This window comes from Paroedura picta, chromosome 2 (assembly GCF_049243985.1).
Source record: "Paroedura picta isolate Pp20150507F chromosome 2, Ppicta_v3.0, whole genome shotgun sequence".
Classification (NCBI taxonomy): domain Eukaryota; kingdom Metazoa; phylum Chordata; class Lepidosauria; order Squamata; family Gekkonidae; genus Paroedura; species Paroedura picta.
In genome coordinates this window covers 119,448,568-119,570,463 of record NC_135370.1, presented here as the reverse complement: position 1 = coordinate 119,570,463, position 121,896 = coordinate 119,448,568, and the positions used below count along the sequence as shown (strand labels likewise).

General features: G+C 42.0%; 2 protein-coding genes across 2 annotated transcripts; both read right to left on the bottom strand.

Moving 5' to 3' along the window:
- Nucleotides 1-3,657: 3,657 nt before the first annotated feature.
- On the bottom strand, nt 3,658-82,154 carry TTC17 (tetratricopeptide repeat domain 17). The gene is made up of 25 exons (XM_077322221.1): nt 81,915-82,154; nt 71,439-71,528; nt 67,606-67,775; nt 64,046-64,157; nt 61,943-62,074; nt 61,477-61,586; nt 59,150-59,294; nt 58,682-58,821; nt 57,812-57,972; nt 56,226-56,338; nt 52,893-53,039; nt 52,044-52,159; nt 51,566-51,737; nt 50,228-50,305; nt 46,628-46,852; nt 42,665-42,851; nt 27,862-28,032; nt 25,087-25,340; nt 22,635-22,800; nt 19,557-19,677; nt 17,138-17,297; nt 16,148-16,231; nt 10,177-10,296; nt 7,507-7,650; nt 3,658-4,756 (listed from the first exon to the last, which is right to left on the bottom strand). The coding sequence occupies exons 1-25, from the start codon at nt 82,137-82,139 to the stop codon at nt 4,625-4,627; spliced, it is 3,675 nt and encodes a 1,224-aa protein (XP_077178336.1). The 5' UTR covers nt 82,140-82,154; the 3' UTR covers nt 3,658-4,624.
- A 1,838-nt stretch (nt 82,155-83,992) lies between these two features.
- Nucleotides 83,993-100,854, bottom strand: API5 (apoptosis inhibitor 5). The gene is made up of 14 exons (XM_077322222.1): nt 100,679-100,854; nt 98,354-98,515; nt 97,601-97,694; nt 95,897-95,962; nt 95,094-95,245; nt 94,175-94,381; nt 93,951-94,055; nt 93,429-93,518; nt 92,811-92,992; nt 91,523-91,616; nt 90,703-90,759; nt 89,432-89,508; nt 88,513-88,649; nt 83,993-86,033 (listed from the first exon to the last, which is right to left on the bottom strand). The coding sequence occupies exons 1-14, from the start codon at nt 100,745-100,747 to the stop codon at nt 85,954-85,956; spliced, it is 1,572 nt and encodes a 523-aa protein (XP_077178337.1). The 5' UTR covers nt 100,748-100,854; the 3' UTR covers nt 83,993-85,953.
- Nucleotides 100,855-121,896: the final 21,042 nt, after the last annotated feature.

Genomic DNA, 121,896 nt, shown 5'->3' with positions numbered 1-121,896 from the left:
GAGCAGTGACTCACAAAAGCTCATACCCTGGCATGTATTTTGTTAGTCATTAAGATGCTACTAGACTCTTGCTCTTTTCTGTTGCCACAGACTAACACAGCTAGCCATCCTGATCCCTCTCCCATAATAATACAAGCCAGAGTCATCCACTGAAGCTGAAGGATGGGACATTTAGAATAGACAAAAAGAAATATTTCTTTGCGCAGCTTATCATCAGTGTAATTTGCTGTCACAGGATGTGGTCATGGCCATCAACTTGACAAAGGGGAATGGACAACTTCCTGGAGAACTGGACTAGCAAGGGCTACTAATCATAATGGATATCTACTTCCTATAGGACCAGGGGTAGTAGGCCTGTTTAAATCAGTTGCTGGGGAGCACAGAATGATAAATAATTACTTATTTTTCTAGCCTGCCTGTCCAATACAGCTCAGGGTGGGTGACAACATTATTAAAAATAATAAATTATGTTAAAAACAGACATCATCTAAATCCCCTCAATTAACACATTGCAGATGAAGGGAGTTCTAGGGGTTTTAGGGTTCTTCCCCATCTCCAGTACTTCATGATGGTTATTTCAGGTCCTGACCCTAAGCCTGGTGGAACAGCTCTGTCCTGCAGGGCCCTGATCTCTGTAGGCAGAGTCTTCCACCAGGCTGGGGCCAGGGATGTAGCGGTAGCTGGTTGGCTGCTGTGTGAACAGAATGCTGGACTAGATCAGCCTTGGGTCTGATTTATGTTCTTATGTTAAAGATTCAAGTTCGTATGTTAAATTCTTCCAGAACACCAATATTTGGTGATTTAATAGTTTTCTGTTATATAGGCTTCATTTCAGATAATTAGTAGAATTTCAGATAATTAGTTCTTGCACTTCTTTGTTCAGGCAATGTATGTTTAACTTGTTTAACTTCAAATGCTAAAAGGAGATCCTGGTAGTGTTTTTTTTTTCTTGTCAAGTCACAACCCTACAGGGTTTTTAAGGCAAGAGGTGTCCAGAACTGGTTTGCCATTGCCTGTCTCTGCATTGTAATTCTGTTATTCCTTAGTGGTCTCCCAACCAAATACCAACAGGGCTGATCCTGCTTATCTTCTAAAACTTGATGAGATCAGGCTAGCCTGAACTACCTAGAGCAGGACTATGGGAGTTTCACTGATATGAAAGAGTCACCACATCACCCTGCTGGTTTAAAAAGGTTTGTTTCTGAATTGCAGTCTAGTTGAATTTTGTCTGCCTGAAGGTAACTTAATTCTGTGGCTGTGTCAGCAGAAGCCATTCCATGTGATTTTGTAGCTTGCTGTTCTAAGGAAAGGAGTTGGAAGAATTGCTAGCAATGCCTTTTCTGAACTTCTGATTCCAAGAAACACCATTCAGGACAGCTTTAAGACTTGTGGTTTCTAGTGGTACACTAGGGCTACTGCTCTTCTCCTGGAGAAGAGCCTAATGCTGGGAGCGACTGAGGGCAAAAGAAGAAGGGGACGACAGAGAATGAGGTGGCTGGATGGAGTCACTGAAGCAGTCGCTAAGAACTTAAATGGACTCCGGGGAATGGTAGAGGACAGGAAGGCCTGGAGGATCATTGTCCATGGGGTTGCGATGGGTCGGACACGACTTCGCACCTGACAACAACAACAACAGGGCCACTGCATAGAGTGTGGCAGGGCTCTTTGTTGTATAGGGCATGGGACCTATACATGCAGTTGTATAGGCCATGGGGCCCTTGGCGGCACATCAGGTCTCTATGCAATGTCAAGTGCAAGTGTTGCACTAGCTGAGGATTCCCCACAACCACCACAGCAATTAGTTTGGGTTCATATTTCCAGTTCTTGCACACCTAAGAGCTCTTTGGACAGGATGACCCAAGAGAGAGCAGCAGTGTCAAAGGACAATTTGTCTTTTCTACTTAAATTTCAGTAAAACCTCCATGGTCTTGAAGGTGTTCTGCATGTTGTGATTTTTTTGCAAAACATGTAAAAGTCTAAAGAGCACTGTCCCTTTCAAGTAAATCTGCAGAGCCCTACGAACATCTAGGGTGTGCCACACCCTCTTCTTGTGGTCTTGTGAATTAGAGTAGGTGGGCTGGCTTCTGTGGAATGCCAAGTTCATCTTGGGAACAAATGAGGGATCACAGACTGTTTTTGAAAGGAACAGAACTCCTTCTTTAGGACAGCACTGCTATCTTAGACACCCAGTGTGCCAATGTCATAGCCACTAGGAAGACGACCTTCCTAGACAGGAATCGAGGCACTTTTTGATTTTTCTCCAATGCCATCAAGTTGAGATATGGATGACTGAAGCCCTACCTGAGCAAATACAGGCATGACCTAACCATCCTTCAATGACTTCCCTCATGGAGTAGAAGAGGTGGGAACTCAGCCTATAATACAAAGCCAAACCAGTTTAACATTTGTAGCATCCTACTGGGATCCCCAACCTTCCTTCATATAGTTATGGTCAAACATATACTGGTTAATTAATTTAGAAGAATTTGGATCTATAATTACTAATTTTGAATCTTGAGGTTTTCACAAGTAATATACCAAAAAGCAGAAGTCTGCTTAAAACATAATATTACTCTGTGGTCAACATATATGTGTGGATATCTGATCAAAAGACTTACTCAGGTCATTTGGCCAGAGATAATTATTAAAACATTAAGTTATTAGACGGTGCAGTGAAGGAGGATCTTGGGCCTTTTCTGATAAGAATGTAAGCCCTGCTGGATCAGGCCAGTAGTCCACCTAGTCCAGTATCCTGTCTCATACAGTAGCCAACCAGTTCCTCTGTATGGCTACCAACAGGGCATAGAGGCCAAGGGCCTCCCCTAGTGTTGCCTCCTGGCTCTGGGATTCAGAGACCTCTGAATGTGGAGGTTCCCCTCAGTCACCATGGCTAGCATCCATTGATAGACTTATTATCCTTGAATCTATCTAATCCCCTTCTAACGCTGTTTATTCCAGTGGCCATCACTACATCCTATGGCAGTCATCCTCACATTTTAATCATTCTCTGTATAAAGTAGTATTTGTCCTAATAAAGCATATACATTTCATATTTTGAGTACTGTAACTCTAGGATTCTGCAGAGGTACCATTGCTATAAAGAAGAATAAACCAATTGAAAAATAAAGCAGAATGAGAGCATTAGAATTACAAGCCTAGTTGTGCAAGCTTTATAAAGGTCCATATCATAAGCAGACACCCATAATTCACTGCATATATGAAAAAGCTTCAGATATGTTGCTAGTATATGCCAAAGCTCAGACAAGTTGTATCACCTGTTTTCTGCAGCCCCAAACAGTGAAAGTGTGTTGGAAGCTGTGCTCAAATCAACCTTGGCATTGTACTGGACCCCCCCCCCCCCCCCCGAAACAATGTTTCCCCAATACTACAAATACAACAAAATGAGTAATACCTGGGTGTCCATTTTATCTTCATGTCTCTAGGGGAGATTCAAAGCCAAATTCTGAAACATTATTCTATGATTCTATGCTCGGTAAATATTGGTAGCATGGCTTTGATTACCAGACATTTTGTTGACTTGTAGTTATGTTCCCAAACTGCAATCGAAGTAGTGATGAGTTATGTATCTTTATTAAACAGCACTTTAAATAGTGCATGAATGCTTGTAAGAAAAAAAAAGGAAAGTGGAGGCCAACATTCTGTTCATTAACATAATTGTTTATTTTTGTTCCAACTGATGTGCCCTTGCTGATTCAACAATGAGACCCAATGATTCAGGGTTTTCACTGACCAGGCTGATGCTCATTTGAAAACTGATCACTTATCTTACTTGTGCAAACAGATCACTTATCTTACTTTGAGAGAAGCAGAGAGAGAGCAAGAGCTTGTGTGTGCACATGCCACAAACACTCGCATCTTACTCTCAAGAGGGTAAAACATCCAAATAATTAGTAAAGATACGGAGGGCTGTAGAGAATTTCAAATATATATGGGTATAAAACCACTTAAACAGTATTTTTTCTTATCTGATTCTTATTTCTGCTTGTAACCAAAATACAAATGATTTTACAAATGATTTTCCTTTATTCTCACTTTTTCTCCTGCTCCCCTTGTCCTATGAAAACCACGTTGGTTAAAAAAAACAAAACACACACTCTGTTTTCAAAACATTTAAAAAATAGTCTGCCACTGTCTGTACTCCTATCTCACAATCTATGCCTGAACTGGTAATGTTGCACTATGGGCTGAGTGAGGTGGGTCAAACATGGATTCCTGATGGATGAAAAGCCTATAATGGCTCCCTGCTACATACAGGGGCTAGTGCGGTAATGTGCTTTGCATTTTCATAGATAGGCTAAGACAAGAAGCAGGTTACATTTGATACTAGCACCAATTTCAGTATGATGCAGGATATCATGGTGCTTGGGTCACAGGCATGTAAAAGGTTTCTTTATCTTGGTGCTTATTTTACTAAACGTTTCTATCATTATTTTTACCGTAGGACTCTTCAAAAGATGTTTTTGTTTCTAAATAACAAAAATTCCCCCAAATCTGTTTCCCAATTTATCTTAGCACACATTATTATAAGCAGAATAGCGAACAATGATTTTTTTCTTTAAACAAAAATAAAAGGGGGGGGGGAAATGGAAGACAATTGTGATCCTTAAGGAGACCGTCTTTCTTTTTTCATGAGTAAATGACACTGAATGGCACGGATTCGGTTCTTTGCTGGGGCAAATTCGGGCTGGAGTTTCAGTGTTGATTCATACCACCCCATGGCCTTCTCAAATTCTTCCTGTGGGGATCAGAGACATAAAACAATCAGTGGCTGAAGGGACACAAGTTCCCAGTATAGTCTACTGTTATAAGTAAAGTCTCTTGAATAGCTACTACTTTAAGCTGTTATGTGTGCCTGCTTGCCCCCCCCCACTCTTGAAACTTGCAGAGTTGGCATTTGAAAGGAGTGGGTGGGGGAGAGTGGATGCCTGTAACAGCAGTGGGTGGTGTTTGTGGCAGAGCTGCAAACTCTGGCTTGATGCATTTGGGTGGGGGGAGTGAATGCGCATGATGGGGGCAGGTGGTGTTTGTGCTAGAGCCACAAACTCCAGCTCAGCAAGTTTTTGGTGGGGGTGGGGGCAGGTGCTAGATGTGATATCTGCTTTGCTTTATGGGCAAAACTCTACCAGGTGGGCTTCTTTAGGGCCAGGGATTATTAGCTGGTTGGTGGTGGTGGAGCGTATAGCTCATGGAATTGTACTTCAAGATTTCAAATGATGAAAGGAAGAATGGCAAATTGAGTAGACCTGGTTGGTGGGCACTTGCAAGAGACACTCCTTAAGCCAGAATAGTTTTCAAAATATTTTGAGAAAATGTAGATAATCTGGCAGAGTGTTAGGTTGAACTGTTCCATTCTGAATGCTTTACAAAACAAAAAGTGTTGGCTAGTGCCTGACAGCACTACGAATGCTGGGGAAAATTACACCATTTGACTGTTTTATTATCCTGTTTTTCAGTTTATAATCAGCTTCTAAAGGGAGTCCTCAGGTGGGCCCAGGCTAGTTGGAAACTTTTAGTTTGTTCACAGGCTTCATAGAGCTTTGGAATAACATTTTCTTCCTTGCAACTGTTAAACCTCTAGTATGCTGTTTGCTAATTTGCTGCTCTCCTCTACCTATCTGTTTGGACTGGTAACTTCCATCTCAATATATCTGAAGATGCATAAAATTGCCACTGGACTTGAACTTTGTTCAGCTGCTTCAGGCAGCTACCCACCTGAATCAGTCATCTACGCTGTATATATAAAGTGATGATGGATTCGGACAGGAAGAGCTTTGTCAGAACAAATGTAAAAACAAATACAGACAGTAAAAGAAATACCATCATCAAGAGGCACAGAGTTTCCATGGCATCTACCTATCCCTTTTCTTTTTAACCAGAAGTACTGAGATCAACGTATCTTAAGGATTGCCTTCTCCCATATGAACCTGCCCAGACACTCCTATCATTTGGAGATCATGCTTTGGTTGACTCTGCCATCAGAAGCAACATGGGCGGCAACCCAAGAATGGACCTTCCTGGTTGTGGCACCCAAACTTTGGAAATTCCTCCTCAGGGAGAGTCAGTCGTCTTCCTCCATTTGTGTCTTAGGTCAGCAGGTAGAGACTTTTTTGTCTCCTGACCCTCCTTCTGGTGTTGTTTTTAATTGAATTATTTTATCATTTGAAATGCATCTTTATTTGCTCAAACATTTACATTTTTTAAATGTTTGCTGCCTTGTGGGCCACGATCAGGTGGAAAGGCAACATAGAAATGTTTTAATAAATAATCTGCTAGCTTTCTCATGACAAGATGTTCTCCCATCTACCATTTTAATTAATGAATGTCATCCATTCTTAATGACTCTAAAGCTCCAGACTTCCTTGAACATTGGACTGGCAGAAAAATATGATTAGTCAGTCCTATCACCTTATTTGAATGGTTATCCATTGTTATTTCTCATGATTTAGAGCTTTGGTCCAAAGAAGCTCTAACAATATGTTCAAACACGCAGTTTTTGGCACAATCTGATACAGAAAATCTCATTAGGAGGCAGATGGTGGAATCCACACTATGTTCTGTAATCTGTTAGTGTTTGTCCTGTTTTATTTGTTTTTTGCATACAAAAAGGTTGTGATCAGAATTCTTGTACTGCTCTTCCATCTGGTCATTATCCCAACTGTATTCCATTTACGGTGGATTTTGTACAACTGCACTTGTTTACCGTACAGACAAACAGTTTTGTAATTCAGACCGGGCTCCTTCATGAAGCCAATTCTCAAGGGTTGCTCAGCAAATACATGAGGGTATGAGACACTGCAGCCTATGGTGTAAACAACTGAGCCCACAATCCCAGAAGGAGAAAGCATATATGTAAGGGGAAACATCAAAGATTTGTACTGATACATAGAAGGAAAAAACTAAAATAGGCAACTAGACTTGCATGGTTATGTCTGCTGATTTTCCCAGCTTATTCCCTCAGAAATATGAAGCCTATCTCCTGAAGAGGCAAATGTTGGCTTGTACAGAAATCTAGTACGAGGTTATGTGGCCTATGATGTTTTCAAATTTAATTTTTTTTGTCTTTTTTCACTTCCCTTTATTTACTCTAGCCGGGTTGCTACCCTGCCAGTCTGAAAACATGTCAAACATTACTGCCTATGTGGCACTTGCAGGTGGTGCATTTAAATTACATTCATGTGACTTCTGACCCCTTGCCTGGTGCTTCTTGTGTACCATGGAGAACTACATAATCAAAAATCCTTACAAGGACTTTCTGTGGTATACGGGTATAAATCCTTATAAATGAGATCTATAACAAAAATGATTGCTGTTCTAGAATTAACTGGCTGATGTAAACAATCAGTTCTGGGAGAAACAAAAGGGAGGACTCTTTTTAGCTCCTGCACCCTGATCCCACTTCCAGATATGGATTCTATCCTCATTCATGAAATCTGCTCACCAGTAACTCTAGACCTTCAGAATAGATCATGGTGATTCTTCACTCACCATTGCTACGTAGACATTAGCCAGTGTGAAATGATTGACCACAAAGTGTGGCGCAATTTCTACGGCCATTGTCGCCACGATGATGGCATCATTCCAAAGCTTTGCATTGTGGAAGATGTTTGCTAGGCTTATGAGTGGCACATCCTGAAAGAGAAGAAAAGTGAAATAAATTCAGTGGGCAGAACTGGGTCAGTGACTGCCATTAAGACATCTGGTAAGGCTGATTCTAACCTAGGGGGGCAAGGATCAACTTTTCTTGCTTTACATGGCCAAGAGGCATATTTAAGGTATGATGACAACAAATTTGCCAAATGTTTCAGTGTGCCATTTAATCCAGCGTGATTACCACTGTCTTCTTTAACTGACAATATGTCAGCAGAAGAAAGTCAGTACAGTATTTATTCAAACACAAGTCTAGTATTTTCTTCAACTTTATTATTATTATTAGTTAAATTCATAGACTGGCTTCCTCCTAAGACTCAAGGTGGGTTACATAAAATATATATATATATAATCTCAAAAAAACCCATAAAAAGCCCTAAACCAGCATTAACTCCCCAAAAGGGGGTCAACCATAAGGGGGTGGGGGGTGCCTTATATTTGCATACATTTCCTATGTCAAGTTTGTGTGTATAATATTTTAAGACAGTTGTGTTACATTCAGGGTCACCTTCTATGCAAGTAAATATGGTAACAAGAATGGCTTCATCCATCAAGGGGGGATGATAAACATTCCATTTTTTTCACATTGCAAGAGGAATTTGGTATACTTGAAACTTTGAGGTCAGCCTTTTATTAAAGCACTAGCGTTAAAGCCTGTTGTAGCTGATACAACGGTTGCTAGCAGGGGGGAGGGGGGAAATAGCAAAGAGAGAGGGAAGTAGAAAGGAAAAGAATGATCAAGATAGAGAGAGCTTTGGCATTGGGAAGAGGAAGGGGAGGGGTTGTCCAGTTTGTAAAGGGTGAATATGGGGGTTGTGTGGGGGGCTGTGGTGGTGTGGTGGCAAATGAGGGTATGGGTGTGGAGAGATGGGTGTCAAGAACCTGTGGTGTGGAATGTTCGCTGAGTGTGGGAGAGGACTGACCTTTGGGAATTGTGGCATAGTGGTTACAGATGAGCTTTCCAGAGCCATGTCTTCAGATATGCGAAGGGAAAAGCAGACTGGAGACTTTTCTTAGGGGGAGATTACATGGCAACCAGTAGGGGGAGATTACATGGCAATTCCTCCCAGTTCTGCGTTCAGCCTCTTTTCCCTTCTTGTGTGAATTAGGCCACCGAGACCGAAATGTCCCCCTGCCCCACATGGGGTAGTCACAGTACATAGGTGTCCACCCTGCTACTTCTGACTCCATTTTTTTACTGTTGATATGTTATGTGGCTACATGCTTCTTTCACTGTTGCCCCTTAGAAATAGTACCCTGTTGTTTACTACCAAAAAGAGTCTCAAAGCGGTTTACAAACACTTTTTTCCTTCATCTCCCCACAATAGACAACCTGTGAGGGATGTAGGGCTGTGAGAGGCCTGAAAGAACTGGGAATGGGCTGCAGTGACCAAGCAGGCCTCAGGTATCTCAAAGCAGTTTTCAATTGCCTTCCATTTCTCTCCCCATAATAGACACCCTGTGAGTGAGGTGGAGCTGAGAGAGCTTTGTGAGAACTTGGAATGGCCCACAGTCACCCAGCAAGCAGTTTAAAATCACCTTCCCTTCCTCTCCCAATAATAGGCACCTTGTGAGGGGGGCTGCTAGTGAGGGCAGCAAGCGTAGGGACTGGCCCAATCAAGGTGCAACCAGCTGTGCTGGCCACACCCTGACTGGCCTGTATTCAAGCATGGACACCCTGGATACGCTCCTCCTACAAGGGCGTTTCACAAATATATAGAGGAACCATGGATATAGAATGGGTTTATGGCCCACTTTGCCTTTTTGTTGCTGGGGCATCATTCAGACACAGGCAATAAAAAGACAAATGTGTAATAAATGCAGGATTGATTCAGATTTCTTAATTTGGTGAGCAAAACGTCTTGTGGCTGGAGAAGGGGTGCTGATGTCCTCCCCAAGTTGCTATGGAAATTCCCTTTTCAATGGCATGGCTGCTTGTAACTGAGTTGGTCAACTGTGTGGACAGATGTGAAGGGGGTGGATCCAACCCACAGTTTAGAAGAATTTTGAATTTAGTCAAGTTAGAGGTGTACAAGAAGGGTAGGAAACAGCACATTTGGCTATGAACAAACTGAAAGTAGGAAATCACAAATATATCTGACTAGTATCAAAGCCCATTTTAAAAATGGGCTTTGAAATGGGTAGCAGGCAGGAGGGTGTGAGAGAGTGGCTGTGGCTCCCTTTGGCCCGCAAAGCAGGCTAAAGGAAAGTTCTTGCGCTGGCGACAGGGCTTTGCGGCTCGCAGGGAGGCTGCAAACTCCCCCCCAGCAGGAGCGTACCTGTGGGCCGCAAAGCCCTGTCACTGCCTCTCTCGTGGGTGACAATGGAGGCCGCAGCCACAAGGCTTCTAGCAGGCAAGGAGGGAGGGTGGGAGCTGGAGGGGGAGGGCTAATCAGGGTGGACCTGGATGGACAGGGCCCTGGACAGTCTCCTCCCAGGAGGCTGTTTCCCAAATATATAAGGGAGCAAAATAGTGATAAGGATGTAACCTGGGCAGTGTTAACATACCTTCATGTGATAGGGTGTAAAATGCAAAGCTTGTCGGAGGCAGTCAATTGCTTTCTTTCCTTGACCTTTTACTCTCCAGTAGAGGGCTGCCATGCTGGAAAGGACCCAAGAGGTTTGATTCTGGTGTGGCATAGAGGAAGGAAAACAATGTTAACCATCATTCTACTTTTTCATCCCCATGATGGATTAGTAAAGGCTACAGAATATGTTCAAAATAAGAACAAGAACTAACAAAATCAGAATAAACCACTCAAATCAAAACAGCAGAAACTATCAGCAGTTTATAATAAAAACAATCAACTTTCAAAGACTCTCTGAAGAAGTATCATGTCTTTCCATCACTTAAATTCATCCAAGATAGAGCAAGATCAACATAGATCTTCTTAAGTGATGAACAGTCTCAGTGACACTGCTGAGAAGACACTATCCCACAGAACTGTCCACTGTCCTTTAGACAGGGTTGGAAACATACAAACCTTCAAGCAAGATCACAGAGTGGAATGGTAAGGCACATCTGTATTAAATTGCAACCAGATCATTTCTTCTAAGCCTTATTATTTCACTTCTTCTAAACTCATAATGTTGAAGATTTGTTTTTCTTCATCCCACGATAGCAATTGTGGTGCAGCGGTTAGAGTGTCTAAACAGGATTTAGAGGAACCAGGCTGTAATCCCGACTCTGTCATGGAAACTCATTGGAGTGGTGAAAATAAGATGATGATGCCACCTGCTTAGGACAGTGGTTTTCAACCTGTGGGTTGGGACCCCTTTGGGGGTCGAATGACTCTTTCACAGGGGTCGTGACAGGGGGTGGGGCGCCACCACTGTTGCTGCTCCTCCTGAAGGCGCCCGCCAATTTATATACAATCATGAACAATGGATCTTCATGCCATTGGTCAGTTTTGGTTTAATTTCTGTGAAAGAACACTTGCATAATTTTATGGTTGGGGGTCACCTCAACATGAGGAACTCTATTAAAGGATTGCGGCATTAGGAAGCTTGAGAACCACTGGCTTAGGATGAGGAGAAAAGCAGGGCATAAATATGATTGTTTTAACATTAGGGAACTGAAAACTTATCTTTGACTACGCAAGATAATATGAGGTTGGGTCTTATGACTGTTCTGCTAGTTGATGGTATTACAGGATCCAACCCACTTTACCTGACCGTGGAAACTCCTGTCAAAGGACCACCACGGATTCTTATGATTAATAGCAGCTATCTGCTTTCCTACAAGGTATGGAAGTTATTTTTTGTTCAGCACAGCAATGCTGCCACTCTGTGGTAATGTACAACAATTATTTAGAAATCTTTTAGAGATCCATATCCCCAGGAGTCTGAAAATGTAGGAGGGCAGAGTGAGGCTAGGATGGTTACCAGCTTGATTATTCTTCAGATAGGCCAACAAGGACCTACAGTCTCCCTATCTTAATAACTACAACAATACAGAATTATGACTGATGCTCTCAAGGAAGACTGAGTGACTAGGCATGCCTAGGTCTCCCCTTCGATCTCTGGTATACTGCAGACCATGAGACAAATAAGAGACAGGGGGATTGAATAGGAGTGACTTGAAATAGTCTTTCTATAAAGTCCTCTCCTAGATCTCTGAGGTGCTGGTAAAGGAAGTGAAGGGATCTTTTCAGCTGTCTTTTACTTAGTTAACTGCTTCCTGCAGAGCTAGTTAAGGTGTTGATTTTTTAAAAAAATGTTAAGAAATGATCCTCTAGAAGGAAAACTTTTGCATTTTGTGACAGTTTGTCTCAATTATTTACAAACATAATTCCTCAGATCCGCTCCAAACCATATGCTAGTTAAAACAAACTCTTGACTTGAGGTGCTATAAGCAGATGCTTGCTAGAATTACTTGAATCTCTTTAATCTGTTCACTACGGACAGAGTGCTAGAATTTGTGAATGTAAGCTAGTCAGAACTCAGGGATTTATGTCAACCAGTATCTCTATGGGTAGGGCTTGGCTTTCAGTCTTCTTTCAAAGAGGTAGCAGTAATTTTTTTTGGGGGGGGGGGCACCAGAGAGGTAGCCATGTTACTCTATTGGAGCAAAACAAAACAAAAAGTATTTAAAGTACCACTGGGCTTCTTCGCTCCTCCCTCCCTCCCTTTGACATATACCACCAATGCTGGGGAACTGGCTCTGGATAGTGTACAACAGAAGGTGTAATACAAAAAGATAAAATTTAAAATTAGATTAAAACAGTTCAGTTAACAATAAACAACTTCTGAATAAAAAATTAGTGTTAGCTATTTGGGATTTGTTGTCTCCTGCCATCAAACTCAAGTCAGGACAATGGTCTGGATCAACTACAAGTGATGGTAGATGGTATCTTATGGGTTGGGTGGGGCCAAACAGAAGTTAGATGGTCATGTTTCATTGGTCTGAACCAAAAGCCTGGCGGAGGACCTCTGTTTTGCTGGCCCTGCAGAACCGTGCTAGTTCCGGCAGGGTATGGATGTGTTCCGGGAGCTCTTTCCATCATGCAGAAAAAGCCCTGGCCCTTGTTGAGACCAAACTATCTTCTTGGGGCCAGGGAGCACCAGTTGGTTGGTATTCATGGAGTGTAACACTCTTTGGGGGGGGGTATAGATAGAATGGCTGTCTCAGATATGTATGACCCAGATTGTAGATGGCCTTGTGGGTAAGAACCAATATCTTAAACTTGACCCAGAATTCAACTGGGGCCAGTGCAGCTGTTGGAGCACTGGTCGAATGTGTGCTCTCTCTGGGGTGTTTTTGTGGGAACCCTGTCACATCTTGGACTCATTGCAGTTTCCAAAGCAGGAATAAGGGTATATCCACATAGAGCAAGTCCAGCCTAGAGGTGACTGTTGCATGGATGACTGTGCCTAGGGTTCTGGGGACAAGTAGGGGGCTAGTAGTTTGGCTTGGCAAAGATGGAAGAATGCCAGCCACACCACTCTTGAGACTTGTGCCTCCATGGATAAGGAGGTATCAAAGATCACACCCAGATTTCTGGTTGAGGGGACAACCAACACCTGAACTCCATCCAGGCAGGGTGGGCATGCTTCCTCACGTGGCCCCTTCCTCGAAACAGGACCTCCATCTTGAAGGGTTGAGTTTCAGGTGGCTTTCCTTGAGTCATTCTGTCACTGCTTCCAGGCATCTAGTAAGACTGTCTGGGAGTGTATCTGGGTGGCTGTCCATCAGGAGGTAAAGCTGGGTGTCATCTGCATATTGTTGACACTCTAGCTGAAACCCTGGAGCAGCTGGGCAAGAGGTCACATAAAGATGTTAAACAAGGTTGGGGAGAGAATCACAGCTTGTGGCACCCCACAATGGAGGTGGTATTGGAGTGACTGCATCTCTCCAACAGCAACTATCTGTCTATGACCCCAGAGAACAGAGATCAGCCATTTAAAGGCTGTCCTTCATATTCCAGTGTCAGCAAGGTGGTGAGCCAAAAACTCATGCTGCCCTGCCCTGGTCCAGCTGACTCTGTAGGGCAACCAGCACCATTTCCATCCCATGGCCAGGCCAGAAGCCAGACTGGAATGGATCCAAGACCAAACCTTCATCTAGGTATCCCAGTAATTAGTCTACAGTGGCCTTTCCCACCACTTTCTGCAGAAACACCAAGTATGAGACAGGGCCGTAGTTTCCTGGGTTCCATGGATCCAACGATCCCGCCCCCCAGTAATGGGCAGACTACTGCCTCTTTAAGTCCCTCTGGGGATTCTCCGGTTGAGAGGGAGAGGTTGATAATCTCCTGGAGAGAGTATCCTATCCTCTCGTCACTCGATTTGAGGCACTATGAAGTGCAGGGATCCAATGGGCAAGCAGTTGGCCTTACTGAAGCTATTTAACCTATCCACTTCAGTCAGTGTGAGCGGCCTGAAGCCATCAAATACTCCCTCCAAAGGCAGCAAGGGGCCTCTAGGGGAAAAAGCCATCCAAGAGTGGGATGGTCTGCCATTTTTAGTATTTGATTTTTGGGGCAGAATGTTATTGCATAACTTCAGGTATAGTCATTTTTTTCTGGCAGGCTTCTGTCCTGCTCATGGTACTAAGATAGTTTGTACTCTAATCTGTATCTAGAAAATAAGAAAATACTTGGTCTTTAGGAGAAATACTTATTTGCTATTTAGAGCATTTTTGGTCTTTTCTCATTATTTAATTCCTCCATCCGATGCATAATTCTCTAAATCCCGCTTAGTCATCTTTTCCTAAACTAAAAGGCCCCAAATGCCTTAGTTTTTCCTCATAGGGAAGATGCTCCAACCTCATGATAATTTTGGTTGCTCTTTTTCTGTATCCTTTTCTCCTTTGACAGGTTTCCTGACACAACCTTGCTATTACATTCTAGTCCTTCCTCCATGTAAACAATCCAGACCAGTTAAGCTATCCTTAGTGTGAAAAATAATTGCTCCTGATAGAAGGAACAGGTCCCCTTGAGGCCATAATTCTCACTGGCACTAGGACATCTCTAGCAGGTTTCTGCAAGTTGCATCTACACATCCCTCTCAGATTCTCTAAGTCAGGGGTAGTCAACCTGTGGTCCTCCAGATGTTCATGGACTACAATTCCCAAATGCTGACAGGGGCTCATGGGAATTGTAGTTCATGGACATCTGGAGGACCACAGGTTGACTACCCCTGCTCTAAGTCATTTATTTTACCGTTAAGGGTATAAACTCCAAGAGCTCATCACCTTGAGCCTTCCCCTGCTGCAGCTCTGCCCATCAGATAGATAGTCATACATGCAACACACAGTGTTATACTACCATCAAGACCACAAGCTGTGGAGTTCGGATGCATTTCTTAGTAAAATAACAGAAATGATGTCACTTGGTCCGATACTGACATTATTAGGAAGGAAAAGCCTTAAAAATAAAATCTCCAGTATTGTAATGCCTATGATGCATCCATAGTTGGAGTAGCATGAGTTGTTTGGAACTACTGTAGAGCTAGCAAAGGCACAGAAAAGATCAAACACACTTATTCAGCAATTGCAGGAAGGTCAAGAAATGCAGGGATTTTTAGTTTAAAGTAAAGACTGCTAAAAGAGTGTGTATGTGGGGTGGTGGTGGAAGAAGCATGATAGAAATGTACAAAATTCTGCACAGTGGGCAAAAAATGAACAGGGGATCTTTTCTTCTGCTTCCATCATACTAGAACTCTTGAATTGGAATCCAGTAACAGAAGCCAAAGTGTTAATTACTCTTACTGCTTGACTCCCAGAATATCACAAAAGTTTAAAGTGACTATATGAATAACTCAATGTCCAGAAGAGATTTGATGGACTGCACTACCTGCTGAAGGCAGATTTACACATTCCTGTTACGGTGTGTAAAAAGCTGAAAGCACGTGGGAGATTATCTGCAGCAGCATGATCATGCCAGCAAGGAGCCCAACAGCAGACTAAAGATGTCCCACATGATTAAGAAGTGTGGATTAATATTGCACAGCATGGCTGCAGTGAGATGTCATCATATGGAAAGAGTTTATGATGAATGTCTTAGGGAGCATATATTTATTAAAACATGCATATGCTGCCTCTTCAGAGACTTGTTCAAGGAGGCTCATAAAATTATATAAGATAAAATCCTAAAAACATAAAATAATTAAAAAGACCAGTTAATAGAAACCCAGAGCACATAACATCTAGCATCCTAAAGGATCCTCACAGCGGTCCACAATCTAGAAAAAGTTCATAAAAAACAGTTAAAAGATCAAACTCCCAAAGCTTGGAAGAAGAGAAATGAGTTGGCCTGGTGCTTCAATGAGCACACAGTTGGCACCAGGAGAGACTCAAGCGTGAAGATACACTAGATATCTGTAGATTAACTCAGCAAGTAGAGACGAGTCTTGCATTCAGCACCAACTTGCTCCACTAAAGAATTTGAGACATTTCAGATGGGAGAGCAAGTTGCCCTCCAGCTAAAATCAGAGTAATAAAATTTTACATTACCCTCCATTCTATATACTTTCTTACCTTTTCTAAAACCTTGGCTATTCGAGTACCAACTTGTTCTAATGACTGTGGTGGATAATGGTCTTTTCCAAGGTTTTGTAAGACCTAAGATGTAACAACAACAACAAAATAATAATAATAATTTTAAAATACCCTCAGGAAAAAAATTACAACCAAGTTAACTAAGTGGTTTTAATAATCTATATCCTCCCTTTTGATCTTGTCTATCTTCTGGTTTAGAACTCACGTTTTTATCAATTAACATTCCTGCATGTTAAAAGTACTATAGTGAAATACTGAATGACTTTGATAGTTATTCTGTACCTAATACAGCAATACTAAACATTGCAAAATGCATCAGCTTAATACAAAACCTGCCCACAAGTTACAACGTATTTCATTTACAGAACTGCAGGTTTATACTCCTCATGATTGTCCATTGACCACCAGGATAGAAACTCCAGTCATCAGCCCTCTGACAAAGGTGGTAACAAGTTTTCCCACCTTGCCTCTGGAGATTGTGTTTGGGAGGTGGTAAACAAGGCTAAAATATCTAAGCTGATTACTGGAGTTTCTTGCCTGATGGGCTACTCGTATATGGCAGGGGGTGGGTGCGGAGTGGAAAGAAGAGGTGATAGTGCAACAAGGCTCACTCATCCACAGCTTCCAACCCTCCCACTCCTACACTGATTCTAACACTTTTCAATGGACCATGTGAGGGACTAGCACACTACTGGCACTAACATAAATATGAAATAAATAGCAAGGGTGGTATTTTTGGCACCTTCTTTATCAAATCCCTGAGCACCTGTTCTAATGCTGAAGTATGACCTGGGAGGGCAGGCTGTGCCCTAGTGGATGCAACCATATGCCTTAAACAAGTAGGAAGCAATCAATCAACATTTCACAGATACTATCAATAATATTCAATTAATTATTACTAGCTGTAGGCGGCATTTCCAAGAGGGAAAGTTCTACATGTACTGAGCCCTAATGACAGCGCAAAGCTACCTCTTTCAGCTGACTCTCTCCAGTGTAATGAAGGCTAGCCCGATTGGCAACACCCTGAAGATGATCCAAAGTATGCATGCTGGCAGGCAGGTTGGCATTGCAGACAGGTTCCATGGCTGGCTCTTGAAGCTGAGTAGCAAAATCTATGTGATCTGTAATACTGAAAATGAAAGGAAGGCTAAATTATAAATAAAGTTTTCAGAGGCAGCAGATGACAGACATTAGACATTCATTGTCTGTGCTCTAAGGATTGGATTCAAGAGTAGGGATGGGCACAAACTGGGAAAACCCAATTTGGGTTTGTGGCATTTCCTGAACCTGGGTACTCTATGGAACCAAACAGGATCAGGAAATTCAAGATGCTGGTGGACACCCTAGGGCCCTAGAGATTCCAAAATTGCACGGCATCTCCAGCTCATTCTCCTCTATCTACCCAACACATTTGGTGAAGACTGCACTTGGGGGAGGGGGTCTCAGTTACAGACACCCAGACAAGGTGCCCCCAGGAAAGTGGGGGAGATGTCAGGTGTGGGTGCCCCTATATGGCCTGTCTCAGGGGAAGGGGTCTGAGTAACAGCCCATAAAAAGGTACCTGCAGGCAAGTCTTTCTGGGAAAATGTTGTCAAGCATGGGTTCTGGGTCATAGAATGGACAGGAGGAACCCTATTTAGCCTACTAGATGGGAGGCATCAGGCTTGCAGTGGACCTTTCCAGGATAGACAGTCTCCGTGGACCTGGGGGTACTCATGGAAGGAGAAGCTGCAGGGAGTTGGTATTGGCAATCTTAGGATGTGGATGGGGAGGATGCACCATCACCCTCCAAGTCACTGCAGTCATCTTCCCTGCCAAACAGAGTTTCGTGCTGCAGCTTAGGCAGCAATGCCAAAAACTCCTCTCGTGGCCACGACTGCCACCCCTTCCACCCCCTCTCAGGACACCAAACACTTGACCAAGCAAGCACCCAACCCAACCGCTAGCAAGATGGGTCAGTTGCCAGAGCGAGACAGACAGACAGGACAGCAGGCAGACAGGCACAGATTGATGGTCCCCCAGAGGAGAAGCAGGTCAGTTGGGGGGAGGTTTCAAACTAGGTGTGGAGAGCTGGGCACTCAAATCACACCAAGTCACACTCTGAGACTGGAACTAGTTCCTCAAGGCAGGCTGGGTGCAGGTAGGCAGGCTGACACACACAGTTCAGATGCCTAGTCCTTTTTTTAGCTGCATGCATGACAACCAGAATTTTGAGCCATTCAGAAATACTATGTTTCAAGATGATGTTGTTTCTTACGTATTTAAACCTATGCAAGCCTATACAAAAGATGCACAGAACACAGCAAATTGAGTAAGAATGTACATCAATGTACAAATTAAGATACAGGGGTGGATAAGCCTTATTAAGGCGATGAGACTTAAAATATAAGAGTGTAACCATGTCTTGAGAGCTGCATTCCAAGCTAGGCCATATCAGATTTTAAGTATTTGTTGGCAGATCAGTTTCTGGATACTAAGCAATGGCTGCATCTCCAAATCTGGAAGAAGTACTGCTTGCAATAAGAGAATCACATATCATCTTTGCTGCAATCCTAATACATGCCGGATTTCCTACTGGTCTGATCTTCTAACAATGTGATGTTTTAAAAAATACTTAATTGTAAAATTCAAAAGAATGTCCATAAAGAAAGTCCCTTTGACTGGTTCCTGTATGTGTCAATTTTTTTCTGTCTGTATCTATTTACCCCTTTATGAATGAACTCTTCTGTTGAATAAGAAGAGTCTCTCTAGCCCATAGCTCTGTTTGCATTGCCACATCTTCGAGTCAGTGGATCTCAAAACTTACATACTGTGTGAAAACCTATTTTCTTTGGCCTGTTCTGATATTATTTGGAAAGCAATTTTTCTGGGTGGCCCATAGTTCAAATATTACAAGTTGAGGAGTAAAAAGTCTTTTGTTTATGAATGAAGTAATCTAAGGAGGGGACACGACAAGAAGTTTTTCCCCAATATGCACTACTTGGAATTCTGTTACACCGAATGTCATAATGTGTTCTCTTGCCCAGTCTTAATTTTTATGGTGTGTTTTATAGTCGCTTTTCGATTCTGCATCCTGTATTTGGTGTCATTTACGAATCTGACTTGTAGCTCACCCCTGAGTCATATCAGCTCACCTTTGTGTAATAACTTCTATGGGGGCTGTCTCAAGTATTATAAATGGCTGGAGAGTGACATGAAAGATATGCAGTAAAAAACCTTGGCTAGTATAGAGGGCATTATTCAATTCAGTAGAAGCATTCCCAGAGCAGGTGAAAGTCAATTGGTTTACCTACAGTAAAGCTACAATTGATTAGGAGGGATGCCGTATGCCATAGTTGGCTGTCCTAATGGTGTCACTGGCCTAGATTTGTTTAGTGAAAATACTCACTCAATATTTTTAGCAGAAACAGCTAACCAGGTGCTGGCCACTGTAGTAAGGTCTACCCTGCGGAGTTTTAGGCATTCATCAGGACTTGGCCAACCTAGACTACGGTAGTCTCTCCTCTTTCCTGGAAAGAAGCAAACAAGAAATAAAGGAGAGTAAACAAAGAGCTTTCTCAGTTGATTTTCCTGTACACTTTACACTTTTCAATGAACAGTATCATATTTAATACAAGTGGACTGCTTTTCCTGGGAACAAAATTTCCAGCCTCTGATCCCCAGCTGCCACTTTCCTCTGTGCCTCCTGAGAAGAGATCTTTAATTAGTGCACCAAATGGGGATCTGTAGTTTGGGCTGCCAACTGCCTGGAGAACAAAATGGGATGCTATTGACCTCCACACCATGAAACACTTGCACTTTTTGTTTCCAACCATTAAAGCTCTAATAAAAGGGCAGGGCATTTTTTTTCTCCAAGACTGTTGGCAGCCATACCTGCAGTAGGAGTGGGAAATTGGCTGAGAGAACCAGTATCCCCTTTCTGATGGTAGACATGCCTATTACCAGTGGAAAACATAGTTAGAATCCAGATTGGTAATGCTTGTCTCCAGAAAGACTCTGCTTCCACTGTTGGATCCCTAGTAGAAGAATATTCAAACATACAATGTCAGGGCTGGCAGCCATGACTGTAGTGGAGTACCACCCATATACATGAACCCAAAAAACTTTTTTTTGTATAGCCAAGTTCAGCCTTTCTCAACTTTTTTTTCTGTTGAGAAACCCCTGAAACATTTTTTAGGCTTCAAGAAACCCCAGAAGTGGCGTAATTATGCAGAATACGGTTGGAAGTATAGATGTGAACACGCCCACCCAGGGCCCCTTCCCTTCCTAGCATTGGCCATTTTGAGGTGCGTTGAGATGACCATACTATTTACAAACAAGTATTTACTTCTAATAATAATAATATTAAAGCAGAAGCCTGCTAACTTTACAACATCTTTAATATAAAGGTGCAAATCCAGCCCTGATTGCACCATTACCTTCCTTTAAACCTATTGAAACCCATAAACTTATTATTGTGAGTTTGGCTCCAATTTACATACCAGTTTCTTTATTCTTCTGAATATAACCTATAGAACCTTCAAGGATTTGATCCAAATTTCATGCTCATTTAACTTATATTATGATTTTACCCATTGGGATACATCATATTATTGTGCTATATACAAATTAACCAGCTTTACTGAGTGTATAATAATCCCCACACACATACTTTCTCCCAGAACAGTTCTTTTAGTTTATCAAACTGTAATTTCTCCCAGAACAGTTCTTTCAATTTTTCAAACAGGTAAACTTTGTTATCCTGTGCACACTTACCAGAAAGTAAACCATATTGACGACAGTGAAAGAAAAAAACTATAGTTATATGAAGTGAAGTGAAATCTGCAGTGAAAGCAATTGGAAGAAACAAATCACCAGAAGTAGATGGGATATCAACAGAGCTACTGCAAGCCATAGAAACGGAGTCCACCAACATTTTAACAACATGCTAACAAGTATGGAAATGAAAACCATGTCTCATGTACAGAAAATGCTCAATCTATCTTCCGATTCCAGAAAAGGAGACGTTAAAGACTGCAGCAATTAACAGACAATCACATTAATTTATGAGGCAACTAAAGTGATGCTCAAAATCTTACAACAAAAGCTGTTACCATACGTGGAATGCCAGGTGTTCTAGCTGGATTTAGAAAAGGAAGAAGCATTACAGATCACACTGCCAATTTATATTAGTTACTAGGGCATATGACAGAATTTCAGAAGAAAAAAAGCTTCTATTTATTTATTTTTTGCTGCCAAATCACAGATGAATTATAGTGATCCCATGGGGCTTTCAAGGCAAGAGACATTCAGAGGTGGTTTGCCATTGCATGACCCTGGTATTTCTAAGTGGTATCCCTTCCAAATACTAGCTAGGGCTGACCCTACTTAGCTTCCAAGATCTGATGAAATCAAGAGATATTAGAATACAGCAAAGCTTTTGACTGTGTGGATTATGAAAAGCTGTGATTGACTTTCAACAAACTGAGTGTACTACAGCATCTTATTGTTTTAGTAAGCAATCTGTACTCCAAACAAAAGGCTACTATCAGGACAGAATATGGAGTAACAGAATGGGATCTGATTGGCAAAGGTATCAAACAAGGATGTGTTTTATCTCTCAATCTGTTCAAGTTGTTGCAGAACATATCATAAGAGAAACCAAATTAGATTTAGATGCAGATGGAGTGAAAATTGGTAGAAAGAACATTAACAATTTGAGATATGCAGATGACACCGTATTACTGTCAAAAATAGTGAAGACTTGAAATGACTACTAAAGGTTAAAGGAGAAAGTGTCAAAACTGGATGATAACTGAATGTCAAAAAGACAAGAGTAATTACTACTGAAGTTTAAAGTTGACAATGAAGAAATTGAGATTATTCTAGATTTTCTGTTCCTTGGCTTTATCATCAACTCAAAGGCAGACTACAACCAAAAAAGTCAAAAGATTGAGACGAGGAAGGCAGTCATGAAGAAGTGTAAGGATGTTTCACTGGTGACCAAGATCAAGATCATTCAAATTATGTATGAATGTGAAAGCTGGATAGTGAAGAAATCTGATGGGAAGAAAGTTGATTCCTTTGAAATGTGGTGTTGGAAGAGAGTTTTACAGGTACCACGGATTGCCAAAAAGACAAATGTGGGTTCTAGATCAAGTCAAGCCCAAGAAACTAAAATGACTAAATTGAAGCTCCAGTACTTTGATCACATTTGTCTCTTGAAAAGACAATAATGCTAGAAATTGAAAGCAGCAGCAGAAGAATACCCAACATGATGGGTTGCCTCTATAAAGGAAGTCATATTCAGTTTGCAAGACCTAGGCAATGCTGTTGAAGAACATTATTTCATAGATTGCCTATAAATTGGAAGCAACTTGGCTTCACTTAGCGCACACACAACATATGTGGTTAGACAACCTGTATGAATATCCTAATATAGGAATGAAAGGCATCTGAAAACATCTCTTGCTTTAAAAAAATGTACCTGGTGGTCCAGGTGAGGGTATTTTTGGCCCACTAATCTCCAGTGCTGCTTGGTAAAGGTGTTCCTTATCTCCATTTACCCCATCCTCCCCGCTTCTTTCAGCAGGCTCCTGTGGATCCAGATTTTCTGCTTTAGATTTCTTTACACGTTTTACTTGGAATGTGATCTGTCAAAGAAAAACAGTGTGAGGGTAATGGAACCAAATATATTAGGCATGGAGTTCAGAAAGAACCACTAGCTGATTTCCAGCAGACTGAGTTGATTTCAAGGGCAACTGCTGGGCAGTTTCTCTTTTCTTTGTATCTGTAGCCACTCCCCATCCTAATTGTGTCCCAATGCATCAAACTGTATAGATATAATCCAATAAAAATCATTCCTTTAAACACAAGGTTATACAAGAGTTTAAGCATTGAAATCCACCCTGAAAATGAGTTTGAACCTCTGCAGGCAATCAGCATAGTTTGTTTTCTAATTAATGTAATTTTAAATTAACTCAGTGTTTTATCAGGCCAAAGGTGATCACCAAATCTATCCTCGTGAAATCTTCCATCTGTTTGTATATTTTGTTCAAATATAATGATTCATCTCTTTAAGATGCTGCAATTCAAAACCAGGATAACTAAGGGATTCTCATTTTTCTTTCAACTGGTTGGAAGCTAAACTCATTGGATTGGCTCCAACCTTCTAATGAAAGAAGCAAGTTAGTGGAAGAGATCTTTTTTATTTTTCCCTTTCCATAGCAGCCACCTACATTGCCTGAAGAGTACTGAGGAACTCTCAGAAGTAGTATGGGAACTGAAGCAGGGGGCTATACTAAGAGGCAACTGGAAAACAAAAATCACACAACACTCTCAGCTAGCCCCCTCCCACTTGCAGATTTTGCTGCATTCAAGCAAAAGGGCTGCTTTTGCCAATTCCCTTATTCTTGCTATGGCTCCCTACTGTTCCTGAAGGCTTTTCTTCTCAGAACATCTCCTTGCATCGTCTGAAACCTTGCTTTTGAGTTATCAGGGGACCCTTGGGAACAGTATGGCAGGGAGCGCAGGGGACTGCATTAAGGTGGGGGAATCCACAAAAATCCCTTCTCTACCCCCCCCCCCCCGGGACAAGCTTTGTTGTGTTCACAGACTATGCTCTGCCTGGCCAACTCTGTGGGAAGTGATTACTGCCAACATGCTGGTCTTATTGCAGCTATCTGTGCCACATCTAATTTTTCTTCAGGATTCTCCAACTACCATGAACAGAAGAGGGGTTTTTACATGGAAGGAGAAGGGGCCTCAGCAAAAATCCTTTCTATGCACCTCTTCCACTCTCAGAGGAGTCTGATACAACCTACGTTAGCATTAATTCTACTTTATCCCTCTGAATTTAAAAAGAACTGCCATGCAAATGTGGGGCTGCAGGTATTCTCCCAATCTCACTACCTTTGCTATGGGTTTAGGTTAGGGTCAAAACAGAAATAACAAAGGGACAATGTACAAGAAAGGGTTCAGAAAGAGGCAGCAAAGATAGGGAAGCAGAAAGGCTTGTACTGTTGCAGAGAAAAGACAGGGTGGGAGAAAAATAGGCTAGAATGAGGCAACAGAAAAAAATAAGGCCAATCTAACAAAGGAGGGGTTGTGATTGTAGTTCATAAAGAGAAGAGTGTGCATGAGACATAAAAAGAAAAAAGGGTTCATGAGAAAAACGTTTTAAAGAAAATAGTTATAAACATTATTTTCCATAATTAAGGAGTAAAAGGGCACATAAAAGGCTAACAGAACAAATAGAGTTGTGAACCCTAGTTGCAGAAGTTCTGACCTACTGAAATTAGAGGTCTTAGAACAGGCTTTCTTAACCAGGGTTTGATGAAACCCTGGGGTTTCTTCACAGCCCTGGAAGGGTTTCCCGACTAGATGGAAGATAATTGTTATTGTTAAGATATTTAAAAAATTTATTAAACATTTATCAAATGATGTGACCACATATGGTTATGTTGACCTTCCTTTCCCAGTGATGGCCCTGGAGGGGGTGGGAAGGGGAGGGGTGTGTACACAGCTATGCTTCTCAACCATATTCTGCACTATCGTGTCACTTCTGGGGTTTCTTGAAGCCTGAAGAATGTTTCAGGGGTTCTTCAATAGTAAAAAAGTTGAGAAAGGCTGGCTTAGAAGAACATAACTCTGTTTAGGATTGCATTGTGAAACCACCAGCCTGGGCAATTTGTATGTGGATCACTGTGCAACATTATGCTTACTAAACCCAATGAAATGGGTTTACTAAACCCATTAAGTCACTAAACCCAATGAAATGAATGACCAGAGAAACCCTGAATAGGACTGCACTGTCAGAAGCAAAATGATGGCTGAGAGAGAAATCATTTGAATCTAAAATATCGGGAATAGGCTCATAGTAAATCTCCATCCGGTTTGCCAGGGATACTTAGGCTGTCCTTTCTAACGAGAGATCTTACCCATTCAGCTTCATCATCATCATCTCTACAGTCTCCAAAACAGGAACTGCCGAGTCTATCTTGAGATCCTTTCTTCAGGACACGGATCCCCTGTAAGTCCATCCGGTGTCCTTTCACTTCCAGTGCCCCTTCAAATGCTTCAAGGGGCCAAGAGTTTTCAAATTCGTCCACTAAGGCCAACATCTCCTCAGACATCTGAGTGTCTCCTAAGCTCTCCACTCCTTCAGAGCCATTACTTTCTACAATGACAGTGCCTGTCAAGGAGGATCAACAAATTATATCAACAGTCTCAAAAGCTTTGGCATACTTACACTCAGATACCAGGCAGAACAACAACAAAATTATACTTCTTGTTTCCTTGTGCCAAGCAGAACAGATGGTATAAAAAATTACTCATAATGTTCATAATGTTCTTGGGAAAGGTGGTTCCCTCACTGAAAGCATGTTTCCACTGACCTCTGCAAATATGGGTGGCAGGAAGAAACAAACTGGGGCCTGCAAGGAAATGAACAGGACATTTCCTGATTGCCCTGACCTTCCTCACCAAATTTCAGGGGCTCAAACAGGTAATTTCTCCATCCATCCCATTTCCTTTTCCATTTCTTTAAATGATACTTCTCTCAACATTTCAGGATGGAAATTTGGTGTGATCCAGCACTGCTCGTTTATGTTCTTATCCGGCCAAGCATTTTGGCCAGTTTCAAACAGAAGCTGCATAAGTAGAGTCATAAGACTGTGGAAAGACTAGCTTGTGTGGAAGGCTTTTATAATGATACTAGAAAAAAAAGCCCATTTATAAAAATGGGCAGAGAGCAGGCATAGTGCCAGGGCTCCGTACCTGGGAGCTCGCAGAGCAGCTGGTGGGGACAGGCTGGTAATCGGCGCGGTTTGGAGGTCCGGTGGTGCAGGCGATGGGGAAGGGAAGCACGCATGCTCGGGAGTCTGGGCATGCGTGCTGGAGCTAGGGGCGGGGGCGGCGCGTCGGGGCAAGCAACCAGGCATGCGTGAGTCCGCGCATGCCTGGTTCATTCACGTGGGCTGCTGGCCAGCGGGCAAGCCGCGCTGGCTGGCGGCGTGGCTAGCAGGACAAAGGGAAGAGAGGGAGAGGGAGCAGGAGGCCCGGCAGAAGGTGAGCGCGGAGCAGGGAGCGGCCGGGGGAAGGGTGAGTTGGTGTGGGGTTAAGAAGTGTGGGGACAGGGGCTGGGGTAGAGGCGGCAGATGGTTTTTGGGGCGTTGTGGCATGTCGGGAAGGGGTTTGCGGAGGGTGGGCGGGTGAGCGGGCTGCGGGTGGGAGGCGGGGTGGGTTGTTTTTTGTTGGGAAGCGGCGGGAGGTAGCGCAGGGGTCTGGGGAGGGTTTGGGGGGTTGGGTGGCGGCGGGTGGGTGTTGGAGTGTGTGGCTGGGTGGGTTTTGTTGTCTCGGGAAGCGGCGGCGGGTTGGGAAGGGGTCTGGGGAGGGTTGGGTGGTTGGCTGGCGAGGTTCTATTATTGGCGGCGGGCTGACGCGGCGAGAGGCGCTTTGCGCCTCTCGCCGCGCCAGGCCTCCAGGCAGGGAACCCCCGGCAGCCGCGCTTCGCGCGACTGCCGGGGGCTCCCTGGGTCGGTGGCCGGGAGGAACTGGGTCGGTGGCCGGGAGGAACTGGGACTCGGAGGGACCAATCGGCAGGCGCGAAGCGCCTGCCGATTGGTCCCTCCGATTGTCTGTCGTGAGGAAAGGTCCAATGCGGACCCTTCCTCATCACGGACACATCCCGCCTCGGCAGGCCTTAACGAATTATTTAGTCCGTGGCGCCCATGGCGCCACGGGCGGTTTAAAGATACCCGTATTTGCCGGCGTATAAGACGACTGAGCGTATAAGACGACCCCCCAACATTTCCACTCAAAATATAGAGTTTGTTACATTACATTACAGTACTATGGGCCACTATGGGTAGCTATGTCTATCCCAACTGAAGTGCGCCCGGCGTATAAGACGACCCCCCCACTTGGAGGCATGTTTTTCAGGGGGGGAAAGTAGTCTTAAACACCAGCAAATACTGTAACTCTTCCTTCCCACTGCAATTAAAATGTTTTTCCAACTTTTCGATAATACATTTGAGTGATGTGGTACAGGCCATAATGCAGTCTGAATTACGTGGTACATTGGCTTTGGTTAAACCACTTACCTATGTTCATCTTACACATTTTGTCATGTTTCAGGGAGTCAGATATCTGACAAATGGAGCTTTGACTTAAAATCTTTACAGTTATTCAAGATGTTACTGGACTTGAATCTAGCACATCCTCTCATGTTTCAGTGTGCTTCCCAGGCAAGGAGACATACATGTGCACAAGCCAAGCTGGTGTGTTCCCAGCATATTAATACTATATGCAGATAAACAAGTGTGCCAGATAAGTGCACTTCAGTGTGACAGTGTGTGCATAGAACATTTATACAGCTAAATGACTTGCCTGTGGCTCACACCACATAAATTTGGCCTGGCTATACCTATGACAGGAAATGCTAAACATCAAGGCTTTGGAACACTTGATAATTGCATAGAAGTGGGAATGTTGGTATGTGCAACTTTTTAAAGTGGTAACAGAAATGTGACATGAATTGTGACGCAAGAAGCAGTGCTTTTGAAAGCTCTTTTAAATGTACAGGTACACAACTGTTAAAAGTACAGGAGCACTAACACTATTGTCCAAGGCATATCTAGAAAAGCAGAAAATAATAACCGCTCTGAAAAGAAAGGCTCATCCTTATTACTATGCCCAGTAGTAGATTTACTTACTTTCTAAAGTCAAAGAGGATGAATCCCTTGTGGAACTATGCAGGAGAGCTGTTGAATCATCTCCAGAAGCTACTTCATGATTTTCTTCCACTGAGAAGACCTCAGAGTCCGGCAAGTCAAAGTATTTCTGCTTGGAGTGGCTATCACCTTGACTCTTCTCAGGACAGTGGTCTGTGAGAGACACAGAAATGCAGACACATTTGTTCTTCTTTTGCCGTCAAGTGACAGCTGACTTATGGCAAGCCAATAGGATTTCCAGTGCTAGAGCTGGTTCAATAGTGGTCTGCCACTGCCTACCTTCATGTCACAACCCTGGCATTCCTTGGAGGTCTCCCATCCAAGCACCAACCAGGGTCAACCAACTTTAGCTTCTGAGATCTGATAAGACCTGCCTAGCCAGGGCTATAGAGACAACTACCTCAGAGCAAAATAACTACTGCTTAGCCTGAATCACAGATACATAAAAAGTAAAAGGTAACCATATGCGGCTGTACAGAAATGATGGAAGACACACACTAATTGCTTTTGATCCACAGATCACCGAACAGCTGAACATTTATAACACAGTTCAGCATATCCAGAGAGCAGGTTCTTGGGCTCCTGACGTACGATTGAGAGTCTTACCAGGAAAAAGGCAGATGGTTCTCCCCAGCCCCTTCAGTACAAGATCCACACTATGCAGAGACAAAAGCGATTTCATCAGCCATTGTGATACACTCACGAACTCAAGACTGGCCACTATGTGCCTTGATTTGGGTGTGCACACATGCATATTAGCCCAGAGATACAGGATCTCAAGAAACATTTTTAGCCCTGCTTTATATTTCTCTACACATGTACTATCAGAAGATTTCAGCCTTGAGCAAGTATTTACAGAGGCTTCTATTAGGTTTGCTTTCTAAATTCTAAACGTGCACTGAATTCAATAGCCTTCCTCTCAAATAAGCATGCCTAGGACTGCAGTCTTGATTTCAGGATTACAGAAGAACATCCAGGCCTATTAATTCCATGGTTAAAACTTCTTGCTGCTGCTGACTGTCATCTGAAGAAGAGCTGGTTCTTATATGCCGCTTTTCTCTACCCAAAGGAGGCTCAAAGTGGCTTACAGTCGCTTTCCCTTTCCTCTCCCCACAACAGCCACCCTGTGAGGTGGGTGAGGCTGAGAGAGCCCTGATATCACTGCTCGGTTAGAACAGCTTTATCAGTGCTGTATTGAGCTCAAGGTCACCCAGCTGGCTGCATGTGGGGGAGTGCAGAATCGAACCTGGCATGTCAGATTAGAAGTCTGCACTCCTAACCACAACAACAAACTGGCTTGGTGTAGTGTTTTGCACTTCCCTCTGGGGCATTAGCTATTGGCAGTGAAGGATAGGATGCTGAGTGACGTGATGAGATTTCCTCAATCTTGTTCTTGAAGTATCATAGAGTCAGTCCTTAGCATGAATAAAATATGACTGTCTCCATCTCCCTGCCCCCCCCCCCCACAGTAAAAAAACTTCCCAGGCCGCAAGCTTCTTACTGTGGGAAGGGGGTAGGGAAGAAGGGCCGCACATGCGCGTATGCACCATGCATGGCCAAAATAGTGCACACACGATTTTGGCCGCACATGCGCGATACGCGTGCGCAGTCGTGCATGCACGGCGTGCGAGGCCGGGCAATCGCCCTCCCTGCTGCCGCCGGTCCCCAGCCTCAAGTTGGGTCCCCAGCCTCAAGACATTCTATGGTCCACCAATGCTGACTTTAATTGTACTGTTGGATGCTGGACTGGGTGGCCTTTTGGTCTAATCTACCATGCTTAATCTTATTCTCTGATCCTTTTTGGCATAGAAGGCTGAGCCGGATAACCTTGTAACTCTCTTTAAAACTATATGTTAATTTATATCCCACCCTGAAATAACCTGTTATTAAATAGGAAGAAAGAGCTTTAAAAAAATCATTTGTATGAACCTAAAGCAATTACTTGATTTCCTACAATAAAATAGCATTTTACCAGCAGAATTTCTGTAATTAAAAGCCATATATGCACAACTTTATACTGTTTATTTTATCTAAGGCAGGATCAACTGGGAAAAGATCTCGAACGGCTGAGAAGTTATGGGGAAAGAGTAGGGCAGATCAGGAATAAATGGAGATGGCAAAGGCATTTTCCTTTAACATACTCTTTGAGTTCTGCTTCATTTTCTTGATCTTGAACCCCCCCCCTACCCTGGGCTGCTGCTCTAATCGCTGGGAGACATTTACCAGTTGCCTGTGTACATCCCCTAATGGGGCAAATGCCAGTTTTTTTTTTTGGGGGGGGAGGATGGACATGTAAGGCTGGGAGGGAATCTGCTACTCCAAATAGTATGGACCTGATCCAAATCCCTCCCCCAAAGCTACTAAGTCAAAAATGTAAATAAAATAGTTTGATCTATCCATGAAAGTGCTGCAGAGGAAGACCCTCCCCCCAAGGGGAAATATCAATGAAAGCAAGGCTTTGAATTCGAGCCAATGTATTTCAGCTTGCTTCTGCTGGAGTCAATGGGTAGCAGCACAAGGCTAGATTGGGTTACTCTTCCAAAAAGTCTAGTGACTTTGGGCAAGCTGGGTAAGTTCCACATCATGATAAAACAGGGATAGCTGTGAAACCTGTTTTGCTTCACTGCTCTAAAATGTTAACGGATTTGGGCACTCATTTGCCTTAATGAAACCTGTGGGTCTATGAGGAGATAATATAACAAAGGAACATAACAAAAGAAACTGAAATCTGAAATGCTGTCCCTCTGCCTTCAATGTGCTGATAGAAATATCCACAAATACTTTGCAAAGAGGTTTTTTAAAAAGGAATATAGGTGAACTTAACATATTTTGGGAGAAAAGGTCAATTTGTTTCCATTACTGCTCACTCCTCCCCCATTAAAATTAATTGATTTCATCTGTTGAAAATATCTATGCAACACCCTTCATGTCTCATATATAAGAGATGGTGCATACAGGGCCCCAAGAGCTGACAACAGCTCCAGACTGACTTCAGCACAAGCCTGGTGCATTCTAAGAAAGGGATGCCCTTCAACAGAAGAAACCTTGACCATTCTGAGGGTGGAGGGGCACGGAGGAATTTTAAGCAGAGGTGATGTTATGGAAACATTTCAGAGTATTAAAAACAACATTATGGGGAAGGAGAAGAGGACAAAGAATGTCAAAGTTCCTGAAGAAAGTGCATTAAATTACTGCCATCTTTACTATTAATGTAAAATTGACTGGATGACTGCACTGGCCATTTTGGGAGCTGAAGCCCTACTATTCTTAGAAAGCTAAGAAGCACAATTTGCCTGGTCTAAACTATTCCCCTGCTGCTTCTGGATCTGACGAAGGCACAATGTCAAAAGATATCAAACAATGAAACTCAGATGTCTCTTGAAAGAGTGTATGAATGGCAATCATAAAAACTACTGTGGAGGAAGAATTAGATTATGAACTGGACCTAACTGTTTCACTGAAGGCAGAAACAATGATGGTGATATATGCAAAACTGGAATGATAACACAACTGCTCTAACCAACATTGATTAAGCTTTCATGGAATCATAGAGCTGAAAAGGACCTCCAGGGTCATCTACTCCAAAGCCCTGCACAGTGCAGGAAACTCACAACTGCCCACCACAGTGACCTCAGTTCCATGACCAAATGATGCCCCTCCCCCCAAACCAAAATCCCTGGCCAGCCCAGATGCAAAGTAGCAATTGGCATTTCCCTAGGCATGTGAGAAAGGGCTACAGAGCCAAGCACTGAAACAACCTTTCCTGCCCTTCCACACACCATCTCCCTAAGTTCACAGAATCAGCAGTTCTCTCAGATGATTATCTGGCCGCTGCTTAAAAAATTCCAAAGGATAACCCGCCACCTCCCGAGGAAGCCTGTTCCACTGAGGAACTGCTCTGTCAGGGACTTCTTCCAGATGTTTAGCTGACAATTCTTTTAAATTAATTTCAATCCACTGATCTGACCCTCTGATGCAACAGAAAATAACTCTGCTCTATCCTCTATATCAGTGGTCCCCAACCTTTTTATCACTGAGGACTGGTCAACGCTTGACAATTTTACTGAAGCCCGGGGGGGGGGGTAGTCTTTTGCTGAGGGATGTCGCTGCTGCTGCCTGAGCCCTTGCTCCACTTGCTTTCCCACCGGCACCCCTAACTTCTCGCCGCCCGCTGGGGGGCACTTCCAGCAGCAGCTGCGCAGTACCACGCTGAGGGGGAGCCCCAGCCATGGTGGCCGCCGGAGAGCACCAAAGGTGAGCTGGCGGCAGAGTGGCAGGGCAGCCCCTGAGGCGGCAGCTGGGGAGGAGGACGAGGAGGAGCCATGGCCCAGTACCGACTGATCTACGGACCGGTCCCGGTCTCCAGACCGGGGGTTGGGGCCGCTGCTCTATATGACATCCTTTCAAGTTGGTAGATGATTATCATATTACCTCTTCTCTCCAAGCTAAACAGATCAAGCTCCCTCAACCTTTCCTCGTACGACTTTGTCTCCAAACCTCTCAACATCTTTGTTGCCATCCTCTGGACACACTCCTGTTGGTCTACATCCTTCTTCAATGGGGATGCCCAAAACCGAACACAGTACTCCAAGTGAGTACTAACTAGAACAGAGTAAAGCAGAACTATCACCTCACGGAATCTGGACACTATACTTTTTTTGCTACAGTCCTAAATCCCATTTGCCTTCGTAGCAAGCAAATTGCACTGCTGACTTGTGTTCAGTGTTTGGTCTACGAAGACCCCTAGATCCTTTTTGCACATACTACTGACAAGACAAGTCCCCCCCATCCTATAATGATGCATTTTATTTTTCCTATCAAAATGCAGAACTTTACATTTATCACAAGCACTGGGTATTTCATTTAGGTATCACATCTTAACCAGCTTGGTGTAATGGTTAAAAGCAGCAGCCTCTAATCTAGATATTTGGGTTTGATTCCCCACTCCTCCATACACAGCCAGCTGGGTGACCTTGGGCTAGACACAGTCCTGTTAGAGCTGTTCTCACAGAGCAGTTCTGTTAGAGCTCTCTTAGCCCCACCATCTTCAGGGTGTCTGTTGAGAGGAGAGGAAGGGAAGGCGATTATAAGCTGGTTTAAGACTCCTTCAACTCTTATTCTTCTTTGTTCTATGAAGGAATTAGGGACAGCAGGTGAAAAGGAATGTAAGTTATAGAATCATAGAGTTGGAAGGGGCCATACAGGCCATCTAGTCCAACCCCCTGCTCAACGCAGGATTAGCCCTAAGCATCCTAAAGCATCCAAGAAAAGTGTGTATCCAACCTTTGCTTGAAGACTGCCAGTGAGGGGGAGCTCACCACCTCCTTAGGCAGCCTATTCCACTGCTGAACTACTCTGACTGTGAAAATTTTTTTTCCTGATATCTAGCCTATATCGTTGTACTTGAAGTTTAAACCCATTACTGCGTGTCCTCTCCTCTGCAGCCAACAGAAACAGCATCCTGCCCTCCTCCAAGTGACAACCTTTCAAATACTTAAAGAGGGCTATCATGATTATAAAGGATCCAAAATGTTAGATACATTATGAAGGTAGGTAAGTGCCACCAAGTCACAACTGATATGTTGGGCATAACCCCAGGGTTCCCTGGAGCCCTATGTGGGAATCCCTGCTCTAACCCCTATACCACACTGGCTTTCCTGGAAGCAGAACTGTCCAAAGTCAATTTAGCAAATGCCATCCCCCCCCCCCCATTCTTGGGCCATGGGTCATTTCTGTCAGCACAACAGAACGTGGGCTAAGCTTGGCTGATACGTGCTTTTGTCCATGTACGCTGGTGTGCTCTGTGAAAATAAATCTACTGAACATAGATAATTTATTTTAATTTTATATGCTCCACTGCTGTATTACCTGTATGAATTTCAAAAAAGTGGATGCCCTCCAAGTGTTTCCAAGTGCAGAGTAGTTTTAATTTAGAAGGGTTTGGGCTGAAAAAATTATATTTAACTGCATGAAGCAGGTTGCTTCAGCTTGTAAGACAAACTGTAATGAAAAGACTGTGCAGAGCTCCAAACTAGTTATTTCTTTTTTAAATTGATTTCTTTAGTGTGTTATGAAAGATGCAGATCTAACATTAGACCTTAGCACTATGTTTCTAGTTAACACGGCACTAAAAATATCATTGCTATAAAATATAAACCAGCACTAAATAAATCATGAAAAGAAAAAACAGGAAGAACTACTGTCTGCTTAATTTAAACACAACATGCTACAAGGGGGACAAAGCCCACCCGGCCAGAGAATCCATTGAGATGACTGAGAGCAGCAGTCCCTTAAAAACAAACACGCAGCTGATCCTTAATAACGGGGTAGGACAGTGTCTGGACTTCTTGTAGGAAAAGCCACAGCATCCTAGCACTTTGTCCTCTCTCATCACTGGGTAGAACAGGATTGTTCCCTTTGTGACGTGGCTAGAGAAACCAGTGTGTTCTCAGCACTGTCTGGGAACGAGGCCCAACGTGGAAGATGGTTTCTAAATTTGGCTCTCCAACACCGTCAGCAGATAAGAAAGACTAGAAAATGCTATTTGCAATGCCTCTCTCAGGGTACTCTGATGCTACATATAGAGCAGCAGGCGAAGCAGCACAGTGGCCTGAATTTCAATTACTGCCTCAAAAATAACTTGCTGTCCTTTGGAAGGCAGGGGAGGGAGACAGGCACAGGTGCTTAGAATGGCGATAGCTCATTCAGAGCAACTGCATTGGAACGTCTCATTTACATTCCTGCTAGATTTTTAAATCTACAAATATATTATTTCCTAAATCCACAAACCTTTCTAAAAACCTGCTAACTGCAGTAGTATACCACTGAATTCTGGTCCATCATTACAACAGGCCAAAGAAAAACTGGCCGTACTGGTAAAAAAATGGAAATGGTAATATTTCTGAGTTTACCTGCTCGATATTAAAACATTTCTCTTAAGGCAGGATGCTTGAAGCTTTGTAAGGACTGGATCATTTTGATGCTGCGTCATCAGCTGCCCTGGCAGAAAGTACTGATAGTGGGAGACAGATGAATCTCCCTGGGGAGCAAGTTTGGGCATCATGACAAAAAAGCATTGATGCTTTTAGCCTAAGATAGTGGGGCACCCAAAGCAGGGCTTCTGAAGGTGACTGGAGTGGATAAGTTCATATGGGGATAGGCAATGCTTGAGGTATATTAGGCCCAGAAACAAATTAGGAGTCAGTGTAGTTAAAAGATCGTAGTGATATGGTCCCTATGATGCCCTCCAATCAAAATACTGGGTGCAGCATTCAGTACCAACTGTAGCTTCCAGACACTCTCCAAGGGAAGCCCCACATATAGTGAATTGCAGTAGTCTTATCTAGATACTACCATGCCATGCACAAAAATAGCAAGATCTTTTCTGCCCACAAAGAGCTGCAGCTGGCTCACCAGTCAAAGCTGGTGAAATGTGCCCCTGACCACCACTTCCACTTGTTTATACAGCAAGATCAGGTCCAGAAGCACCCAAGCTACAAACCTAGTCCTTTGGGTGGGGGGAGTGCAACCCCATGCAGAGCAAGACACATCCAGTTCCTGGCTCAGAACCTTGCCCCTCACCTGTAGGACCTGTTTGTTAGATTGAAATTAGATTTACAAGCATATAACTTCAAAACTTGTCTGACACCTGTATACTGTCCCTAGTTTTCCCTTAATAAAATGACTGATATATCTTGAGCAATGGCACGGCATGGGTGTATTTTGTAGTATTAATTTGTTATGAAGAATCCTAACAAGCATTATCTTTGTCCAGAACTTGCACAGCTGTAAACATGATGAAATATTTACAGTTGCAAAGAGTAACCTTGCTGTGCAACAAAATATCCTTGCCAATAACTTGTTGTCCAAATAATTGTTCCTTCCTGCCATTCTCATTCAGTAAACTTACAAAAAGGGCTTGCGGCAGTCCCATCTTCATGTATTATGTCACAGAATTGTAGAAGCATAAGAGTTGGAAGAGGCCATACAGGTCATCTAGTCCAAACCACTGATCAATGCAGGATCAACCTAAAGCATCCAGGAAAAGTATCTGTCCACCTGCTGCTTGAAGACTGTCAGTGACGGGGAGCTCAATATCTCATTAGGCAGTCAATTCCATTGCTGAACTAATCTGAATTTTTTTCCTGATATCTATAGAGATATCGTTCTCCATGTTTTTTAAACGCATTACTGAGGGTCCTACACTCTGCTGTAACCCTCAACAGGAACCTTTCCATGCTTTCCTCTGAAAGCCTTTCAAATACTGAAAGATAAAAATCATACCCCCTCTCAACCTCCTCTTCTCCATGCTGAACATTCCCAAGTCCCTCAGCCTTTCCTCATAGGGCTTGGCTCCCAGGCCCCAGATCATCTTTGCCGCTCTCCTCTGAATCCTATCAATTTCAGGGATAGTCAAACTACGGCCCTCCAGATGTCCATGGACTACAATTCCCATGAGACCCTGCCAGCATTTGCTGGCAGGGGCTCATGGGAATTGTAGTCCATGGACATCTGGAAGGCCGCAGTTTGACTATCGCTGGTCTACATCCTTTTTGAAGTGAGGCCTCTAGAACTGCACACAGTATTCCAGATGGGGTCTGACCAATGAGACATACAATGGGACTATGACATCTTGTGAATTTGATGTCTCTGTTGATACAGCCCAAGACTGCATTTGCCTTCTTTACAGCCACATCATACTGTTTGCTCATATTTAGCTTACAGTCCACAAATACCCCAAGATCACATTCACATACACTGCTCCCCAGAAGTGTATCTCCCATCCAGTATGCTTGCTTATCATTTTTATGACCCATATATAGAACTCTGCACTTCTCCTTACTGAATTGCATCTTGTTCTCATTTGCCCATTTTTCCAGCGTGTTCAGATCTCATTGTCACAAGTTTCAGAATGCTATCTGCTCTTGTCAACTTCCTACCACTATCCTGTCCCTAGCATCTTTTCCCCTTTATATGTGCAGGACTGCTTCAAGAGCAAATTTGCCCCCTACAGAGACTGGACATCCATGAAGGGAAAAGCATATAACCATTATATTGATTGTACAGGCTCCCGTTTCACTTCATGTTAACGCATCGGCATCTATGAGGCTGCAGTTGAATGCAGCTGTTGAGCAAACATAAAGACAGAAAAAGAAACCACAATATTACAATTGACAGATGGGAAAAATACAAAGAGGGCATTAGGTGAGAATATAGATGCCACAAATCAATTCTTTAAGCCAGTTTTGGGACTTAATTCATGATTGCCATGGAGACCATTAAAAAGGTTGCCCAGTACGCAATAAAGAAGGCATTTGAAACTTGCATAAACACGGAAGGTGCTCTAAAATTAAAGTTATGGCTGCACACCAGATGATAGATTTGTGATCCTCTCTCATCTCTTTACATATATTGTGAAGATAAACAAAGTAGGGTATGGTTTCTAGCTTGGGATTGCACTGCATGTGGCCTTTTCATGTCATGAATCCCCTCACAGGGCTATTTGTCCTCCTGTGGAAAATGTAAAGGTATCCTACATTTCCCCAGTTGGGGTAAACTGTGGCTTTGAAAAGGAGGGTGGGATTGTGATTTATATTAGGAAAACTAGTACAGTGGGAAAGGTCTGATCCCCAATAACATAACCCAAACTATTGGCTGCATTTACAATAACAGTACAGAGAGGATCACTGTTCAGCTTGTTGACTGATTTGGAGGGAATAGTGATACAGAGCAGCAGAGAAAAGTAGAACATCTGAGACCTTTGGCTGCTGACAAACTTCAAGGCCCATATATTTGCAGGAATTTCATTCCTGGTAAATGCCACGAGTATTAAAACCCTATTTTGAGCATGTCTCTGGGCATACATTATTATATATGGTTCTGTATGTAGGTGAGAGAAGAGTAGAACTCTGGTCAATATCTCCTCAAATTTCTAAGATCAGGGAGGAGAAATACAAACAGTTGCTGCTGCAGTCATCTTCCCAATCTGACATAGCATGAATCCCAAAATAATGTTCTGGTGGTAGATGGCAATACTAAATCTGAAGAACTGATTATAAATAGAGGATTGAAAATTCCTTCTTTTCTAGGAAGGTATGAATACGAAACATCTGCTTTATAGTTAATGCAAGATACACATTCATGCTGATCCAACTTATGGCAACATCAATGCAATTAACTCACCTGGACTGACTACCACACCAACCTATTTCAATGATGGTCCAATTCAATATATTATGGGAACCTCATCTAGCTGTTTCAGGAATTACCCAAAACATTAATTTTTCAACCAACTATTGACTTAACCGGAGGTTCTTTGCAGTTGTCTATAGAACACAAGGACATCCTAACAAGGATGCTTAAAAACCATATACTTAATTATACAATGGAGACACTATTGTCAAGTGCTGCCCATTTTGTATTTTTGTGTGCCAGTTTGCCTGAAGTATTCTTCTAGTGCTGGTCCTCACACAGATCCTTGACTAACCTGTGTCATCCCTGGATCCCATTCCCATGGAGAAATGCCACTGCAAATTCAGTTATACAGAACAGGTCAAAACCTTTCCCAGGGCATTGCTAAATGGTGGGTGGAAGAAAGCCACTAAGGCAGATCGTGAGGAAAGGCTCGCTGTGAAACCAGTCAGCCTGCTGTGAGCATGTTTGCTTTTTATTTAAGTATGTTAAACAGGCTTAAGCAATGCTGGGAATGTATCGTAAGCTGCAATCTGAAGACATAATTACACACAGATGGAAGATGTAGGAACAGAAGGTGACTACGTGGGGCTGAAAATCCTCTTCAGAGCTGAGCAAAAACAAGAGTGCAAAACAAGATATCCTTATCCATTGTTCGTCTTAATATTTGTGAAACAGCCCTGGGGGTGGAGAGTGTCCTGGCTGTCTGAGTTGGAATAGGGCTAATGAGGGTGCAGCCAGCTTTGCTGGCTGATTGGCTCTGCATCTACAGCTCCCACCCTCCCTCCCTGGACACTAGCCACTGTGCTCTCAGACGCTGCAGGAACCAGCGTGTGAGAGAGTGACACACAGACACAGAGAGCCTTGCCAAACCACAAACCAGTCCTGATTACCTGCTATGGCTCCTGCTGCAAAGGAAAGAGAAACAGAGATAGAGAGAGCCGCCCAAACGAGCCCTCATTCTCTGCTACAAACAGCCCTATGGCTCCTGCTGCAATGGGGAGAGAGAGATCTGCGCCTTCCGGTGTCTCCTGGGTCCTAGCACCCACTGCATGCCTGGTTGCATTGGGCTTTCTTGCTAGTATACAAATAAATCTCAAAAAATGATAGACACCTGCACCAACTAAAACAACACATGCATATTATGTTTCATTTTGATGTGCTACAGTGCTATTTTATAGACTATAATTCAACTGTTTTTGTACGTATAAGTTTTTGTCTTTATAGATAGATTGAAGAATGTTATATTAATGATGTGAGCTACCCTGAGCCCTGTGGCCCATGGGAGGGATGGGATATAAATTTAAGAACAAATAAATACTAAAATGCATTTAAAAACTATTTTGAAAGACAGTGGTAGCTGAGCAAATAAGAAATATAGTTGATATACGGATGTTCCAATAGCCAGAAGCTGGTGTGTGTTGAATCAATCAATGTCAGTTTTTTCACAGGTGCATTTTGAGAAAATATTTTTACAAATTATTTCTTTAACAAAGACAACAAAAAAGAACAAGGGACAAATCTTTCTCTCTCTCTCTGATCCATGCAGTATGAAAAGTTTCATTAATCCTAGTGACAAGAAACAATACATGAAGAATTTTACCACATGCAGTTCTTAGTTGTTTACATTATAAAATGTCCTTGTGATAAGATGCATGTTGGCAAAATCTCTAGGATGCTCAGATGCTCATTTCTGAACATAAAAGTAACATCATTCTTCTTTTAAAAAATCATCAAGCAAAACCAGGTGCTACACTTGTCCAACAGTTTTTATAGCACAGCTATTGTCTCACAGAGAATACATTTTGGGTCCTATAATGATGACAGAACAGGGTTGTAAAAAAGGCTGAGTGGATTTTGAGATTGAAAGCTCTTGTCCATTATTGGTTAAACAAAACTTTAAATTTGTTGACACTCACATGAGATAAAAACTGCATCCAGCTCACATTCTTTTCTTTGACACTCAACTGCTATGGGCATTTTCTGGCAATGCTATTCTACATGTTAATTATATTCTACTTCCCAACCCATGTTTAATTGTGAGTACAGTCTGTAGGTTTTAAGAACTATCATTTTAATAATGTGTGTTTTATGTTTTCTCAAAATTAACCCATGAGGAAACTGACATCAATTTGTTCAGTATGCATCAGCTTATGGTTACTGGGTTGTCAATGTATCACCTATATTTCTTACACTGGCAGCCACCACTGTCTTTTAAAAACCATTTTTAAAGATGTGATTCTTCAAAATGATACTCATGTCTATCATTCTTGTGTCTTGTTCATACAGATCCCCCAGACAAAATTTAGCTGAAATGTGAAGAAATTTATATTTCCAACAGCACTAATTGTTCTTTTGCTTTTTCTTACTTTCAAAAACAAGTAGTAAACTAGATTTTAAAAAGAGGCACATAGTATTGTCATCACACCTCACTAACCCTGGAAAACTTTCAACCATGTAAGGAAGGTCACTTGTAAAACAGAAATTAACAAAGAGGAACATCTTTTGTGTAAATGTACCACTGTTACTGACACAATTTCATATTCTGATGTGTATTTATGGTGGGCAAAATTCACCAGCGCAAAAGTGAAATGGCACATGTAAACACAAATTCTAACTGGTTCAAGCCTGAGGAAGAGTGCTTGCACTCAAAAGCTCACACCTGGAATCAATCTGTTTTGGTCTACAGGTGCCACTGGACACTGATTTTGTTTTGTTGTGGTTCAAGCCTCAGTTTGGGAACCTTTATATAAAAGACTTGCCTGGATATATTTGGAGCTCCTTCACTATTATGAAGATTTAAATCACATATACAGATGACTAGTAGACACAATGGCCAATTTCTGGCCAATTCCAACCCCCAAAGATCATCAATATTAGAAGTTGTATTCAGAAGAATGTTTATTTCACATTCTTAAAAAAAAAAAAAAGAACAGAACAGAACAAAAGTGTCCACACCATTTCACAAATTCAAAGTTCTCTCATTAGCAGGGGAAGGACAAGATGACCTGAAGTGTTGCCCACCTTTGTAGTCTATAAAGAAAAAGGAACACCACACATAAGAGCAATGCAGTGGAGACAATATAAATAAGGAACATCCTAATATTAGAAAGATTAGACCACCTCTGCGTTGTCTAATGCCTTTTGGTATGTCCTGAATGTATCTGCTGACTCACAAAGGATGGAAAGCAGAAATCAATATACTCTCAAGCTAGCACCAAACTAGCAAAAATCACATTTGAAACATCATTTCTAGGAACTATTTGGGTAGGCTTTCCATTTCCCTCCCATGAAAAGCCATATAAGCCAACAAAGCAGCTACTGGTATCATTCTAAATATATACGTAAAACATTTTTTAAAAATCAAAATTTTACCACATCAGCCACAGGAATGTGGGACATACGTCTTTACCTGGCACTATGATCAGCAAACAGACACTGCTGCATTTAGTAATCAGAGGCTACCCACAACGGAGAGTGTGCTATGCATGATCCAAAAATAAGCTACAGCCAAGTAATTTAAGAATAGTGAATAGCCAAGCTGGTATTGGACTTCCAGGTTCCTTTCATTTTGTGTTCTGAATAAAGTATAAGTGTTAACATGCAAGAATGTCTTTGATATATTTGTATACTGTTCCTCCTAAGGAGGATCAAAGTGGGTTCCAGTCATAAATACAACATACAAAAATGAAAACTACCATCCTAAAAACAATTACAAGTGCCAATGTAAAAATCACATTTAGTCAAAGGTGCTTATAAAAAACTTTTTTCTGAATTGCAGCAGGGATGGTACTGCCTTCATCACAGCTTTAACATTTAATTTTGAAGACTTCTGGTCTTCACTTTGCACTGCTGTCTTTAAACAGGAAGCTAGAACTGCAGGCACTGTTTTTACTGCATCTGCTATGTTTTAATATGTTCTCTGTAATCCATTTTTATTGCGTTGCTGGTTGCATGTTCTTACTGCTCCAAGTATCAATCCACTTGGAGTACCAGGGAGACTATAAATGAAAAACAAAAATGGTCTGCAGAAACACAGTACCGGTTTTGGCTTCAAAATTACTTCCCAAGCCCTTTCTAAAATAAGCATACATGTACATTCTTATTCAGCAAGGAAAGGTTAAGCTTATTACTAATTATTCTTTATTAAATTTCCCATTGTATTTTCTAAATCAATAGATGGAGGCATAAACATAAAGTAATGGTAATCCTGTCCTCATGCTCTTTGTAGAGGGGATCTCTGGAGAACCAGATAATGAGGGGAAACAGAGTTTTTATCCAGACAGTTAGAAGGGAAAATACCATCTCAGGTTCAAATCTCTACCCTGCTATAGAAGCTTGCTGGCTGACTTAGGGCTAGTCATTCTCTCGTCCTAACCTACATCACAGGGTTGTTGTGGGGATAAATGGAGGAAGGACTGCATGAGCCTCCCATCAGGCAAAAAAAAAAAAGGGGGGGGGAGGGGGATATAAATATGTAAATAAATAAAAATAGACAAAATCTGATTATCAATGAGAGGAACAATCCAATTTCTGGTAGGAAATATTATAGAAAAAGGTTATTATCTTGGGGATTTTTTCAGTAGCTGCTTACCACTGCAGGATGAGGTGGTGATGTTGTACAAAAACGGATAGAACTGCAAGCAGCGGATTAGCTTCAGGCTCTTCTCACACTCCAGACACTCAGTGGTAAGGTCCAGGGCATGCCTGAAAGCCTGCAATGCACCGCTAACATTCTTCAGAGACAAGCAAGCATTTCCTAAGCTCAAGAAAGTCAGCGGCTAAAAAAGAAAAGGAAACTTACATCAGCATAGACAGAAACAAAGGCCAGAATTGTTCACATGTACTCCTCAATGTATGATCAGGCTTTTAGGTTCCCCAAATGTCAGTTGGAAAAATGCTCCAAAGCCTTTTAACAAACCAACAGTATTAGGTTTTACCCCTTCAGCTGTTCATGAACCAAAAGTAATTGAGAATTTTACAACATTTAATATTCCCTATTCTGGTTTAAAATGTAAACACACATAGTAAACTGTAAACATCAATGCAGTCCTGAATGCTGCCTATAAATCAAAATTATAAATATACTATTACGAAGCTCCAACACGCAGGAGGAATAATATGCATCCTCCTTACAATAATGAGGTATTACCAATAATCCATTTGAACAATTGTGCCCTAATTTGTTACTATGATGGAGTGATGATGATGATGATGTGTCTGACCCTCGGTGATTTTATATGAAAGTTGTCGCCATATGTTTCTGTCAATGACTGCTTCTTTTAGTTGGTTCATGGTCATCCCTGTGTCGGCTTTGATCATGTTGAGCCAGTGGATCTTTTGGTGACCATGTTTCCTTTTGCTACTGATCATGCCGAGCATTAATGATTTTTCTAACAAGTTTGATCGTATGATATGTCTGAAGTGAACTTTAGCTGTAATATCTTGCTTTCTAATAACGTAGTTGGTTTGCTCCTCTCTAAAGCTATCTTGTTGGTAACTTTGGCTGTCCATGGTATTCACAGCATACCAACACCATAATTCGAAAGGATCTATTCTCCTCCTGTCTTCTTTCTTCAGGGTCCAGCTTTTGCATCCATAGCTTGTTATGGGGAAGAAAATGGCACTGACTAGTCGGCACTTTGTAGTAAGGCTGATATTTTGCTTTTTTCATATTTGGTTCATGCTTAACATTGCGTTTCAGCACAGTATTATTTGCTGTTTGATTTCACGGCTACATTCACCACTTTGAGTGATCATAGAGCCATGAATGATGAAATCATCAATACATTCTATGTTCTCATTGTCAATTGTGACTTTGGTGCTACTGCCAGGAGTTGTCATGATCTTGGTCTTTTTGATATTTAGGTATAGTCCCATCTTTTCACTTTCTTCTTTTAATCTCTTTATCAGGGTCTTTAGATCACACTCTGATTCAGCAAGGAGTGTTGTATCATCTGCATAGCAGAGATTATTGATGTTACGACCTCCAATTTTGACTCCAATTGTAGATTCTTACTGATTAAGCTTCCGCATAATTACCTCTGCATTAAGGTTAAAAAGAAAGGGTGATAAGATACACCCTTGTCTCACTCCTTGACTGACCTTGAATCAATCAGTGTCTCCATATACTGTTTGTATTGTGGCCTCCTGCTTGGTGTACAATGAACTGACGAGGTGCGTTAAGTGGAACGACACTCCCAATTCATGTAAGGCATCCAATAGTTTCTTGTAATCAACACATTCAAACACTTTAGAATAATCAACACATAGATAGATGGAATACTGTGTGCAGTTCTGGAGGCCTCCCTTCAAGAAGGACGTAGATAACATTGAAAGGGTAGAGGAGAGCGACGAGGATGATCTGGGGCCAAGGGCCTAACTATGAAGATAGGTTGAGGGACTTGGGAATGTTCAGCCTGGAGAAAAGGAGGTTGAGAGGGAACATGATAGCCCTCTTTAAGTATTTGAAAGGTTGTCAGGGCAGGATGCTGTTCCCATTGGCTGCAGAGGAAAGGACACACAGTAATGGGTTTAAACTATAAGTACAACGATATAGGCTAGATATCAGGAAAAAAATTTTTCACAGTCAGAGTAGTTCAGCAGTGGAATAGGCTGCCTGAGGAGGTGGTGAGCTCCCCCTCACTGGCAGTCTTCAAGCAAAGATACACACTTTTCTTGGATGCTTTAGGATGCTTAGGGCTGATCCTGCGTTGAGCAGGGGGTTGGGCTTGATGGCCTGTATGGCCCCTTCCAACTCTATGATTCTATGGCCTTTTGATATTCATGGTTTTTTTCAAGAATCCAACGCAAATTTGCAATGTGGTCTTGGGTGCCGCAACCATTTCGAAAACCAACCTAGACATCTGGTAGCTGAGCATCAATGGTTGATTTGAGACGGTTCTGAATGATCTTGAACAAGATTTTACTCGCATGGATGATGGAGAGCAGTGTTTTAAAGCTTGGAAGTACTGTAGAAACACCTGAAGGATTCTGAAGGATTAATTTTTCACAAAAACAGAGACCCTTAAGTGACAGGCTATTCCACGATGTTTGAATGGTAATCAGCTGTGTGTGTGTGTGTGAGAGAGAGAGAGACAGCAAGACTGAATTCTGAGGAGGAGAACTAATTTGGAATTCAGCCCTGACTGAGTGCAATTTAACATAGATAGGAGAACTGGGGAAAGCTGGCAAGGACTATTGGGTAGTTAGACAGAGATCCTCATTCAGGCCAAAGAAAGGGGAAAGATCTTCTAATGAGACAAAAAATTCACTACCCAAACACAGAATTAACTCTGAAGAGTGCAGAGATTCCTGGTTTGGTATGGTTAGAAAAGGCCTTTAGATAATTTAAGAGTCAATTAAAGAGATGTATTGGTGTTTCAAGAGAAGGGGTTTGGGTACTGGAAAGATAGTACCAGCCTTCTGGAAACCAAAACACTCAGAGAATATTCCAAAAAAGGTGTGCTGCAGTGTCTGGAAGACACTAGAACAAAAGCCTCTATCAAAGATTTTAAGAATAGCTTTAAAAACTCTCATTAGCCTGAAACATAAGAACTAAAGTCCATGCATGTACTAGTTTACCTCAGAAATCTCAGCCTCTGATTTCACCAGACCTCCTATGTTGAATAAAATATTTTGTTAATTTTGAATATAAAAATGTCTTGAGTACCATTTAAGTTAAAGGGATTCCCTTAGGTTTCTTGGGATAGCAAACAGCAAAAATAGTACAGTTCGACAGGATGGGGCAGCCAGAGTTTTTCAGCGAAGAAGAAAATACATCTGTAGGGTGGCTCAGTCAGAAGAAAAATGGAAGGAAAATCTAGCCTCAGAGGGAGGGAATATGGGCAGGGGAGTCATATTTAAATATAGACTCTAGCTCTCTGATACACTAAAATCAGTGCCCAAATAGGCACAAATAGGCTGGTCCTGACCCTCACTTATGTATCCCAACAGTAGCCTCTTGTCCAGAGTCTAAATTGCACATAAAAACTATCAGATGCTGTTGCACACCCATATCTTTTAAAACCAACCCAAGCTGCTACTTTTCAAAGCAGCTCAAAACCTCTGTATCTTGATCAGCACTGGGGTCTTCCTCAAACTTCCTCATTCTGGAAGAGTAAATAGGGAGGCCATTGTGCATTCTATAAGAGAGCAAGGGAAATGTGGAAGGCAAGAAAGATATGAGAGTAGGTGAAACTGCCAAGAGCTAAGAAACTCCCAGCTAAAATCAGCACTCCTAGAACTTGACAAATCACTATTTATAGCTTCTTTCAGAAGGCTGAGCATTGGACAGTGGCTTAATTTCATGATATGATTTATCTACATGGAGAGCTAATCATTCATGGAAGAAACTACACTGCAAACATACAACATGAGGCAGTTACTTCAGCTTCACTACATACAAATGGTCAATACTAGCATAGAAAAACTTTAGGGTCTAAATCTAACAAACTAGCAAAATTATCATTTTTGACTCTTGAATGGCTTAAAAACTAACAAAATGGGATAAGGAAATGAGTTTCTCTCTTGATGCACTTCACAGCAAAAACCTCACCTCTGAGCCATTGATGGCTAAAGCTTTTCGCAGAAGCTTGCTGGCATCCAGGTGAAGACCATAGTGAATCAGAAGATTTGCTAGATTGACTAAGGGAATATCTTGGAATTCATGCGGAGCCAGGTTCAATGCTTTCCGTAAGCAGGTGAAGGCAAATGTGCCATTTCCAAATGCACGCCAATAAAGGCCAGCTTCATTGAGCACTAGCCATAAAGGATCCCTTGCCTGAAATTAAAAAAAAAAAAAACAGATCAGAGAAGTGGGAGAAAGGTTATACATAGAATCTTCACCCTTTCCTTTGCAGTATTAGTGGTTAAGCACTTTTTTAGATGCAACAGCTACTCAACTATGGAAGATACTGAGAAATTATCAGCAGAGGGCCTTACACACATGAAACAAAACTGTCCACTCTTAACAGAACCCATCTATATTAAAACCAGTTCCCAAAATTCCACTCCATAATGACACAGTCTAATATGACCAAGAAATAGAACACAGGTAATAAAGAGAGAAATAGAATTGATTATAAATTACACAAATCACAGGGAGAAGTTTTAACTCATTTAGCAATGGGATCCCTAAATACACATCTTTATTTTCTCTTGTACTATTATTCATTCTATAGGGAAAATAAAGCCTTGTTCTTGGTCACGGCATTGCAATAGGGACAAAGCCTGCCCTTAAAATAGTTTTTACCTAGACTGGAAGAACTGGAGAAGGATAGATGTAAGAATAACTAATTTGACAGGTGTCTCTGAATGCTCGGATGTTGTTGACAGAAGCTGTTTTACTGGAAATGGCTGTTTTTCATGAACTACCAGAGAGCTAGGCAAGATTTCAGTGTGCCTTTTGTAAGTCATGACTTCTTTGGGTAGTAAAAAGTTCCAGCTCTTCAAGACTGATAACAAGGAAAAGATCTGATGGGAATCTATGAGACAAATTATGACTGTGGATTGGAACAAATTCCACAAATCCAGTAGAACTCATATTTCATTGAGAAAGCATATTTCATTGAGAAAGCAAGAATTCTTACAATTTTAACTTGTTTTGCAGCATGACCACATAATCTCCTTCAAAATTATTTTTCAGCTAAATTGAACCAATGGTAAAGCCTTATATGAGCTGGGGGAACTTTGTTTTGGGATCAATAAAGAAGATACACAGTTAATCTAGAAATGGTAATTTTTTAATGTAAAAAAGATTATTTGTGATTTGCAATACTGGAAACAGAAAAAAAGAGATTCCAATGTTATTGTGCTTTTAGAATTTGATTTGACATATTTTGATATTTGTAGACTGTCAGTGCCAAAGGGCAAAATAGTCAACGTTTTGTAGATGCATTTCTGTATTTCTTTAAAACAAAAAAATCATTTCCACACTGGCAATAGATTACATTTCTTATAGCATCTCTTTGTAGCCTGGAAACTAAGGTAAATTCAGGGCAATGGGGACAAGTCCAGGTTAAAAAAGCAGGTCTGTTCCTGCTTCCTTGTTCTGCCTAAAACAGATGAGAGAGCAGGTTGTAGACAAGTGCTGTGTGGTTGGAGAAAAGATGACCTCCATCTCTCTGCCATCTTAGCAGGACTTCTGCCAATAAAATATAAAAGGCACTGCAGACATAGCTGACTTTGTCAAACTCACTGTCAAAAAAGGGTAATCCTGGGACCCAGAATAAGTTTATTTTCTTCTATTTCTTAACTAACAACAGGATCTTTCAATGTGTTTTAGGAACACTGGACCACAGCTGCTTTTGATAAAGTCTTGACATTACAAGCCAGGAAAAACAGAAATGATTCCAAGAATGATCACAATCAGACCGTTTCTGCACCGAGGACTCACCTAGCCATCATTTTGCCCTGACTCCAGTTGTTTTGGTTTGGGAATGCTCCCCGGGCTGTTTTTGATTTCTGCATTTAGGCTTTCCTCATTGTCCAGGCTGCAATTCATCATTTGCTTTCCACATTGGAGTGGGAAGCATAATGCTTTCATTTGGATTTTCATGCTGGCTGCCACTTTGAGTGTTTGGGCATGCTTCTTCCCTCTCCCCCCACCATGGGAAAAGTGTCCTAGCATTCAGCTCTTCCATATGCCCCGTGTCCTTCCCATCCACCCCCCTCCCCTCATTCTAAATTCCCTCAATTGGCTGCCCCCTTCCACCCAAGGTGTTTTAAAAACAAAACAAGGTGATTACAATGCTAGGGCAGGGCAGGTGCATACTTCATACTTACTGGAACCCAGTTCCCAGGCAGTACAAGAATGTATTTGTAATCCAAGTTGAAGCACTCCATTCACACAAATATGCTGCCCCATCATGGCACGGACTAATAATCTTAGGTGGGAAAGCCTAGCCAGCCCCGACCCATGCCCTACTAGTTTCTGGTTCAAAAAGTGAGAACTGGATTTCTGAGCATTTCTCTAATCTGGAGAACTGGGTTTGGCTCCTCACCTCCTCCACATGAAATCAGCTGGATGACCTTGGGATGTTCACAGCTCCTACAGCCCCACTCCACCTCTCAGGGTGTCTGTTGTGGGGAGAGGAAGGGAAAGATGTTCCCAAAGATGGGACTCCTTTGGATAGTAAAATGCAAGATATAAAAAAAACCAGCAGTTTTTCTTCTGAAACTGATGGGATTTGAAGGGTATAACAACTTTGGAGTGTACCATTTATGTAGCACTGTATATTTTCTTTACTCTGGCCAGTATTTAATACTGGCAACAGCGACATTTTATGAAATTTTACTCAATTGCTTCATCTGTTGAAACTGCAGGTCAGATAAACATAGCAATGTTATTGCTACGGAGTAAGAGGAACAGGCCTGTCATCTGCTGCTCCACAGCTTTCTGTATCCCCAGATGGCTCAGCCGTCAATATATTTTCAATTATGCCACAACTTGCTTGACATGAGTTATGCTGCACTACAGATATTAAATTATTTATTTGCAGGTACTGCGTTAGTTCCTTTAGATCTGTTTTGCTAATGTTGGTGTTTTCCTCTGGGACAAGAAGCTTTGGTCTCCCCTAAGATGTTCTGCTACCAGTGGAATAACTTAATCATTTATTTAGTTCATTTATAACCCGCCTTTCTCCACCAAAAGAAACTCAAATTGGCTTACATTGTTCTTTTCTCCATTATTTAATCCTTACAACCCTATGAGATAGCCTCTTGTGGGGGAAGCCTCCTTGCAGAATCCAACCCTCTGGACATGAGTAAGGAAGAACATACTTTTATTTTAGCTTTACTGCATGGCCTCAATAATTTTCATGCACGGAGGCCGTAAAATTTGATGTGGTGAGATTTCTATTCCATCCTGATGATTTATTATTTAAATGGAAAGAAATAAGTAGAATGCATTAAATTACAAAAACGACACAGCAGGATGTGAAGCAACATGGATGAGCAGGAAAAGTGTATCTTTCCCAGGCTAGGGCAACAAACCAATGTCCCCCACAACTGAAGACATGGCAGGATGCTGCTCCACTAGCCAATCCTGACAGATACTTGCTTAGATCACGGTGCTCATGGGCTCTGACAATAATAATATATTGTATAAAAGAGGTAACCAAAAAGTCCACATTGCAGTAACTAAGTGGGTATTTACCTGTACAATGGCATGATGGATAAATGATCCTATTTGCTGCTGGGAAGACAAGTGATTGTTGACCCGAGAGTACAAGATCTGGATAATACAAAAAGAACACAGTAAATTCTAATCAGAAGTATAAATGTTACTCAAAAAAGCCAGCTTGGCTATTGACTTACTGCCCTGAAAGAGGGCCAGATTTTTATCACAACGTAAAAGGCTCACAGAGTATATACTGTGGCTAAGATGGCAAGACTCCACTGGGGGGGGGGGGGGAGGCAGGACACAAACTGCTAAATTATTTTCATAAGCTTGCTATAGATGCAGTCTAACTTAGAGAACAAAATAATATAAGAGGCAGAGAATGGTTTATGATGCTTCTGTAACAGCAGAACAGACAGCGAGGAAGGAGATGGATAGAGGATCCCATGGAGAGCACACATAGGAGCAGTTCTCCTGCAGCTACACTGGTTGCTGGTTGAGTTCCGGATCAGGTGTAAGATGAGGTTTTTAACCTTCAAGGCCTTATACAGTCCGGGACCTTTGTACCTGAGGGACTGCCTTTCTGAATACACCCCCAGAGAGCTCTTTGTTCAGCAAATTCAAGCTTGCTGGTGATCCCCGCCCCCAGAAAGGTGTTTTGTCTTTACAAGAGCATTTATTTAACCTTTTAAAGTGTTCAAATTGCTTCATATACACAAACTTGCTGCAATCCTTACAGACAATTTGGTAAAATAGGTTAAATTTAATTATCTCCATATTGCAGATTGGTGGGTGAACTTGAGATATAGTGCCTAACAGCAAAGGAGAGATTTGAGTCAGGGGCTTCCTAATTTGTATCTCAGCCTTTTAGCTATTATACTAACTCACAATGAGTTAATTTAATAAGCTTGCAGAAGGTGAGAGAATAAATTAATTTATATAAACTGTGTGAGTCAAAGAAATATATCTAGTCTCAACCAGAGCCAGGTCGCTTTCAGTCCTGGCCCCTCCCTACTTGGTGGAATGAACTCCTGGAAGTGATCCAGGCCCTGTCTGAGCTGGTACAGTTTCACGGGGCCTCTAAAATGGAGCTCTTCCGCCAAGCCATTGGTTGAGGCCAGTGAACTGTTAACATCTATGGGCCCCCGATCAGAACTCCCCATCAGAAATGCCCAAAGGAGAACATCTGGGATTAGCTGGAATTAATCTGCCCAGATAGCTGCTTATTTATGGTTTAAAATTTAAATTCTTTTAAGAGCCAGCTTGGTGTAGTGGTTAGGAGTGCAAAGTGGGAGGACCTCATTTAACAATGTTCCAAGACTGGAAACCGCTATTTGCAGGATAAATTACATTGAAAATGTACACATTTCTTACTTGCTTTGCATGACTGTCTGGCATATTTGCTTTCAGGTCCAGATGACTGTCTAGTTCTTTGAACGAGTAGAATGAGTCTGCAACATGGGCATCAAAAATGGAAGAACAATCTGGCTCATAGAGATCTGTATCTTCACGGTCCTCTTCTGTACTGCCGAGCACTGAATGGAGCCTAACAATCACAGGAATCAACACACAAGTATACAATCAGACTGATTTCTACCACTTAGATCATGACTGTAGATTCAACAGAAGAACCAATGCTCCTTGTTATTTGCCAAAAAAAAAATACAGTAACTTCTACTTGGTGCCCTCTGGCATATCATATCATTGAATGCCCACAAGAAGAACACTGTATAGCACAAAACTACCCAGGCTTACTTGGAAGAACATATCTGTTAGTTCCACGATTTACTCACAAGTGTGAGTGAGATTAAAGCTAGTTAAGTTCTACTTTTTAGGTTGACCATATACTTACCTTTGTCCCCTGTTTTCTGGATGCAGGAAATAGGTTGGTAGCTCCTCTGAGGTGGGGATAGTTGCATAGGATTTCATACAATCTGATCTTTTAGGCCATAGAATATTCTGCTTTTCCTAGTCAAAGAAAGCAGAGATTTCCTTAAATTAAGAACGTTGTTAATTGTATTTCTCTTTTGATAGCTAGTTGCTGAGATAAGTTCTTCAAAATAGAGGCACCTTGAAAAATCAAAGTATTTAAATATACACAGTTTATGAAACTGAATGCATGGTCACGACAGTCGAATCCCAAAGTTTTTGCAGATACCGTTTCTGGGGTTTTGATCTGTATGAACCACTGCTGCAATCATAGCACTGCTTTATTCTGCACTGCATTGCAAGTTATAGCTGTAACAAAATGGGAGACTGGTGCATGGACTATAAAGGTTTAAATTGGAAAAGGAAGAGAATATATGTGGCAAGCCCCTTCACACAAAGCAGCTTATTTTGAGTTCCAATGTATTCTAAGATATCATTTCGCCAAGAAGATTTGCTCTTGTGTATACATATTGCTTGTTGTTATTATTATTATTATTATTTAGATTTATTTTCCGCCACTCCCAATAGGCTCGTGGTGGGTCACAGTAGTCTTGTCCCCATTAAAATACCCATTAAAAGACTTTAAAACAATCCCAACATGGCGGAAGCTCTCATTATTCCCACCCCTGCTATCAGAGCGGCAGGGAGGACTTGTTGTTTACTTCTGCTTTGAGAAACTAAGATAAATCTGAGATAAACAGAACAAAGGAACAAAATGGACGCCACTATACTGTTTCCAGGAGAAAAAAAGGGGGCTATTCTGCCCACTTACCCTGTAAGCATCAGAATCCAGACCCCATAAGGAGAACACAGAATGAACTAAAGGGGATGAACCCAAGGAATGGCTCAGGTCACTGTGGTTGGCATGAAGTTCAGAATTGATGGACATCATACTTGAAATTGAATCACTACCACCAAACTAAACCAAGAAAAAGCAGGATGAGATCTCTTTGAAATGAAAGCAGTTACCTTAAACATTTCCCACCATAAATACTGCATTCAGAAATACTAGCATTTTACATAACCTAATTTTAAGAAGCAAGTTTCAAGGTCACTTTATGGTTCTGAAATATCAGCAAAGCGTTGATATATTCAGGAACACAGCTGCATGGATACAAAGTTTTTGTTTTGGGTAATAAACAATTCCTTAGAAATCTTTATTTGGAGCTCTGAGGAAGCATCAGATTAGCGGTGTGCAGATAGTCTAAGAAAACTGCCACTGGTCTTCATAACATGGGAGAGGAACATGATCTGATTCGTCAAGGTTTCAGGCAAAAGCCTTGCTTGAGATCATCACAGGTCACACCTCTCCTACTGTTGCTCTTGAGAAATTCATGCCATTGACACAATGTAGTGAATGCTGCGCAAGTCATTGCATGGACGTTTTTTCACTTATCATATTCTGGAAACCAATAGCATGCTGAAGACTGAAAGCATTCTACTCCAGGTGAGCCAGGATTGTTTGGAACCATGAAAACCATGGCATCCTGGATTATTCTGGTTCAAGGAAAAACAATTCTGCCATATCTGGATTGATTCTCTTAAGGGGAATCTGTATATCTGTACAGCAAACCTCTGGGCCAGGGGATGATTTAGAACAACTTCTGCTTCTGTTTCCTGTCTTGAGCTAAGAAAAGTATCTAGGATTTTGGGTTATTGGCTGGTGATATGAAGAGATATAAAACTGGTTGCCCTAGGTGTCCAGCAATTCTTCAGAAAATCATCTTTTTCTTGACCTATTCCCACGGGGTCTGGATCTAGCTGTTCTTGGTGCTTATCTGCCATGTTGGGCTGAGGTGGCTGTGGCATCACTCCAGCCTGAGCAGTAGCAGAAGGGCTTCTATAGCAGGACTATATTACTTCCTGACTGTTGATACGGATGTTTGCCACAGTGCAGTTCCTTTATTGACTTCATTCAGATCCCACTATTCTCCCTAATGGTGACAGTCTCCCCTTCTCCTTCTTATCCTCACCACAACCCCATGAATCAGTTTAAGCTGAGAGCGTGTGATAGACTCATGATCACCCAGTGAGTTTCAGAGGATTCAAACCAGGGCTTCTCAGATCCTAGCATGACACTCTAAGAACCACACCATGTTAGCTCTTAACCTTGTCATCTAACATTTTTATCTCCCTTTTCTCTACTTGGTGTTTGAAAACTTTTATGGCTAGTCTGGTGACTTATGGCTTAGCCAGTACATGCTGTGCATTGGCTCTGCTGGAGACCACTTACCTTCAGCTATGGATTTGAGGCTGTAAGTCTCTCCCCCCCCCCCCCCCCCCCCCCGCCACAAAAGAAAAAAGACTTTTACTGGAACAGAATCTTTGAGTGAGCTGCCTAGTGGCAGATTTTGGAGCTGGAGTCACCAGAAGAAAAAAAAACAATGAACTTCTGGCTCAAAGGAGAAAGACCTGAAGCCAGTGTTTTTGGGCTATATTGCCCTGAAGAGGAATATATTGAAGGCAGATCCTTGGGATGTGTTGAGGTAGGGAATCATGAGGCCCTTGGGTTTTTGCAAGGATCAGATGCACTTTGGCCTTTTGGAGTACATGAATGGCCACTTGCAACTTGTCATGGCTGATAAGGAACTTCGGAGCTTTAGATAATGAATGTGGGACATCCTGGTTCCCTTGCTGATGGGAGAAATCCTATTAACTGTGGGAGTCAGGGTGAAGTTTGAAGGAACTGCTTCCCTACAGAATTATTGCTGATTACTCTGATGGCCCTTGGAGTGACCCACACTTTGCAGAGTGCTTCCTTAAATAATTCCCGGAATCACTTGCAATGACGCCTTCATTTTGGCTAGACACTGGAATTTCCTTTGGGCTTGGGGATGGATTCCTGACACTGTTCAGTAAGGTCAGCTGCATATATCTGAAGAGGAAACGGTAGGAAAAACTTGCTGGGACCTAGGTTTTATCGGCTGGACATTATCACAGATCTTGGTGAAGTCACTGGAAGACACTGCTCTGAGCTTCCACAAGCTGTCCTTTTGCCATTGTGGCAGAAGATAGGTCTCTAGGCATCTTCAGAAGCCACGTGTGAATGTCTTCAGCTGAGACGAGCATGATTTCAGTGTTATATCCCTCCCACTTAGGGCAGAGGTCCTCAATAGAAACTTGGAGGACAGGGAATAGATTCCACCATGAAATCATTGCAATAGGATACTGGAGCCAATTAGGAGGCTGCAAGTCAAGTATCCTCCTATGATGGAGGCAATTGTCTCTGAATGGATACTCCTCCTGCAGGCATAAAGATGATGCCTCCAGTAAGGCAGAGGAAAGCCAGGTCTGGTCCTTTGCTTTTGGATGAGATGCTCTGTTGAAGAATTGATTGAGTGCTGGGGAGCTCAATAGCAGGCATCATACTGGGGATTACTGCCTTAGGAAGAGAGGTGGAGCTGTTGAACAGGAGGCGAGAAAGTAAAGCTCTCTATGACTGTTTATGCACTGGGGGTTCCAGGCTGGACTGCAGGCTGGTGTTTTAGTCGTGGCAGGTTGCCCCACCTCTTCCTGCACCCACATGGGAGAGCATTTGGTCCAGTGCACTTCATCCGCCCCTGATTTCAGCTCCTGCACGGGAGCTGGGGCAGTGAAGTTCCCAGTGTGTAAATGGTCTAAATGTCCTGCTTCCATGGAGCAGAAGGGAATGTGTTGGTGATATGACTGCCATCCCAAACAGGACTGTGCAAGATATTGAGGATAGCTGCTGGCAGGAGTAACTCTCACAAGGATACCAAGTTCCAACGATGGAAGAAAAAGGGAGCCAGAAAGTGATTTCAGCTCAGCATCTTTTTAACATTTTCATTTTGGACAACAACAGATTTCTTAACCAAGGGGGCATGGGAGACAGTTCAGCCTTTATGACAGAGAAAAGAAGATCTGTTTTCTTGGGAACAGCTTAAATACAGTTTTATGCAATGGACACTATTATTTTCAATTCCAAATAAAGTAGAATGCCTACCTTTACATTTAAGCCATTGTACGCTGAGCATAGTGTTATAGAACACTTCAAGGCAGCCTTAAAACCCAAAGGCAGGTACCTATTTCAGCTCCAAGAATTTTATAGATCATTCAGCAAAAATACCCATGCACTACAACAAACCTCAACATATTCAACATTTTCAAACATGTCTCCACGGTGATAGCGAACAGGTTGGTCCCACTGGCAATGTAAACTGTGCTGATGGTTGCCCAAGCGACAAATCTGATGGTTCCCTGCAGAATATAAACATAAAACAAAAGTTTGTATGTGATATGTTGCCCCACATCACTTAATGTTATGAAATATATAAATGCTCAACCCAAGTGTCCATAAAAAGAACGTATAATCTAATCAATAATGCTATTTCTGCATTAGTCCTTGAGCAAACTTCAAGGATCGTATTTCAGTTCATTTTCCAGTTGCGTGCATTCATAGCTAACAGACGTGGGATGCACCACTACAACAAAAGTTAATCTATATTAGAGAGGTAACTATTTCATATTTCACAGTTTCAAACCATTCCATGTCCTCATTGGCCACCATCTAAAGAAGTCAGTGACAAAACACTTGGGCATACACAGAAGGCAACTGCCCATCTTTCCCCCCAGTAGCTGTCCCAACTAGCTTGTTCTCCAGAGCTTGGAATTTCAGCAGCTTCATTACTTGGATAAGAAACCAAGGAAGGAAGGGGCTTCTATACACAGAAAGCAATGGCAAACTACCTCTGCGCTTCTCTTTCCTTGAAAACTCATGAGATGGAAATTCATGGGGTTGCTATGAGTCAGTTTTGACTCACAGGCACACTCTACCTGGATGTTCCAGGCAAGCCCAGTCTTATCAGATCGCAGAAGCAGGGACCCTAAGCAGGGTCACCCCTGCTTAGTACTCAGATGGGAGACTTCCAAGGAAGTCTAGGGTTGCTATGCAGAGGCAGGCAATGGCAAACAACCCCTGAACGTCTCTTGCTTGAAAATCTTACAAGTTCACTGTAAGTTGGCTGCAACTTGACAGTAGAAAAAGAGGGAAAAGGCAAGTTTATTAATGGTAACACACAGAAGCTCCGTATTAGAAATACTCATCTGAATACATCAAGCTGGAGGCAACAAATGAACAGCATGACTTGGAGCAGTCCTTCTGACCCAGATTAGCCTAATCTCATCAGAGAACAGAACCTTAGCAGGATTGGTACTTGGATGGGAGACCACCCTAGAAATCAGGGGCTGCTATGCACAGGAAGGCTATGGCAAACCATCTCTGCTCACATTTTGAAAAATCAAATAATGAGCTGAAACTTCCTGGGGTCTCCAAAAGTCAGCTGTGACTTGACTATACATGGTACCTTTAGCAGTCCCTTATATGCCTAAAGATGCTGCTCTGAAGGGCACCCCTGGATTTTGGGGAAATGCTGCCAAAAGGAAGCGGCTGAAAAGCTCACACATAGCCTTTTAGATTATCATCATGGAATTTTAATGGAAGATCACTCACAGGCTCTGTGTAGTTAAGCAGAATTTACTGAAATGCAACTTCTGGATCAAACAATTGTCAAGCTGAAATATTTCTCCAGTAGATATTCCACTCCATAGGATATCACCTGTCCTTTACCAAAAAGCACTGGGCCCATTAAAGGAAAACACACAATTCCTTCATGAACCATATGGACACTTATCATTTTTCAAACAGGATCAAAGAATGTTTGTTATAGGTACCAAGTTGTGCTTCTTTTGCCATCTGTGTCTCATGGATGATATTCCTCAAGATCTGCTCTTCCTGAATCAACTTGTGCTTTTCTAAGATCTCCTGTTGCCTCAAGTAATGGTCATGCTGCTTCTGATACTCCTTCAGTTCATTTAGGGTTCGCTGAAGTGATCTTAAAAAGCAAGTTAATAAAAATTACATTCAAGATGTTTTAAATATTCCTTTTCTGCAGATACACACCAACGCTTGCTTTAGAAAATCTGGAATTTGCTGTCTGTTTCTTAGAATCATGGAATAATAGAGTTGGAAGGGACCTCCTGGGTCATCTAGTCCAACCCCCTGTACTGTGCAGGACACTCACAACCCTATCACTCATCCACTGTAACCTGCCACCCTCTTGAGCCTTCACAGAATCAGCCTCTTCGTCAGATGGCTATCCAGCCTGTGTTTAAAGATTTCCAAAGATGGAGAACCCACCACCTCCCGAGGAAGCCTGTTCCACTGAGAAACCGCTCTGTCAGGAACTTCTTTCTAATGTTTAGATGGAATTTGTTTTGAATTAATTTCATCCCATTCTTCTTTCCAGTGTTTTAACTAGATAGAATTACAGCTTGCTATAATGTGACCAAGACCAGATACAAAGCCTTGCTTGAATTTTAAGAGGACTGTGTACTGTAACCTACACCCTGACCTTCTCAGACCTCAAAAACTAAGCAGGGTTGGTCCTGGTTATTACTTGGGCACGATACCACCATGGAAATCCAGAGTTGCCACACAGAGACAGACAAAGGCAAACTACCTTTGTTTGTTTCTTGCCCTGAAAGCCTATGGGGTCGCTGTATGTTGGATGTGCCTTGACATTTTCCACCCCCACCACTTACCTATGCTGGGCCTCCAGTTTCTGCTCAAGCTTTTGCTGACATAGGACAGCATGCTTCCTTTTTATTGCTTGCTCAAACCCTGGTTTGGCCTGTAAAGCATGATCATAACACAGTACTGAGTGGTTGTATTCCCCAAGCATCTGAAAAAGGATTGAGAGGAAAAAAAGCACATTAGCAGCATTCAGAGAGCAGTTAAATACTACTTCTGAGCTTCTTTATAACAATTACTAGTTTCATCAGGGGATTTCTCAGAAAATAAAATGATGGGTAATACGCCAGCTGCTTTAGTCAAGCTCTCAAACAAATGCCTTCAACACAAAGATGTTGTCTATCAGCTGAGAGATCAATTCCTCCGCAAAGGCAGCTGGATCTCATCACTATCCCTCGGCAAATGAACCTGTCTTACTGCTTGACAGAACTAAGCAACGGGACATGACCATTCTAGACGACTGAAAAGATTGTATTTACTGCATATATGTTTCCCAAAGTATAATAACTAGTGAAGACATCACTGTAATCCAGAGCTGCGTGGACCACGATGGCTGCATCAGCAGAGAAATGTGCTCGGTGCAACACGTTTGCCAGGTTGATCAGTGCAACGTCTTTATTGTGCCTGAAAGAGAGGAAAGAACAGGTTGTCAATGAGATGTTCTAAAAAGAGTGTTCCCAATATAGCTGGCAAACCGGAGGCGATAGGCTTGATTGCTAGCATCTAGGAAGCCACAATGACAGAACTGGAAAAATATACATCCCGGAGTCCATGTTGGCTGGACATAACCTGACAGTTGGGCCTGCAGAGCGACTGATCTGGCTCCACGTGGAGGAGCTCTTCGGTCCCTAAAGTCATATATCAGAACTTCTGCTTTATGATTTGCTGACCACATTAAGCTAAAATATATTCCAAAAATCACCTAAACTGGTAGATTGTCTGAACAGGACTACTCTGGAGAAAGCAGCTTGGTTATACTATTTAAAATACTGAGTAGTTCCACTAGTACTTTCTGCTCTTTATCAACTTTCTTTGGCCCTAGAACTAAATTTCAGACATAAAATAATCTACCTGAAGCAGCTGTACCAGGTGGGGATTTCGATACTTCTAATGTTATTCACTCTAGTTTTATTCTGCCTTTCTCTCCAGTGGCTTACACTGTTCACACCTCTTTTCAGTTTTACCTTGATAACAACACTGTAGCTTAGACTGAGAGCATGTGTGACTGGCCCAAATTCACTCAGCAAGCTTTATGGCTGAGTGGGGATCAGAAGTTAGATCTCCAGATCCTAATCTGACCTCTAACCACTCTGGCTCTCTTTCTACAGTCATAGGAGTGCCTCATGTAAATAAAGCCACACAGAGCTAACACAGAAAACAACCCAGCTTCCTAAATCTTAAAATGATGCCTTGATTTATCACTCCACAGCTCTTTTTTAGCCAGGTAATAATGGGTATATAATCACCAGACATTCTGAATAGGAGGACAGGGAGTCATTCAGGTCGAAGCTTGACAGTGAATCACATTTTTGGATACAGATGATGACAGACATGTGTATGTACAATTTTTCATAACTGGTCTGGTAGCAGCACATTTTTAATCCTCGGTGGGGAGAATGGGTTAACAGCTTAGCTTCTGCAGTCCTGAATTGGTCAACTACTCAACCCCACAGTCAAGGTAGGCCGATTTCAAATTTCTCAGTTTCTTTCTAACAAAAATTCCATGGCCCATTAATATGGTTTTCAACTTATAAAAGAATAGTCTACCTATCACATTTTTATCCTGCCTTATCTCTATGGAGAAATACACCCAAAGCAAACAAAACCAATAGGTTGTGTCTTCTTTCTTTCTTTCTTTTATTTATAATTGGATTTATATACCGCCGTTCGCCAAAAGGTCTCACGGCGGTTCACAATAAAATATAAAATCAAAGTAAAATCACATAAAAACCCCATTATTACAATAAAAGATGGCATTCTATTCTATAACTTCCCCATTTTCCCCGCTTGTTCAGAGAGAGGGCAGACGTTAATTCTGTAAGAGAGAGAGGAGAGAAAGACTGGCCGATGGTTTAGGGATCTTGGATGGAACCCAGGTTCTGCCCTGGCCTCAACCATATGCCTGGCAGAAGAGCTCTTACAGGCCCTGCGGAAAGATGGTAATTCCGACAGGGCCCTTAGCTCCTTGAGATTTATTAAATCCTAAATAATTTTGTAACCAGAAAGGGGTCCCAGGTATTCAATCCCGCTTTCTATTGCTTCTTCAGTGGTTGCAATTATAATCTTAATATCTGTAAATCTCGGGGAGCGGTATACATAATTGGGTAAGGCCTAAGTGGGAGGAGAAAGGTGCGGGGTGAGTCCGGGATAAGGGGCCAATTGGAAGGCGCGCAGCCGACTGCCTGGAGTTTGAAACAGTCAGGAGTCTTAAGTGCCACTCAGCACTTAACACCCACCCAGGGCAGCTGCCCCACCCCTGAGTGCCTCCTCCTCAAACCGCCTTGCCTATCTGTCCAGGAGCCAGCCAATCACCTTCCATCCCCCACCCCTGACCACCTCCTCCTCCTTCCACTCTTTCTGAAGCTCAGAAGCTGCAGATTCCTGCCATGTAAGAGCTGCCCCTGCCAGTGAGTTGCCTTCCTAGAGGCCTCCAGCCTGCAACCTTTCTAGGTCCTGGGGGAACGGCCATCTGCAGAGTTCTTCCATCCCAGCTCCCCACCAATCTAGGGCCCGTTATACTCCTGAATGCAACAGGCTTGGCACTTAGTGTCAAAGCAATTTTCCTGCTTCATGGAGAAGGCCTCACCTTGAAGAAAAATGGAGTGCCCGCATGGCACACTCCACCACCTGATAAGGCTCATTCTTTATTCGCCAGTAGAAGGAAGCCATGTTATACAATACCCAAGAAGATGAGTTCTGTAACAATGAAAAGATACAATGAACATAAAAAACAAAGAAACCAACAAAAATGCTGAGACCTTGTGTTGTAGAGGAAGTTGGTACCAGATTCAGAATATACCCCTCTTTTCTGGTTTTTATGGTAAATAGTAACCATGAAGGTCTGAAAAATGAAAACGGACTTATCTTACTTTATCTTATCGCTAATAAAATCAGTTTTTTCGCTATATTCCATTAGCACAGTTTTTACCAGTTAGAACATTTTCATGTACCTGGTACATAGCATCAGAACAAGACCATGTGCATTCATGCTGTATCAGTGCTTCTAGATTCTCTATTAAACAAAATGACTAAGGTGCTCACTGAAATCATACCTTCATGAGACCATCATAAATGCGATGACCTATTTCTTCTATGCTTCTTCCTAACCTTCTGGATAAGTAAGTAAATATAGGATCTTCTTTAGATAACAAGGGTGCTGAAAGATTCACTCTTTCTTGAATACCCTAGATTGAGAGGAAGGGAAAAGTCAGTGACCTGGCACACACAATGAGACTTTCTAGCATTAAGACTGCAGACTCATCTTACAAGAACTCCTGTTGTCCACTAATGTACTTTAAAAGGACAAAGAGATCATAGGAGGGTTTTTAAAATTAACAGTTCAAGCATTACAAAATTCTGTGAAGTGATCCTTAGTATATACTTAAGTGCTTTGCTGTAAGAAATCAAAATCTGTCTAGGTCCAACATTCTTTACAAGTGCCCCAGAAAATGCTAAGGCAGTAAAAAATAAAAATAAAAAATTGCTGACTACTCTTATTTTACTTTTTGCTCACTACTCTTTCAAGCATGAAGTGCTGAAATGCTAAAGACAATCATGAACAAACTTTAGGTTGAATTCCTGATAAACCATAGATGTTTAATGCTGGCAAAATACTTACCATGAAACAGCTTAGTTATGTAGTGTCTCTGGCTTTCTTTCAAAATACCAAATCTGACACACCCATGGTATGATTTTTAAGAGTGCCACCAGGTGCTAAAAATATTTACTTAAAGTGCGCTACAAAAGATAAAATATAAAGCAAGATAAAACAATATTGCTGAGGTGCAAAGGCTGAGGTGTGGCAGATTTGTCATTTGGGAAACCCACTGGAAGAGAAAACACTTGCTCAAGAATGTACAGACAGAGCAATCAATGTGGTTTTTGCTCTGAAGTCCTCAGCTTTGAAAAGAGTGGCATTGCCATGTTCCTTGTAGGAGGACTGGCTTAGGATTGCACTGGAAAGCATTTTTGTGTTGAATAGTACTCATATAGATTTGTATTAAAAAATTTATGGCCCACAGAAGGTTTTCTGTCAGCAAAGCATGACTTTTTGCCAGCCTCTTTCTGTTGACACAATACGCGTGACAAAATGCTGTTTCTAGGATGCCCAGGAAAGCATGGGGTGTATGTGCACGGGTGCATATGGAGCTGGAAGTATGCAGCAGGAGGGAGAATCAGTGAAACCTGCTCCCCCCAATCAGAGGAGGTGTTCTGAGGAATCCAACCCATTCACTATAACACTGTTGCAATTAATTTATGTGTTCATCTGCCAGTATTTCTATTACTGGTTATATGCTAGTGCAAGTAATCATGAAGGGTTTTGGTTATTTAACACAAATATATAACACCTTGATAGAACTAAGGAGAAACATCTCACTTCCTCTTGTATAATAATAATGAACCTTTAAACATTGAGAAAATGTACATTCTACTAAATTTTGGTTAGAAAGGGGTATTCTGGCCACATCTTAAGATATCTGTACCCTATTAACATGCAGAAAAATATTAGGATGCAGTTTGTGGGAAATTTTGCAGTTTGTGGGAAATTAGACAGCACTTCTATTGAAGATATCCCACAAGGCAGGACAAAGCATAATGACTGCAATGGGATGACCCACTGATTATCATGCGGCAGGGTTTAACTAACAACAGCATAATAGGGGAAAAAATCTAAATTCTAAACCTATGAACCTAATATTCTTCACTCATTCACTCGAAACAAACACAAATGTGCAGATGCTATTAATTTTTCATAGCATCAAAAGAATTTGAACATTTTCACAAAAAAAAATTGAGAAAGAATCTGAAGAATGGCAAGGCAGAGAGACTGGAATTAGTTGGTCAACTGGGCTGGGGTGCTGAAACATGTACGTGCATAAAATAACAGTTGTAAAGGAGAGAGGAAGCCAAACAAGGAACCAACCACTGGGAGGTCTGCCCTGCCCTGCTTTTTGAGCTTTTTGCCAAATATTACAAAGATATTTATGATTTTGCAGTGGGCACTGCTTGAAAGGTATCTCCTTTGCTTCACAAAATGGATTCTGTGAATGAGGTGATTATTTAAGAACCAAACTATGAGAATGTACTTAGTCATCTCAGAAAGAGGGGCCGGTAAGAGGCAAAGTACTAGAAAAACCTAAACAACTGTTGCTTACCCGTAAGTGCTGGAATGCATGAATGCTATATGGAAGATCTAGAATTTTTGTACATTCTGGTTGTTCTAGATCTGGGGGTAAAGGAGATTTTGTGTCTATATAGTCTTCAGGACTAAAGAAAAAAAAATAAAACAATAGAAAATTAGATCACAAATACCAGGAGTCATGCAAGAACAATGCTAAATACTCACTATTTTGTTTGGCTACTAATCTTCTTTATACAGTAACAAGCTCTTTCAGAACTGTTTCCATTAATAGTATTTCTGCTGAATGATACATAAAAGTCTGGAAAGCCACCCTAATATCTCTACCATAAAACACTTACACAATTAAATATAAATTTTGGGTACTCTAGTGCCATATTCTGTCTAGCCTGTTTTTACTCAATGGGGAATTAAAAGGAGCAATATTCTGATACAAGGTTTTTCCTCTGGATTCTGCATAATCTCATAACTACCAGAGGCAAAGTTTATACATTTTAAGAATGCCTATGAAAGCCATATAATAAAATATTGTTGTGGCAGACTGTACAAGGAGTTTTGATGATAGAAAACGATTCAGTACATTAACTGTAACTTTAGCCAAACTGAATATTTCCCATGAGATTATTCTGTCCACAACCCTTATTTTATTGGAAGATTTTATAGAAGAAAGCTATAGACAGACCTACAAGCAGGGCATTAGGCGAATGCAGAAGTACAACCAGCAGAATGATCATTCATTCCCCCCTGCCCGAAAATAAAAACATATGAATGTACAAGAAGCACAGAACAAAGGCATACTTGGGGAAAATCCCATGAGTAAACAATCAATACATGATCTAAAACAGTTTTTTCAGTTTGAGCTTTCAATGGGGTTTTTAATGGGGTGTTTTATTGACATTGTGACCTGCCACGAGCCAATTGGGAGAGGTGGGATATAAATCTCTTAATATAAATAAATATATACCATCTACATTACCGCAGGGCGCAGTCCTCTCCCCCACGTTATTCAACATCTTTATGCGCCCTCTGGCCCAACTGGTACGGAGTTTTGGGCTGGGTTGCCACCAGTACGCTGATGACACCCGGCTCTATCTCCTCATGGACGGCCGCCCGGACTGCCCCCCGGAACCATTCGCCAGATATTTGGAAGCAGTGACTGAATGGTTCAAGCAGAGTCGCCTGAAACTCAACCCCCCCAAGATGGAGGTCCTGTGGCTGGGAGGCAGAGGGCAGGACCAGGCAGCGCGCTTACCCAGCCTGGCAGGAGTGCAACTTACCATCGCGCCCCAGGCCAGGAATCTGGGGGTGACCATCGATACCTCCCTGACTATGGAGGCGCAGGTCAAGAGAGTAGCGGGTCAGGCATTTATCTATCTTCGCCAGGCCCGACTACTAGAGCGCTACCTGTCCCCTGACCACTTGGCTACAGTGATCCATGCGACAGTCACCTCCAGAATAGATTTCTGTAACTCGCTCTACGCCAGCCTACCCTTGTCTCTGATCCGGAAACTCCAGCTAGTGCAAAACGCAGCTGCTTGGGTCCTCACTGATACACCTTGGAGGGCCCATATCCAGCCTGTGCTGAGGCAGCTGCATTGGTTGCCAATTGCTGCCTGGATCAGGTTCAAGGTTCTGGATTTGACCTTTAAGGCCACATACCTGAGGGACCACCTACCGCCCTATACCCCCCGCAGGGCTTTACGCTCAGCGGGGGTGAATCTCCTGATCGTTCCTGGCCCGAGAGAAGTGCGCCTGGCCTCGACCAGGGCCAGGGCCTTTTCGGTCCTGGCCCCTACCTGGTGGAATGAGCTCCTGGGTGAGCTGCAGGCCATGCAGGACTTGCCAGCTTTCCGCAGGGCCTGCAAGACGGAGCTTTTCCGCCAGGTTTTTGGTTGAGGCCGGGGTCAGCGAATGAGTGCCAGCATTCTCCCCCCCCCCCCCGGACCTAGTAAGTTAGATCTCCTCCCCACCCTCCCTGCCGCTCTGATAGCAGGGATTAGGAATAATGAGAGCTTCCGCCATGTTGTGATTGTTTTTAAAGTCTTTTAATGGGTATTTTAATGGGGATAGGACTATTGTGACCCGCCACGAGCCTATGGGGAGTGGCAGGAAATAAATCTAATTAAATAATAATAATAATAATAATAATAATAATAATAATAATAATAATAATAATAATAATAATAATAATAATAATAATAATAATAATAATACTCCAGTGGCTGCTGCAACTACAATGGTTCTTTCAGCTAGACAAGTGTTACCTCTTTAAAAAATTAGCAGATATTTAACATTAAATAGCACCTGTGGTACATACATTATAACTTCTAGTCTTAATAAACCTGTATGTTAGGCATAGGCAGAGAAATGACAGAGAGAGTAATTAACCCAAGATGACTATTTTATTCTATGAACATGTTGGAAATGTCAATTCTATCACTTCAAGCTTCAGATAATTACAGTGCTTACTCTTCTAACTCAGGCTTTTAGACTGAGAAGACAAGGGTCCTTGTTATGCAGGTACCATGTCATAGACTCATAGAATAATAGAGTTGGAAGGTACCTCAAGGGTCATCTAGTCCAACCCCCTGCACTATGCAGGACACTCACATCCCTATCGCTCATCTACTGTAACCTGCCACCCACTTGAGTCTTCACAGAATCAGCCTCTGTCAGATGGCTACCCAGCCTCTTTTTAAAAATTTCCAAAGATGGAGAACCCATCACCTCCCAAGGAAGCCTGTTCCACTGAGAAACCGCTGTCAGGAACTTCATCCTGATGTTTAGATGGAATTTATTTTGAATTTTGTTTTAAAAGCTAACTGCTTTTAATAGATAACTGCTCTGATCACTTGGCCTCTCAACAAATTAATTCACGTTATCTTACGATTACAAAGCAACATACTGTAATTACTGAAGCTCAACATTTCAAGATTCCAACTGAATCCCAAAGATCTTTGGATAGCATATTGTCAGTTTACTAAGGTATTTTAGAACTAGTATAGCCCCCAACTGCAGCCTGAATAGCCTGATTTCATCAGAGCTTGGAAGTTAAGTAGATTGGCCATAGTTAGTATTTGGATGGGAGACCGTGAAGGAAAACTTGGGTTGCTATGCAGAGGAAAGCAATGGCAAACAACCTGTGCTCATCTCTTGCCTTGAAAACCCCAAGGTTCTAGGGTCACCATGAGTCACTTGTAACTTGACGTCACAGATTACATAGCAGAGAAACTCAAAGACTCTGCTATAAAACAGAATTTCCCCTCGACCTTTAACTTACCTTTGAAAGGCAAATCTTTCTTGGCTTTCCACTTGCAATAAGAATACAACAATGCCTAGATACTTTCCATGTTTCTTGTAAAGATTACAGTGAGTTAAGCATTTTGAACATTTGAAATGTGCCATGCAGTACTCACTATTAAAGCATAAGAAGTACACTTCCTACCCTCAAAACATTATTGAAGATAATCCAATAATTCAGAAATTTTAAATTATTGTTCAAACAGTGATTTCCATAATATTTTCTCCATCCTTAGATAACATAGTTACTGTAATACTTACTAGTCATTTCATTACCTGATATCTTTGCTTTCCAAGGTGATATATGTGCCATCATAGAGATCCAAGTCCCCCAAGGGCACCTTTGCTTTAATGCAATCTGGATCTTCTTTATTATGTCTTTGTTCCAGCCCTGTGTCTCTGTCTTCATTCTCTTCTATATGAATCTTTTGAGCAACTAATTGTTTCTAAAAGAAAAAAAAAGTAAAATATATAGTTTAAAATATGCTTCTACCTATGAAAACGGATAATCGGCTTACCTGAAGAATCCTTCTCTTCAGTGGGGCAAAGTCCTCCAGGAATGGTTAGGTTACACCTTCACTCGTTCCAGGCAGGGCTATGCATATTAGTATGCCTTAACTGAACTATAGTGGGCTGACCCTCTCCAGGCATACAATAGCCTAAGAGCTCCACAATAAATGTAGTCAGATGTAAATCTTAACCTTGTTTAAGATCAATTCACAACTACAGTAGAACTCTTGTTCCTTCATACAACTCTGCAACGTAACATGTAAATATACAAACTATAACAAGTGGTGGGAAAATATGTTGGAGGACTTTGTCCCACTGAAGAGAAGGATTCTTCAGGTAAGCCAATTATCTGTTCTCCTTCAGTGGGGGAAGTCCTCCAGGAATGGTTATGTAGAACCACTTAACCTTGGGTGGGTGACATATACTGATCATTCTTATTCAATGTTACATATTTCTGTCTGCTCCTGATTCAAGACACTCCTAACAACATATCTTCTGATGCCTGTGTGTATCAATTTTGTAATGCTTAACAAATGTTAAGTGAGAAGACCATGTGGCCATTCTGCATATCTCTTCAAGAGATCCTCTTTTCTGAAAGGCTGCAGATATAGGTGTTGACCTGTGGGCTTTTTCAGCCCTAAAGTGTTATAGGCCTGGTTTATGCACTGCCTAACCCAATTTGCAATGGTACTCTTTAAATGCCTTATTTCCTAGATTTGTACTTTCATGATCAACAAATACAGCATCTGACAAATGAAACCATTTGGTTCTGTCCAGATATACCTTTAATGCCCTCCGCACATCAAGCCTGTGCTATTCCCTTTCTCTTGGTGCCGAAGCCTTAGGAAAGGAGGAGGGAAATATAATCAGTTGATCAATATGAAACCTTGAGTAAACCTTTGGTAGTAACGAGGGATCTGTTCTGAGTACCACTGAATTCTTATGAAACATGCACAGCTCTTTCTACTTTGATAGAGCTTCCCATTCTGACACCTTTCTAGCTGTAGTAATCACAATCGGAATGCCACTTTCCATGATATTTTAGTTCTACTCTTTTAAGTGGTTTGAAAGGATGTTTTAACAGTGCCAACAACACTTTGGATAGATTTCACATAGGAAATCTGTGTTGGACAGGAAGCATTAACTGCGTGGTACCTTTCAACTATTTATGAATCAGTTCATTATTTGAAATACCCATTAAGCTTTTAAGATTGCCTCTAGGGCAGATACCTGGTATTTTAGAATGGTTTGTCTAAGACCTTCACCTCTTCCATCATGTAAAAACCCAGAATGTCCTTAGAAGAAGGACTGTTCGGACAGACTCCATGATTTCTAGACCATTTCTTCAATGTCAAACATTCTGATTGTGTAGAGCGGTTTTCCCCAACAACTAGGCCACGGCTCGGTACCGGGCCACAGTGGGGGGAAGGGCGGGCACCTCCACCCCACGGCACAGCACTCGCTGCGCCGGGAGCAATCGGCTGCTCCGAGTGCTGCACCGTGGGGGGGGGGAAAGGTTGGAAAAGGTTGGGGGCCACTGGTATAGAGTACTGTCGAGGAGCATTGTGCCTCTCACAGTGGAGGAAGCATGGTTGCTAAAAGCTGGGCTATTTTCCCCCTCCCTGTCTTGTAGAACAGGGGTGAGGGAATGGCCATTTGCCCTGTTGCAGACAAAGTCACAGCTTGGTGTCCTCCAGTGTCTTCTGTTTGTGCAAAGTTCTGCCTGGGAGTGTGATGTCTCTTGCAGTGGAGGAGGCATGGTTGCTACAAGCCAGGCTATTCCCCGCCCCCCTTCTCCAGCAGAACAGGAATGAGGGAATGGGGCATTTGCACTGCAGCATTCAGCCCTGGCAAGGAGGAGGTTGCAATCTCTAGATGTCCTGTTCTAGACACTTCTGCCCAATGGTATGGCTCCATGTCTAAGCACACTCCTTACCTGTGTCTGTACACTTCTTCTTCATCTTGGAGGAAGATAGAGAAGCCTTCTCCAATGGAGAACTTCCATTTTCAAATCTTAAAAGTCCATCATTCTGCAGAGTCATGAAGCTTCGCACTGAAGCTCCTGCTGGAGCTGTAGAGTTAATTGGTCTGGAGAGGGTCAGCCCAATAAATGTATACTAATTTGCATAGCTCTGTCTGGAGCAAGTGGAGACGTGACCTAGCCATTCCTGGAGGACTTCCCCCACTGAAGGAGAAGTTTAAGTGTCCACTAAAGAAAACTTTATCCATTTTATCCTCAAAATGTAATGTATGTAATATAAAAATGGAAGAATAAAATGTGTTCTTAATACTTGTGTAGAAAAATAACTTTCTCATAAGAAAATTTACATGCCAGATTAACAAATACATTTAGAAGATCAAACCAGTGTTAAAAGCAAAACCAGTTTCCAATGAAGAGATCATCACAGATTATATTTCTAGCCATGATCATAATTGCCAGGAGATCAAAACTTAGCAAGGGACCAAGGCTGCCAATATTCTTCAAGAGCCAAGAAACCGTGGTGTGGTTTATGCATTTAGACACACAGAATAACGTGTAGTAAACAACAACAAGAGTACTCTAGGTACTTTGAAAAAAATTAAGTTGCTTCAGAATAGAAGAGTTGGTTCTTAACATGCCACTTTTCGCTACCCAAAGGAGTCTCAAAGCGGCTTACATTTGCCTTCTCTTTCCTCTCCCTACAACAGACAACCTGTGAGGTGAGTGAGGCTGAGAGAGCCCTGATATTACCACTCGGTCAGAACAGCTTTATCAGTGCTGTGGCGAGAACAAGGTCACTCAGCTGGTTGCATGTGGGAGAGCACAGAATCGAACCCAGCTCACCAGATTAGAAGTTCGCACTCCCAACCACTACACCGAGCTAGCTCCATGTTTTGGATATCCCAAGGCTCTTGAAATGGAATCTTCACAGGAAAAGATGGGCAAACTAAGTGGATTTGCTTTATAATATCAGACCTTCTCACAAGCTGTATTGTGAACCCATGGACACGAGGGACCATTCTGATAAAGCCCCAAAGCATTACGTTTGGATATGAAGTTTTGAAGTACCGAAGTATTTACATATATACCATTGGTGTCAATGAGTACAGAACTGAAAAATATTTTCCCAAGTGATAAGAACACATAAATCACTAAAATGTTTAGCAAACCTTGAACAGTTATTTTAGATAAAGCATGTGATGCAAAGAAGTGCTTATATTCACTAGCCTAGTACAATTTTGGAGGTATTTCTCTTTGAATAGTTGGTCTCCCATTTCATTCCAGAAACTGCTTTGGAACTCCCAAAAGAAGCCATGAGTCTATGAGAACTGCTGCTCAAGAAAAACAAGTGTGAAGTTCCCACAGATGCAAATAAATAAATCCATGGTTCTTGGCCAAAGCCCACAACTGAGAGCAGCCAAATGCGAATATAAATTTTTTAAATGTAGGATTCCTCCATATAACCAAGAACACAGTCCTGGCATGCACGCATGCATGCATACATACATAAAATATTTTAATTCTTCATCTTAATTCTTCAAATGCATACCAGAGAACTAGTATTATTCTTCCTGCCAGTTACAAAGTTTATAAAACTAATCTGTAACAGAAACCTTACCTCCAGTTCTTTGAGGTAGTTAACAGTTGTTTCTTGTCTCATTAAAATCACTAAATCATGAGGATGTTTCAAGTTCATTGGTGAGTCAACCTGGACAACAGACAAAGGTAGCCATAGTCATAAGTTCTCTTTAAACCTGCTTTTACCAATCACAGTTACTGTCATACAGACAAAGTTTACATCACTCATAAATCAGAAGCTTCGCTCTGTATCTATATCAGAAAAAGATATATGATGCTTTGTGATTTTACATTCTGGGAAATTAATTTGAATTGCACTGAGATTTACATAAATATAATATTTAAGACACTGGAGTTCAAAATGATTCTTATCACTAAGGGCCCCGATGTAAATTAAACATTGCCAAAAGCATTGTGGGTAACAGACAATGGGAAAAGGTTACATGCACTTTGTGCACTATAGATAACTAAACGAGTAAAATAACAAAATCTCTACAAATGGTTCATATAGCAAGACATGTTAACTCAGGCTACAGCAGGAGTGTTAAACTCAAATGGTGAAAAGTCAAATTTCCACCCAACAGATGTTCAAAGACCATGCCCACAGTTTCACCCTCTCCCAAATTAAAGTCTCCCATCTCGCCCTTTTATAACTCTCCCCAATCATATTCAACTGCATCATTGGACCTCAGTTTCAATGCCCTTGAATGACCCTTCTTCTTCCATTATATATGACAGGAGGAGAAATGGGGGCCTGGGGTATGGAAGGAGGACTGGGTGTGTGGAGATATTAAAAGACAAATGGGATGAATACAAGGGCAACACCATCACTCACAGACATCACTTGCTTGGGGGTGGGTGGGCAGGGATTAGAGAAAGCACACATGAAGCAGCTGAGTGGAAGCAGCAGTTCTGTGCTCTGCCAGCTCCAAATGAGCATAGCCACCACGCCCTAAAAAGGGGCAGGTAGGCAAATTAGATGCTGTGCCAAATCAGGCAGGAGATGCCATGCTGTTGCCTGCCCACTGGGCCACAGTGAAGCAAAAGTGAGGCAGCCGGCCTGCTTTTTCTGCACAATGCTCCAATACATACAGCATGCACATCTTACGAGTCCCCGGGTCCACTCTGAGTGCAGAAGGACAGGAGAGAAAAGACAAGACCTGAGCTGGCAAGTCATGATTGCAGAAAAAAACAAAAACAAAAGCACAGGCTGCCTAGGGGTTGAGAAAGAATGACTTTTGAGTTGCCAGCTCATCGGTGTTCTTTTTCCCTTCTTGTATGGAGAGATGCTTGCCTAGTCTCCAGCTTGTCCACACATTGTTATGTCCTTCCTCCTCCAGCATTCTATAAGGTAAAGGTATCCCCTGTGCAAGCACCGGGTCATGTCTGACCCTTGGGGTGACGCCCTCTAGCGTTTTCATGGCAGACTCAATACGGGGTGGTTTGCCAGTGCCTTCCCCAGTCATTACCATTTACCCCCCAGCAAGCTGGGTACTTATTTTACTGACCTCGGAAGGCTGAGTCAACCTTGAGCTGGCTGCTGGGATTGAACTCCCAGCCTCATGGGCAGAGCTTCAGACTGCATGTCTGCTGCCTTACCACTCTGTGCCACAAGAGGCTCATCCAGCATTCTATAGATGATGACAAATTGGGAGTCAATTATTGTCAATTCTCAGTCTCACTATAGAATCCTACATTCCCACACTTGTCCTATGGGCCACCTGTTCCCCAAGAAATACACTTCAGGGAACTCAATGCTCTGCACCAGAAAAGTGTAGAGTTCCATTCCCTTAGCATATCTCTGCTGATGCTTAGTAATCTGAAGGATGCCTGAGAACAAAAAAATGCCATATGAAAGTACTTTGTCAACAAAGTATGCTGCTTAAGCAGGCTGCTATGTCCTGCCAAGTTAACTATGGAACAAGCATATCAATTGTCCAGGGAGGATAACATTCAAAAGGCTATGGTAGCAAAATGTACAGTGGCACACAAAAAGTTCTTCGTGTCTTCTTTAATATTTATGCAGCTGTCATTATATACAATAACCACTGAAAGGGGATGTTTTAACACCACTTACTGCATTCTCAAAGATAAAAAGGTACCCCTAAATGCCCCTATTATGAAATGCTTGTTAAGTTTCTACATCTTTCCCTTTCCAGATGTGTACACCAGGGAAATAGAAAGGTCAAAAGAAAAATGAGAAATATAGCTCTAGCATAGCAGCCACAATATTATTATACCCTTCATAACGCAGAATACTTTTCAGGAGTATGGGGTTAGAGGTAGGCTGAACTGACATACACAGAGATGTTATAACAAATTTTACAGGTTTCACAAGCTGATCTGAGGACTGATTTAGCTGAGAGAGTGCTTGTGTATATTTTAATCAAAAAAGCATGATAACAATGGCACTAAATGGCATGGTGCTATTTCCGAAAAGCCTAGTCATCACATTAATTTTAATTTTTAAAAAACATTTAGTCAGTGTTTGTTGTTAGATTTTAAGATTAAAGTCTTGTACGTACTAAGGGTGGTACTCGGTTAGGGTTAAAATTCTACCTTAGAGAAAGATTAATCATTAATATTGTTACCTAGCTAGTATTAGTCCCACTTTGCTTAATACCTGCAAACAGCTTTACTTGACAAGCATGTTGAATTTAACGGTGCTGCTCTACAGGAAAGGATGAGAAAGTTATCAGTTCCTCAAAAGTTAAATTAGTTGATGGTGTGAAGGGGGGGGGGGACAGCCATGAAGCTTAACATTAAAGACAATTCTATCTAGGAGTCATCACTGCTCCCCTATCAGCAGTCCTTTTACTGCCTCTGATTATTTGCTTTGCTACTCATTTGGTGATTGTGAATTATGATTTCATTTTCCTCAGGCTGCCTATTTGAAATCAATACACATTTGTAAGAGTGAACATAAAAGTCTCAAGAGACAAGGAGATGGATCCTAAGGAATAGAACAAAGCAATTTTCGGAAAGACTTTTCATTCTGTTTCCATGCTGCCAGTATGGACAGGGATAATGTGCTAGCCTATGTATCCTAATTATATCCTAATTCTGATTAAACTGATGTTTTTTACAATGCAACCCTAAAAACTCTTGCCTCTCCCACTTCCGAGTAGCTCTGTTTATGATTATTCCTTCCACATAGCACTTTATATCAACACCAGCAAAAAAGCTTGCTGCCCAGAACTCTGCTCCTCCCTCCGCTACCCCCAGAAGGTGCACTGAGGCTCCAGCAGGTGTTTTCGGGGCGGTGGAGGGAAGCGTTTGGCGAGCGCTTTCATATGGTGGTGGGAAGCACTGGCTCCTCCCCTAGATGCCCTAGACAGCTCTGTCACAGCCTGGCAAGGTCGTGGCTGTGCAGGGCAGCGAAAGCACTGGTGGGGACTGGCTCGCCTTCCCCCCCCTGCCCCTGCAGTGCCCCAGAGTTCTGACAAAGCCACAGCCAGAGCTTCTTGCAGTAGGGGCCTCCCTCCCTTCTCCCCATCCCAACTCAGCTCACAGTCCCAGGCCCCACACCCTCCCTCCAGCTGGCACTTTTTCCATATGGGAGAAGCTGGAGGGGGATGCAGCGAGGGATGGGACACCCCTCCTGATTGGCCGTTTGTTGGATGGACAGCCAAATCAGGGATGGGACAGCTGCGACAGTGTACCTGACTGGATGGCTGAGTGCCAATTCCTCCCAGAACCCTCTTACCATTTTATTTATATGTACAGATGCAGATGTACAGATGCTCAAGTATGGCCTTAATATTTCTATCCTCTTTTATTTGTATTTTGAACATAGCTCTAAACATAGATCTATTTTGCTCTTCCATTACAACATAAAATATTACCCATATTCTCTTTCACAATATCCAAAAAAGAATGTTAGAACAAGGTAATGGAAAGTAAAATAATATACAAATAGTACAAAATTGTTGAACAAACTAACTGCCTTATTACACAATAATTTTCACTGCTGTAGCAGACTGTACCTTGTGTAATTTAAGACCGAAGACAGGAAATTCACTCCAACTAAAATTAAACCTGCAAATGGTCATGCAAATGTTAATGTTCTATTATAATCAACAATCTAAATTCTCTTTATAATCTATATATACCAGTAGCAAAGTTGGCCAAATCTGAACATATTTAAATCTTGAGACTGGAGTGGCAAACAGGTAAGACATAGCTTGCTGCAAACCTGAACAGTACCCCAGGCTCGCAGAAAAAGCTAAAGAAATAAAAGAATAGAAAATCACAAATAGCAGGAGTCATGCAAATGCTAAACGCTCACTATTTTGTTTGTCTACTAATACCACAATCTTCTTTATACAGTAACAAGCTCTTTCAGAACTGTTCCCATTAATAGTATTTCTGCTGAATGATACATAAAAGGCTAGAAAGAAACCCTAACCTCTCTACCATAAAACACTTACACAATTAAATATAAATTTTGGGTACTCTAGTGCCATATTCTGTCTAGCCTGTTTTTACTCAATGGGGAATTAAAAGGAGCAATATTCTGATACAAGGTTATCCTCTGGATTCTGCCATAATCTCATAGCTACCAGAGGCAAAGTTTATACATTTTAAGAATGCCTATGAAAGCCAGGTAATAAAATATTGTTGTGGCAGATTGTAGAAAGGGTTTTGATTATAGAAAACTACTTTAGCCAAATTGAATATTTCCCATGAAAGTATCCTGACCATTATTTTATTGGAAGATTTGATAGAAGAAAGCTACAGACAGACCTACAAGCAGGGCTTCAGGCAAATCCAGAAACACAACCAGCAGAATGATCATTCATTCTCAAGAAAGAGAATGTACAAGCAGCACAGCACAAAGGCATACTATGGGAAAATCCCATGAGGTGGCAATCAATACATGATCTATATTAAATCTACATAACTCCAGTGGCTGCTGCAACTACAGTGGTTCTTTGAGCTAGACCAGTGTTATTGCTAAAAAAAATTAGTAGCTAATCAACATTAAACAGCACTGATGGTGCATATATTATAACTTCTAGTTTCAATAAACCTGTAAGTTAGGCATAGACAGAGAAACAATACAGAGAATGTAACCAATCCAAGACTTTTATTTGGGTGATTTTGGATCAATCAGATACTTTCAGCCTAACCTATCTCAAAGATTGTTATGTGGATAAAAGGAAAGAGATAATAATATAAACTGCTTTGGTCCCCACTGTGGAGAAAGGGGGACTGGGAAAACTTTTTAAGCCTTCAGGTAGCTTACAAAATCTCAGCTGTAGGGATTTCCTGCATATATATGATAAACCAGACCATGAACTCGGGTATTCCAGGTGACTCGCATACTCTTACAGGATTGGGATTTCAGTTTTAACTATCTCTAGCCATCTCCTTTCTACATGCTTTAAAAAGTGCTAACCAGCAGAACTGTAAAGTTGAATCTTATGAACGTATGAAGGATAGAGTGGACTGCCAGCCCTAAACCTTGGGGGGGGGGGCACTGCTAGCACCCGTTGCATTCCTGGATGCAACAGGCTTTCAGGCTAGTAATTCATAATTCTGGAGTTAGCCATCATCAATATGCTGATAGCACCCAGTTATCCAAATCTCCTAATCCAAATTTCCCAGTGATGCAATAGAGGCTCTTGGTCACTGTCTGGCTGTGAGTGAGCAATGGCTATGAGTGAGCAAACTTAACCTAAATCCTGACAAGACAGTGGTAAAGTTATTTGGGAAGGGAAATATCTTGAAAGACATTGTACTTCTCACTTCTGATGAGGTTCAGGTGACCTCTGTTGACTTAGTTAACAGTCTATTAACCTTTATACAGGATCCAAGAGGAAAATTAACACAACTGCAGAAAATGCCTTCTTCTAATTCTGCAAGTCTTCTTGCATGTACACATTCATTCAGTTGATGTTGTTTACTTGGATTTTAGTAAAGCTTTTGGTAAGGTTCCCCATGATGTTCTGATGGATAAGTTGAAGGACTGCAATCTGGATTTTCAGATAGTTAGGTGGATAGTTAATTGGATAGAGAACCGCACTCAAAGAGTTGTTGTCAATGGTGTTTCATCAGACTGAAGGGAGGTGAGTAGCGGGGTACCTCAGGGCTTGGTGCTCAGTCCGGTACTTTTTAACATATTTATTAATGATCTAGATGAGGGGGTGGAAGGACTACTCATCAAGTTTGCAGTTGACACCAAATTGGGAGGACTGGCAAATACTCCAGAAGATAGAGACAGAGTTCAATGAGATCTGAACACAATGGAAAAATGGGCAAATGAAAACAAGATGCAAGATAAGTGTAAAGTTCTGCATCTGGAAAATGAAAAGCATGCCTACTGGATGGGGGATACGCTTCTAGGTAACACTGTGTGTGAACGAGACTTTGGGGCACTTGTGGATTGTAAACTAAACATGAGCAGGCAGTGTGATGCAGCGGTAAAAAAGGCAAATGCCATTTTGGGCTGTATCAGCAGGGGCATCACATCAAAATCACAAAATGTCATAGTCCCATTGTATACGGCACTGGTCAGACCACACCTGGAGTACTGTGTGCAGTTCTGGAGGCCTCACTTCAAGAAGGACGTAGATAAAATTGAAAGGGTACAGAGGAGAGTGACGAGGATGATCTGGGGCCAAGGCACCAAGCCCTATGAAGATAGGTTGAGGGACTTGGGAATGTTCAGCCTGGAGAAAAGGAGGTTGAGAGGGGACATGATAGCCCTCTTTAAGTATTTGAAAGGCTGTCATTTGGAGGAGGGCAGGATGCTGTTCCCATTGGCTGCAGAGGAAAATACACGCAGTAAAGGGTTTAAACTACAAGTACAACGATATCAGGAAAAAAATTTTCACAGTCAGAGTAGTTCAGCAGTGAAATAGGCTGCCTATGGAGGTGGTCAGCTCCCCCTCACTGGCAGTCTTCAAGCAAAGGTTGGATACACACTTGTCTTGGATGCTTTAGGATGCTTAGGGCTGATCCTGCGTTGAGCAGGGGGTTGGACTAGATGTCCTGCATGGCCCCTTCCAACTCTATGATTCTATTTGATCATTTATTTACATTACCTATCATCTGCCTTTCTCACTGCGACTCAAGGCAAGACACATGATGAAAGAAATCACTGATCAGGGAAGTAAGAACCAAGTAGCAGGGAACTTTATAAACCAAGCTCAGGAGCAAGTACAATGTGAACTGAAAGGTCCATACACACACAAACACACTAAAAAGGGGTAGTCAAACTGCGGCCCTCCTGATGTCCATGGACTACAATTCCCATGAGCCCCGGGAATTGTAGTCCATGGGCATCTGGAGGGCTGCAGTTTGACTACCCTTGCAGTAAAATCACAAGAAATAAAACTCAATGACGGCTAATTTAGAAGAAGAATTGGTTCTTATATGCCGCTTTTCTCTACCCGAAGGAGTCTCAAAGTGGCTTACAGTCGCCTTTCCTATCCTCTTTCATATGAGCTTTCGTGCGCAGGCACACTTACTCAGACAAAATGGAACAAGAATAATGAGAGTGCATATATATAGAAAAGGATAAACTAGTGGCTAATTAGTCAACTGTGTCATAGTATCCAAATTATGCCATATTATGCCGTATGATAATTCTTTGCTCAAACAGCTGATCAGTCCTTTTGAGTTCATTTGTTGTTCACAAAAACATTGGGGAAATAAAACTGTTCTCAATTGGACACTATTTTTGTTGCACTACTTCAGACTAATATGGTTACCCACTTGAATCTATCTTTAAAAACGGTAGAAGATCCATTGACAGGTCTGTCACATCTTTGCTCTCAGAGGTAACACTGTCCAGTAACTTCAATGGATGGCCTTACATTGTGACTGATTTAGTCAGTAACAAGAGCTTATTTTATTTATTAAATCTTCAAATTGTAGCTCGCCACTCCTGCACATTGGCTTGTGGTGGGTAGCATGATTGATCCCCACAGTAAAATCCCATTAAAACAATCTTAAAACCCTGTTAAACCACCCTAGGTGGCAACAACCATCCCCCACTCAACAGACATCTTTAAAATGCCTCAGGGGGGGAAACATGGATATATTGGCTGGCTCTAGGAGGAGTCAAGATCTTCATTGCTCTGGCCTCAACCAAATGCCTGGCAGAAGAGCTCCATCTTGCAGGCCATGCAGAACTGAGCTAGTTCTGTCAGAGCCCCCAACTCTCCCAGGAGGTCTGTTTACCAGGTCGGGGCAAGGACTGAAAAGGCCCTGGCCATGATTGTCATGAAAAAACTCCTAGTTGGAAATCTCATTTAACAATGACCAATTAGTATTCTGGAAAAAGCATAATAAGTAGAGTTGATGCCAGAACAAGCAAAATCATATGGGCCTCCTTCTTCAGAATAAAATTCCACCAACTGAATACTGAATATATGGAGAAGTAGCAGCATATCGGATCATTTGGTGCATTATTGTTTTATTATTAGTGGAAAAGTCTGTTGCAAAAAAAAAAAAAAAAACACAACAGGCTGTAGCCACTCCACCCCCCCCCCCCCCGCAACCCAGGCAGGCTCTGCTGAGTCCTGGCATAGGTTGCCTGGGGAGGGGGAAGAGCGTTGGCAGGGCATCCTTACTTCCACCCCCCTAGGCAGGCTCCGCAGAGACCTGGGAAGGCTGCGGTGGGGCTGCACCATGGCAGGGACTGACTGGAGTCTCAGGGCCTCCCTTCCCTTTCAGTTCTGGCTCGCTGGCTGGCTCATCTTCTACAGCAGTGCTTCTCAACTGTCCTACTGTCGTGACTCTTAAATGCAGTTCCTCATGTTGTGGTGACCCCCAACCATAAAATTATGCAAGTGTTCTTTCACATAAATTAAACCGAAACTGACCAATGGAAGGAAGATCCATTGTTCATGATTATATATGAATTGGTTTTTTTCTGGGGTTTCTCAGTTCAGTTCTGCCTTTTGTCCCATCATGGTGATCTTGCTCTTTTCCACTGCTCCAGACAGATGAACACTCTCTCGATCTACCCCACAAGGCTGTTGTGTAGATACCAGCCCCCCTCCCAGCCAAGGTGTTTGCCCTGCTGTGATGCCTGTGAAAGGGTTGTTCAACCCCCAAAGGGGTCCCGACCCCCAGGTTGAGAACCACTGAGGCCAGTACAGTGAGCTGGAATTTCTTCCAGTTGGAAGAAGTTGGAGGAGGTGGCCAGCTTATCTGACTGGCCGTTCATTGGACAGCTGGGCAATTAGGTAGGTGATGAGTCGGTCACAACTCCTTCCACAACCCTAGACATGTTTTATTTATGAACAGAAGATTGTATTTTAACATGTTGTAAACCACCCTGAGCCTGGCTACAAAGAGTGATATATAATTTTAATAATAAAATAATTTTTTTCTATTTAAAATGCACATGAAAAGATCACTACAAACCTTTGTTCCACAAGAGGCAATAGCTTCATATCAACATGTCAAATAATTTTACAAGCAAAATAGTAGTTCTTCTGTAATTCCTATAGATCGATAACGTTTTAAAAACATCAGCACGGTGTAGTGGTTAAGAGCAGTGTACTCTACTTTGGAGAACTGGGTTTGATTCATCAGTCCTCCATGTGAAGCCTGCTGGGTGTCCTTGGGCGGGGCATTCACAGTTCTCCCAAAAGTTCTCTCTCAGCCCCACCTATCCAAGGCACCTGTTGTGGGGAGAGGAGCTTGTAAACCAGTTTGAGACTCCTCAGGATAGGAAAAATAGGGTATAAATGCCAATTTCTTTTTCTCCAAAATGCACATATTATGAACTAAATACACAATCCCTCTCCCTCCATGCAGTCTGTACTCCCCTGCTTGCTTGCCCACTATTCTCCAAACCCTATCCCCTGTTCCTGGAGCACACCAGTACACAGCTTTGCCCTTCCAGCATGGGCACAGTGAGAAGCCTAGCAGTGTTTGGTTTCACCCAGGCCAGGCACAGGGGGGCTGATGAGCAAGAACACAACTCTGCACTGCCGGCACAGTGGGAGTTGAAGAGGAGTAGGGCAGCACGCAGCTTTGCTGTATCAGGAGCACTGCAGCAGATGACGAAGAGCACGCCCAACCTGGTGGCTATGGTGGTCCCCGGCCGTCCCGAGGCCGTGTGTCTGGCAAGGAGGAGTATGCTGGGTCATCCCTTCCTGCAGCCTGTATTTAACTCCCCCATCAAGCGCACGTGGGCATGCCCTAAGGCTGCTACGCGCCCGATGAAGCTACAGTTCTTTAGAAAGAGGAAGGCTCTCAGGGCGGCTGCGGAGTTTCAAGGCCCAAGGGAAGGAGGGAAAGTTTGCGTCCTGGACGGCCACCCCAGGCTCGAGCCACAAGGCAGGAAGGGCAACGCCTTCACGGCAAACCCTCGCGGAAAGAAACTCCCTACGCGACCTGAAGAGGCGAGCGAGATGCTCCCGTCCCTATACACGGCTATCGGGTGTCTCCCGGACAAGCAAGACCCTCACGGCAGAAGGCGGGCAGGGCAGGAGGGCGGGAGAATGTTTCTATGGAGACGGCTTCCCAGGGACGCGAGGAGCCCCTCCCTTACCTGCTGCTGGATCTTGCCGTCCTCGGTGACCACCCAGTGCGTGGTGGCTGCGCCGGGCCGTGGCATCAAGCCTAGCAGCAACAAGAAGCCCAGTGCCCAGCCCCAGGGGCCACGCGCCGGCTCGCGACCACCCCGCCCGGCCACTCCTGCTGCTACTCCCACCGCCATCTTCCTCGAGCCCGGCCTGACCGCGCCACCCGGAAGCGGAACCGCCGAAGCCGCCATTTTGGACGGATGGGAAGGAGAGGCCGAGCGAGGCAAGGGGGAGGCTCCGCCCGGGAGAGCTAGAGGGGGCGTGATCGAAGCGGAGGCCCGACCTGCTGCCGCGCTTCAGGGGCCCGAGAGCTAGTCGCGTTCCCTGGCGAGGCGTGGTTTGGGCCTGTGATCAGGGAGCCCGCAAGGACTGCGCCTTTTCCAGCCCTGCAGATGAACCTCCGCGGAGCAGGCTGAAAGGACCAGAGCTGGCCTTGTGGTGCGCGGGGTGCCTGGCCTTAGCTGGGGAAGATGAAGCTGGGCATCGCTTCGCTCGTCCTCAGCGGCCGCACCACGCTTAGGGTAACGGGGCTGCCTTTCGCGGGCCTTGTAATGGAGTCGCTCGTTGGGATTTGGGGTAAACGGCTCATTTCCCCTTCCCGTATTTCCTCGGCTTTTGCACCGTTATTCAGCATTTAACTGGATTCGTTGGACTTATTGCGGGCACTTAACAGATGAACGCTCAGGAAGTCAAAATGCACACCTGCCAATAAATAAATGAATTACCACAGCTATCTAGCTGTTGTTAGGGAACTTGTCAGGCCCCTCAGCTTTAGCAGCCCTTGTGGCAATTATAGGTAGAGCTCTGGGTACCATGCAGTTGCTCTGGAATCTAACCTTCACTGGTAGATTTACTGGAAGCAGACTCGCCATCTCAGAGGACATGCCTCAGAGAAAGACAAATTTTAGCCACTAAATAAGAACTTCCCTCACGGACCCACTAATATATGTTGCTGAAGCCAAAGCCAATTTTCTTCTGAAACTTTTGCAGGTAGTGTTTTTAACAGCTGCACCTATGCAGATCAGCTACACATTAACTAAGCTATTTTGCACAGGCACAAACTTGATGTAAGGTATTATTTAACACTTGTAGGAGAAACTCTGGAAATAGCAAAAAGGGTTTTTTTTAACTTCCTCTGTGCTTGTGTGAGTCCTGTTTGCAGGGAGCATTCAAAAACATGAACCTTCATGTGCAGTAGAGCAGCTCATTCTAGCCCCTTGGCATTCTAACTCATTCTCTTACTTGTATAAATTGGGCTTGAATTAAGATGCTGTGTAAATGCAAAAGCCAACATGCTTAAATCATGGCACACAATAGGGACATGCTTTTTATCATTCCAAGACATCTGGTACAAACAGGTATTCAGGAAGTTAAAGAATGAACAGTGATCCTACCTTCAGGTATCCAGGGAAAACCCCAGATTATCAGCACCTATTTCCAATCTAAACTTTAGCTCAAATTTGCAAGCAACTTTCTGAAAATGAAAGACATTGCTTCTATAGATGTTATAAAACAAGTGTTCCTTTTTGGTATATGGCATATGCTTTGGCTCTAAATTTTACCAACATGAAAGTGTGCCCCTTCAGTAAATTTCTATAAGCCACATTTTTTCTCTCCTTACTATATTCTATCTTAATGGGTTATCTTAATGTCATATTATGCGTTACTTCTACACTGGTATTTTTCATTTAGTATGTACTTTCTTGATTGCTTACTGATGTCCACTGCCAGAAGCTTGAAGAACAAGAGTATGTTTAAATAAGGCCTTTTTTTTTAGTCAGCTTGGATTACCTGTCCACACAATAGTTCAGTGGGGAAAATGCTAAGAATAATCAACAGTAGAGAGGTCTCTTATTACATTCCACTTTCATGTTTTCCTTATTAGTACAAAAACATTTACTGAAAGTCGCATATCTCCAAAATTCTTGACAATAGACTTAAGTACAAATACAAACATCCAATTAAGCTGCTGAATCAAAATAAAACACATTTAACAAATTATGCCACATCACTTCAGTCAGTAAAATAGCTCACATCAGCCCTATTAAATCTTTCAAAAATACAGGGACCATTTATTTTGATCAAGTACAAAGATGCCTTTACCAAGTGATTAAAAATCAATAAAACAATGTCACTAACAAAATTACAAAATGAATTTATTGCAAAGGCGTAAAGAAAATTTTTACAAAGAAAATGGAAGTGGTTCAATGGGAATCACCTAACAAATTCACTGCATCTGTAATGCAAATTACACACTAGCTATTTCTACGGACAATCTGCACATTATCTCTGGATGGGGGGAAAAACACTCAGATCATTTTGTTATTCAGACTTGAGGGTCCTGCCAAATAAAAGAAAAAAAGCTACAAAGCTGTGTGGAATGATTATACATTCGTAAAAATTAGTTTTTAAAATTCTTAGAAAAGCTGCAAATTGCCATAATTGTCAAAATACGCAACATACTGAAGTGAAATGGGTAAAAATCTTATCCCGACCAACTATCAATTTGTATTTTAAACTGGCCAAGTTTCTAAAGAAACAATGAGATGTAGATGTTTTCATTTAGTTACAGCTTCTCTGGTTTACCAGAAAACCTGTCGGCATGAGCAACTATGGAGTCAAGAAACCTCCCTTTTGTTCTGGCCTTAAACATTTTTGATCAGGAAAGTTTGTGCTAGCTATAGGAGAAGAAGATCACATAAGATTATGAAAACATTGTTTTCCAATTTATAATTGTTTACAAAATGACAAAGCCTCTTGGGAATATAGTTACATACAGATGTTTGGTTTGTAGTACAAATTATAAAATGCTGGAGGAAAATGTGACAGCTTTCAGTCATCCAAATAAAGCATGCTTGGGTACTTTGTGTCTCTGCCACGCTGGTTTTCTCTCTTAACTGATACTTTATGATACTCCTAAGTGAGCCAAGAAATGAATGAGTGGTGAAAACTAAAAATCAAATTTGATACTTTATAGTTTCTCTTTAATATAGTTTTAAGGGCATTAAGCATTAAAATAAGGGTCCCTGTTATGTAAAGTTTACCTAAATTTCTATCCAAGTGCAACTGAGTAGCTGAACATTACTGTCATCTAATATACCATGTTTAAAATTTTAACATGGCTATTTAACTATTTAAAAGTCAAACAAACTACTTCTAAATGCAACCCCATTTAAATTCTCAGTTCACAGGAAAAACTAACTCGTCTTCCTTAGACTTTGAAAGAATTGCCATCACATCACAGATTTGCCATTTTGGGGGCAATATTTCTAGCACGTTTATTATTTTTTTGCAGAATTTTTATGGCATATGCATATATTATATATATATGCATGCACACACATACATTTATAGAGAACATTAAAAACTCCATTTGCAAACACACATGTTATCTGGAGAAGAGCAAGATGTGTTCAAGTAAACCACATTCTCCACATAAGTAGACTGACTTGATAACAGCACAATAGTCTCCTGTATCCATGTTGCACACTTTAAAATTTAAGAATTTCTATCAACAAGCGAAACCACCATTGGTAGCTTGTAGTATCTTTTTTGCAACATCACTCTTTCCCACTTATTGCAAAAAAATAAATTTTCTCTGAAAAAAACCTACTACCAAGTCATGACACTTCCATCCATTATTTACCATGTGAACGTAGCTAACACTATAGAGTCCACTGCATATTACCCATGTCTATGATGAATGTAACATCTGTACTGATGTAGTTTCAGTTGGGAACACCCATGCTTTTTCTTGAACAGATCATGAAGATGCTTTAAAAAAGAAACAACCAATATGCCAGATGCTAAGCATCCAAAAATACAGTTGTAGCTTCACTGTGGATGTGTCTGTAGTCCGTAAGGAAAGTAGATCATACATACAAAGGTATAAGAACATTTATATCAGTCTTGCAGAAGGCAGTCCTTCAAGCGACGCAGCACTCCAGTCAATCCTTCAAACTCTAAAGATGTTTTAGCCACAATGCCTGTGGAAAATGCCTTTTTTCAGTAGATTCTTCCACGACTACGATTACCCCGTCCACCCCATCCTCTCCCTCGTCCACCACGAAAGCCACCTCTCTGTTCTGAAAAAGAAAAACAATTTTTTCTCATATTTATTGTTTAAATGTTTGATGGCACTAGTGATGATTTTGCTTTTGAATACAGATGTCTTGTTTATTTAATATACCTATGCACCTTATTAGGCCTAAGGTTTCCTAGGACCATGCACATACAGTAAAAAAACAAAACAGCAGAGCCATAAGTTGTAACAGTCACAGCTACCACCAAATTATTAAAGACAAGGCTCAATCATACAAAGTCCTTTGAAAGCACACAGTCTTGTGGGTATGTTTTGAAAGTCCAAAGGCCAATGCTTTGGGATGCCAATCCACAATACTGGCAGAATAAATGAAAGAGACTAAGTGGGCCTGGGTGTAAGATAAGGTGAAGGGACTAAAAAAAATCACTGTAAAGACCAATAAAGGCAACAGTAAAATATTTTCTCTTTACATAGTCAAATTCCTCCATGTGATCATGAATATAGGATGTGATTCTATCTTGGCCTGGGGCTTAATGTAAGTCCTACCCTCTACTGTTGCTGCTGGAAGGCAAGAGCTGTGGGCCTCTGAACTCTTAAGGCTCCTCCACATCAGAGGCACAAGATGAAAGGGCTCTTGGTCTGGGGACCCCACATCACCTGAAGATACCACTAAACCATTAAACCACTATACCTAATGAGGTATAAAGATAAAAATCCAGCAGATGAGTGGGGACTATCCAGTGTTTTGCAGAGAGAGCCATATATACAATTATTTTTCTCTCCCAAAATACTAGAACTTTAGGTCATCCAATTAAGCTGTGGAGCAATAGATGCAGGACAGACAAAAGGAAATACTTCTTTACAGAGAGTGATTAAAATGTGGAATTCACTGCCAGAGTATTTAGTGATGGCCACAGGAATAAACAGCTTTAAAAAGGGACTAAATAGATTCATGGACAATAGCTTTGTCAGTGGTTACGAGCAAAGCGCCTGCCGATTAGCCCGGCCGATTCCCGTCCTTCCAACAAGGAAGTAACTGCGAGCCGCGCGGAACGCGGCTTGCAGTTGCTTCCTTGCTGGCGCCCTGATGCGTCGGAAGGCGCAAAGCGCCTCTGATGCGTCAGGCCGCCGGCCAAGGCAGCCCCCGGCAGCCGCGCGACTGCCGGGGGCTGCCTGCCCTAGCACCCGCTGCATTTGTTGCAGCAAGCTTGATTACTAGTATAAAAATATAAGGACTCATAAAATACAATAAACAGATAAAAAACAACTCAACTCAGATGGCGGACAAATAATCCCATTTTAGGCCCCTAGTCTCTAATCTTCTGTTCCCGGCTGTGGCAATTAGGTATAATTTGGGGCGATGGCACGGCCCCATCCAGCGTGTCCAGATAGTATAAGAATGGGGAAGGACCCACACTTATCACTCGGTATTTGGCCCAGCCTCAACCAAAAGCCTTGAGGAAGTGTTCCACCAGGGTCCTCAGCTCTTCTGGGAGCTCATTTCACCAGGCAGGGGCCAGTAGCAAAAAGGCCCTGGCCCTGGTCGAGGCCAGGCGTGCTTCCTGGGGGCCTGGGATCTTGAACAGATTCATGCCCGCAGACCGGAGTGCCCTGCGGGGGGCATAAGGAGACAAGCGGTCCTGCAGATAGGTAGGACCCAGACCATGTATAGCCTTAAAGGTCAAGACCAGTACCTTGAACTTGATTCGGAAATAGACTGATTTGTTGCACACAGTCAATTTGCCCTCTTTCAAGCTGCCCAAGTATTTCTGTGAGAATATTTGCAATGTTGGCTTCAGAGCATACAAAATCTACAGAGCATGCAACTTCTGCGAGTACTGGGATCTCACACATGCAGCAGTTTCCAAAGTTCTCAACACGACTCTCCCTTTCTCATACCATTCCACTCAAAACTATAGGGAACCCCTGAGATACCATACTGGAACAGATGTACACCCAAGATACACTTTGGTGTCTGATAAAATACATGAAATTACCGTTGGTCAATAGTGTCTATTTTGACTGGAAGCAGCTCTCCAGGAACAGACCTTTCCCGTAACATAGTACTTGAAACTTTTTAATTGGAGGTGCCAGGAACTACAGGTGCCAATGTCATGACCCTGGTATTCCTTGGAGGCTGCCCTTCACGTGCTAGTCAGGGTCGACCCTGCTTAGCTTCTGAAATCTGACAGGATTAGTTTTGCCTGGGCTATCCAGGTTGGGTATAGGTATAAGATGTCAGATGTGATGGATCTTATATTAGACAGAAAATTTCTTGGCAATATTTATGAGGCAAAAATAATGCTAGTTCCATACAGATAAACTAGCTAGAAAACATGTCTAGTATATTGTTTTCATTTATTTATATTGTAGTTTGTTGTGAGCTGCTTTGGGCCACTTCAGGGAGAAAGGCAGGCTAAAAGTACTTAAGAAATATTCAGTACACAAACTTATCTTACAACACAAGACAGGACTATATCTAAGTCTGAAAACCACTCTTCTCCCATGGATGCAATGCTTACCATAAGAAAAGTTGCCGAGGTTACTACTGTATTTTCCACTGGGTGGATTATATATCTGCCTGGCATCTCTTTTTGGTCCTGCTGGGGCTTTCTTTGCTGGTAAATCTGAAGCTGTGTCTTCATTGGCTCTCTTTTGTCTTCAAAGAAAACAGTTCATATCAAGATACTGTAGAATCCATAAACAATATAGGCTTCGGTGCACTTGAGTGTTTCTGCAGATGAAAGGATTTCTACCTGCACAGGGTAACTTTCTCAAACCACCTCAGCCCCAAATGTCCTGTTATGCAGCACTTTGTGGGGTGAGTGGGTGTAGGAGTCAGATGACAAATGTCACTATACCAGTGGAAATATTTTAATCCACAAAAATGTTTCAACTCACCGACTAGTACAAGGTCTCTTATGTATGCATTTCAAACATATATTTTTAAAAATCTACCAAATGTTATTTTCTACAATAATCTTGATTACATTTCCTCTTGATTAAGCCAGTATATTTCAAGAACAGCATCATAGAAAACCATAGTCAGGATCAAAAGCATCACACACTGTACTGTGTAAGAGTAAACAAAGAATTTTTCAGCTCATCACCCCCTTCCAAAAGCTTCTGGGGTGGTGATGGTTCAGCTACCCAGTTCTCCTATGTGCACACAATGTATATAATATAATCCAAGTTAGAATCAGAATAGTTCTACTTATGGAACCATTACTGTACTAAAATATAGTCCCTATTTTACTGCTCTGTGTTGGATTAACACATTGGAAGAAACTTAAACATAGGATCAAGGTTTGTGTACAACAGTAAATTATAGCTTAATCACAATATAAATTATATATTTCTGGGCACCAAAAACTTGACTCCATGAACCTGACACAAAGTTGCAGTGCAGAACTAACTCAAACAAGTAATCTAATAACTTACCCAGCATCAGACTTTTGCACAGGCTTCCAAGAAAGTGTAACTGTGCTCTTGTATGAAGGGGGAATGTGGAAGAGATCCTAGAGGCAAAAATCAGAAATATGTCTGAAATTAAATTGATGTCAGAAGCATTTTATACTCTACAACTGGAGAACCCACAAGGATTTGCATAGGGCATCCCATTTCCCCTCCCCCAATAGTTCCTTTATCTTTTTCCAGAAGCCCCTATGTTCCTCCCCACTTCCTGCTTTGTCCTCCCTTTCCCAAAGGCCATGACAGCCCTGGAACGGGACACCTCCCCCCCAGCTTTTACTACAGAAAGCAAGGCTAGGTGGACAATATTGTTGCAGTTGCCTAGCAAACGTTATAGGGAGCATTCATTTCTTTAAGAAACAGATATTAATTCTACGGGGGGGGGGGGGGGGTTTGAACTCCACTGTGTAGAGTTGTTGTGTATTTTTGTTTAGATGTCAGGTTTTTCTAGAAATCTTCTGGTTTATTCATGGCTTCAGGCTCTGAATTTAAGTATCCTCCACAGACAGGGCCATGTTTACAACTGGATGTTGATATTACACAGTTCCTTTATGAAGTTCTAGGTTCCCCACTCCATTTTTAACCTCAATATGTGAAGTATGGCTGGGATGAAAGGGTTCAAGGTCGTGCCTGAGGGATGATCTGAATCCACATCTCTCTGGTCTAACTGCAACATTCTGTCCATTGCATTACATTTTTGGGGGGGGGGGGGTATTCACTTTAGATTTCCTCAAATTCTTGGAATTTTATCAACTCAATTAGTAGTCTGTACCAACAAACACTTCCTGGGATAGTACAGTGCAGTACATTTTAGTCACAATTAATGTGAGAAATTTCAAAGACTTCCTGAAGGGCTTTGCTATCTCTAGTATTAATTCAAAAAGCATTGCTGGTCTAAAGAAGGGGAAACCCAACATGACCACAATGATGTAAACTGAAATGATAGTATTTTGGATTTTATATTATTTTCTTGAAGATCAAAAGTAACACACATCTCTCCCAATCTACAGCTCTTGAAATTGTATGGATTTGCTATTCTTTCTCTGTACTGCTTATGAAGATACACAAACATGTACTGTATTTTTACACAACCTTGATATAATTCTTGACTATAACAGGGTAAAGAGAGACTAAATTGCATACACGTTCATGTTTATTCAGGGTAACAGGACAGCTAGGTTTTGAAACAAACACTTCCTCAAATATTTAACAGAATTTGTATGAAAAACGGAAGTACTTACCTTGATCAACACATTGATGTTATTTGTAATTTTCAATGCAACGACTTTAATTTTGTTCTGAGAAAGAACAGAAAAGTATGCAATGATATTAAAGCCTATACAATTAAAAACTACAACATTCGATAGCTATTTTGTTTTACACCTTGTTGTAATTTGATATCCTTGGTGCTCATACATTACCCCCGACTTGCATTTATATCCTGCCCTTCCTTTAAAAATCTCTAAGCATAAAACCAGGCACCAATCCCATTTCAGCTGCAAAACAACCCTGTGAGGTAGGTTAAGCTGTGTGTGTGTGTGTGTGTGTGTGTGTGTGTGTGTGTGTGACTGGCTCCAGTGAGTTTAAAGGCACTGTGAAAATCCAAACATAGGTCTCCCAGTCCAAATCCACCACTGAAGCAATATGGGCTCTTCCTGGCGCATTATGTTAATAGCCACAATTAATCAATAGTAGTACTTTGGTCATAGTAACAGTACAAGCTTTCCAACTCCTGTTGTGTGTCTTGATTTCTTACAGCTTCTGGTGGCAATGAAGCGAAAATATGTAAATACACTAGTTGCATAGGCATATTAGAAACATGCTGATAGTATTCCTACTCAGCTCTTCCATTGCACTTTTCGGTATTTCAAGCACTTCACACTTAGCACAGCTCTGTAAAGCTAACCAATGTTATCTTACCATAGATGGGAGATTAAAGCTGTAATTTACCGAAGACACTGTCTTAGATGACAGTTAAACCAGTGATCTTCTGGATCACCACTTTCTCTTACCTACTATAACACACTAATTTGCAAATACTCTCATAAGAATGTTGCATACCTCTTCTGTTTTTAATGCTTCTCCTGTTTTGCCCTGGAGTGCCAAACGAAGTTGTCGGATGTAAACCTGCAGACCTCGAGCAAAATATTGTAGTCTAACAAAACAGAACCATTGTAAAGTAAGTAATGACAAAGCAACTTTCTGGGACAAAACTCTTTTTAAAAAGTAACTGGGGCTAATGAAATACACATACACACAATAGAGAGGTATTTCATAGGAATCTACTAGTGAAATATGCTGTACCAAACACCCTAAATAATATTTATGAAAAACTAAATAATATTTATTAAGGCTCATAAATATCTGTTTTGAGGCTTTTATTTGGGGGGGGGGAGAGAACTTTCTCCAGCTATTCTCTGGGCTAGCAGGCAGCTTTTTGCCACTGGAAATTTTACTGTTGCGCCCCAGGGGCTTGCATTTCAATATCAGTTCCCTGGAATATGATGGAGAAATATAACCCCTGCGCTCAAGGAACTTGGCCAAAGGCAGTTTCCTGGGATGCAGCAGAGAAGTTCCGTAACCCTCAGGGTTTGGATGGGTGGGTCAGAACACTATCTCAATTAATTTAATGTAATTTGCCTTGAGTCCACAGACAGAGGGTGGAAAACAAATCCAAGTATTAATAAATAAAAGCAACTTGAGAGTTGGTGTTACACTCTGGGCAAAGATCCAAAGTACAACTCAACAAGAAATCCCCATTTTGGGGCTGGAACACAACCATTTGGGAGCCTCCCTTCCCAGGCCTCATGGCTTGTGAGTCACACAACTGCTGCACCACATGCCTATGTATTATAGTAATATACCACTCTATCCTTGACAAATAAGAGCCAGCCAAAACAGAAGTACCAATACCACTTCTGGAATACCACTTCTCAAGCTTTGTCACATCTCCTGAGTGTTCTACAGTGAAGTAGACATCAGTCTTTGAAGTTGAGAGAGCCATGTTCTGTTAAATTTACAGATTGTGATAAAGCCGAAGCAGGATGGTTCTCATATGCAGAGAGAAAGCTTTCTTCCAACAAAACCCTTAATTGAACCCAAGCCTGGAAAGACTTGACTATTACAGCTCAGGAAAACCACTTTCCTTCAAAATGTCCACTGTTGTCTTCAGAACAACAGGAGTCTACACCAGGGATATGGCGAATGCTGGCAGGGGCTTCTGGGAATTGTAGTCCATGGACATCTGGAGGGCCGCAGTTTGACTACCCCTGGTCTACACTGACACTCCATTACTCATATTCTGGTGAAGCATTGACAAAAATAGGTTTTAAATGCTTTGAAACAGTACCTGATTTTGAAATCTTTCACTTTCTCTGTGTTTAGCTTGGCAGTCAGGAAGTCAGGAAGTTTACGGCCCAACTGATGAAAACTGTATAGCAAACATTCCACGTAACTGAACTGCAGTTTTGGCTCTTCATTGCCAGCATTTTCCCCATTCTCTGCTTCTTCTGGAGGAAGCGGCATATATTCCTGAGAAACAGAAACAGCACAATCACTCTGTGTATACCTATTAATAGCTCACACTTGCATATTCTTTAGATTTAACTGCAGTGTACATATTTTCCATTAATATAATAGCTTACTAAACATTTCCTCTTATTGTTACAGCTGCCATTAAACAAGCTTCTGTCTATTGCGTGGTATGCTACTCATGGAGAACCAATCTTCAATCATTTTTAATGCTTCTATAGATAATGCTTCTGCTTATGATATTTAGGGATTGTAATTTACACAGGATAATGTAATCTAATCTAATAAAATCATTATATGGCCAGTTCATGTAATTGCTCAAATCATCATTAGAGTCTTCAGGTACAACCAGTTCATGCTGGAATAGCTGTTGTTAAGTCTTTATGGTTCCACGGGACTTCTGTTTTACTTCACTAAGACCTGACCATCATCTTACCAGTAACTTATCAAAAAGCTTCTTTAAATTTGATTCTAGTTTTTCCATGTCTCCACAGAAGGAACTCATTTCAGCAAGCAGTTTCAGTACCTACGGGGTGGGGGGAAAAAACAATTTGCATCTTCACAGTGTTACATTTTTAACAAGAGCTGTTTAGCAATAACATAATAAAATAATAATGGCTTGTTCTAATAGCATCCCAAATACAATCAAAGACTAGCATGGGGTGTTTTATAACTTGCCAAACTCAAATTAGACCTGCTTTAATTCTCATAGAATCATAGAGCTGGAAGGGGCCATACAGGCCATCTAGTCCAACCCCCTGCTCAACGCAGGATTAGCCCTGTCTGTACAACTTCAAAGATATGAAAGAATAAAACTTTGTGCTCTTTTGAAGACAAATTTTTGATATACTCAGAATTAACTTTATCACTGGTCATAAACAGTGAGTTAATTTCCTCCTGCTTCCATTCAACAATTTTGACTCAACCTGAAGAATCAGATGTTACTAGACTATCTTACCTCTAACTGGATATCAAGGCCTTCAACTGGAGTGGTCAAAGAACTCAAATTTGGCAGCACATGCTCACAGAAATAAGTGACAAATCTTGTGGAGTGAACATTTTTCTATGGAATAAGAAAAACAACATTTAATGTAACACTTTCTCTGATTTCCACACACAGCACCAATCTTTCATTATCAGGTGGAAATTAAGGTCAACATTTTTTGTTAGAAAAAGACTTACAGAGAAAAGTGGGACAGCTTGACGAGTACACTGCAACAGTCTGTCCACACAGTCAGGATCAGATGGATTGAAAGTCTGTTCCAAATCAGCTTGTTCAGCCACCAGTTCAACCAGCTGCTGTCTTCCGCTCACTGTTTGCAAACTTTTTAAGCTGGATAGAATCTTCATGAACAAGACAAATTCCTCACCTGTTACATCCTCAAGCACCTTAAGGAGAAACAGAGAAATGAATGTGTAACCATCTTGATATAACTTAAGAAGAATTGGGTTTTATACCCCGCTTTTCACAACCTGAAGGAGTCTCAGGGTGGCTTACAACCACCTTCTCTTCTCCTCACAAGCATGATATAAGGTAGGTGGGGCTAAAAGAGGCATGAGAGAATTGCGACTGCCCAAGATCACCTGGGAGACTTCTTAACCATTACACTCATGCATTTATTTGCATGTTTTAAAAATGTCTATAGCATATTTTAGTGTGCCAAATGATGTACAATGTTTTTTGTTTAGCCTCAAGGATTCAATGTGACAAGGGACAGGCTCAGCCAGTAGGCTTCATTTCCTAATGGCCATCTATGTATGTCACACAGGACTGCTGATACGGTCGAGATCACTGGAAGTCTTCAAGCAAAGGTTGGATACACACTTTTCTTGGATGCTTTAGGATGCTTAGGGCTAATCCTGAGTTAAGCAGGGGGTTGGACTAGATGGCCTGTATGGCCCCTTCCAACTCTATGATTCTATGATTCTAGTTTCTTTTGCTTGATGTAACGTGCTTATGTCAAAATATATGATCATATATTCTGATAAGGAAAGACTCCCAGACTGCTAGGAGTGGGGAGAATTTTAAACATGCAGTTTCATCTATGTGAAAGTTAAGGTATAAATGCATGATTTTTGAATTTAAAATTAATATACTCACTTTCTTTGATTCAGTTAATATGAACTCTTCTATTTCTTTTGTTAATACCTCTTCAGGTAGTGTTTTGAGTTTTGTGGAGAGAAATTTGATAGCTCGTTCACGCACAATATCCTCTCCCTGAAGAATCTGACTGAATAAACCACCCAGTGTGCCTAAAGATGCCAAAAGAGGTCAAATTATACAAACTCCCTTCCAACTGAAATAAATAATTCTGGAATGAAGCACCTTAGAAATATTATGGATACTACTGAAAATGCTAACACAATATCAATAAAAACATTCCAGTGGACAACTAAATCTAGGTAAAGGTAAAGGTATCCCCTGTGCAAGCACCGAGTCATGTCTGACTTGGGGTGACACTCTCTAGCATTTTCATGGCAGACTCAATACAGGGTAGTTTGCCAGTGCCTTCCCCAATCATTACCATTCACCCCCCAGCAAGCTGGGTACTCATTTTACCGAACCTCGGAAGGATTGAAGGCTGAGTCAACCTTGAGCCGGCTGCTGGAATTGAACTCCCAGCCTCATGGGCAGAACTTCAGACAGCATGTCTGCTGCCTTACCACTCTGCGCCACAAGAAGCTCACAAATAAATCTACAATATAAAAAAATACAATATTCTGTACTGTACTTGTTATATCTCCCAATATTATTCCAAAACGCCTGCCACAAACAGCATGGTTAGTCACTTCATTTTACTATTCTATCTTCTGAAATACATCTTTTGCCTGTATTGTTAATACGGTCTAGAGTTCTAAAGTTCTAAATTGTATTAAGGAGATAAATTAAAATGTGTATTTTACCTTTAGCATCCATCTTAAATATGCTCAGCAAAGCATTATTGACCAAATTAAATTCTGCAGAATCATCTGGAGAGAGAAGAATTGTGAAGATTAAGAATCTTTATAAGCCCTAAATAAAGCCTTAAATAAAGCCAAGAAACAGAAAGATAGTGTGATCCCTTTTACTAGGATCAAATAAAACATTACAGTGTAGTAAGCAAGTTTTGTAAATGGTGATATTTCAGCTGGGTTTGGATTTTTTCCTAACATACTAGTATGGCTAACTGCAACTTCTATCTCTTATGTTAAGAAATTCTTCCAAAATTACAAAATGTAACAAAATATTTGTCAGAACACCAGAAGGCAGTTACCATTGCAACAGAAGTAGAATGAAGAGCAAATGATTCCAGGAGACTGTATTTGTTGTTCTTTACTATAAATATATTTTCCTCTTTTAATTAAAAGTTAGTATTTATATTATGTGTTTGTATCCAAAATATGTCTAACACCAAAATAGCACTGACTAGGGACTATATACAGCTCTCCACTCTTTAGCTGCTTTGAAAGCTGCTTTAGCTTGCTTTCACTCCATCAGTTCATTCGGCGTCATATACAAGAAGCACACGTTGCTTTTAAGAAGAATATCCTGGGGCTGTAGAGGGCCTCAACATATACAGTATTATGGCATAATCTGAATAAATAATGAAAACTGGCTTTGACATCATTCGTAACATGTTTATATGTGATTGTCAAACCAACTGATAAGGAAGTGGTGGGTTGGGATATACAGGATTATATTATGGAAGCCTACAGACAATTATAAAAGGTATATAGTTGATCTTATGTCCGTAATTTTAAAAAAACGATTGCCAGGGTTTTGGATGAAACTTGAGTGCTATAACAGTAAATTCACTTATTGTTTCCTTTTCGACATTGAAAATAGATTGTCTCAATTTTGTCTGGTTACCAGGTAAACCGATAAGTCTCAGGCTGCAGTTCTATTTTAGAATACCTAGCAATGCACGAAGATAATTTTTAAAAACTGTTTGTTTCTAAGATCAGGTCTTTAAAAAAAAGATATTATGGAATTTCTTAATTGCACGAACATTATCAAATAGGGAATGAAAATGGTTAAATTTGCTAAACATGGGATGTGGCTGCCTTCCATATATATACCACAAAATGAAGCCTTAGCAATTATATGGTATATTCTTAACAAAGAGAGAGGTTGACATCCATATATGTTAACTGCATATCAGATTTCAGAGATGAAGAATTTTAGGATTGTTTTTATTGGAAGAATCTCTGGCACAGCCATGAAGTTCCAATTTGCTATTTATTAGAAAATACATATCATTCAGGACAACAGTGTATATGTGGAATTTATGTGAAATATTTGGATTTGGATGGCATCTTTATAAACTGGAGTCATTCAAAGGAATCACTTGCAACATCCCAAAACATTATTAATAAAATATACGAGAATAACATTTAAGATGAAATCTAATACAACAAAAATGTATTTTTTTGATGTTAAAATTAGAAAGATTATGTATCTGTAATGATTTATATAGTAAATCCATGGATTCACTTCTAGTTTGTGACAGTTTTCATCCATATATCACAATATAAATTTGCCAACTCATGGACCAAATGAAGAAACAAAATGTCATGTTGTTTACAATGTACAAATTGTATACAAATAGAAACACCACTCTCTCTTACCTGACTGCAGAAGCTGAGTCAGTATGTCGGCCACTCTGGGAAGGTTGTCCCCTGTAGCAAACTGAGGCAACTCCCTAATTGCTTGGCGTCTGATCTATATACAAATATAAAGTTAACTGAAGTTAATTAAAATTATGATAAATGTTCTATTCTTAAGAGAACTTTGGGGGAAATTCAGTTATATATTGACTCAATTATTTTTACCAGCAGGAACAAACATAGCAACACAGCAGAAGTTTTCTTGGTGGCCATCATTGCCCTGCTGCCCACTTAGCACTGCTGTTTTTTTTGTTTTTTTAAAGCTGGTGTAATTTCCCTTGATTTCTGTATTAACTGCACTTGTTGGCAGTAATTTGCAATTATTACACTTACAGAAACATTACCAGGCATTTTACTGAGCTATAATAATTCATTACAAGTGTATTAAAAATTAATTTCATTAAAGGTTTTTTTGTTGTTCTATTAAAATGAATCCTTTAAAATATTTGGCCAGCAAACTGACAAATCTCTGGCTAGTCAGAGTCAATGTTAGATGCAACTAAAGAAAGAAAAGGGAAATGAGGGAGCACAGGTTCAAATCAAGGGCATTAATTATGAAATGTGCCAATCTCACAGGAACAAACTTCAAAGGGGACAGTTAATGCTTCTAGCGTGAGCATGAAAGGTTTTCTATTTCTTCCCCAACTAGTTAATGTTAATCTCTTACAATAGCAAAAGAGAATAAATAAGTCAGGGTTAAGAAGAACTACTTACTGAAACATCTTCATCCTCACAGAGGTCCAACTGGGCATTGATTGCTGAATCTGCCAGCTCAGGGAAATATTTGAAGAACTTTGGAATAAACTGTGCAGCGAGTCTCTTCTCCTTGGCCCCACCCTTGACACCATCCAAGATCACCTGGTAAGCATCTTTGTGCTAGAAGAGAAAATGTACAAAATGAAGAGCATCTTCAATGGCTCTGCATAATATTCAATTCTGATAGCAAAAATAGCAAATATGTTTGATAAAGCACCATACATTAGCAAACATCTTATGATGCCACCATTTTACCACTTAACAAATATTTATGAACATACATGGCACAAAACCACCACAGAAGTTGTGGTCTCAACCCTGGAAATTAAAACTGAGATCCAGGGTCACTTCTGAATACATACGTATAGTATTAGATTGTAAACCTTTTTGACAGGATAAAAGAACTTCAAAATCCACAATGGTTGGCATTTAAAAGTACTTCTGAATTACAGCCACAGACTATTCACACACTTGAACAAACACCATAACAAAAAAGTTGTAGGAAACAGAATCCCATTAGCTAATGTTTATTAAAAACTGTTCCAAAATGATAAGGTGTTTTGGGAATAACTATATGCTGTTACATTTAATGATGGCCCAGAAGGTTCAGCTGGGACATGAAACCCTTTGACAATTGACAAGGGTAGTACTTCAAGAGCATCATATAAAATTGTTGTAGCATTTCCGATAGCTTTCTATTGTCTGATGAGCATAAACATGGTTTGGGCTAACACAAGTAGGAATGTACCTACCTCTTAATGGCTTCCAGCAATCAATTCACCCATTCCAGACATGACTGCAGTTAAGGAACAAAGTGGGCATCTAGCAATAGCACAGAGAGGTGCTTTTTGTATTTGGTCTGCAACTGCATAACTGCCTTTAGAAACTCAAAAACCAAGCGTCTTTTCTAAGCATCATGAGGTCAACTTGTTTGTGCTAGTTTTTGGAGGATCTACTTTTTTTAGCTTTTCAAACCACTCATACTTTTAAAATGCCTTGCTAGTTCCCACCAAGATTGAAGAATGATCACTTAGTACACTATATGGATTGCAGATGATCTGATACAGAAATTTTTCTTTTAAGGTAAAGATGAAAGGGCTACATGAAACTTTGTAGATGGTGCCAGCAGGGTGAAGGAAGTCACACTGTCTGGACATTCATTCAGCAGCAATCAATTTAATCTAAAGTGCAGGATCTTGTTAGGCAGCTAACGCTATGTATTTGCACAGGAAGGTCCCTGAGGCTTGATCGATACAATACACTAAAAATGGGTGTAGAATAAATTGGTATCCCTTTGGGCAAAGGTGAAAGAGGGCACATGTACCTTAGCTCCCCCTATGGGTATATTTTAATGTCTTTTAATATGGCTAACTTATGCCTTGAAAACCATGCCACAGTATGTGGAAATCTGCTGGCCAGACTGAAGAATTTTGCATTTATCACTTCAGACTACAAGTGGGTAATGCTGGTCTTTAAGATTATTCTGAATATATAATTAACCAGCAAATCAGATGTGTGTTGTAGAGAACACTGGTACACTGTAAAACCCAAATGCAAAAAAACACATTTTATTAGAGTCAATCAAAATACAAACCACTTCTATGGGTTCCAAAAACGTAGATATTTTGGTGTGCCTTGAAATATAGTGCTGCATGATATTTGTTATTAACATATAGTGAAAGTTAATCTAAGTTCATCCTCAAGATATGTAAGCTGCTTACTGACAAGGTTTGTTTGTATTCCTGCAAAATAATAATCCTACCCTGAAGACTGCAGTCCATAATTGTAGCATCCTGGCCCACCGCCTTATTTCAAGACGACCAAAGAAAGAATTTCCGCCATCTTTCGAAGGGGTGCCTGCCTAAGGGTGTCTCCGGGTTGTAAGCCACGCAGATGCCAGCAGCACTCGGAGGTGGTCCTCTCCCAAAACGGAGTACCAACCCTCGAAACGGATGCCCGCAAGGTCATGATCCCCACAGGCAAAGCCCTAAAGAACCTCCATCCCCCGCCCCCGCAGACTCCCTAAGCAGTTACGCACATAAACAATTGCAGCAAACGAGTCCCGGCTGAGCCCTCCGGACGCGGCGGCCGCTTAGGAAGAGCTTTGGAGACCCTCCTTCCCTCCCGTCACGCTCGACCGGACTCTGCCCCGGCGATTCTCCGCCACGGGCTCTCCCGGGAGTGCGCTTCCCTCGCCCTCCGCCGGGAATCTCTCCCACCAGTTCTCCTCCCAGCAAAGGCCCCGCGCGCAACCCTCCCTCCCTTCCCGCCGCCTGGCCCTACCTGTGCCGCGGCCTCCTTGGCGTCGGCCAAGATGCCGTAATTACGGTACAGCTCCTCCACGGTAGGCATCGTCGTGTTCCTGCGCCGACTGCTCCTTGGGCCTGCCAACGCCGCTGCAGCAGCCACCTTCCTTCCCCACCGCCAAGCGCAGAGAGAGGAAGCGGCCAGCCGGCCGCGACATCCGGCCTTTCTTCACCCACAGCGCCCCCTCCCGGTGCGGCGGTGCCCCGAAAAGACGGCGTTGATGCCTGGCTGGAGGCGGAGTCGCGTTTTCGCAGTCTCGGGTTGGGGCTGGCGGACAGCTCAGAGAACTGAAGTTCAACACTACGTGTTTTAAACTTGATGGAAGAAATTCATGAAATATTTCTTTAGCCGTTTCTGCATATGCACATGCAGGAACGGGTGTTCATAGGGGACAAATGTTTCCAAAATTTTCAGGATGCCATCCTCCAGGTGGGACCTGGGGTTCCCCCGGAATTACTGCTCTTCTCCATACAACAGAAATCAGTTCCCCTGGAGAATATGGCTGCGTTGGGCGGTGGGCTCTGTGGCATTGTACGCTGTCCCTGTCCTCCCCAGGCTTCATCCCCAAATCTCCAGGAGTTGCCCAACCTCCATCATGCAACCCTACCCCCTCATTCCCTGCTGTTGACCAGGAAGGACCTGGCAAGCCTAAATGCACTCCAGGCAACACAAATGGGAGGGAAAGTGACATCGCATGACTTGATCTGGTCAGCTGTAGGAAGCTAAGTGGGATTGGTCCTTGGGAAAGACCACCAAAGAAGGCTGCAGAGGCAAGCAATGGCCAACTGCCTCTGCTTAATTACTTGCCACAAAGGACCCTTGTTGAAGCCACCAAAATTGGTTGAGATCTAACAGCATCTACATACATAGGTAGGCAAGGCAGTTTTATTTATATAGATTAGATGCATTAAATATTAGATGCAGATCTCTGGCATATATTCAATGAGAGACTGAAGATAAATCAGCCACATTGTTAGATTTCATTCCTGTTTAGTATTATTATTATTATATTGTTATTATTAATGTAATTTATATCCAGCCACTCCCATGCAATGGCTCGTGGCTGGTCACAAGGCCCTCATTAAAAATCCCATTTAATGCTGGGGGCCCCAGCATTAAAAGGACATACTGATACAATATAAAAATACACAGCGAACAGGTGATAAATAACACAAGCCCCACGCCCAAGACTAATACTCACTATTGGGGAGGAGAGGGGGCTTAGCTGGCAATGCCCAGGTGCTAACACCAGCCCTGGGAAGGTGGGGCATGATCTTCCAGGGATCTTCCTCACTGCCCTGGACTCAACCAAAGACTTGGTGGAAGAGTTCCGTTTTGCAGGCCCAGCAGAATGCAGAAAGCTCCCGCAGAGCTCACAGCTCCCCTAGGAACTCATGGTCGAGGCCAGGTGTGCCTCTCTTGGGCTGGGAATCACCAACAAATTAGTGTCTGCAGAGCGTAAAGCCCTGTGGAGGGGGCATAGGGCAACAGATGATCTCTCAGATATGTGGGGCCCAGACCGCGTAGGGCCTTGAAGGTCAGAACCAAAATCTTGAACCTGATTTGGGCAACAACTGGCAACCAATGCAGCTGCCTCAGCACAGGCTGAATATGGGCCCTCCAAGATGTTCCCGTGAGCACCAGCTGTTACTTCCAGGTCAAGGACAAGGGTAGGCCCACATACTACGATTTACAGAAATCTCGCCTGGAGGTGACCATCGCATGGATCACTGTGCTAGGTCTGATGGACAAAATAAAGGTCAGATTTTATCCTCAAGCAGAATAAGCAGAATGAAGCTCCTTAGCTGGCTGTCAGAAACTATTACAAGTGGGAGAAAAAGGACTGACTAAAATCTCAAATGTCTTTCATTGGCCCCCTAAGGTTCTGAATATAATCCAAGGATTTATATAGATTATTACATGGGGTGTGCACATGCATAAACGCATAACTAGCTTCAGATTTGCAGCTGGGTTACTCTATAGCAGCAGACTAAAACAGGTATCCATTATAAGTGGCTGTACATTTCCCCTTCTAACTTTGCAATGTAAAAGGTTATAGATATTTCACACAAGAAGAAAGCAAGCAAGCTGACAACAGTACACTGCTGCAATGTACCGTTATTGGAATATAGTGTTCTATCAATTATAGATTACACACACACACATACTCACACAAACACACAAAGCCCTCCAAGACGGCAGGAGAGATGGATTCTCCATCTCTCTGTGTTTATGCTCCATTGCCACAGAAAACACCTTGTGTTTGCAACAGGAATGTGAGTTACAGAGAAAATTATCTCTCTGTGGAAACAGCCCTAGGTTTTCTTCCAAAGCAGTTTAACAAATGTTTGAATGCACAGTGATTAAAAATAAACAGGAATCTATTGGTATCTAGCAACATTTTATTCCATTTTAATATATCATGGACTAGTGGTACTAATGATCCTTTTCCCAGATGTGTGTTCTCTGCTGTAACTCCATCTTGGCTAAATTTACTTTGGCAACCATTTTAGCATGTCTGGTAACACTATGGTTTTTCAGACGCAATGTCAGGAGACATTCATATATGATATATGAAAAAAGTGGTGGTCAGATACAAGAAACAGAATCTACTAGTAATTATGTAAAATTCAAATATAAATCTAAAAGTACAGAGACTATTCACAGTAGCTGAAATGGGCCTTTTTCTCATTGTGGAGTAGTGTTAGTTAAGTGCCGTAGCAAGACAAATAGTGCTGTATAGTTTGTCTGACAGCACTACAGTTTGCTGTATGTCTGAGAGACACACCTATTCTGTTATTTGGTTATTAGAATAAATTTAAATATGCTAGCCTCATCTGACTGAAAATCAGGAATTAAAAAAAAATAAAAGGGAATATTTTTTATTATATTTGTGCAAGGCTAACATGACGTGTGATGTGACCATAAAATGGTTTTGCTATAGTTCTGTCAAACTCTGCACGTTTTAAAAATAGTAGACTTAATTTTAACTTGGATAACCGCAGTAAGCCAAATGTCACTTATTGCCATTAGATGGCAGCAAGAGTCCGTGCAAAGAACACTCTGCAATGCACACAGCAATGTATCAATTTATTTTGCATAGAAGGAAGACCCTTGTCAAAATACATTTACTTTCTTTAGCTGGTAAAAAAACAAAAACAGCATTTCAATTGACTTGACTTCTCTGTGTACTTTCAAACTGTTAGAAATGTCAAACTAGTACTGAGGTAACTCATTTCCTGACTCCCTCCATGCAGGCAAGAGGAGTCTAGTGGCACCTTAAAAGACTAGCAACATTCATAGGAATGCAACGATTGTGAGTCAGAACAGACTTCATCAGATGTGTGACTGCTCATCTATTAGACAGAACCTGCAAACAACAGAAAGGCTTAGGGGAGGGGAGGATGTTACAAAACCCCCCCCCCTAAAGCAGGGGTAGTCAAACTGCGGCCCTCCAGATGTCCATGGACTACAATTCCCAGGAGCCCCCTGCCAGCGAATGCTGGCAGGGGGTTCCTGGGAATTGTAGTCCATGGACATCTGGAAGGCCACAGTTTGACTACCCCTGCCCTAAAGAGTAGTCAATCCACCCAGAATGGGCGAGGACCATATCCAGTAGGACCATGTCCACAGAGACATGTTTAAACACACTTTGTCTGGAATAAATCGGTGCAAGCATGAACTAAAGCCTTAGTAGCAATACTTTTTTGACTTACCCTCATATTTTAATAAGATATTATTCTTTATTTTATACCGGCTTTTGCTTTGAATCATCAGTGTTTTTTCCAATTTACCTGGATAGATACATTTTTAAAAATTGAAAGAATGACTACTCTGTGCTGTCTGTTTTTGCAGCAATTCCTTTGTTACTTTCCAATCAGCCTTTGAATTAATGGCACTGATGGTAAGATTGTATCCAAGCATAAGCTCCTGCATTGACAGTCCTGCAACTTAGATTTAACAAGGAAATGAAGGAAGCAGTGCTTTAGTAATCCTTTCCACAACACTACATCGTCTCTGTGCCACCTGTTCTGCCCTGGTTAAACACTGGCTCAGCATAGTGATGTAGGGGTGTCAGTTGCACAGAATTCATGAAACCCAGGAAATGATTCTGTTAATCTACTTCAATATTTATAATATTCTTTAGACATCATTCTGCGATCTGTACCCATGGCATGTGATATAGGTCAGTCCTGAAACTTTGGTTCATTGAGACCGCAGCACTGCTATTGTTTTAGTTGTCATTATATTCTTAAAACCGAAATGAAATAATGATCCTTGCTTCTTGAGAAGAGGATTTCTAAACCAGGCACTAACTTCCCAATTCAGATAATGGCAATAGATTTGTGTTTTTACACACACACACATTCAGTGCACGGAACAAAGGAAAATTACTTGGTTACAAGCAATGGTTTGTGCAAACAAACTGCTAATAAATGCTTAAAATAGGTAATTTTCTATTAGTACCTCTGCAGTGGTCTCATTCGTGCTACAGTGCAAGATCTTAAGAGACACTCTCTGCCTCACTTGCAACCGGTAGTTTTATTCCTTCTTCCTCTAGTGCTTCCAATAATTGCCATTACCCTTCTCTGGAAATTTGCTATTCATATTATGGTTTTGTGAATATGAGATGTTTCAGACTGTATGAATTATTCAAAATGAGGGCATAACATATGCTCACTGTGGAGTGTTATGATATTTCACTTATTATTCCCACTCTTGTTTAATACAACCAATTATTATGCTGCTTGCCCACTGAATGAATCCCTTCATTGACTTTTCTATAAGGACAGCTAAGTCTTTATTCCTTAAGGCAATTACTGTTTATTTATGAAACTATCCGCTATGCCTGCAAAGTTCATGCTATGCCTGTAAGTCTCACAGTGCTCAATGGGGCTTACTTCCTCTTAAGTATGCTTGGGGGCTATAGCTTCACAATAAGATTTAAAATATAAGAGTATTTGAGCTTAAAATATATTAATCCTACTGAGAAATTATAGAAGTAAATTAATTTAAATGCAAGTCCCCCAGCCTGGCTGGAAGGCGAGGCTATTTACACTGAACATGGTTAAAAATGTAGGTGCTGCAGGCATGATATGTCTTTGTTTCAGTGGCCTGCAGAGGGCGATCAGTACCCATGCCGATACCTGTTCACTTTACCATACTAATTTCTCAACAAATATGGCACAAATATAAATATTAGTCAAAAATATTGCTTAAACTTGGAATGACCTGGGATTTTCCGTCTCCTTCACCCCCAATTTTGAAATGATCTGTCTAGTAATAGAAGAGCAATATCCATTTACATATCAATAACCACATAGCAACAACATTTGACATGTTAATGTGTACAGTGCCATGGACAACACTTCACATGGTCCCATTTATTTCTTGAAAGGTCTTGCACCCAAATCAGCCGAGGATATTTGAGAATGAAAGAGAAGATGGAAGACAAAGAAAGATTTTCTGATTAAGAGTTCCCCCAAAGATCTATGTTGTTAGTGGCATGCCTGTTCTCTTCGTCTTGATTCTCACTCTGAGTCATTTTTCTGTTTGTCTCAAAACTGATTGAATTCCCTCTGCGACAATTAACCTCCTATGTAGTGGCTGCCTCAAGCACTTCTAATTAAGTGCCCAATCAAGAAGTCAATGGATCTTTTCTCACATAGAAAGAGCGAAACGGTTATTTATGATGTAAAAAAGAAAAAGATTTGAAGAGTGTCTAAGGAATTTCCTATTGGGAAACAAAGGCCTCTCATAGATGGGGATGACATCGGCATGTCAACAAACTGACACTATGGAAGTCTGACTATGACAGAGTATCTTGATCCCCTGCATGGGAGGTGGGCTCTTTCAGGTTATTATTGGATGTTGGCATAATAGTGAGATTTCTAGAATAAGAAAGCAAAGTTACAAATGCGGTGATTGCAAATGATTCATCAATTTCACTGGGCTTAGTAGTGCCTGACACTGCATGAGAGTGTGCTGTAAGCTTGCTTAGCAGTGCTATCAAAAGGAATGGCTCAAAGGTATTTGACGGTAACCTTTAGTATAAAATATCCAATCAAAATAGTCTTAAAACATCCAGACTCGGTTGACTTTGAAAGGGTCTTTTAGTGCTCAAGTTATACCTATTTGAGTCAGTTTGTCATAGTCCTGAAACACTTTTTAGCTCTAGTCTTATAACGGTTGACACAGGATAGCCGAGGAAAAGATGATGGTGGCAAGAGGTGCTGGGCAGCATTTTGATGTCCAGCAGGAGAGAAATGGGACTTGTTGGTGCTGTTTTTTGGGAAGCAGAGGAGCCATTTAGGGTTCTTGGTACCAAATCTCCAATCAAGCATCCTTTCCTGCCAAATTCGTCTCTTCATTCAGGAACTTCTTCACTTCTTCTCAGTCTTTCACAGAGTGATTTACATTTTTCTCTGCCTTATGGAGGAACAGCTTTACCGTCACACTTCTCAGTGGATTGGGGTCATTTGTAAGGTTACATGGGGAAAAATATGCTATCACTCACCTTGTTTCTCTTGTGCATTTAGCAACTCTGTTAATCTGCCTTTTCTTTCTTTTTTTTTTTTACTATCTGCAGTCAGCCAATGCCTTGTTATTCAGAGGGCACTCACACAGCAGCGAAGCTGAGGAAAGAAATTCAATTAGTAGGAAAATGTGATTGAAAAAAACCCCACAGAAACTGACAGGGGAATTCAAGGATTTGGAACTAGTTTGAACTTAATGGGCTTTGCTTGGATGTGGCTGACAGAGATGGCCTCAGAGAGTAATTTCTGGCACTCATCCTTTGCCACTCAGCCCTGGTGCTGTGAACTAGAGCAGTAAGGAGTTTCATCTGTGGTTTTTGGGTTTTGTTTTTTTGCTTTTGACCTAAACTCCAGCTGATGCTTTGAAATTGTGGTTTGATTTTCCTTTCTTTAGAAAATAAAAGTCACTGATTGGCTAGCCCATTTCCATTTTCCACTTTTTTTTTTGCAGCCCAGCAAAGCTATTTCTCTGCCCTTTCCTTCCCTCAACTTTTGATGTCTAATCCCAGCTATATAATTTCTAGGAACAAGACTCTTTCTGCACACAATTCTCTTCTCAATTCTCTAAACAGATCATTAATGTTGACAGGAAGAAGCTCATGTGAACAAGGATCATGCAAAGTGGTGCTTTACAGGGTGAACAAAGTATGAAGAGAAACATTAAGCGCTACAGGGGGTGATAATGCAAACATAGTTTGAATTTCAACAAAAGTGAAATTTCTGAATATCCTGGAGGCCAACTTAGATGTTTGGAACTAATAAAACTGATCTGGGAAGGTGTATAATATAACAACAAGAACAACAGCAGCAACAACTTTATTTTTATAGCCTGATCTTCCCAGTTGGCTCTGAGAAGTGGGTAGAGATAATTGCTTACCTACAATAATTTTGAATCTACTTTTCATATATTTACTGATTGGTTTGACAGCCCACTACACAGAGCATAGGAGAGGGAATTGGAAAACCTTTTCAGCTGTGATGTTTGAAATCCAGATTTCTCTCCTTCTTATTCCAGGATGTGAGTCTCTCACATATACTGGTTCAGGGGAAGCTTATTTTCTAGTGATCCATTGTGGTTCAGCACCTTGAAACAATCTACACATTTAGTAGAATTCTGTTGTATAGCTCTCCCAGGACAGAACCATTTTGGAATGAAGGTGGATGAATTTCATGACTGAACAAAAATATTTTAAAAAGAAAACAGAGAATTAGCACATTGAAGAGAAATATGTGCTGAAACCCTTCTTTACACAATAGATTATATTTGCATGTTTTTTTGTTTTGGTTTTTGCTGTGCTGGAACAATCAAATATACCATACCCTTCTTGTATTCTGAGTGCTGATCCAACTGATTGCTCTAAATCAGCTCTTACACATTTTCAGACAATACAAAGTTGACAACAGTCTCTTTTACGGCTTCTTTAAAAGCTACAGGATCCCTAAGTGCTTTTAAACAATACTAAATTAGAAAGTAACTTTCATTTCAATTAGCTGCCCATTCAATAGAAAGTGGCTAGGGAATTATTATTATTACTTTTTAATGTTTTATATCACCCTCTCAAAACCTAGCTGAGTTAGGCTATGCATGGGTGTTTTCCTTTGTTTTCACTGTTCATGTCCATTGGGTTTTCTTTGTCATTCTTCATTGATTTTTCTCCCCTTAGTGCTCAGTTTGCCTTCTGGTTATTGTTTGCCAAGGTATTCTGAGTGCGCTCTTTTACTGATTTCCCCCTTGTCTCACTTCCAAGCTGAAGGTTATCCAAAAGTGAACAGATTCCCTCAGATCCCCCCCCCCTTTGCTGCCCCTTGAAGGTCACTCTCTCACCAACACTGAGGTCATTCTGCCCTCTCTGTACCTTCCACCACTCTCCCAATTTCATTGGTGTACAAGCTTCATTTCCCCCTGGTTTTAAAATGGTTATTTTTTGATGTGGCAAAATGTTTTTTTTTTGATGTGGCATGAGTCTAGCAATATGTAATTATCAGTCATTTTGGTTCGCTGAATAAAAAAAATTAAAACAAAGGGGGTGGGAGTCAGTTGAAAGAGAATTGTGTGAGGTTTAGTTCCCTGCTAGTATTGATTTAAAGGGGGGGGGGCAAAGAGAAGACAAATGTCAGTGTCCCGAGTTGGAGAAAAAAAAAGGATTTTAGTGCCACATGCAAATAAACAAAATAAAGATTGTCAGTGTAGAGTCAAATTGACATGAGATATACAGACAGTCCCCCTTCAAGGATCGCTGCCTTGTTGTGGCAAGGGGGCTTGCGTAGTTCAGTGAAGCTATGAGCTATGCCGTGCAGGGCCACCCAAGACGGACAGGTCATAGCTGAGAGCTCTGACAAAAGGTGATCCACTGGAGAAGGAAATGGCAAACCACTCCAGTATCTTTGCCATGAAAACTCTATGGACAGTTCCAATAGGCATAACGATATGACGCTGGAAGATGAGCCCCTCAGGTCGGAAGGTGTCCAATATGCTACTGGGGATGAGCAGACGGCTAGTACGAGTAGCGCCAGAATGAATGAAGCGGCCGGGCCAAAGCCGAAAGGACGCTCAGTTGTGGAAGTAACTGGTGGCGAAAAGACAGTCCGATGCTGTAAAGATTTTTATTTCATAGGAACCTGGAACGTCAGATCCATGAATCAAGGCAAGCTGGACGTGGTTAAACAAGAAATGAGAAGACTGAACATCGACATTTTAGGAATCAGTGAACTAAAATGGACAGGAATGGGTGAATTTAATTCAGATGACCATCAGGTATACTACTGTGGACAAGAATCTCGCAGAAGAAATGGAGTAGCCTTCATAATCAATAAGAGAGTAGGAAAAGCAGTATTGGGATACAATCCCCAAAATGACAGAATGATCTCAGTTCGAATCCAAGGCAAACCATTCAACATCACAGTGATCCAGGTCTACGCCCCAACCACTGCTGCTGAAGAGGATGAAGTTGATCAGTTCTATGAAGCCCTACAACACCTTCTAGAAGCAACACCCAAAAACGATGTGCTTATCATCATGGGGGATTGGAATGCTAAAGTAGGAAGCCAAAAGATAACCGGGATAACAGGCAAGTTTGGCCTTGGAGTACAAAATGAAGCAGGGCACAGGCTGGTAGAATTTTGTCAAGAGAATACAATGGTCATAGCAAACACTCTTTTCCAGCAACCCAAGAGACGACTCTACACATGGACATCACCAGACGGTCAACACAGAAATCAGATTGACTATGTGCTCTGCAGCCAAAGATGGAAAAGTTCTATCCAGTCAATAAAAACAAGACCAGGAGCTGATTGTGGTTCAGATCATGAGCTTCTTGTTGCAAAATTTAGGCTTAAATTGAAGAAAGTAGGGAAAAGCACTAGGCCACTCAGGTATGAACTAAATCATATCCCCGACGAATACACAGTGGAGGTGACAAATAGATTTAAGGAATTAGATCTGATAGACAGAGTGCCTGAAGAACTATGGACGGAGGTTCGCAACATTGTACAAGAGGTAGCAACTAAAACCATCCCAAAGAAAAAGAAATGCAAGAAATCAAAATGGCTGTCTGAGGAAGCTTTACAAATAGCTAAGGAGAGAAGGGAAGTGAAAGGCAAGGGAGAAAGAGAAAAATACACCCAATTGAATGCAGAATTCCAGAGAAAAGCTAGAAGAGATAAGAATGCCTTCTTAAATGAACAGTGCAAGCAAATAGAAGAAAACAATAGAATGGGGAGGACCAGAGATCTTTTCAAGAAAATTGGAGATATGAAGAGAACGTTTCATGCAAAGATGGGTATGATAAGGGACCAAAATGGTAGGGACCTCACAGAAGCAGAAGAGATCAAACAAAGGTGGCAAAATTATACAGAAGAACTATACAAGAGCGAGCTTAACATCCCTGATGACCACAATGGGGTAGTTACTGACCTGGAGCCAGACATCCTGGAATGTGAAGTCAAATGGGCCTTAGGAAGTCTGAGCAACAATAAAGCTAGTGGTAGTGACAGCATTCCAGTTGAACTATTCAAAATCTTAAAGGACGATGCAGTAAAAGTGCTACACTCAATATGCCAGCAAATTTGGAAAACTCAACAATGGCCACAGGATTGGAAAAGGTCAGTTTACATTCCAATCCCAAAGAAGGGCAATGCCAAAGAATGTTCAAACTACCGCACCATTGCACTAATTTCTCATGCTAGCAAAGTTATGCTCAAAATCCTACAAGCTAGGCTCCAGCAATATGTGGACCGAGAACTTCCAGAAGTACAGGCAGGATTTCGAAGAGGCAGAGGAACTAGAGATCAAATTGCCAACATACGCTGGATCATGGAAAAAGCTAGGGAGTACCAGAAGAACATCTACTTCTGCTTCATTGACTATGCTAAAGCCTTTGATTGTGTGGAGCACAACAAATTGTGGCAAGTTCTTAAAGAGATGGGAATACCAGAGCATCTTATTTGTCTCTTGAGAAATTTATATGCAGGTCAAGAAGCAACAGTGAGAACTGAACATGGAATCACTGACTGGTTCAAAATTGAGAAAGGAGTTCGGCAAGGCTGTATACTGTCGCCTTGCCTATTTAACTTGTATGCAGAGCACATCATGAGAAATGCGGGATTAGAGGAGTCACAAATTGGGATCAAGATTGCAGGGAGAAATATCAACAACCTCAGATATGCAGATGATACCACTCTAATGGCAGAAAGTGAAGAGGAACTAAAGAGCCTGTTGATGCGGGTGAAGGAGGAGAGTGCAAAAGTTGGCTTGAAACTCAACATCAAGAAAACAAAGATCATGGCATCCGGCCCTCTCAATTCCTGGCAAATAGAAGGGGAAGAAATGGAGATAGTGACAGATTTTATTTTCCTGGGCTCCAAGATCACTGCAGATGGGGACTGCAGCAAAGAAATTAAAAGACGCTTGCTCCTGGGGAGGAAAGCTATGGCAAATCTAGACAGCATCCTAAAAAGCAGAGACATTACCCTGCCAACAAAAGTGCGTTTAGTCAAGGCTATGGTCTTCCCAGTTGCAATGTATGGCTGCGAAAGGAAGGACCATAAGGAAGGCCGAGCGTCAAAGAATTGAGGCTTTTGAACTCTGGTGCTGGAGAAGACTCTTGCGAGTCCCTTGGACTGCAAGGCGAACAAACCGGTCAGTCCTCGAGGAGATCAGCCCTGACTGCTCTTTAGAAGGCCAGATCCTGAAGATGAAACTCAAATATTTTGGCCACCTCATGAGAAGGAAGGACTCCCTGGAGAAGAGCCTAATGCTGGGAGAGATCGAGGGCAAAAGAAGAAGGGGACGACAGAGAATGAGGTGGATGGATGGAGTCACTGAAGCAGTAGGTGCAAACTTAAATGGACTCCGGGGAATGGTAGAGGACAGGAAGGCCTGGAGGATCATTGTCCTTGGGGTCGCGATGGGTCGGACACGACTTCGCACATAACAACAACAATACAGACAGTGTGCCACTAGGATGGGAAGTCTAAATCTTTGAAAACGTTTTTTTTCTTTTATGCTTTAGTGAACAGAGTTTGGGAGGGGGGAACCATTCTGGCAATCTCCAGAAGCCAACATTTTAAATGGAGTTTGAGCCCCATGGTTCTGCATACTGCCAAGCTTAAGATTTATTTGGAAGACTGAGTGCAATCTGCACAGGACAGGTTCTAAAACACTGTCAAATCATGACCAGTGTGCAGGATCAAATTAGAGAATTACAAAGAGAAAATTTTGCACAGAACGGCAGAAAATTAGGATTAGTATGCAACTGCGCTAGGGCAGGGTGAAATTATCCCTGAATTTCTAATGTGGAACACATCTACTGCTGCGCTTCCTAAAATGGAAATGATAACAGATATTACGTCCATTGTTCTGCCTTAGGGAGTGCACCAGTAGATGGCAGTGGCAACAGAGTTCCAAGGCTCAGAGATGGGCCTTGGAGCTCTGCTTATGGAACTGTCCATCTTCCCAGGACGGTCCTGCCCTTCGGAGAGTGAGACTAGGCTGGGAAGAGGGGAGATGCAGCCGGTGGCAGCATAGGTCTGAGTTTGGAACCTCATTCAGTGTTCTGCTGAACCACTGGAAGAGGGCTTCAGAACTCCTGCTCCCACAGGTAAGTAGGGGGAAAGGAAGGGGGGAGTGTGTGGTTGTGTGTGAATGCATGGGAGGAAGGGGGGCAGGACCAGGAAGGAGAGGTAGGTGGGAGAGGCGAAGGGGAGAAAGGAATCCCTGTGGGTGTCTATCTGCAAAAGAGGGAAAGGGAGGGACCAGGAAGGAGAGGTAGGTGGGAGAGTCGTGACAACATTTCTAATCACTATTCCATCAGTCCGCAGAGTGCGTGAATTGGCCACACTCTCTTGGGAGGACCCATTTTTACAATTCCATAGGGACAAAGTGGTTTTACACCCCAGCATCAGGTTCCTCTCGAAGGTGGCCTCTAGATTTAATTTGGGCCAGACTGTAACCCTGCCATTGTTTTTCCCTAGACCACAATCAGAGTTGGACTGATGACTCCACATCTTAGATGCTCGGAGAGCGCTTTTGTTTCATTTGGATAGGGTTAAGGCTTTTAGAAAGGATATCAACCTCTTTGTATGCTTCAGAGGAACTAAGATCTTTGGGAGAAATGAGATGAGTGAGTGTAGAGGAAGATTCGTGGCAAAGTGGAAAGAACATCTTATCACACGCTTATGAGGGCATATGAGATGGCAGCGAAGGTGTCCAAATTAGAGTCTTACACCACTGAAATCACATCTGTGAGCTCTCACCCAGCACAATTGTTTAGGGTAATTCGGTATCTTATCATCCTTAAGGGAGGGCGCCAAAATTTTAGTCAACTGAATTTTGGCTGTGAGGCATTAGCGAGCTTTTTCATGGATAAAGTCTTGAGCCAGTTTGGTGTAGAGGTTAGGAGTGCGGACTTCTAATCTGGCAAGCCAAATTTGATTCTGCACTCCCCCACATGCAGCCGGCTGGGTGACTCTTTCGGCTAGAGAAAAGTGGGACATAAGAACCAACTCCTTCTCCTTCTCCTTCTTCCGCCTCCTCCTCCTCCTCCAGAACCTTCCTGCCATGATTGCTACAGAGAGGGAACTAGAGGCCCATTGGCCATTATGGAAGATTATGTTTGATGGCTTCAGGTGGCTCTCTTTGATCAGTAGGCTCAGAAAGGGTGACTAGGCTCAGAAAGGGCGACTAGGCTTACTAGGCTCATTAAGGGAGACCACCTGCCCCCTTGATCCCTGTCTATGTTGGCTGCTGCATGGGGATGACCAGTGGCTAGAAGACCCACTCAGGGATATCATCAAGCTCTCCCTGACTACTGGGGAGTTCTCTGAGGCTTTAAAGGGGGTGATTGTCTGACCCTTGCTGAAGAAACCATCGCTTGATCCACAGGACCCATCCAACTACTGCCTGTTTTTGCATGTTGTGTATCTGGGCAAGATGGTGGAGAAGGCCACTGCGGATCAGTTCCTAGCTTTCTTGGAGAAAAAATTGGCGCTCAGTACATAACAGCTGGGCTTCCATCCTGGCCATGGGATTGAGACAGTGCTGGTCACTTTGGTGGATGATTTCCAGCGCCAGCTGGTTTGAGGCGGTTCAGCCATTCTCATAATGTTAGATCTGTTAAGCTGCATTTGATGTGGTTGATCATGAGCTTTTGGCCCACCATTTTGCTGGGACCAGTATTTGTGGGACAACCCTACAATGGGTGCTCTCCTTCTTATGGAACAGGACACAGAGGGTCACTGTGGGGGATTAGTTGTCATGCCCCATAGCAAGCAGTCCTTTCCCTCATGCTCCTTAACATCTTTATACACCCTCTGGCCAGCTGGTTCAGAATTTTGTGGTGGGCTGTCATTAGTATTCAGATGACACCCAGATCTATTTCCTCATGGACAGCTGCCCAGACTCCCCCCAGATACATTTGCCGGTTGTTTGGAAGCCATAGCTGGCTTAGAGCAGACTGAAACTCAACTCCTCAAAGATGGAGATCCTGTGGCTGGGAAGGAAAGGGGCAGATCAGGAAGTGCATTTACCTGACCTGACCAGGGTGCAAGTTAACATTGCACCCTGTGCTAGGAATCTGGGCATGATATTAGATACTCACTTACTATGGAGGCACAGATCACAAGAGTAGCATGCCTGGCGTTTTTCCATTTTTGCCAGGTCAGGCTACTAGCACCTTACCTGTTACTGGAACACCTGGACATAGTGATTCATGTGATAGTCACCTCCAGGTCTGACTTCTGTAACTTGCTCTATGTGTAACTTGCCTAGCCTTTTCTTCACCTGGAAATGGCAGCTGGTGCAAAATGCAGCAGTAGAACACCTTGGAGGATCCATATTCAGCTCGTACTGAGGCAGCTGCATTGATTGTCAGTTGCAGTCCGGATCATGTTCAAGGTTCTGGTTTTTACCTTTAAGGCCCTTCATGGTCTGGGCCCCATAGATCTGAGGGACCACCTATCAGCTTATGCTTCCCACAAGCCTTGCGTTCTGAGGGTACTAAGAGCCATCAATATCCCTGGGGTCTCGGGCCCTGAGGTGCTGATGGAGAGGTGGACATGGGAGGTAGAGGAGGGATTTTTAATTTTGATCATCGCTGGAGTAGGTGGGATTTTGTTTTATGGATTATATGTTTTTATGTATTGGGGTTTTATTCTTGTTGCAACCTACTGTGAGTCACTTCTGAGAGTGTTAGGTAAGAAATCTAATAAATAATAATAATAAGATAAAGAATCAGAAGGGGAAAGCTGCATCATCCCAAATGATTTCAAGGTGGATTGTCAAAGCTATCCAACATGCTTATGAGCTGGCCGGTGTTGATTGCCCTCTGCAGCTGTTGATGCATTTCAGGTGTCCTCTGCAACATTCACCTCTGGGTTGCTACTGGAGGAACATTTGCAGAGCGGCGATGCGGTCCACCTCCTCCACATTTGTCTGCCACTATTCCACGGACATTGATGCTACTAAAGAGTAAAGCAGTTCTTCAATCAATCTTCTGCACCTAGGCCACACCCTCCTCCACAGTGAGTGATCTTGCCAGTCTCCTATTTGAGACTGCACAGAAACTACAAAGATAAAAACAGAGTTGCACTTACTTGTATCTGCTGTTCATCCAATGGTCTTCTGTGCAGTCATACAACCTTTCCTCCTTCCCTCCTGTGGGCCGCTGTTGATTGATTTCTTACCTGTCCGGCGGGAGGAAGGAGAACTAAGGGGAGAGTGCTAACCCCTCCCATGTCATGTGACTTTAGGTGTGAAAGTCTCCTTCCTGGAAGCTTTAGAATCTTGTTATAAGCTTTTACATATTCTCTGAGGCAGGTTCTGCAGAAGTGCATATCCCATGTGTGACTGCACATTAGCCCACTGGATGAACAGCAATTACAGATAAGTGCAACTCTGTTTTCTATTCATGCAGTCTATTCTGGAGGCAAACAGGGAAGAAGTATGCTCAAATGAGCAAAAAGTCTCCCAAGGAGCCAATCAGGAAATAGGAGGAGACTCTTTTGAAAAATATTAGGAAGTCCCTGATCTAATTGTGCTAAATACACATATTCTCCAATTATCCTGCAGGACATTCTTCACATTCTTCTGAATCATGTACATCATCTTCACATGCTTCTGAACCATACAGATCTTGCATATTCCAGCAGTAACAACTGCTGGTACTCAGAATACCATGCATTGCCTGCAGCCATACTGATCTGCTGCACAAATTACTGTGGTTTCAACATAAACTGAGCATGAATACCATGGGAGCCTGGGAAATGGTACAGCAACCTAGTAATCATAAGACTGAAGTATCTCACAAAACTGTACAGTAGGTGAGATCACTGGACCTAACAACATCAGCAACACTGTCTTGGGCTCATTCAGTTGCTCATCTTCTAACATCGTATATGCCATTAAATGCCAGCAATGCCCTTCAATTCTCTACATAGGGCAAACAGGGTGAAGGGTAAATAGACACAATTCTGGTATCAAGAATCACAAAACTGAGAAATTTGTAGGACAACATTTAAACTCCCTTTTTCAGACTAATGAATCATCTGCTCTTGGTATCAAAAGGCTATTATTTATTTGTTTGTTTGTTTATTAAACTTTTATACCACTGCTCCCAGCAATGCTGGCTCATGGCAGTTCATAACAAATCATCAAACAATTCAAGATACCATAAAACTCACATCATAAAAATTAATCCCCTAAAAATCCATAACCAGTCAGATAACAATAAAATGGGAGTACATTACAATTCCTACAAACTCCTCCCCCAACATTTCAAGCAATTGGCATCAAAACTGGACAGTAACGACTGGTGATGAAACCAGGGGGTAGGTTACCTAAAGCAGTGGTCCCCAACCCGCCGGGCCGCGGCTCCCTCTCCCCGCCCCCCCGCAGTAAAAAACTTCCCAGGCCGCAAGCTTGCGGCCCGGGAAGCTTCTTACTGCGGGAGGGGGGGAGAGGGAATCAGGGCTGCGCCCGCGCATTGTGCATGCACGGCCAAAATAGCGCATGCGTGGCACTTTCACACATGCACGCATGCGCAAAAGTGCAGCGCATGCGCGATTTCAGGCGCGCATACGCGGCATGCGCGGGCGGGCAGTTGCCCTGCTGGTCCCCAGCCTCAAAAAGGTTGGGGACCACTGACCTAAAGGCTCCAGGGCAGAGTCTGCACTTACTTTTTTTATTCCATTGTCAATCCTGTTGAATTCAGACCGCTTTGAACTCGGGTCTTCCTCTCCCCCCCCCCCAATTGAAACAGGAAAGTCTTCTGCACGTGGTTAGGGAGGCTCAGAAGAGGGGGAGAGGCAAATGGAGACTCTTTCTTTGTTTTCTTGAAGGGGGTGTGAGAGGATCCAAGCAGCCAGAGGAGGCAGGAAAAAAATCCTTTCTTTTCTTGAAGGGGGACGACGACGAAGAAGGCACAAAAAAAATCCAAGGCCGACAGAAATTAGGGGCTTCTCCTTTGAGGCAGGCTTGTCACATGACCACCTGTAGCCAATCACGGGTCCTCTACCACTGAGGAGAGCCCAGATTCAAAACAATGCGATTTTCTGAATATATTGAGCATTAAAAGCACTCTAAGATATCGCACAATAAAGGTAGGGTCACTCCGGATCAATCCTTCTTGCTGCAGAAGGAAAATTTAAATCGCCCCAAATCCAAGCAGAAATCGCATTCTCTGTAAAGGGCAGGGACTGAATCGATCTGGGGCTGGAATAAAAGCTCCGTGCAGTTTACACCCAGGATAGATCGGGGGCGGGGGGGGGGGGGGTGGGAGATCTACCAGATACATCTCCTGAAGTAATGGAATGTGTAGCAGAATGTTTAGCTATTGTGCTCCGAGAAAGGGCACAAACTCGAAATACCAAGAAACTGGGTGCCTTGTATCTTAACGGCAAGTTAGAGGATACTTGGAATGTTTGGGGTATTATGGCAATTGTGGATATTGAGTTTCTGCCAAGTGAAGTTGCTGTGGTACCTGTTGTCTACCTACTTTGTGTTATATATTTTGTATCCTAGCCTTATGTAATGATGGTTCTATATGTCAATAAAGGTTGACTGTAACATTTCAAGCTCTCAGGTCACTCAGTGTGGGACCTCAAAGTAGCTGCATTATTGTAAACGAATTTCAGAAACAGACTTGGGCAGAAGATTTCTGAATTACAAGTTATTACAACACTCAGGACAATGGAATCCCCAGAGTTTAACAGAGATATTGGGTTCTTATCTCACTACAAAGGCTAATTCATTCAGTTCTCACATCTGTTAACTATTTTATTATCTATATGCTAATTTGCTGATATTCAGAGGTCTTACCAACTGCTTTAATCCACTCTTAGCTAAACTTATCGCTCACTTACTTATGCATCTAATTAGCCCTTCCTGGCTGCTAATCTCCCCATATGTAATTGTTCGTAAAGTCTGTTTCAATGTATCTGAAGAAGTATGCATACACATTAAAGTTTATAGCCAGAATTACACTTTGTTCATCTTAAAGGTGCCACAACATGGCTATCCATCTGAATACATGTTCAGATAAAACACTGTTTGGAAACAGTTCCCATGAATTTCAAAAGAACTTGCATCTATAGCAAGCATACTTTAGATAGTAGCCTGATAATTCCCCCCTCCACCCCTAGAGATAGATACAAGCAACATCTTTTTGTGGGTGAATTCTGATCTTAGGCAAATGTGTGTTAGGAATACTATAAACACTATAAAACCAAAATTTGGCTTTACACTCTCAAGATGATAGCCTGCTACTATTTAAAATTGTCATGGGGTCTTTAATTATTGCAGTACCTCAGGCCCTTCATTTCATCTCATCTAAAGCATATTTAAACCTTTACTTAGCCATGTTTCCCACTTTTGTCTCTGGAAATGGTAATCTGTAGAGGTAACAGAAAATACTTTTTTTTTCTACAGTGTTTCTGGAAGAGGACACATTCACCTGGAAAATGTTTTTTTGGGGGAAACATTTCAGTGTTTCCTGGAAACTTTGAAGCTTCTTTTTTTTGTTGCTGTGTTCAGTGTCCTGTCATTTGCTTTTATTTCTTTTCAACTTCTGTGTATTATTAATCCACGTCCATTGGAAATGGCTGCTGGAAAGACCCAGAGAATCAGCAGGAGGCAGGGATTAACAGGAGTGTTTCACTGGGGATGATAAAACTAATGAGAAAAACACTTTCTGTTGTACATTTGTGTGGCAAAAAACACCTCAAGCATTTTGGCCTTTGGCTGTTTCACTTCCTGTTGCAGGATGTACCCACAAAGCATGTACCTACACACATGCACGGCTTGTAAGAATCTTCACTGGAGATGCTTTTATCAGGAGGAACTCAACAACTATAGAAGAAAAATGTCTAACTCAGTCCAAAAATAGCTGATTCTTCTTTTAGTTGGCAGGCTGGATTATATTAGCACCAATTGGAAATATCAGGTGCTTTCAGGACAGCGTTGAGAGCACTGGAGAGCTGAGTAATGGATATGAGAAACAAAATGGTTCATTTTCACACTACAGAGGTTAAAGCTTATGTGACTGGAGATATATACATGTATAACATTCACATACACTGCTAAAATAAATGTGATGAGAACTGCAAGAATGGGAACTAGGATTTCCAGCAATGCCTTTGCTAATGCATGGAGGTCTGTGGGGGTGGTGCCTATGAAAGCTGGAGTTGGAAGAAGATGGATGACATATCTAGGTGACCCTCTGGACTGTCTCCCCCATGATTTTTACCATAGAGGCTATACGAAATGTCTATAATTATGTGGAGGCCATTTTTCTCTTACTCCTCAATTCCTCAAGGTCAGGAAATTGGCTCAGTGGTTAATCCAGACAGACTGTCTCTGGACTAACAAAATATTTACTAAATTTATAAACCACTTTTTTTTGGGGGGGGGGGAGAGATACTCCAGTCTTGGAAACACTGTCATCGTTTTTAACTAGTCAGGAACCCAAAGGTTGAGCTGCAATAACAATATTAAAAAAAATCTTTACAAATATTTATTAAAGTGCACTGATTCAATATATTTAAAACACATAGTAAAAACAACATATATCTAACTGCACATGACAGAATAGACCAAACTTTTTCTGGCACACATGGGAATGCACTCTTGATGTAGAGCTAGGCAAAATAACATTTAAAAGACTAGTTGGAACAAACCTAATAGATTTTTCTTTGCCACCCAGCAAGCCTTTAGATTTTGATCTTGTACAAAAGAGCATTCCACATAATAATCTGACCACTGAGGAAGACCCCTTGGGGTAGAAACACATTTGGTCTATTCTGTCATGTGTAGTTATATATGTGTTGTTTTTACTATATTTTAAATATATTGAATCAGTGCACTTTAATAAATATTTGTAAAGATTTTTTAATATTGTTATTGCAGCTCAACCTTTGGGTTCCTGACTCTCTGTTCAGGTTGGATTTCAATTTCCTGTTTTGGTTTTGTCATTTTTAAATTAGTCATATTAGTTTCAGGACAGGTTTCCCCACACACCTTTGCTGTCATTTTTTTTTTATGTGTGTACAGAAGCTACAAAATCCCATCCCCTCAGCTTGGATTTTTGACTTCATACTTTGAGACCAGTCCTTTAAGCTTGTAGTGCCAGTGACATTGGGTTCTGCTGGACATTCTGTGATTGCACTGTTATTGTTGCGCACTCTGCACATTGTATTGGTTCTGGTGGTTTTTTTAGAAATGAACCTTTTTGCTTGGATTGTGATTGAGCTGGCATTGCCAGATCGACATGGATTCTGTTGGAGTCTGGTACATTAAATTGGTTATACTGGGCTTGCAATCTCTCCTTCCTTTCTTGGATTGTGATTCAGTGCTTAACATCAGTCCTGCTGAGCTGAGCATAGCCACATTATCACTGGGCTCTGCTGGGCACTCTGCAATTACAGTGGTAATGCTAGGTTTTCTGTACATTGTACTGGTTCTGCTGGGCTTTCAAAAATGCCACCCTCTGTTACCCAAATAGGCAGTCTCCTGTTTAGTTGGAGGAATTAGCTTTAAGGATGCAGAGCAAGAGGAGGTTATTATCAGTCTTGAAGGAGGTCCATGGAAGCAGCAGCAAAATTCCATGGTGAGAAAAACAGAAGACCCAAATGGATTTGGGGGTGTGTTGTGTGGGTCTAGAAACAACA

Excerpts from the sequence above, each read along its gene's own strand:
- API5 (XM_077322222.1), bottom strand. The coding sequence starts at position 100,747 with ATGCCTACCGTGGAGGAGCTGTACCGTAATTACGGCATCTTGGCCGAC. Across the intron at positions 90,760-91,522 it reads AAGCATTAAAAACAGAAGAG|AACAAAATTAAAGTCGTTGC; the intron begins GTATGCAACATT and ends GTTCTTTCTCAG. Across the intron at positions 86,034-88,512 it reads CCTCGGCAACTTTTCTTATG|AACAGAGAGGTGGCTTTCGT; the intron begins GTAAGCATTGCA and ends TTTCTTTTTCAG.
- TTC17 (XM_077322221.1), bottom strand. The coding sequence starts at position 82,139 with ATGGCGGCTTCGGCGGTTCCGCTTCCGGGTGGCGCGGTCAGGCCGGGC. Across the intron at positions 61,587-61,942 it reads TTTATGATGGTCTCATGAAG|AACTCATCTTCTTGGGTATT; the intron begins GTATGATTTCAG and ends TCATTGTTACAG. Across the intron at positions 53,040-56,225 it reads AAAATGTTGAATATGTTGAG|TTTGGTGGTAGTGATTCAAT; the intron begins GTTTGTTGTAGT and ends TTCTTGGTTTAG.